Below are 144,179 nucleotides of genomic sequence, written 5' to 3'. Positions count from 1 at the left end.
AATATATAAGAACCTCAAAACTCAATAAGAAACAACCCCTCAAGAAATGGACAAAAGATCTGAAAATACACTTAAAGAAGATACGAAGATGATAATAAGCACAGGAAAAGATGCTCAACATCACGAGTCATTAGAAAAATGCAAATTAAAGCCACAGTGTGATATTATTACATACTTATTTGAATGGTTAAAATAAAAAATGCTGGCCCTGCCAACTGATGGCAAGAATAGAGAGACTGGAAATCTTAAACACTGCTGATGGAAAAGTAAAATGGTACAACCACTTTGGAAAACAGTTCTGCAGTTTCTTAAAAAGTTAAACATCCACCTATTGTATGATCCAGGCATTCTACTCATTAAGTTTTTACCCAAGAGAAAGAAAGCTCAGGCGCATACAAAGATTTGTGCATGAAGGTTCACAGCAGCTTCATTTGTAATAGTCCCAAACTGGGACAAATCAAATGTTCATCGACAGGGGAATGAGATAAGCAAATTGTGGTATATATATACAATGGAATACTACTCGACAATAAAAAGGAGTGAACTATTAATATGCACAAACACATACATAATTCCCAAAATCATCAGCCTGAGTCAAAGAAGCCAAGAAAAGAGTACATACTGCCTAACTCCACTGACATAAAACTCTAGAAGATTCAAACTAGACTCTTCTGGCAAAAGTTGATCAATAGTATCCCAAAAGGAAGAATTACTGAGGGACAGGGGGAATCTTTTGGGGGTGGCACATATGTTCACTATCTTGATTGTGGTGATGATTTCACAAGTGTATACACATGTCAACACTTAAACACACAAGTTAAATATGTGCAGTCTGTTGTAGGTCAGATAAACTGCAATAAAACTGGGTGTTTTTTTAAAAAATAAAATTTAAAATAGAGTAAATCCTCTTTATTTATTTTTTTTTTAATTTTTTTAAATTTATTTATTGAGAGAGAGAGAGAATGGTAGAGAGAGAGCATGAGACGGAGGAAGGTCAGAGGGAGAAGCAGGCTCCCCGCCGAGCAGGGAGCCCAATGTGGGACTCGATCCCTGGACTCCAGGATCATGACCTGAGCCGAAGGCAGTCGCTTAACCAACTGAGCCACCCAGGCACCCAAAAAATAAAATTTAAAGGTAATGAGGTGATGGGCACCTGGGTGGCTCCATTGGTTAAGCGTCTGCCTTTGGCTCAGGTCATGATCTCGGGGTCCTGGGATCAAGCCCCACATCGGGCTCCCTGCTCGGTGGAGTCTGCTTTTCCCTCTCCCTCTGCTGCTCTCCCTGCTTGTGCTCTCTCTCTTTCTCAAATAAATAAAACAAAATCTTAAAAAAAAATTTTTTTAAATAAAAAAGGGGATGAAAAAGTGTACTGTATTAGAGAATTCTCTCTCACATACACACACAAAAACCTTTTTTTAAATAAAATTTAAAAATAACGAGGTGAAAAAGTATACTGTATTAGAGAATTCTCTCTCTCTCCCTCTCTCTCTCTCACACACACACCTACATCCTATTTAATATTTACACCAAGGGTTTAACAACAATCAGCAACACCCTCTTAGTCTTTCTAGAGGAAATCCAACACACTTGGGCCCAGCCCAAGTGGTGATTCCACAGAAGGCCCCCGAGCCTGCAGCACTGGCATATCCTTCCACTTGTCCCTCAGAGGATCACCTATAGCCTGTGCTTGGAGGGCCGCATCCTTGTCCTTTGTCTATAGCCTAGGAAGCTCTTGGTTTCCAGAACCTGCCAGTGTTCCCCCACACAGAGCTGTGCGCCCTCCACACAGATCAGTCCTTCATCCAGGATGACTGCTGCCATCATGGTTATGTTGAGGAGCAGCCTCGGAGGTCCTTGACTGTCCTCAGGACCTGTTTAGACCCTTGTGAGGGATGCTATAGATAAATGACCATCAGGCACTCTGCCACGTTTCAACGCCAATTGTATATGACAGGTAACAGTGAGACTCAATTCACAGCCATGAAATGAGGCTTACTGAGATGACAACATCAGAAGCTGACATTCAAGGCACAGAATTCACAACTGCCCCAAAGTTCCCATGGCTGGTGGACCCACACTGGCCCTTTGTGGAGTCAGTTATAGTGGTGGATAACTGTAGTTTCAGTTACTTGAACAAAATGTCTCAAAGGCGACAGAAGATTTATTAAATGTGATCAATTCAGTAGATTCCATCTGTCCACACGTAGGCCTTCATGTTTCTGTAATTGGGATTGAGATTTGGAACCAGGCAAATTTATCAATGTTGAACAAGTCAACTCCTTGACAGTTTCAGTGACTGGAAAAGCGTTCATCTTTATCCTCCCTTACCACATGATTCTGGGCATCTGTTTGTGGGCTAGGATTTTTCTTATGTATTTGGATTGGCTTGGATCTCAGGAATATGCCACTATCACTTGGGGCCAGCGGTTTGTAATTCCTCAAAGAGGATTTCTTCCATTTTACAGTAGTCATTGCTCACCAACTGGGCCATAGTCTTGATATGTCTCACGCAAAGGAATTCAGTTTATGCAGGAAAAAACACTGCATCGTGAGTGCCCATAATACAAATACCAGTGCTTTTAGCAACTGCAGTTATGGAAGTTACTTTAACCTCATTAACCACAGGTGAGTCTATCTGACAGATACACCTGCTTCTTGAAATGTTATCCCTTTGGAACAATGCAGTAACAAGGTACTGGAAGGTGATGAAGAGTCTAACTGCAGGTCAGAAGGTCAGTGCAGAAAGGATCCTTGATGTGTGGCTCTAATTGTAAACTGAAATCTTGAGCAGTCTGTGCTTTTGGACCTTGCCGTATAAAATATAAGTCAGCTTCTCCCAGAAAGCTCTGTAGGGCACATATTAGTGAGTGTGACCTTCTTAAGTGGTGCAGTGGAAGTTCAAGGCGCTGCCCTGAGAATGCAGTGGAAACAGTGCCTACTGTTTTTTTTCTTTTTTTTTTTAATTAACATATAATGTATTATTTGTTTCAGGGGTACAGGTCTGTGATTCATCAGTCTTACACAATTCACAGCGCTCACCATAGCACATACCCTCTCCAATGTCCATCACCCAGCCACCCCATCCTTCCCACCCCCCTCCACTCCAGCAACCCTCCGTTTGCTTCCTGAGATTAAGAGTCTCTTATGGTTTGTCTCCCGCTCTGGTTTCGTCTTGTTTCATTTTTCCCTCCCTTCCCCTATGATCCTCTGTCTTGTTTCGCAAATTCCTCATATCAGTGAGATGATATGATAATTGTCTTTCTCTGATTGACTTACTTCACTTAGCATAATACCCTCCAGTTCCATCCACATTGTTGCAAATGGCAAGATTTCATTTTTCTGATGGCTACATAATCTTCCATTGTATATATATACCACATCTTCTTTATCCATTCATCTGTCAATGGACATCTAGGCTCTTTCCATAGTTTGGCTATTGTGGACATTGCTGCTATGAACACTGGGGTGCACATGCCCCTTCGGATCCTACTATTAACACAAAATGTGCATCAGTGACAAACAATGTCTTTCAATATATTTTGGCCAAACAGCAGGAAATGCCTCCAAGCTGCTCTAAAACAAATAAATATGCAAGGAGATCATTTTGGCCACTGTGGTATAGAAGGTTTGTAACATATAAAACACGCCCTCCTCCAAATATTTTGTGTGGGAGAGTGCAATGTGAGAACATAGAAACAGTTCCCAATCTTAAACCACACAATGCTGTAATTCAGATATCAGTTAATGGTACCAAGTGTTGGGGAACCAACTACAACTTTGGGAGGGATGTAGCTGATATTGGACAAGGAAAAGATGGCATCTTTTGTGGTCTAGGCAAGATATAAGATATGTTTAAGAAAGAATTGTGTCAATTATTTGATCCTAAACTATAACTGCAAATTAGAAAAATGTCATAAGGAAGAAGTATGCATGAAAAACTACCACAGCTCCTGTGGGTGGGCTCCTCCCTAGTGTGAGTTTACAAGCTATGGAAGAAGCTCAGACAGTGGCCCAGTTCCAAGAGGCAGACCCCTTCACCCACTATTAACAATTCTTGACACAGTAATTCTACTCAAACTCTTTTTCCCTGCCTCTATAGCTTATGCTTTTATCAGAATACTGTTTTTAATGGAGGCCTTACTCAAGAAAATATCCTTAGAACTTAAAAAAAATAGCAGGATTACAAAATATTCACTGGTTCAAAGAAAAACATCTTTGGAAAGGGAAGCCACTGCATGTCCTTGTCCAATCATTGTCCAATGACCCACAGTTCACTAATTTAGAAAGTCTGATCAAAGGCAAATTTTCTTGGTTCTTTATGTTTAGTTAAAAGATTAACAGTCAGTTAACTTCTGAAATTAAATGTCTTTTGCCTTTCCTTCGTAAGCACTCAGTTCTTTCCATTTAAGGTACGGTGGCACTCAGTAGGAAACCCTGAAAATGTGTCCCAATGCTTTCATCATATTAACACTGTGGCTGTTCCCTCTAACCAAGCATAAGGGAAGGACTGTGTGGCCTAATCACAGAGACTAAACATTAAACAGTACAGACTCCCTTTGTAACATCTCAAGGAGAAATGGTACAGGAAATCAGAGGAAAGAACGGGGCGAATACACAAAATAGTCAGAAAAGAGACCCAAAAACTCCTTTATAAAGAGATATAAAAAGGTAAAAGTCATGGAGTCAAAGGAAAGCACAGGAAAATCTTTCTGTTTTCATGGTTTTCATGAAAGCAGGTGAGGGTCTGAAAAAAAGGAACCTGGTAAGGAAAAGTGTAGTCTAAAATACAAATAATATATAGGCCAAGCATTCTAGTTACTATCCTGGCTGCTAGAAAGGAGCCCTGGAGACCCTAGCTGCCTTTAGCACCCAATTAGATGTCTCTGGGCAGTGGTGCTGATGAATTACCTTTCAACCGTGTGTGTGTGTTTGCCAAGTACACCCTACAGAGTTGTGGGGACTCTCCTCCCCTTCGCTGAGTAAGTAGACATGAAAATACAAATTACACTGGTAGGATAAATGCTATGAAGACAGTGTGCACAGAATTCTTGGAAGCATGGTTATTGGAGCAGAGGGGAGGTAATCAGAAGGGTTTCCCAAAAGTAAGGACAGCTGAATTACCTCGGGAGGAACAGTGATAATGAAATCAGCCAGCACTTGTGGGGGTGCTTACCAAGTATCAGGTTCTAATCTAAAATAATATTTTCTTAAAGATTTATTTATTTTAGAGAGGTGGGGGGAGGAGAGGCAGAAGGAGAGCGGGAGAATCTCAAGCCGATTCCCCACTGAGCGCAGAGCCAGACACAGGGCTCAATCTCACGACCCTGAGATCATGACATGAGCCAAAATCAAGAGACGGGACACTTCACCAACTGAGCTACCCAGGTGCCCCTAATCTGAAGTAATATTAATTAACTCATTTAATTTTCACAACAATCTTGGCAGGTTGGCATTGCTATTATCCCCATTTTAGAGCTGGAAAAACCGGGCACAGAATGGTTGGATAACTTGGTCAAGGACACAGCCGGCAAAAAGTGAAGGGTATGTGAACCTAGGCTTTGCTCTTAGTCATTAAGCCAAGAGCGAGAGTTAAAAAAAATCTGCAGGGCCAAGAAGACAGTGCATAGACCAAAGTTTTGCCACTTAGTAGCAGTAACACCTGGAGCACACTTCAATCTCCACAAAATCTTACTTCCTTGATTGCCACATGAATAGGAGTAGCTTACAAGGTTGTTGCCAACATTGGAGACAGCGTGTTGTAAATGTAAAACACACGTAAAAACCTGTGAAATACCTGTCCTAGAGTTAAGGATGGTAAGGACAGTGGTGTTGCTCAAATTCCAAAGGACAGATGGGGCCAAGGTTTTTAGAGTGGAGTTTTCTGAGGCATCCCAAAATATGCCAGTCCAAGTACACAGGGACATGATTGTTCATCCGTTCAGCCTTTTGTTCGACAAATTATTTACTGATGTTGGGCACTGTTGAGAAATGCTGGGGATACAGCAGTGAATAAGACTGACATTGTTGGCTGAAGTTAAAGCCAATAGAGGAGCCAGACTTTACATGGGTAATTAAGTATAACTGTGGGAAGAGCCCCCAAAAGAGAGTGAGGGCCTATGAAAATGTATAAACTAGAGTGGGAGTCAGAAAAGGCTTCCGTGAGGACAAGGCACTTGATCTGAGACATGAACATGAAGTAAAAATAAGCAAGCTGGGAGGCAGAATGTGCAAATTCCATGCAAAGGGAGCACTATTTGCAGGAAATTATCATCAGCATTCGACAGAGTGGATCACTTCTGCCTCCTTGAATTGCTTTCTTCATTTGGCTTTCCGGGGTTCACCTCACCAGCTGCTACTTCTCATCTTCATTGCTATTCTCTTACCGCTCCAACTCTAAATGCTGGAGTGTTTTAGTGGACATTTTCCCCCCCTTTCTACACTCATCCTGTTGGTGATCTCAACCCTTTCATGGTATTAAAGACCATAGATATGCTGAGGAGATATATATATCTCTAGCCCGGCACGTCTTTAAAATCCAGATTCATGCCTCCAACTGACTACTTGGCATCACCACTTGAACGTCTAACTGGCATCTCAAAATAAGTATGTCCAAACTGAGTTCTTTATCTCCCCCTCCCAATCTCACCCCTAAACCTGCTTGTGCCAGTCTTCCTCATCTCAGTTAGTGACAGTTCTATCCTTTGAGATGCTCAGAACAAAAATCTTACAGTCATCTTTGATTCCTTTTTTTGTCATACCTCATACATCCAATGTGTCAACAAATCCAATCTTCAGAATATATACAGAATCTGATCATTTCTCACCACCCCCACCATCATCATACTAGTGAAAGCCACCATCATCTCCCACTTTGATTACCTCCGCAGACTCCTAACTTGTCTTCTGCTTCCACCCTATCCACATCACTCAACTCCCACACAGGGACAGAATGAATTGTTACAATGTAAGTCATATCAGATCATATTACATATCCCATTACTTTGCTCAGAATCCTCCAATGGTTTCCCATCTCATTCACAGTAAAAGACTACAGAATGTTCTACAAGGTCCTACCCAATATACCTCCTGCCACCAGTACCCACCCCTCCCTCCTTATCTCTCTGATTCATCGCCTACATATTCTGCCCTTTGTTCATTCCATTATAGCTATTTTCCTTGCTGATGCACTGACACACCAAAGCATACTCCTTCCTAAGAATCTTTATCCTTGTTACTTGTTACTCCCTTCACCTGCACTGATTGGGGGTGGGGGTGTAAATAATCAGTCTCAAATTCATCAGAGAAATCTGATCTAGGTATATACATTTGTGAGTTTCCAGCACATAGAAGGCAACTAAAGTTATAGCAGGGTTAAGATTTCCTGTGGAAAGTAGAAGAAACAGAGAAAAGGGCCCAAGAGTGGGGAACACTGACAAAGAATAGCTCACAAAGGCAAATGAAGCAAGCAGAGAGCCAGTAAGGTAAGGATAGATGGATACACGGATGGATGGACGGATGGATGGATGGATGGATGGAAGGAAGAAGGAAGGAAGGAAGGAAGGAAGGAAGGAAGGAAGGAAGGAAGGAAGGAAGGGAGGAAGGGAGGGAGGGAGGGAGGGAGGGAGGGAATTATGATGCTGCAGAAAGCAAAGGCAGATAATGTTCCTAGGGAGTTGAAGGCAAGGCAATCTATGCCTCAGGTAACCTATGACTACCGAGAGAGATGGGGAAATTATCACACCCAGAAGACTTAGTACCTAAACATCCTGTCCCACCCCCAAATCACTAGAGGAAAAACCTCATTCACTGACACACACATATTAAACAGAAGTTTAATCTGAGTAAATATATTGTTTGATATAGATCTGCAATTACAAATATGAACAACAGATTCACTGAGTAAAAAAAAAAAAAAAAAAACCACAACAGAGAGATCAACAAAACCATAAAGTCACCTACAGTAGTCTTTAAAGTTTAGCAAATACCCTTAGCCCAAGTGATAAACTAAACTTTCTTTGTATATCTATAGATCATGCATCCTTTCCCAGAAAAAACAGAGCACTTCTGTACTCACAAAACAGAAACCAGACCCCCTTGCGTGACCCCCCTGCACAATCTCCAAGCACCAAGATAACGTCTGTAGCTGGCACCATTGAATCTGCACGTAATTAAGAAATGTTACGGACCACTGCACTTCCCTTACTGATTAACTGCCCTAAACCCCTTTACTAATCCTTGGGCTAGGCAGAAACCTTGGAGCTGGCCTTTGGACAAGAGTCCACCTTCTCCATGGGTGGCCAGCCTCCTGAATAAAGCTCATATTCCTTTCCAATCAAAACGCATCTCTTGAGTATTGGACTTTCCAGCATCAGGCAGCCGAATTTGGGTTTTGGTAACAATGATTCTTTGAAAAGGTCAATAAAATGAATGGAATGTTAGCAACACTGGTCAAGAAAAAGAGACAGAAAAGATAAACAGTAACTACCAAGAATGGAAAAATGGGGACCTAACTATAGATCCTGCAGACATTAAAAAAATCACAGAATATGGGCAGTATAAAACTATAAATTCTAAAATTCACATAGAATCTCAAGAGATCCCAAATAACCAAAACAATCTTGGAAGAACAGTTTTCAGGCCTCATACTTCTGATTTTGAATTGTGCCCCATAGGGTTAATGAGGTAAAAATTAGTAGAAAACTTGAAGCTTGTTTTTCAGAGAAATGCTTCTCCCTAATCAGCTAGCTACTCTTTCTTTTCAGACCCCACTAACAAATACACCAGTCTTTTCTGCAGTAGCCTGGACTCAAGGTCAAATGATATGGTTCCAGCTTATGAAAAAGCAAGGCCTAAATTCCTTACCCTAAATGGTCTTAAACCACAGAACAGACTGCATACTAGCAGACCAAGAACTACGTAGCCTAAGCCATCTTAAACCAGCTTAAGCTCGGCCATCAAGTCAATGCCTGCCCACATGAGCCAAGAAGTGTTCCAGTGACCTCTGCTTCATTATGTTAAAAGTCTCCACCCTAAGAGGAACACAAGCTTCATTAACATATGATGTGTGTACAGGCATGTTTTCTAAGTAAGCCTATGCAACCTTACACCTACCTTTACATGGCATTACAAAGTTCCCCTTTCTGAATATTCATCCTAAACCCTAAATTTAAAAAAAAAAACAAAACCCTGCTTACCCCCTGCTTGGGGAGTCACAGCTTTGGAAATTATTCCCCATGATCTCATTTGCTGCAAATAATGATTACTTTATGTGACAACTCTACCTGGTGTAGTTATCTATCTGTAACTCACCAAGGAGCAAACTCTCATTAGTCCAGTTACAAATTCAAAACTTACTACAAAGCTACAGTAATCAAGTGTGTGACTGGCATAAAAATAAACATATAGATCAATGGAATAGGGAGCCCAGACCTTCACATAAGCCTTCATATATGTAGTTAAGTGATTTTCAACAAGAGTGCCATGACTATTCAATGGGGAAATGAGTCTTTTCAACAAGTGGTGTTGGGAAAACTGTATATCCACATGCAAATGAAGTTGTACACCCTGATCTAACATCAAATATAAAAATTAACTCAAAATGGACCACAGACCTAAATTTAAGAACTTAAACTATGAAATACTTAGAAGAAAATGCAGGGGGAAATACTTAATGAAACTGGATTTGACAATGATTTCTTTGAAATGACACCAAAATTAGAACTGTGCCCCATAGGGTTAATGAGGTTAAAACTTGTCACCAGCAAGACCCCAACTGACACCCCTTTTTCTTCACAGGAATGTTAACCTTATCCTTTAGAGGCAAACAACAGGAAGAGCTCCACAGGCGTAACCAGTTTGAGATTGACCACACCAGAGCAGGTGGACCAGAGTGTCTGACGGTTACCTCTACCTCTTTATACCATTAGTCTCCACCCAAGGAGGAGAACAAGCTTCATTAACATAACACATGATACATATATAAGCATGTCTTTGAAGCAGCCTATACAACCTATGTCCACCTCTCCATGCAATAACAAAGCTCTCCCTCCTACTCATCCTAACCCTAAATAAAAGAAACCCACTCATCCCATGGGAAGTTATTCCGTGATCTCATTTGTTGCAAATAAAGTTTCCTTTGTGTGACAACTCCACCCAGTGTAAATCTTTATTTGTAACTCACCAAAGAGCAAACTCGAGTTTACAAAATCACAAGTAATGAAAGAATAAATTAGACCATCAAAATTAAAAACTTTTGTACATCAAAGAATACTATCAAGAGTGAAAAGCAACCCACAGAAAATATTTACAAATCATGTATCTGTCAAAGGATTAATACCCAGAATATATAAAGAACTCCTAAAACTCAACAAAAAAACCCAATTAAAAAATGTGCAAATAACTTGAGACATTTCCTGGAAAATATAGTTTGCTATATTTTGTGAGATTATTTTTAATAAAATACTTCAATTAAAAAAAATACACAAACGGCACATGAAAAGAAGCTCAACATCCCTAATCATTAGATGGGTAGGATATTGTGATTCTTCATAAGAAATATATATTTGATTTTCATCCCCTTCCTGGCACAGAGCTCCTAAAAACCTTGGGATTTCCTGAGGAGAGCCATAAAGGTGCCTTTTGTGTTATGAGGTGAGTTCTGGAATGCCCTGAGGTCACCTGAGGATGGGGGCTGGTCACCTGAAAAACCAACCATGTGACTAGAGGGTTGGGATTTTCAGTCCCACCCCCACCCCACCCCAAGCACAAAAGGGATAGAGATTAAGTTCAATCACTAATGGCCAGTGACCAATCATCTCTATGTAATGAAGCCTTCATAAAAGCCCAAAAGGACAGGGTTCAAGGAGCTTCTGAGTTGGTGAACATGTGATGATTTGGGAAGAATAGCATACCCAGGAAGGTCACAGAAGCTCTGTACCCCTTCCTACATACCTTGCCCTACACATCTCTTCCAACTGGCTGTTCCTGAATTATATAATCACCTTTCATAAACAAACTGGTAAGCTAATAAGTAAATATACTCTAGCTCTATACTCTCTTCTGGCAAATTATTCTAACTGGAAGAGGAGGTCGTGGGCACCTCTTATAGCCAAGCAGTCAGAGGCCCAGGACACGACCTGGACTCGTAACTGGCATCTGAAATGGGTAGTCCTGTAGACAGAGCCCTTAACCTGTGGGATGGTAGATGGAGTCAGAATTGAGTTGAATTGTAGGACACCCAGCTGGGGTCTCAGAGAACTGCTTGGTGGTGTGGAAAAAATACACACATTGGAATTGATGTCAGCACTGTATGAGGTAAATGCAAACCAAACCCACAATGAGATACCACTTCACATCTATTAGGATGGCTAATTTCAAAAACAAGACAAAAACAAAAAACCAAAATAACCAACAAGTGTTGGTGAGGATGTGGAGAAAATGGAACCCTTGTACATGGTTGGCTGGAATGTAAAATGATGCAGCTGCCATGGAAAACAGTATGGCAGTTCCTCAAAAAAACACAATTGTCATTTTTGGGTGCACATCCAAAAGAACTGAAAGCAGGGACTCAAACGTATTTGTACATAAATGTTTACAGCAGCATTATTCACAATAGTCAAAATGTGGAAACTCAAATGTCCACTGACTGAATGACTAAACAGAATGTGTGAATACACACACATAAATAGAATGGAGTATTATTTAGCTGTAAAGAGAAAATTCTGACGCTTACTCGAACACAGATGAACCCTGAACACCTTATGTTAACTAAAATAAACCAGACACAAATAGATAAATATTATATGATTCCATTTATATGAGGTACCTAGAGTAGCCAAATTCATAGTGACATACAGACATACACTGGTTACCAGGGTCTGGGGGAAGGGGAAAAGAGGAGTTATTGTTTAATGAGTATGGCGTTTCAGTTTGGGATGATGAAAAAGTTCTGGAGATGGATGGAGCTGGTTGCATAACATGAATGTACTTAATGCCACTCAACTATTTACTTAAAAATGGTTAAAATGAGAAATTTTATGTTATTTATATTTTACCACATTTTTTTAAAAAGGTGTAAGACTGAAAAGAAATAAAACTCTTTTTATTCCCAGGTGACATCATGGATGTCGAAAATCCTAAGCAATGTACAAAAAACCCCACCAGAACTAGTAACTGAATTTAGCAAAGTAACAGGCTACAAGGTCAAATATACAAAAAAACACTAGTATATGTCTATATACTAAGACAGACAAAATGTAAATTAAAACTTTAAAACATCTTTTATAATAGTATCAAAAAAAGTCTCTGAATAAATTTAATTTTTTTTAAAGATTTTATTTGTCAGAGAAAGAGCATGCGCACAAGCAGGGGAAGCGGCAGGCAGAGGGAGAAGCAGGCTCCCCACTGAGTAGGGAGCCTGATGCGGGACTCAATCCCAGGACCCTGGGATCATGACCTGAGCCAAAGGCAGATGTTTAACCAACTGAGCCACCCAGGCATCCCTCGGAATAAATTTAACAAAACATGTACAAGACCTGTATTCTCAAAACTCTGCTGAGAGAAATTAAGAAAACCTAAATAAATGGAGAAATATGGCATGTCTGTGGTTCTGAAGATGTGATATTACTAAAATGTCAGTTCTCCCCAAATTGATCGGTCAATCCCTACCAAATGGACCACACTCCTGAATGTGAAACGTATTAATAATGGAGCTTCTAAATAGACATAGGAGCACATCTCCATAAACTCAATGAAGAGAAAAACCTCAAATAAGACACAAAAAGGAAAAGATTGATAAACTGAGCTACATTAAAATTAAGAACTTCTATTCATTTTTAGGCTACCATCAATAGAATAAAAAGGCAAGCCAGAAGAGAAAAGATACATTAAAAGACAATACATATCTGAAACAAATAATGCAACATATGTTAAGAAAAAAGAAAAAGAAGATAGTAGGAGGGGAAGAATGAAGGGGAGTAAGTTGGACGGGGAGACGAACCATGAGAGACGATGGACTCTGAAAAACAAACTGAGGGTTCTAGAGGGGCGGAGGGTAGGGGGATGGGTTAGCCTGGTGATGGGTATTAAAGAGGGCACATTCTGCGTGGAGCACTGGCTGTTATGCACAAACAATGAATCATGGAACACTACATCAAAAACTAATGATGTAATATATGGTGATTAACATAACAATAAAAAATTATTTAAAAAAAGACAATACATTTAAGGGACAAAAGACCCTTATCCAAAACATACCAAGAACTATTACGACTCTATACAACAAAGGAGAAAACAAAAAGAACACCCAGAAAAATGTGCAAAAGACACATTTCACAGAAAGATATTCAAATTGCCAATAATCATGAACGGATGCTTAATGTCATCAATACCAGGAAATATAAATTTCAGCCTCAATAAGGTATCACTGTACACCCACTAGAATAACCAAATCTTTGACAGTATCAAGGGTCAACAAAGATGGTGAACAACAGGAACTTTCATAAACTGATGAGAATATAAACTGATAGAGCAACTCCGAAAAATAGTTTAGCATTGTCAATGGAAGTAGTATAAAGTCACACTTGTGACCCAGCAATTTGAATAAAACAGTAACATGAACACATGTACATTGTTAGTTTCCTAGGGCTCCCAAAACAAAGTACCACAAACTGGTGGTTTAAAGCAAAGGAAATTTATTGTCTCAAAGTTCTGAAGGCTAGAAGTCCAAAATCAAGGTGTCAGCAGGGCCATGCTCCTCCTGAAACCTACAGCGGAATTCTTCCTAGCTTCTGGTGATTTGCTGGTAATCTCTGGAATTCCCAGGCTTGTAGATGGATCACTCCAGTCCTTCATCTTCGCATGGTGTTCTGCTGTCTCTTCACAAGGCCTTCTTTTTTATAAGGACATCAGTCATACTGGATTAGGGGCCCAGCCTAATTAAGATTAGCATGACCTCATCTTGACTAATTACATATGCAATGATGCTATTTCCCAATAAGGTCACATTCCGAAGTACTGGGGGATGGACATACAATTCAGCCTATGATACACAAAAGTACAAGCATCTTCATAAAAGCAGTTTTTCATAATAGCCAAAAACTGTAACGATCCAAATGTCCACCACCATTAAAACACATTTTTTTAAAGAAGATTTTATTTATTTGACAGAGAGAAAGAGACACAGCAAGAGAGGGAACACAAGCAGGGGGAGTTGAAGAGGGAGAAGCAGGCTTCCCGCGGAGCAGGGAGCCCAATGTGGAACTCGATCCTGGGACTCCAGGATCATGACCTGAGCTGAAGGCAGACGCTTAATGACTGAGCCACCGAGGCTCCCCTAAAACACATTTTAAAAGCTGTAATATATTTATGTAAAGGAATGCTACACAGAAATGAAAACATAAAAACCACAATAACATGAAACAACTTTGATGAACCTCATAAACATAATGTTAAACAAAAGACATACATGAAACACTGAATCCATTTATATCAAAAATAAACAGGCAATCAAAACTATACACTTATTTAGAGGTGCCTGGTTACATAGTAAAAATTTAAAGAAAACAAGTGATCAACCATAAAACTAGGATAACGGTGATCTATGATCAGAAGGACAAGCATTGTGATTAGGAGAGGACATAATGGAGATTCTGGGGTATTGGCAATGTTCAACTTCTTTACCTGCATGGTGATTTACACAGGTATAATCAGTTATACTCTTATTATTTTGTTTACTTTTCTATAAGTGATATTTATTTTATAATGAGGTTGAAAGAAAATGAGCTTTGCTGAAAAAAATTGGAAAAATACTTGAAACAAATATGACAAAAAGTTAGTATCTTTATGTCTCAAGTTCATGCTTAAATAAATGGAAAATAAGCAAAGTGCAAAATTGTATAAAATATGTTGCCCTTTGTATAAGAGGAGAAATGAGAAAAGTATCTATTCCTTTGTAGAAAAGAAATCTAGTAAAGGTAAACTAGAAACTAACTGGTTATTTGGGGGGAGTAGGAATGAGGTGGAAAAGACAGAAGAAATGAATGGGGATGAGGAAGGGGGGTGGTACTGAGAATCTTTTTTGGACAGCTCTGACATTTAGCGCCACATTAGTATTTCACACACCTCAAAACAATACTACAACAAAGCAGAAAGAATCAGTAAGACGAAGTGGAAAGCTAAACTGGAATTAAAAACAGAACCAAATGTAATGAACCATTCAATAAGTGAGTAGTATAACCACAATGAAGAGGAAAAAAATTAATCCAAATAATTTTTAAACATAGTATGAGCTATATATATATATATAATCCTTGAGCTAAAGACAAAAAGAACCCTAAGCAGACGGGTTTCTTTTTTGCAGTAGTATAGGTTAGTAATTCTAAAACTTTGTTATTCTAGGATTAGGCAAATAAATAACATTACAGGGAAGAGAAACCAGAATTCTCATCAATGCGGAAGAGTGTTACAAATATGGAAGAGAACCCAGTGGTCAGGGACTACAACTGACAATATGAATGTGAATTGATGGCTTTTTATACACACAATAGACAGGTACCGATGTGTGTGGATGTATTGCATATTTATTCATCCACGTATGTATATATCTATTTCTTAATTGTCAACTGAGAAGGCCTAGAAGCAATGACATCCCAGTAGCAAATGAGCACATACAGCACACACATCTTGGGTTTCCAAATGTATTTTCACCAAAAGGTACCAGGGATCCTTAGAGAAATGGCTGACTCCAAGGCTTGGATAAATCTGAAATATGTTATTGTGCTAACATGTAAAGAAAATGCTCAATAAATGACAGGGTCATTTCAAAAGGACCCAGGAATCAGCCCGAAGGGACCATTGGCCCAATTTGAGACAATGTGAGCATCAACATAAATAATGATAGTAAAGAAATAAAACTTGTTGAATACATTAAGAATTGAGGAGTCCACAAGTCCACAATGATATAAATAAGCAGGGAAGAAAGGAAAGCTATTCTTTATAACAACAACAACAAAAAACTAATACAGAAGAACTGATGGAATTAGAAAATGGACACTGGGCAACCATCATAGCAATAAATGATTCAGAGAAAAATGATCAATGGATGCTAACCACTGGGTAAAAGGTTGAGGAATAATATGGTATTTACAGAGCCTTACACTATTTCCCCCACAAGATACTTATAAATTACAAAAGGAAAAATAGTAACTTTACAGTGGAGTAACCTAACAAACACTACTTTAACCAAGTGATCAAAGTTTACATCACCAGAAATGGGGCAAATTGACAGCATGTGCCTCCATAAGCACCTTTTCGTGGTATTCCTGACAAAAGTGCGTGAAGTGAACTTAATCATGAAAATATATCATACAAACCCAAACTGAAAGACAGTCAACAAAATAACTGGCCTAAACCCTTTAAATATCAAGTCATGAAAAATAAGGAAGATTAAAGAATTGTTCCAGACCAAAGCAGACTAAACACACAGGGCAACTAAATCCAATGCATAATTCAAGATATTCTTTTGCTGTGAATTTATTATTTTGCTGTAATTTCTTGGCACCACTGGCAAGATCCAAATAAGATCTACAGATTAGATAGTAGTATCATGCCAGCTTAATTTTGATAATTGTACTGTGGCTATGTAAGTGAATGTCCTTGATTTTAGGATATGCAACACATTCTCAATCTGAAATTAAAGGTATAAGTATGTGTATTATATATATATATATATATATATATATACACAGAGAGAAAGAGAGAGAAAGCAATTGACAGTAAGCGTTAGAGGTAAGATATTAAAGAACAAGTATGGAAAAATGTTAATATATGAGGAATGTGGGCAAAAGGTATACATGCAGGAATTTTTAATACTATTCCTGCAAATTTTCTAAAAGCTTGAAATTATGTCAAAATAAAAAGCTAAAAATCTTACCATACAAAAAATCAGACATTTCATAAAAGCAAAATCAAAGATGAGAAATTATTCAGCCACTTAAAACATTTTTTTTTTTTTGCTACTTAATTGGCACTAAAACCAAAAATGACAATATTCAGTGGTAGCCAGATTCTGGAGAAGCTGGTACTTTCATACTTTACTGTTGAATAACTGGATCCAAACCTTCTGAGAAAAACAACTGAACAATACAAACTCAGAGTTAAAAAAAAGAGACAGACAGATTTCAGTGATTCTACTGGTGGGACTCTAGCCTAAAGAAAAAAAACACGAAAGAAAAACCACTATACACAAACATAATCACTACAGCCTTAAGTAGAATATAGGGAGAGTTTAAAGAAAACAGAATCACTCATGGGAATTATTCAGTCACTAAAATAGTCAATAAAAACTAAGTAAACATGGAGAAGTACTTACAAAAGACACAGTAATATGATAAAAGTAAAACTGCATGAAGAGAATAATTACAAGCTACAGTTTTAAAAATAACTATGCACAAAGAAACTTCACAGCACTGTTACAGTATTGGTAGGAGGTTTTTCCCTTTTATCTTTCAAATTATAACTTTAGTATTTTAATACTGAGAAATACACAAAAGAAAATGAGCTTAGTTACTACTTTCACATTAATCCTTTATGTTTACAAAGTGCATCCGGAAACACTTCAGCAAGAGAAATAAGGGAAAAAAGTCATGAGAAAGTGATTTACACAAATACCTTTATTTTGTTTTTAGATGTATATAGCAGTATACATTTGAGTAAGGAGGCCGCTCAAGTCCAATAGGGGAAAGGTTACAAAACATACATAAAAAATATTCATATCAAAAGCATGAGGATCCTTACAATTCACATTCATACAAATGGAAGGGTTGTGACGAAGAGTTTTAAAGTTCAAGAGCCTGTCACAGTAATGAGGTATCAATAATGGGCAAGAGGAGTCTTGCAAGCTTCTCTCCTACCCATTGCTCACTGAAGTCTCATTCGTTTCTCAGGGGGGCCTTTGGTGCTCACTATCTGTTGGACGTTCTTCGTGGTCTCCTTCTCCTCCGATTTTACAGTTTCTGGTATAGGTTCTGCCTCTTTCTTTGTCTGATCCACTAGACGTCAAAAGTAGGTATTTTTTTGGACGAAGAGGAAGGCAGAGGGATGAGATCAATTTAGACAACAGTAATGTGAATAGTTTAGGCTCAAGTTCATTTAGAACTGCCTATATCAAGTTCTAAATTTAGCTGTTTTATCAGGCAGATATATAAGAACCTATTTACAGACCTAAAAACCTGATAACCCAGGCAAATTTGTGATCATAGACAAAAACACATGTCATTTCAATAAGACGATATGCATAAACAAGGTACATGATCTCTCCCAGACTGAACAGATACTTCAATACCTGTTTTCAATGATGAAACAGAACACCTTTTTTCACACTGAGATTTAAACTAAAAACAAGCTCAAATCACCTCGGCTTCTCCACCCCTCCTCAATACTTACTCTTCCCACTCCAATTAATCTTTTAAATCCTCATATCACTTCCACAAAAGCACCATCTTTTGGCAGTTCAGCAGATCTCAAAAATTAGGCGCAACAAACTGCCATGAGAGTCTAGAAGGACAAAGGACCACAGCTCATCTTCTGTGCTACACCTGTTACTGAGTTAACCACACTGGTTTTATTTCAAGTTTAATGAGAATATCAGGAACCATACCTGGGACAGGCTTTTCTCCAGACTTTTGCTGTAATTTTTAAAAAGGGGGGGGCAGGTGGGGAGCAGAAAACAGGGCAGGTTAGCAAAGTTTTCTTCTTCTTGACTTCATAATTCTTATTAAAATTACACCTTCATTCAAATTATACTAAAAATGACACCATAAAGAGGAACCACTATTCACGTACCATAAAAAGTAAATTTATCATTTTCTACTTCTTATCCCCTTGTTCCAGAAAAGACACAAAACGAAAACTAGAACAAAAGAGTCAAACATAAACAATCCCCCCTTGAATATCTATCTACATAGCCCTCTGCCTCTGCACCCAGGCTATAATGCTTCACAAAAAGTAGCTAAGTAGAATCCCGTGGGAGAGAATAATGGAGTCTTTCAAGACTCCAGAGGCCTATATGTTTAGGGGATAGGAGCTTGCAGAAAGCAGAATAAAATACAGATGAACACTCCAACTTACAAAGATGGCAGGTATGGTAAGCAAAGAGGAAAAAGGTATTTTTCTATGAACATAAGGCTTCTGACGAGAGTACTATTAATAATCAAATTACAGGGGTGCCTGGATGGCTTGGTTGGTTAAGCACCTGAGCCACCTGCTCAGCAGGGAGTCTGCTTCTCCCTCTCCCTCTGCCCATCCCACCAGCTTGTGCTCTCTCTCAAAATCTTAAAAAAAATTTTTTTTTTCCAAATCAAACTACAGTAAAAAGAAAATGATGGGGGCATCATGAGTCAGGAACAAGGTCAGATCCTCCATTCTGTATAGCAGTTCTTTATTTGATTATGCTGTCATCTCCCTTTTCCTATTACCCACTTTAAATACTTTAAAACAATTTCCCCCTCAAGGCTTACAACCTACCCTTCACTTGCAGCCAATGACTCTATATGCTACATTTTTTAAAAAAGGATGTCAACATCCCAAGTTCCCTCCTTCAAGCTACCTCCTTCAAGCTTATTATTCCTTTTCCTATAAACGCACACATCTCCTTCAAGCTTATTATTCCTTTTCCTATAAACGCACACATATACACACACACGTAACTTTATAGACTTCCCATTATCTCAAAAGAAAAATGTTCTCTTCATTTTTAAGGTTAATGTTTCCAGACATTTTCTGAATTTCTTTCTGAATTTACATGCCCTCCCTAAGCTTTCTCATCTATTCCTATGACTAAAGACTACAAAATTTCCTGATATCACATGTTACAGATTCATGCTGACAACTGCCTACTAGCCCATTCCACCTGCAAGCTCTGGGAAGTTACACTTAATAAGACCAAAACTGAGCTCCACATTATTATCCAATGTGCAGAAAAGATTAACATAGAAAGCCTCAGGCTGCCATCCTTAGAAAAGCCAGCTTGTGGATGACTAGGAACTTGCTGATGACTAGGAATTTTGGAAGGTCCCCATCATTCCCTGATAGTGGTGGCTCTAGACTGTGTCTAGAGTACTGTGTCTAGACTGTACAATGTTGTTTATGCTGAACATTTACTTCCCTTCCAGGAATGTGAATTTTGGTATGAGCTAGATAGAGTACCTATATGATGAACTCCTTCCCCTCTACCCAAAAAGACATGGGGGACCAAGTCTCTACTGGACCTTCTTGGGCAAAAATATCACATACATGCTGCCTCAATTTCACTGTTCAAAGAAGAATGCACTTTGTGTAATCCCTAATGGGAAAGACAGGATATAAGGAAGCCCGCACACAGGCTCCTCCAGACTCTACTTGTCTTTTTCCTTAAATCTGGCTGTATACCCTTACTATGTCACTGTAATAAATCCAGTGAGTCCTTTAAGCAAATCTCTAAACATGAGGGTGCTCATGGGAACCTCCAACACATCCACATTATCACATATCTTATGAATGTATTAGAATTTAAACATGTCTAAAGTAATCTGAGGGAACATAGAATTTTTCTTACTTTGTAACAGGAGAGGACATACATGGACATGGCATAACACTGAGGGAGTGAGAAATTGAGAGGGAGTTTTCTTCTGCTAGCACTGAACTATATGAACTATACTGGACACTGGACTGTATCTGGACATTTGAATAATGTCATAACATACCCAATACACTCCCTCATCTTTTCTAGTGAATACTGTCAAGACAAACTAGTAGGATATGGTCTCAGATAGGAAAATAGAATGGGGGCACCTTTCTTGCAAAATTTAATCAGTAACCTTAAGATAAACCTAGCTGAATATTATGGTGTTCTAGCAACTTCTGAAAACGGCACTGAAAAGACATTCATCATAAAAGGCCTTAAATTCCCATCACATCAGTATCAGCGTAACTTTCAGTAGTAATGAGAATTAAAATATGGAAAAAGGAATTCCAAGGAAGCAGGCAGGACTTTTCTAATATTCTCCTGAGCACTCCTCATGGGGCAACCCAGAAGCTCGACTGTCAAATACAATGGATAAGTAAGAGTAAGTCCTGAGCTACACATAGTTCTGGGAGACACAATGGGTAAACAGGGAGTTCATAGGAGACTTCAAGTGAACCAAGAATCTATTTTCCTCTCTAGATCTGAGGAGAAACGTTTTGGGTAGAAGGAGCAGAGGGATTAACAATTAACAATTCTAGAGAGAAAGCCATCTTTCTCTTAGTTCTGTTACATACAGTTGGACATACTCTCTCTTTGGGAGTTGGCTTTGGCCCATGGACGGTTAAAAGAAAGGTGGGGTTCTAGAAAATGACAACTGAAGTAGGACTATGGCTAAACCTTTAAAAGAAAAACGGAGGCGCCTGGATGGCTCAGTTGGTTGAGCGTCCAACTCTTGGTTTCAACTCAGGTAGTGATCTCATGGGTCGGGAGATCAAGCCCTGCATCAGCCTCCAACAGCTTCCGCACTCAGTGGGTAGTCTGCTTGAAATTCTCTCCTTCTCCCGCTGCCCCTCCCCCCACTCACAAGCATGCACTCTCTCTCTCTCAAATAAATCTTTAAAAATAAATAAATAAAAAGAAGTGTAAAAAAAACAACTAAAATGATACGGAGTCTGCAACCTGCTTCAAAATAATTGGGAGGAAGTAGAGAAAGAAGACCTAAAACAAGACTGGCCATGTTTGATGACTGGTGAAGCCAAGTAACAGGTACGTGGGAGTTTTGTTTTTAATTATTCTCTTTACTTTCATATACTATTTTAAATTTCTATAACTTTCTATAAAGCAAAGTGTTTTTGTTTTAAGATTCAAGAGTGTCTGAAGTTTTCTACATTGTCCGACCTAGCTCATCAGAACAGGAAAGCAGGTGGAATTTAAGGCAGGGCCCCTGGCCAGAAAAAAAGAGGTCATTTGGCTAGAATACCTCAGAACCCAAACACAGCAGTAAGCTACTGAATGTTCTGGAGATTGGTCAATGAAAACAGAACCCTTAACAACTAATATTTAAACCCTTAATTTTTAAACCACAATCTGTTTCTTTTCCTATATTCTAAATTTTGGTTATCAATCAAAACCAAGTCTAAACCTAAGCCTGATCCAAATGGGCAAAGAAGTCAAACTCTCACTCTTCGCAGACAACATGATACTCTATGTAGAAAACCCAAAAGACTCCACCCCAAAATTGCTAGAACTCATACAGGGATTCAGCAAAGTCACAGGATATGAAATCAGTGCACAGAAGTCAGTTGCATTTCTACACGATAACAACGAGACAGAAGAAAGAGAAATTAAGGAGTTGATCCCATTTACAATTGCACCAAAAACCATAAGATACCTAGGACTAAGTTTAACCAAAGAGGTAAAGGATCTGTACTCTGAAAATTACAGAACACATATGAAAGAAATTGAGGAAGACATGAAGAAATGGAAAAACATTCCATGCTTATGGACTGGAAGAACAAATAGTGTTAGAATGTCTATGTTACCCAGAGCAATCTACATATTCAGTGCAATCCCTATCAAAATACCATCAACAATTTTCATAGAGCTGGAACAAATAATCCTAAAATTTGTATGGAACCAGAAAAGACCCCGCATAGCCAAAGGAATGTTGAAAAAGAAAACCAAAGCTGGTGGCATCACAATTCCAAATTTCAAGCTCTATTACAAAGCTGTCATCATCAAGACAGTATAGTGCTGACACAAAACAGACACACAGATAATGGAACAGAATAGAGAACCCAGAAATGGACCCTCAGCTCTATGGTCAACTAATCTTTGACAAAGCAGGAAAGAATATCCAATGGAAAAGACAGTCTCTTCAACAAATGGTGTTGGGAAACCTGGACAGCCACATGCAGAAGAATGAAACTGGACCACTTTCTTACACTACACAGAAATAAACTCAAAATGGATCGAAGACTTAAATGTGAGACAGGAATCCATCAAAATCCTTGAGACGAACACAGGCAGCAACCTCTTTGACCTAGGCTTCAATAAATGGTGTTGAGAAGACTGCGCAGTCACATGCAAAAGAATAAAACTAGACCACTATCTCACACCATAAAGATTAACTCAAAATGGATTAAAAACATGAACATGAGACCTGAAACCATAAAACTCAGAAGACAACATAGGCCATAAGCTCCTTGACATCAGTCTCAGAGATAATTTTTTGGATTTGACACCAAAAGCAAACACATCAAAACCAAAAATAAACAAGTGGAACTACATCAAACTAAAAAGCTTCTGCACAGCAAAGGAAACCATCAACAAAATGAAAAGGCAACCTACAGAATGGGAGAAAATATTTGCAAATCCTGTATCTGATAAGGGGTTAACATCCAAAATATATATAAAGAACTCATACAACTCAATAGCAAAATAAAACAAAAACCCCAAACAACCAAACTAAAAAATGGGCAGAGGAGGGGCACCTGGGAGGCTCAGTCAGTTAAGCATCTGCCTTCGGCTCAGGTCATGATCCCAGGGTCCTGGGATCGAGTCCCACATCAGGCTCCCTGCTCAGGGGAGTCTGCTTCTCCCTCTGCCTGCCGCTCCCCCTGCTTGTGCTCTGACAAATATATAAATAAAATCTTAAAAAAAAAAAATGGGCAGAGGAACTGAGTATTTTTCCAAAGAAGACATACAACTGACTAACAAGTACATTAAAAGGTGCTCAACATTCTAATCATCAGGGAAATGCAATTCAAAACCAGAATGAGATATCCCCTCACACCTATCAGAATGACTATCATCAAAAAGACAAGAGATTACAAGTGTTGGCAAGGAGGTGAAGAGGGAACCCTGATACATTGTTGGTAGGAATGTAAACTGGTACAGACAGTATGGAAAACAATACAGAGGGTTCCCAAAAAATTAAAAATAGAAATACATAACCCAGCAAGCCCACTTATGAGTATATATCCAAAGGAAATGAGAACAGAATACTGGAGATAACTGCATTCCCATGTTTACTGCAACATTATTCACAATAGTTAAGATACAGAAACAACCTACAAGCTGTCAAAAGATGAATGGATAAAGAAAATGCGGTATGAAGCAATATTATTCAGCCGTCAGAAAGCAGGAAATACTGCCATTTGCAGAAAAAAAGATGAACCTTGACGGCATGATACGAAGTGAAATAAGCCAGAAAGAGAAGTTGAAATAGTCTATGTATCACTTACATGTGGAATCTAAAAAGGCCAAATTCATAAAGAGAGTGAAGTGATGGTTATCAGTGGCTTGAGTGGTTGGCAGGGGAAACGGGAAGATGTTGGTCAAAGGGTACAAATTTCCACTGATAACATGAGTAAGTTCTGGGGATCCAATTACAGCATGGTGCTTATAGTTACTACTACTGTATTATATACTCTGAAGTTGCTGAGAGAGTGAATCTTAAATGATCTCACCACAAAAAAGAAATAGTAATTATGTGACATGATGGAGGTGTTAGCTAATGCTACAGTGGTCATTCTGCAATATATAAGTGTATCAAGTCAATGCACTGTATACCTTAAACATACATAATGCTATACACCAGTTATATCTCAATAAAGCTGAAAACAATAAGTTTATTACCAAGTATTCTTTAATGCTATTGTTAATGGAATTGTTTTCTTAATTTCCTTCTCAGATAGTTCGTTGTTGTGTATAGAAATGCAACTGATTTTTGAGTGATTTTGCATCCTGCAACTTTAATGAATTTGTTGATTAATTCTAACAGCTTTTTGGTGTAAGCTTTAGGGTTTAGTATGTATAAGATCATGTCAGGAATCATGTAAAGAGACAATTTTACTTCTTTTCCCATTTGAATGCCTTTTATTTCTTTTTCTTGACTAAATTCTCTGGTAGAACTTCCAGTACTATGTTGAATAGAACTGTGCAAAGTGGGTATCCTTGTCTTGTTTCTGATCTTAAAGGAAAAACTTAGAGAATGTTAGCTGTGGGTTTATCACATATGGCCTTTACTATGTTGAGGCACATTCTTTTCTTTCCAAGTTTGTTGAATGTTTTTATCATAAAATGGTGTTGAATTTTGTCACATGCTTATTCTGCATCTATTGAGATGATATGTATGATTTTTTAACCTCTGTTCTGATAATGCAGTATACCATCAAGATTGATTTCAGTATGTTGTACCATCCTTGCATTCCAGGGATAAATCCCACTTGATCATGGTGTATGATTCTCTTAACATGCTGTTTAATTCGGTCTGCTAGTATTTCGTCAAGGATTTCTGTTCATCATGGATACTGAACGTAGTTTTCTTGTGTCGTCTTTGGTATCAGATTAATGCTGCCCTCATACAATGAATTTGGAAATGTTCCCTTCCTCTTCAATTTTTGAAAGAGTTTGAGAAGGATTGGTGTTAATTCTCTTTAAATGTTTGGTAGAATTCACCTATGAAGTCATCTGGTCCTAGACTTCTCTTTGTGGAGAGGTTTTGATTACTAATTTAATCTCCCTACTCATTTTTGGTCTGTTCAGATTTTCTATTTCTTCATGCCTCAGAGTTAGCAGGTTGTACATTTCTAGGAATTTCTTACACATTTTCCAATTTTCTTTAAGGTTTTCCAATTTGTTGGCATATAATTCTTTATATATAGTATCTCTTTTAAGTTAAACTCGTATTTTTTTTAATTTTTTTATTAACATATAATGTATTATTTGTTTCAGGGGTACAGGTCTGTGATTCAGTCTTACACAATTCACAGCACTCACAATAGCATACACCCTCCCAGTGTCCATCATCCAGCCACCCCATCCCTCCCATGCCCCTCCACTCCAGCAACCCTCAGTTTGTTTCCTGAGATTAAGAGTCTCTTATAAACGGTTTGTCTCCCTCTTTGGTTTCGTCTTGTTTCATTTTTCCCTCCCTTCCCCTATGATCCTGTCTTGTTTCTCAAATTCCTTATTATATATAGTCTCTTAATGATCCTTTGTTTCTGTCTCCTCTTTCATTTCTAATTTGATTTGAGTCTCCTCTGTTAGTCTAGTTAAAAGTTTGTCAATTTTATCTTTACAAAACACCAACCCTTAGTTTCATTTTTTTCTAGAGTTTTTCTAGTCTCTATTTCATTTGTTTTTGCTCTTATCTGTTTCACTTCTTTCCTTTGCTAACTTATATGTGAAAATTAAACAACACACTCCTGAACAACCAATGGTTCAAAGAAGAAATCAAAAAGGAAATCAGAAATTATCTGAAAAGAAATAAAAATGAAAAAACAATATACCAAAACTTACGAGGTGCAACAAAAGCAGTACTAACATTCTGCATGGAGCACTGGGTGTTATGCACAAACAATGAATCATGGAACACTACATCAAGAACTAATGATGTAATATATGGTGATTAACATAACAATAAAAAATTAATAAAAAAACAAAAAAAGAACTAATGATGTAATGTATGGTGATTAACATAACAATAAAAAAGATTATAAATTTAAAAAAAAAGCAGTACTAAGAGTAAAGTTTATAGTAATAAATAGCTACATTAAAAAGGAAGAAAGTTCTCAAATAAGCAATTAAGCTTACAGCTCAAGGAACTAGAAAAAGAACAACAAACTGAAGATTTCTGGTTTCCAAGAAATCTGTGCATTACTATTAGTATGTCCATTAATTAATATGAACATTAATATGTCCATTAATATTCTTTCATATTTCTGGTTTTGTGTGTTCTGTTCCCATTTTCTACATCAGAACTGTCCAAAAGAAATATGTGAGCCACAAATGCAAGCTGGTAGTTACATCTTTTTACTCCGTACCTCACCCAAGTCTTTGAACCCAGTATGTATTTTATACTTACATCACAGCTCAATTTACACGGGCTGTGTTTCAAATGTTCAACAGTCACATGTGCCTAATGGCTACTGTACTGTGCAGGTCTAGGCATTCTTCCCCCAGCCTCCCTCATATATACTATGTACTCACTGAATGGTCAACCACACCTAACCTCCTACACTATCTTGGTTACTCATATCCCTACACACACTATAATTTACTTGTTCAACAGACACTATTTTATCTTCAAATGCAATTCATGAGAGTTCTCTAAATTGACTTTCCTGTCCTACATTCCATTCTGTCCTCCGCTCCCTTCGCTACCACATCACCATCCCAATAGCACATAACTCTCACACAGTGAAGTCAGGGAAAGGGGAAGGTGAGGCCTGTTCTAAAGTCATCTCAAAGTGTGAAAAATCTCATTTAATCTAAAACCAACCTGAAAATTTTAATCTCCCCATCAAGAAAAACAGTATACATGACATTGTGTGTACAAAGCCCTGTAGAGGTCTCTGTGAACTGAGACCAACCAGGAGAATAACATATTCACATATTCCATCTCATACCTACTTCACTTCAAAAGTTCATTTAGTAGAATGGCAGGTGGATTTGTTATTGCTATTATGCTAAATAATAGAATTTATATAACTTAAGCATCAATAGGATGTAACTCTATTTATTACTCCTCCATTTATTATGCCAAACCCTCTACCTCAACTGTTCTTATTGTTACGTAAGTTTTTTGTTTCTTAAGTTTACTTATAATCTCTACACTCAACGTGGGGCTCGAACTCACTACACTGAGATCAAGAGTCACGTGCTCTACCAACTGAGCCAGCCCAGCACCACTTGTTACAAAAGTTTTAACTAGTCTATCATTTAAGGACTTCGACATCTACTACATCAGGATGAAAGGCAGCATACAGAATAAAAACAGCATGAGTTTCAGATTCTAGTTTAGTTAGCTACCATCTATGACACTTTCAGCAACTTTGGAATGAGAATGTTATGTTTAAGCAGTCCTTAGTTTGTGAAGATTCAAAGAGAAAATAAACTTAAGAGCACAGAACAGTGTTAATTCCATTCTCTTTACCCATTATCTCTATTAAGTCTTTAAAAACCTTTCCTTTGATTCAGAGGCCCCCCTTTTTTTTCCACCAGAGACCATTTTTAACTAATGAGGAAAGTCACTATTTTTAGGTCACAACTGAAACAGTTCTCAATTAAAAATAAATAATCCAGGAAAAAGCATCAAATCAAAATTAACCACATGCGTTCTCATTACCTGCACAAATTTGGGTGGAAATTTCTGTCTAAGGTCTAGGAGTAAAGCATCCACACGTTGTCTCTGAAAAATAGAGCTTGGTTCTTCTTTCCTTTTGGCTTTAGGTTTGACTTTATCTATTAAAATATGAAGTCCAAATCAAAACACTGCCTAATTAGTTTGGTGTCTTACATTTTACAAATCTTTGTCTACCACGACTATACTCAAACATCATTATTTTTAACGGCTCCTAGTCCAAAGATTATCCCCCAAAATAAACACAACATACAGAAACAAGTGTTCCTAACACTTCCCTCTTAAATGAGGTTAACATTTTAACATTTAAACAGCTGATTAAGTCTTTTAAAGATACTTCAGTTTTAGTATGTTAAGCATAGATAGACATTAAAAATTTTAAGGCTAACATTTTCCATAATTACTCAAATCACAATCCAGATTATGGATTTGAAATTATCTTGTGTATATTTTAAGTGTATTAAATGGTCTTCCCATGAACCTAACAAGTACAAATGGAAATGCAAAGTTCACAAGCTCAAGTTATCATACTTAAGACTAAAATTCACTGAAAAAAACAGGACAAACCAAACAACAGCAGATCATAAAGACAAGAAAGAAAAGAACCTGCAAGAGAAATTCTGAAATTAATCACGTATGGAACTTTCCCCAGGAGGGAGTTGTATTGGGGGACTATCTATAAATGAAGAGTTCCAGGTAAGTTTTATTCCAAACATTTCATTAGGACAGGGGCAAATAGCTCTTGAGAGAAGTGTATTCAACAGATGCAAACTTTCCTATGTCAAATGTTGCTGTCTGCACCTACTATTAAGAATAAATATAACTAGGGGCACCTGGGTGGCTCAGTTGTTAAGCGTCTGCCTTCAGCTCAGGTCATGATCCCAGGGTCCTGAGATCGAGCCCCACATTGGGTTCCCTGCTCACTGGGAAGCCCGCTTCTCCCTCTCCCCTCTCACCCTGCTTGTGTTCCCTTTCTCGCTATGTCTCTGTCAAATAAATAAATAAAATCTTTAAAAATAAATGAATAACTATAACTATATCTGAAAGACCATTCATTCCACGGGTCTGAATTCTATTTAAAGGCTACTTTTCCCTTAGTAATTTATTCTGAGTTGCTATTTCTCAGAGAAGGAAATTCAGAATATAGGTATATTGCCATAGACACATTTCCAGAGCACTTTTATTGTAAAATATGGTGCAGAACCATTAGGAGACTAGCAGCTATGGAAACTAGGGGGTCTCACATCATAACAGGTAATAACATGGAAAGATCAGAAAACAGGCTGGTCATCTGGAGACAGGGCTATAAAAGCATCTCCCCTACTTTGAAGATGGGAGATTCAGGTTCCAGATTTCAAGATGACTCAACAGTTAGGTAAGCAGGATACATCATTATGACCCATTCCTCATCACTGATACCCTCTGGATGTTCCAAGTACTTTAAAACTTTGAATCAACTTACCAAAGATTACCAGTTACCTACAGATTAAAATTTCTATCTGTTCCTATGGGAAAGCTTGTATCACCACATCTAGTTACGTGAATCACAGCTATGAAAATGTCATCATCCTATGAAGTCTTCCTATCTAAAACACACCTTGAAATCAATAGCTGTTTTCCTATAGAAAACAGCTTCACTCTCAGAATACCAAAAAGTGTTTTACCCACCTTGCTCTTCATGATCTTTGAAGTGCCACCAATACCCTTTGGAAGGATGATATCTACAGTATGACAGAGCTTCATCAAAAGCTGACTGAATGCCATGCACTGCAGTAAGCTTGTAAAAAGAAAACAAATTCTGAATTTCTCATTAGATCAACTAAAATCTCCAAAGTAAATACCCACAATATTCCATATGCAAAGAAAGTAATTTTCTGTTTTGTTTTTTCAGAACTTGAATCCCTATAGAGCTGGGGCTGTGATATATACTTTTAACATGAACTTGGCCCATAGAAACCCATGTTTAAGACATTCTAGTAGTCAACACTTCGTGCCAACATACACAAGGGAGAGAAACTTCTGTATGATTCTTGGAAACAAGGTAGCTCGATTAAAAGTTTTCTTTAGTGTTTCAAGAATGTGAAATACTTACCACCCTAGAGTTTATAACTGACCCCAAGTCTGGCGCTTGATAGATCACTCCAGCAATGATATAGTAATCGGCCAGTGGGATAACTAAAGCCGTGGAAATAAAAACATTCATGAATATAGCTATGCACACAAACTGCTAAATAGATTTTCATAAAAAGAACTAAAATTTGATATTTTCTTAAAGCTTAAGACAGGATTTGGCAATTCCTATTTTTGTAAATAAATTTATACTGGAAAACAACCATACTCATTCATTTATATTATTATCTAAGGCTGCTATGACACTACCTGAGTAGCTGTTACAGACACCCTGAGGCCCACAAAGCCTAAAATATTTACTCTCTGAACCATCGCAGAAACAGTTTGCCAACTAGAGCAATGCTTCTCAAATTAGAATGTGCATCTGAATCACCTAAATATCTTGTTAAAGTCAGATTCTTACTCAGTAGGGACAGTGCATTTCTAACAAGTTCCCAAGTGATCCAGTGCTGCTATTAGTCACCTACACTTTGGGGAGTAAGATCTCAGAGTGAGAGATTTAGGGCCCAGGGTGAAGGTATCAGATGCACTGAACTTGCCAACATGTCCCATTCCTGGGTCCTAAGGAATAAAACAGCTGCTAGTGAAGCCGGTACCACCTCGTGTCACTTCCATACCTTGAACCCTCTGATCATGGAAATCTTGTTCCTGGTCTTGCCTTTGTTCTAAGGTTCTTTTTTTTCTGCTGGGCAGGGACTCTAGATCATTGGATTTTGAAATTAAATGTGGATTCCTAACTCTGGAACCACAACTTCTTTAGCAAGTCATTCTCTGAAATCAGTATCAGGGTGAAGGTTTTTCCTAAATATCTTGATGAAGTTATCTAATGAGATGTAGCTGGTCATCTCTGGAATAGTAACTAGCTCTCTGATTCAAAGTCAAATCTGAATTCTATACTCTTCAGTGTGATTTCTAAAGCAAGTTTATGTTTGGTAATATAAGCCAGATAAGTACTTTGGGTGAATGTGTCAATGAGGATTTTCAATTGATCCTCTATGAATTTGGTGCAACTGCATCTACCGTGTATGTTTTTTTTTTTTTTTAACTTTTTATTTATTTATTCATGAGAGACGAGAGAGAGAGAGAGAGAGAGAGAGAGAGAGAGAGAGAGAGAGGCAGAGGGAGAAGCAGGCTCCCAAGGAGCAGGGAGCCTGATGCGGGACTCGATCCCAAGACCCTGGGATCATGACCCGAGCCGAAGACAGACGCTTAACCATCTGAGCCACCCAGGCGCCCTACCGTGTATGTTTTTAAAATAATTAGACTCAGGGGACTGAGAGGAGAAGTTGTTACTTAGGATGCTTGAGGTTCCCAACAACTATCCTCACAGAAGAGGTGGCTTCAACGTAGTGAGTTACTTTGTTAGTGCCTGGAGAGTTGTCCTTGAGCATGCTGGAAGACTTCTGGTGTCTAAGCATGTGACTAGTGGAACTTGGCTTTTGAATTATTTCCTAAGTGGTAAATTTATGCCTGCTGAACTAGTGTGCCTAGACATTTCTAAAAATAATACTATTATAGTGGAAACCTCATTTCCTTCTGAGAGTCTGGAATTTTGGCAGGCAGAGGATGTCCACAGAAAAAAATTCTGGACTCTGAGTATCAAAAGGACTTCCCTAAGCAGACATACTACATACGTAGTGTGTGTGGGGGCTGCTGGAGGAAGGATGTACTTGGTGCAGCCCCTTGCAGAAGGGAAAGCAAAGGAAGCTTACACATGGATTCTCACAGATCCCACTTGACATGGCTTTCTCCCTTACTGATCTGTCTGTGGATCCTTACTGTGCTGCCATAACAAATCTTAGGTATAACTAACACACCCATATGCTGAGTCTGCTGAGTCCTCTTAGCAAAGCACTGAACATGTATGTGGTCTTGGGGATCCCAAAAACAGAACCCACTCCAAAAAAGTAAGAACATGTAGCTCAGAAAGTTAAGTAAATCAAAGTATTTTAAGAAGAAAATTATGCCTCAAGTTTACATTTTTACCTTGGGTAGGGGACTGCCGCTGTTGCTTCCGAATGATAAAAAGAATGGGCTCTTGAGCGTGTAAAAGGATGTATTCCACTCCAACCATTTGACTGCAAACAGAACACAGACATCCAGAGATCTATGAATGCCCTACAAACAATTGTGTACAACAGTCAGATTATTATATAAAAGTAGAGCAACTCTGTAAATCAAATTAAAACTGCCTATGTTTGATATTAAAAACTGGCTGTCCAATAAAAACTGGCTATTTTCCCAGGTAGGTAGAATATAAAGTAAGATTTGATTTTTAAACAACTCTACAAAAATCCACAATAAACTTAAATCTGAGTATTTTCAGTCATGAAAGTACACTGAAGAGTATACATTTCAAAAAAGACAACCAAAATACTGTAATGCTTCCTGAGATGTATAAACATTTGTAAAATCTAGAAATATATAGTACATGAAGACCATCCACCTCTCGACCATATATTTCAACTATATATTCTACTCAACAAGAAACTGTCCAAAACCTTATCCTTGCCTCCGATAAATTTTGACCTGACAGATTGTTTAAAAGCAACAATAAGTTTTCTTAATAGTTGTAAATATTTGCCTCCTAAAGCTATTCAAAATACCTCAGAAATTTAATTAAGAACCCCTCTCTGATGTTTAGCTGACAAATGAAAAACTGTATTACACAACTGTTTCAGAAACTTTTGTAATAGCAGTAAGTTCTTAATTATTTAGCATCCAAAGTCTGAAGAATCTTACTTTGCAACTGTCAAGCTAAAATTTTTACGAAGAAAAATCTCCTATAAGCCAGACTATGGTTTCAGGCATTAAATTTAATGTTAAAAGGACAATTAAGTATGGTCACCTAGTGGAGAACAATTGCATTGCTAAGATCACTAATTGGATCTGCATCTAAACCTCACAGCTATATTTTAACTGGACGATAATATATGAAATTATACAGAAAAGCCTTCCTAGGTTTAAGTGACTACTGGTAATTCTTTTGCATGTCAAATTTGTACAACTCCCCCCGCCAAAAAAAACTCCAGTCTTCCAAACCTTCTACTCTGTACTTCACTATCCATAGCCTGAAAGAACCATTCATTTCAAAATCTCTAATTGGCAAAGATGCGACCTTCTTTCAATAACTTACTTTAAGTGTTCTAATGTTAGTCTCTGCATTTTGACCACCTCATTATTACATGTTCTGTCGTAAAAAGGATTACTTCTTTCTGAAAAGTAATCCAGGACACTTCCACTGTTCAAAATGGGGATCCAGGAACTGTCAACCCAAGAGATTCCCAGCAGATTATCTACAGGAAAGAAACAAAATGATAAAGGATGAGAAAAAAGAAAAAAAGCCAATCCAACATTTATTATGCATCTAATGCAGGAGGCACTATGAATAAAAGAACTGCATGGATCCTAACCTACATACTCTCACAGAAGAGGTAAGTGTGCAAGAAAGCAATGACAAGATGATAAGTGTTATAACAAAGGTATGAATAAATGTGTTACCAGAGCACAGTGCAAGGAGAACACCTTACCTGAGGGAACAGGAATGATTTTTCACAGGGTGAGGAGGAGGTGGGTTATGGCACTACATGTTAAAAAATAAATGCATCCCAAAGAAAACACATTCACATCCACCAGTTTGGGACCTCCCAATTACGGACAGAAATAAGTTAGGAAGCTATTATATAGAGGAGATAATGATGCAAAAATTACGAAGCAAGTGAGAAGTAGAATGTCCTTAAATACAGCCATACAATTTCACATTTTGGAATAAACTCTTTAATATTTCAAAATGCAAAAAGAAAAAAAGACACGGTAAATAGAACTAGATAGCTTTATTTTTTTTAATGGTTTTTTTTTAATTTATTTATTCATGAGAGTCAGAGAGAGAGAGAGAGAGAGAGAGGCAGAGGCAGAGGGAGAAGCAGGCTCCCGATGCGGGGCTCGATCCCAGAACACCGGGATCATGACCTGAACCAAAGGCAGACACTTAACCGACTGAGCCACCCAGACGTCCCTGGATATGCTGAGTTTAAATATGGAATCAGACTCTTTGGAATTTAGAAGGAATCGTAAATGTCTTCTGCTCCAAGTGACTGTTCGGTGTATTTTCCCTTTTTCCCTATAATTTTCTTCACCAAGCTGTATTCTGATCAGCAGTCATGTCATATTTTCCCCATTTTCTAAACTAATCAAAGATGAAAAATCAGGCAAGTATGGCCTATAAGACTAATACAAACGCAAAAAAATATTATTTACCACTTCTAAACATTGTTCCAGGCACTATTTTAACCACTTTACCACACAATCCCTCAAGAAGGTTGGTTCTATAGAGATACTATATAGTATCTATGTGCTAGATTGTATACGTGAAATGCTTTTAGCACATCGTAATAACCCAGTAAATGTTAATTATGAAGATGTTCGTGGCAGTGCCAGTAATCAATTTATTTTAAAATAACAATGACCAACTTTATTTCTGACTTAATCAAGGCTGTTCTCGTTTCCTCTCCTCCCACCTCCAGTTTATGCCTTTTTCAAAAATAGAGATCTCTTTCATTCTCAAAAAGGTGTGAGTTTAGCAGATAATTTAGTCATGCTAAGCTGAACTCCTTTCAAATGTCAATATCTCTACAAAGCCTTTCTCTACTTTGCAAGACAGAAATAATGGCTTCTTTCTCCATGGTCTCAGAGCATTTTTTATACTTTTATTAATACTCATCATATTTTAACCCAGAAATACAAATGTGTTCCCATTAAATTTGACTTTTTAGACAACTGGGGCTGTGTCTTACTCATTAGGAACTTGCACAGGACCAAACTTAAAATAGTCACCAAATGTTTATTAATTTATTATTGAGGGCGAAGGACAAGTTACTCTACCAGACACAGACTTACACATACTCGAGAATCCAAGGATGTTCGGTTAAAAAATGGTTAACTGAGATTACGAGGGTGGTATGTGGCTGAGAAATAAATTTTCTGTCCCATTGGGGCACTACCTGTGATCATGGCCCCATTAAGAAAATATACTACTAAGTCAAGCAGAATCCAACCACTTCTTACCAACTCCACTGTTACCACCCTAGTCCCAGTTACCTCCAAATTTCCCTGCATTACAGGAATGACCTCTAATTGGTCTCCCTAATCCCACCCTTACCCTCCTACACTGTTCTTAGCAGCCAAGGTGATCCTTAAAAACAGTAAGTCAGATTATGTTCATCCCCTTTGGTCAAAACCCTCCAGTGGCTCTCCATTTTACTCAGTGGAAAAGCCAAAGACCTTACACCATGGCTTTGCAATCCCTATATGATCAAGTCACCAATTATCTCTCTGACCTCATCTCCTTCCCAACTCCTCTCTCACTCTGCTTCAGCCACACTGACCTTTTCTTCTAACACACCAGACACGGCCCCACCTTAAAGCCTTTCAATGACTGTAACAAATCTAAGTAAAACATTGTGAAAGGTAAATATCTGAAAACACTCAGATGGACTAAATATTTTTTTAGTCAGTAGCAAGGGAACATGTCAACATAGCCTAAGTACAGCTTTCTATCAGCAAGTAATGAAATTAGGCACTTGAAACTCTCGCACTGAAAAACAAACATATAAAAACACTGTACAGAAATGCTGAAGATCACTGGACATTCTGAGTAAATATAAATGAGAACATATTTCTATTAAGTGCGCAAGACTCCAATTTAGTTAATACAGAAAAAGGCATCTCAGGAGCGCCTGAGTGGCTCAGTCGTTAAGAGTCAGCCTTTGGCTCAGGTCATGATCCCAGGGTCCTGGGATAGAGGCCCTCATCCGGCTCCCTGCTGAGCGGGGCGTATTTTCTCCCTCTGCCCCTCCTTCCACTCATTCTCTCAATCTCTCTCTCTCTCAGATAAATAAATAAAATCTCGAAAAAAAAAAGGGCATCTCAAAACCCTTCCCTTTAATAACCAGGTATAAACAAACAAAAATAACCCTAGGTAAAAACGATTAGGAACTATTATAGTTAGACATATTTTGAGGAAAGCCCTTTTTCTTTAAACTGCTGGGGGTGAGAGGTCTTGCATCTAGGTACAAAAATTCAACACTTCCTTTAAGGAAAAGTACAGAAAGTTTCAAATGGAAATAAATACAGGTTGAGAGTTTCGTACAAGTGCAAGAAGTTTTGTGGGAGCCATCACCACAACAGTAAAAAATATATTCATTAGGGGCGCCTGAGTGGCTCAGTTGGTTAAGCGACTGCCTTCGGCTCAGGTCATGATCCTGGAGTCCGGGGATCGAGTCCCGCATCGGGCTCACTGCTTAGCAGGGAGTCTGCTTCTCCCTCTGACCCTCCCCCTCTCATGCTCTATCTCATTCTCTCTCTCAAATAAATAAAATAAAATCTTTAAAAATATATATATATATTCATGGGCGCTCTCTCAGTCTCATAAATTTTTCTCACCCTCATAAATGGTTACTTCCAACCTGGAGGAACCTGGACAGTTTGGAACTAAGTTCTCACGCTTCAAGCTGTATTTTAACCGCCCCTCGTTCACTCTTTGGGATCCCAAAGCACAATTCCTAGGCTTTTTTTTTTCAATTTCACTGAAAAAGATGTGTGTACGTGTGCTGAGAATGTATGGCCTGTTACGGAGATCAAGTAGCTAAAAATTGTGCCACTGATTCAACAAATACCTGAGTACCTTTACAACTCAGCTGTGAAAAAGGAACGATCCCTGCCCTCAGTAATTGTTATGTGTTCGATGGAAGCTATCAGACTCAAAAATAAAACTTACATTAGAAAATCTTAGGTGAACAAGGACGCGCAGGGCGCAGGGTCAGGAATAAGGCAGCTTCCACGCGCAGTCCCATGAGAACCAAATTACATCATCCCACCCCCTCTCTGCCCAAAGGTCGTCCCTTCACCTGGACAGAACAGCCCCAATCTTGTCGTAGAGATGTGTGTGTCTGCAACAATACTGCAGGTCTGAGGGCTCGAAGCCCAGAGCTTCTTCCAACCCCTTCGTTTTGAAGCTTATAAGAGACCCCTAAGGAGCCGGGGAAAACGGTTTTTCGCCAGATTAGAGCCTTGGGGGTGTCCACAAAAACCATTCAAAGGCGCTTGGGAGTCGTCACAAAAGAACCTGAATCTTGCCTCCGCGAGCTATAAACCCTAAACCAGGCCCCAGCCAATCAGTAAATAAAGGATAATAGCGCAAATTACCTCGGATATCTACCGCCGCCATAATTCCAAAAGCGCTCGCAGGTTCTCCTTCCGGCGTGCCGTAAACGCAACAACCCCGACGACGGAAGTGGCCCGCTGCGAACCGCAGGGTCGGTCAGGAACGTAAGGAGGGGAGGAGACTGCGCAACCTGAGGAGAGGCCTGGGAAGAGGAGGTGGGAGGGGCGGGGCGTGGAGGAGGGGCGGGGCCGGGAGGAGGAGGGAGCGGAGAGAAGCGGGGCGGGGAGGGGAGGCGGGGCTGGGAAAGAGAGGGGCGGGGCGGGGCTGGAAGGTGAACGGGAAGCAAAGAGGTGAGGGCAGAGGCTGCGAGGTGGGAGAGGGGCGGGGCGGGGCAGGGCGGGAAGGAGGGAGCTGGGCCGGGAGGTGGAGGGAAAGAGGCAGGGAGTAAGCACTACAGGTGAAAGAAAATTTGGAGACCTTGAGGAAAAAGAGACTGAGCGGAGTCCTGCCCCCCTCCCATCACTAAAAGATTCGGAAAATTGGACCTTCATCTTTTGTGATTGTTAAAAAAAAAAGCATTCTGATTATGCAGAGTTGCGGGGGAGCATCTTCAATTTTAAAAGCTCCCTCAGGTGTATCCAAAGGGCTGTTAGATTTAGGAGCTACTCTGTTCTGTTTTTCATCCTATGGGATGCTACAGAACTAAGCAGAAACAATTTGAGAGTCATTAGCTTTTAAGTGACTAAACCTGTTAAAAGTCTAAACCCATTAAAGAAAGTGTTAGATGCCTCTGAGACAAAAATTTCACAAGACAGGAAATGTTTCTGAAGTAAGATATTAATAAGATTAAAAGAAAGGGAATACCTCTGGGTCCTTGATTAAAAATTTAGTGTCTGCATTCCAGGTAATCTGGCGTAGGAAGCAAGCCCGCAGAGGGAATAATTCTGTGGTATGCGGAAGCCATAGAAAGCCTCAGAAAGATTCTCAAGCTCCAGTGTGGCCCCACAAAAGCAAAATGATGAGGGTATCTACCAAGCAAGACACTGATACCGAGAAGAGAACCTCCAAATCTGAAGGAGCCCTGTGTACAGGAATGAGGTGTGTGTGCCTACATCTTCTACAAAACTTAGATATTATGAGGGTTCCCCCAGAATTTAACCACAACCCAGGAGCAAAGGGGGAGGACCATGAATTTACTGTGATTTTTCACCTCATCTACGGGGAATTCAAGTTTTAAAAATCTAAGTGGAATAAAAATATACTGTGTTGTTTTGTCACATTTCAAATTTTTTAAAGATTTTATTTATTTATTCGACAGAGAGAGACACAGCGAGAGAGGGAACACAAGCAGGGGGAGTGGGAGAGGGAGAGCAGGCCTCCCGCCGAGCAGGGTGCCTGATGGGGGACTAGATCCCAGGACCCCGGGATCATGACCTGAGCTGAAGGCAGACGCTTAACGCCTGAGCCACCCAGGCACCCCACATTTCAATTTTTAACTGGGATTTTATACCTGAGGTGGTATGTGTCCCAACAGAAGTATGCACATGCACAGAGCCGAGTTTTAAAAAGACAGATCTTTTTTCCAGAAGGAAATTTTCAAGAGGGAAGAGGGCTTGGTGGAGAGAGTATTCCAAAAAAGGGGGAACATCATGTCCAACAAACAGAAGTGTGAAACATTAAGCTTTTTGTTTTGTTGGTTTTGTTTTCTTGGATTTTTATTAGGAGAGGAGATTGGGAAAAAGAACACCAGAACCTGGATCCGCAGATAATAAAACACATGATAATCATGGTAAGCCAGACCTGAGAGCTCAGCCTTTACCTTGTAGACAGTAGGAGAAATGCAAATGGGTTTCCATTTTAGAATACTCAAGGAGTATGAGTTGGAGGCATTTATAAGATTCAAAGCAGGGAGTCCATTTAGGAGACAGTTGCAAACTAAATGATGTCTACACTCACACAAAGGCAGTGGTAGCTGAGGGAAGAGAAAGGATTACAGATATTTAGGAGTTAGAATGGGAAGGGAATTAGTGACTAACAGATGAGCATGGTGAGGGAGAGAGAGAGAGAAGATAAAAATGATTTCCAAGATACTGATTTATAAGACTAGATGCCATTAATCAGATTAGGAATGACAAGTAACAAGTGAGTAGGTGAAAAAAGGGATAATGATTTATTTTTTAACATGTCCATATCAATGTTGTACATGAAGTCTCTGCAAGACATTCTGTACACTAGGGTTTCTCAGCCTTTGCACTGTTGACATTTTGGGCCAGATAATGCTTTGCTGGATGTATGGAGAGCTGTCCTGTGCCTTGTACAATGTTTAGCAACATCCCTATCTTCTAGTTTTTTCCTGGCTCCTCAGGAGTCTCTTAGAAGCTTTAAGGGGAGGGAAGAAGCTCTGTGCTGCAGTATTGTTCTACACACATATCTCTACAACAACGCTGGGGCTGTTCCATCCGGGTGAAGGGACAGCCTTTGGACAGAGAGGGGGTGAGATGACATGATTTGGTTCATCTCTTGGGACTGGGCATGGTAGTTGCCTTACTCCTGATGTGCCCCACAAGTTCCTGGGCATGATTGTGAAATGGAATTGGATTTATGAGAAGTGACAAGAAAACTCCTTAAAATCTCTCTCTCAATCTTAGAACAATGTAGACCAACTACTTCATTTATGCTAATGTTCTGGAAATCCACAGAATAAAAAGATAAACATATGACAATGTTTTGTATGGTATCCTACCAGAAAAGTGTTCTAGCAAGTATTAAATGTGTGAGGTTTTCTCTCTCTCTCTCTCTCTCTCTTATTTAGTGGGGAAAAAGCCAGCTACTTCATAATATAGACCAGGACAGAAAATTATCTCAGAATTCCTTAGGGGGTATTGAAAAGTTACCCTGGAACCTCTGAGAGTGGCCCTGATGGTCTAGGGAGAGATATGGTACCAAATATTTTATAGTTAAAGGGTTGTAAGAAAATCTACACCACCCTTCATGGCAAAGACCAAAACTTGACCTGGGTTGGTACCTCTGAAGGCAGCAGTTCAAAAAAATCTGATTACTAAGAATTCAATCCTAGAATCCCAAACATAGAGCACAGATAAGCTTAACACAGAAGAAAGAGAATCCTTGGGACGCCTGGGTGGCTCAGTTGTTTAAGGGACTGCCTTTGGCTCAGGTCATTCCCAGACTCCTGGGGTAGAGTCCCCGCTTTGGGCTCCTTGCTCAGTGGGGAGCCTGCTTCTCCCTCTGCCTACCACTACCCACTGTGTGTTCTCTTTCTCTCTGACAAAGAAAATCTTTAAAAAAAAAAAAAAAGAAAGAAAGAAAAGAAAAGAAAGAAACAGAATCCTTCCAAGAACCTCTCCTTGGATTTGTATTCTCATTTCAGGGCAGTGGCCATGTATCCATGAGATTGTGTAGCACTAAACCTTGTAACACTCTATGAGGCATCAAAAAGCAATAGCAAAGGTAGACTAAATTGATCATATTCCAGTATGGCATTCAAAGACAGCTAACAATCTGCACACCCTTTGGGTTGAGTATGTCCCTGAGACATCTGGCTAATTCTGGAGTGAAGCAAAGGAAGTATCCCAAGGAAGATCCTTGACTGATGACTGATATGACAAGGAGGGCCCCAACGGTGATGCTGAAAGTCAAACTTCTAAATCTCAAGTGACAATCCCAGCAAATTTTGGGAGGGGGTGGTTGTGGCAATAGCTTGGAAATCTGCTGGTAGATCTTGCTTTATTCTTAGGATCCTTCAAATAGAGGATTAGATGGCTTCCTAAACAATATTACAGGGAAGAAGAAAATAGTAATTCCTAGATCTTATTAGTAATGAAATTGTTCATAGTGTTCTCATATTGTCTTTTTAATCTGGGCTATTCCAGCACATATGTCCCCATTTCTAGCCAGTTATTTTTTTCTTTTTTCATGGTTAATGTCACAAAGGTTTATCTAATTTATATTATTTTAAAGAAAATCTTTCAGTTTTATTGAGTCGCTCTATGGTGTCTTTTTGTATTTCACTTATTTCTGCTTATATTTCTATTCTTTCCTTTTATTTTCTTTGGTTTTATTCTGTCGATCTTTTCCTAATTTATTGAGATAAACATTTAGCTCATTAATTTTCAGCCTCTATCCATTTCTTAAATAAGCATGCAAGGCTATAAATTTTCCTTGGAGAAACATTTTCATTGTATACCTCAAGATTTGATGTATAGTGCTTCATTATCATTTGCTCTAAGCGTTCATTAAGTTCTAATTCAATTTCTTCTTTGACATATCAGTATACTTATAAGTGTTTTTTTTTGTTTTTTTTTTAAAGATTTTATTTATTTATTTGACAGAGAGAGAGACAGCGAGAGAGGGAACACAAACAGGGGGAGTGGGAGAGGGAGAAGCAGACTTCCTGCGGAGCAGGGAGCCCGATGCGGGGCTCGATCCCAGGACCCTGGGATCATGACCTGAGCTGAAGGCAGACGCTTAACGACTGAGCCACCCAGGTGCCCCTTTATAAGTGTGTTTTTAACTTCCAAATATTTAGAATTTTTAACCTATCTTCTTGTTATTAACTTCTAACTTAATTGCATTGTTCTCAGAGAACGTGTTCTACATAATACCTATTCTTTAATATTTGTTTAGATTTGCTTTATGCCTTATATGAATCATGTGTGCTTAAGAAGGATATGTATCTGGGATGCCTGGGTGGTTCAGTCCGTAAGCGTCTGCCTTCGGCTTAGGTCATGATCCCAGGTTCCTGGGATGGAGTCCCGTATCGGGCTCCCTGCTTAGTGGGGAGCCTACTTCTCCCTCTGCCTGCCTATTTCCCCTGCATGTGCTCTCTCTCTCGCTCTCTCTGACAAATAAATAAATAAAATCTAAAAAAAAAAAAAAAAAGGATATGTATCCTTTAAGTGTTGTATACAGAATCTGAAAGCGTGAGATACCCCAGCTTCTCAAAATTGTCTTTCCTGGTCTCCATGACACTATCTGCTTCTAGTATCTTGCTGCTTCTCAGGCCATTCCTTTTCTATCTCTTACATTGGCTTCTCTTCCTTTGTTCTACCCACAAATTCTTTAATCTTTAGTTCCATGCCTCATCTTTTCTATCTTTTTGTTTTTTTCCTCTCCTCTCTAGACGATCCAATTCATACTGTGTCTTCAGATTCTATCTGTGTCATCATGGATGACAAGTAGCCTAATCCAGACCTAATCCGGACCTCTCTCCTGAGTTCCAGAAACATACTTGCAGCTGCCAACTGGACAGCTCCAACTGGCTGTTTTATATCCCGGATTGCAAGATTTTCACTCTTGCCTGTATTCTTGCTCTTAGCTAAGAAGACTTGCCACCCCTCTTCCTTACTGCCTGCGTCTGGTGTAGCATCAAGTCCTATCCATTCTCCTCAGGCTCCTGTCCTGTATGAGGCTCCTCCTTGGCATTGCCACTGCTGCTTTTCTAATCCCAACACCCTATCTGTCTTGTCTGAACATTGTTGCTAGGGGAACTTTACTTTTAAAAGTGCTTTCTTGTTCTAAAATCTCTACTGACTCCCTCTTTTTTGCCCACAGGATATAAGTGCACCCCAGCTTGCTTTTCAGCTTTATCTCTCAACTCCAAACCACCACCCCATACCCTGAACCCCTACAACACTGAGCTTCTCATAGATTGTGGAACTGCACAGGATGTTTATGTCTTTGAGCCCTTGGAAGTGGTTCCACCTGGAAACTCTGAATGCTATTTTCTCTCTTCCCTCACACCCTAAGCTCAATATTCAGGAGAGCAAATGTGTATGCATACACATGCACATGCACACACATACACACACACACACACCTGGAAAGACCTACTCATATGTAAGCAAGATTAGGATGAAGGGGAAAGTATTTTTAAGTTTATTGCTCTGCAGATTTTGACAGTTAGGGACTAATGTGATTTTAGTTGGAGGAGAGCAAGTGAGTAGGGAGAAGGCAGGGAATGGTTGATAATACCTATATTGGCAAATAGTCCCCTTCTCTTCATTTTCTCTCTGCTGCCTTGTTAGGAAATTTTCTTAAGTCCCCATGAAATGGTAACACGTTCATTTCCACTTCTCCTCAAACACCTAATTGCCCAGGCATTTAGATGATTGGATGACCTTATCTCCCAATCCACTTTCATGTTACTTTCTCTTGGAATTGGTTGCCTGGTAACTCTGATACCAGGCTTGCCTTCCCAATAATTATGCTCTTTGCATTCTCCAATAATTATCTCCTGCTGAGTTTTCCTGCAGTTTACATTTTATTTCTAGATCTAAAATGTGTGGACATAAAAAAGTAATTTATTTTCTTAGGACCACATATGGAGTATATTTATGTAATAACCCTTACCAAACACTCATTGGTAGGAAGGAAATTTCTGGGCTCATTTTCCATTTCCTGCCAGATAAAGTGACCTTCACAGATCTCTGTCCTTGTGAGTATGCATGTATGTAAACCTGACATATAATGTGAGATAATTCTTTACTTTCCTGTGGGTGCTCAAGTGTAAGATTCAATGTCATTTCACAGACCCAGATTAAAAGATTTTAAAAATTGACTTTAAAAACACAATAAATGTTTGAAATGACAGACTTGTAATACAGTGTGTTTTCTTGTGTCACCAGTTCATGACATGAGTTATTCCTAAATTACATGCACTTGAAGAGTATCAGTGCATATACCATTTGGACATACAGTATAACCATGTAAAATGTAAAACCATATTGTACATGTGCTAACATTCAGGGCTTTGTATTTTATTTTATTTTGTTATTTTTTAATGATTGATATAAGATTTATTTAGACAGTGATACATATAGTCATCATTTCCAGGCTTAATATGAGGTGTTAGATATTTGATCCAATTTTCTTTCCTGAATAAGTTTTTCTTTCCTATCTCTGTCAGTTTTGAAAACATAATACTAGAAGAAGAGGGGCAAAATTCCAAACTGAACTCCTAAGAATGAGGTCTTGGGAGTGGGTCTGAAACTGGGGTAGATATTTGCTGGTTTTACGTGGGTCTAACGAATCAAGGCAGGATCTTCAATGAGCCCATGGTGGCTGAGGTCGTTGTACCAGAGCAGCTACTCCTGTTTAAGTTGGGATCTTAGGCCAACCATGGCCTTGCGCCTTCCATAGTTTCCCGAGATTCGTCATATTCAGCTAGGTGGAGGATATGGGGCAGGTGGCCAGGTGCAACGGTTTGTCAGGACTTTGCATTTTAATAAACCATACACTAACCTGAGAATATCTGTCTGATTCATGGACAGATCACTCAAAGAAACAATTTGTCTTTTCAGTATTCACTCATCTATTCATTTTTATTTATTCATTCACTTGTCAGTTGTGGATGGGCACAGAATGGCCCTGTGAACCAATATTGTAATACGAAGTGAAAAGTGAAGTAATACAAGTTATTATAGGTTTGTAGAAGAAAAGTCAACTGCAAAGCTCTTGTGGAGCTGTGAAATAATGGGGGACGTTTCCTATTCTTAATATGTTTAAATTTGTGATTTTAGATGAATAAGACATAGTTGTACACATGTATACTCTCAAAGATGAAACAAGTCACTCACAATTAATTTTTACTGCAAATTCTATTCCCCTTCTTGCCAGAAAACTGTATTTGCATATAAGAGTTGGTCAGATCTCAAAAGCTAGATTAGAAATCACAATGAGATCCGTGGCATTTTGATATAAAGTGGAAATAAGTTTGACATTGATGTGTAGTTAAAATTGAAATAAGTCAAATTTGAAATTAGAATGAATAAGCCCAAAATGGTATTAAAAATCACACTTGTGTGTATAAATTCAATAAAAATACCTTTCTTTATACAAGTATAGGGAACATAGGTAGAAAGAACTTACGAAGGTAGGGTCTTTAAATTATTTGATTATGTTAATGTTGCTTATTATCAATGTAAAGTATTAAAAATACCTGAATGGACTTTAAGAATCCCCAAAATACAAAAACTTGATCCTGGCTTAATAGTTCTTGATAGAATTAAATTTACGATATCACTATCACCTGACAGTTCCATACGATTTGTTCAACCATACTCTATAAGATACAGCTATGGTAAATGTTAAGGAATAAATAAACTAGAATTGGTAATAACTATTACCTTGGTCATTCAATTCACCCACACTAATATAATTCTAGGCATAAAAGCTAGTTAAGCTGAAACATAACAAAGTTAAAATACAACTGAATTGGAGAAAATGTCAGCAAAAATAGAAAAAATAGTTAACATTTACATATGAAGTACTTACAATACGTCAGGCACATTGCTAAGCACTTTCAAAAGGTTGCTGCAATTAGCCCTCCCAACAACCTCATGCGCAGTAACTATTAAATCTCCAACTCACAGAACCAGAGGGTAGAATGGTGGCCTCCAGGAGCTGAGGGAAACGGGGAGATGTTGGTCAAAAGGTATAAACTTTCAGTTGTAAGATGAATAAATTCTGGGGATCTAATGCATAGCATGATGGTTTATAGTTAATAATATTGTATTATATACTTGGAATTTGCTGAGAGAGTAGATCTTAAATGTCTTCACTACACAAACATACACACACACAAAGGCAACTGAGGCAATAGGTGTGTTAACTTGATTGTGTAAACATTTCACAATGTATATATGTATTAAATAATTACATTTTACAATATAAATATATATAGTTTTTATTTGTCAATCATACTTCAGTAAAACTGGGAGGAAAGGTTGCCAACTTACTTATGAGAGAACAGAAGCTTTGGGAAAGCAAACAAGTCACTCTAACTCACAGTGATGAGTGGCGGGGCCCAAGCTCCAGGTGCTTTTACTCTCTCCCATTTTGCTCTTCTGCCTTTAATGTACTGAACATAACAACTAAAATTTGATCTATTATAAAAAGATGAGTATGATGGCTCCTAGAAGAGGAATGAGAATGGGCACTTTGCTCTAGCCAAGGGAATCACTGGTGCAAAGACACAGAAGCAGAAGGGATTTTGTTCAAAGAGAGTGGGGCTATTATGCCTTGAGCATATAATGTGATGATGCTGGAAAATGAGACTGAAAGAGACACTTGGGCCCCCTTTGTTCCAGATCTTATTTGCTTAGGAGTTGGTTTTTTTGTTTTGTTTTTTGTTTGTTTGTTTGTTTGTTTGCTTAGGAGTTTTGATTGATCATGAAGGCATTGCTGGTCAATGGGGGCTTGTATTTGATAATGGGAACTCAGATGTCAATGTGGAGGGTGAATTGGATGCATACTAAGCAATAGTTCCTAACAATCCAGACAAGAGGTGATGCTGGACTAACTTAAGGCAGGAACTATGAAAGTAATAAAGATATGGGCCTTGAAGGGGTAAGAGAAATTTGCTCTTCTCCTCCCCCAGGCCTAGTTGACTTCAGTCGACTATTGGATATGTACAAAAATGGGAGTGGTCAGCAAAGGAATGCTGTCCTGAGTTTTTCACACAAAGTAATGTTTCCCACTGTGGGTTCTTCTTTACCAATCCAGATGGGGAATCATCATTTGTGGACTTCAGAGGAAAAGGTAATTATAAAATTCATTAGGTTTCCCGAATAAAGAAGTGTGATGTCTTCCAAGAATAATTAAACTACCATGGGCAAAGAGCCTTATCTGTGTAATTTAAAGCAATGTAGCGGGTCATTGTTTAGTGTCTCAAATCTAGTCTACATGTAGCTAGTTCATAATCATACTCCATCTGGCCAAAATTAGTCACATTATTCTATAGGCCAAACAAAAATACTGGTTTTGTTTTAGAGGTTTCAATATTCTATCTAATGTTGTCTAATGTGCATCTGAATTATCCATTCTCCTTTTCTCCATATATTTGAATCTTGCTAGAATGAAAAGAAAAAAAAATAGAATCTATAGCATGTAGAATAAAGAGCTCTTGTTTCAAGAGCCCAGAGCCCATTAGTAGAAGGAGGTTGGGATGGAATGTTCTTATACTTATTTAAAAGACAGGGAGGGAACCCAAACTGATGTGGGCCAAGCAGCCAGGTGTTGAGGTGGTCAATTAGGATAACAGGTCAAAATGAAAATAACAAGCAAACCTTTTTATTTACTTACTGCAACAGTGCGGGCAGGAGGGAAAAGAGAAAGGCACTAGCTCACTAGCATTCCATTTCCCCCCTTGGAATGGCACTAGGCAGATATCAAATGGGAGCACAGATGGGGAGATCATCTCACTGCCAAGGAGCACTAAACAAAAAGCTCCTGCTTTTTTATGGACTTTTGGGGCCACAGGAAGGAAGAGGGGAAAGGGCTTGGTGTGAAAAGGTATTGAGTCCAAGTGGAGAAAACTGCCTTGGCCAAGGTCTTGATGGAGGTGCTTGAAAAGTGTCTCAACAAAAGCTCTTCCCCCCCCCCACCCCCGCCGGAAAGAGGCCTCCAAATAGAGGTGCCTAGGCTGGGAATGCAGATATGCATATGAGTATGTCTGGCTCAAAAGGGGCCTGAGTCCTTGACTGTAACTCCCTCCAGATGCACTGGCTATGCACCAGATCTGGTGTGAGGAGGGCAGCTTCCCCCAGGAGGCTTGCCAGGCAAAGCCTTGTAATTGCCTGTGGTCAGACCTGACAGATCACACATAGGATTTTTGTCCTGGAGCCACAGTCCTCAAGGTGAAATCCAGGAGGTGGCAGATCTGGTAGTAAATTGAGAGGGGCTCAGCTGTCCAGCACACCAATCTGCCAAAAACCATAAATTGTGAATAGAGGGCATAAAGGAAATTTTTTGGCCTAATGTCATACAATTACTAAAAGTAGTTGGCAGTCTTGATTTTACATATCTGGGAATCCCGAGACTAAAGATGAGACCTAGGGCTTAAAGGAGAAACTGGAATTTTCCTTCTTGGTTCCCAACTCCACTGGTTTCACACTCGTCTATAAATCCAACTTTGAGAAGAGAAGGGAGGGAAAGGGAGTGGTGCTCTGAAAATGTTTGCCCTTCCTCAGTCCTGAGCACTCACGGTGTCGGCCTTCATCACAGGAGAAGTGGACATCAACATATATGGTGTAATTTTAGCGCACTGGCAAGAGTCTCCCCCATCTGGCCTGGATGCAACTTATATCTCAGATGTCTCTTAAATTTGTTCCTGAATTTCCATTCTCGCTGCCTCTCGCTTAGTCTATTGTAATAGACTTCTGATTACTGTCTCTGCTTTTGGCTTATTTTTCCCACTGGAATATCTAGGAAGCAATAAGGGACATAGAATTGAAACCTCTTTGGAAGTTACTTATGCAGAGGTGATAATCGAAGTCCAGGGGAATGAACAAGCTCTCCTAGACAATAATGTAGGATTAAGAAACAACCACCAAACTCTTCCACTAATGAGTTAAGGAAAAAGCACACGCCCATTTTTTTATTTACTCAATAAATAATTATTAAGAATATTTATTATTACGCTGTTGCTACATGCTGGGGATTAAGAAATTCTTCCCAGGAAATAATGAAGGCAATGGGGTGGAGATTTCAGCAAAGGCTGACAGGCAAGATGAACAGGTTTTTCCAAATGGGGCAGAAAAGGGAGAAAGTGAGGGAGAAGGTAGGAGAAAGGAAGGGAAATGGAAAAATGTAGACGTGAAGAAGCAACCTGACATAGTCAAAGTTTTACAAACATTTCCCTATATCTGGATATTGGGGCTTAAGTGGATAATGAGTAAGATGAATGAGTATAAGATACAGCAAGAAGCAAATTGCAGTGTAGTAACTGGAGGGTTTATATTCCACTGGAGAAATTTATTTATTTTTATTTATTTTTTTCAAGATTTTATTTATTTATTTATTTGAGAGAGAGAGCACGCACGAGCAGGGAAAGGGGCAGAGGGAGAGGGAGAAGCGGACTCCTTGCTGAACAGGGAGCCCCACACTCCGCCAGCTGATCCCAGGACCCCGAGATCATGACCTGAGCCAAAGTCGGATGCTTAACTGACTGAGCCACCCAGGCACCCTGAGAATGTTTTTTAAAGATTTATTTGAGACTCGTGTGTGCACGAGTCAGGGGAGGGGCAGAGGGAGAGAGAGAGAAGCAGACTCCCAGCTGAGTGCGGAGGCCCCTGCAATGCAGGACTCAATCTCACAACCCTGACTGAGATCATGACCAGAGCAGAAGTCAAGAGTCAGATGCTTACTGACTGAGCCACCCAGGTGCCCGTGAAGAATTTTTTACTTAGAGTAATGAAAAAGTCAGATTTTGTCTTAAAAAGCCCATTCTGGCAGTTATATGAAAGACAGATTGTAGAGTATAGTGACTGGAGACACTTCTGCCTATAGTCTAAGTGAAAAAGAACATAGTCCTGAATAGGGAAAATAGCAGTGGAATTAAGAGGTTGGACATTGGGGAGGGTATGTGTTGTGGTGAGCTCTGTGAATTGCATAAGCCTGATGAATCACAGACCTGTACCCCTGAAACAAATAGTACATTATATGTTAATAATAAAAGCTAATAAATAAAATTTTAAAAAAAATTAAAAAGAGGAAGGAATGGATGTGATGGGCATCCAGTAGAATTTAAAGGACTTAGTGACTGAATGGTTTTGGGAGTGAGAAAGTGCAAGGTGACTCCCAGTTATTTGACTTGAGTGAATGGGTGGATGCCATTCATACCTCTTTTGGGCCATTAAAATAGCCTCCTAGTTGATCTTCGGTCTTTACCCTTTCCAGTTTATCCTTCACATTCCCATCAGAGTGATATTTCTAAAATACACTTTATATATATCTTATCACTTAAAATTTCTAGTTGCTACCTACAAGTCTGCAAAAGAAAATCTGTGCTGCTTACTTTGGGTTTCTTGGCAGAGAACAGTACAGCCTCACTGAAAACACCTATTTTTTATAGCATACCTCATAAGGACATAATACCATACGATTATTCCAAGAGTACCTTGGAAGGCAGTTCCCAAACCCACACGTATTTTGATTACTTTCTGGAAAGACCATGACAGACGGTTGAAATCCTGAACCCCCGTATTCTTGACAAGTTGTCTTCTACTGTTACTGTAAGGTCTCAGACACACCAAGAAAATAATTGCTTTTTCCTACCAACTATGGATTTGGCCCCAAACCAACATAAACACCACCTAGAACAGGCAGCTCTCAAAACTCTAGATGAAACACAGATGAAGGGGCTTCTTTGGCTCCTTACTCCGAGACCTATTCTCTAGTCATTGCTTTTAAATATTTGTCATCTTAGAAACAAAAAAACAACTAAAAGTGACCCAAGGGAACAGAAGCTTCTCCCTGCCCCTAAATTTCTAAAATATGAGCCAGAGATTTTACACTGGCAGCTGCTAGGCCAAATTCTACTTGCAAACATCTTTTGCTAGCCAACACAGTGATGTCCCACAAAATGGTTTAAAAAAATAATAAAATCCTTATCCCTTCCCTACCGTCAAAACGTGAAAAATGAATTTGCAGTAGGGGTGGGGGTGCTCAGTACATTTTGGCATTCCCCAAATCAACCGGAGCTAGAACAGTATTCCTCTTTAGGTGGAGTATTTGGCTTCCAATTCATCACCTCTGGTCCAGTTCCTTCATGTGGGTTAGGCTTCTCGATCATTAATGTGCATGCAAATCACCTGGTAAATGCTGTTAACATTCAGATTTTGATTCAGGAGTTCGGGGTGAGGCCCAAGATTTGTTCTCAGGTAATGCTAACACTGCTGGTCCAGAAGCCCTACTTCAGTGACAAGGAATTGGGTAAGTAGCATGGTACTCTCATGCTCTCCTTTGGAGCCAACAGTCTGGTTTTGGATTGTAGTTCAACCACTTATTAGTTGAGCCACCCTGAGAGAAGTTCCTACATTAAGTAGGCCTTAGCTTCCTCATTTACAAAATGATGGTACTAATAATCCTTAACTCAAAGGAGTTTAGAAAAGATTAAGTGAGTCATTGTACATGACAGGTCTCAAAAGAGTGCATGGCACACAATAAGAAATCAATCAATGTTAATTATTATGATTCATTTTTTAAGTTATCATGGGTCACTCACTTCCTTAAAATTACGGAATGGTTGCTTTCTGCCCGTGGACGCCGCAGAGTAAGCATCGTTTAAGTCTCCCCTCCCACCGCCGTCATGTCTAAGTCAGAGTCTCCCAAAGAGCCTGAACAGCTGCGGAAGCTCTTCATCGGAGGTTTGAGCTTTGAAACAACCGATGAGAGTCTGAGGAGCCATTTTGAGCAATGGGGAACGCTTACGGACTGTGTGGTAATGAGAGATCCAAACACCAAGCGCTCCAGAGGCTTTGGGTTTGTCACGTATGCCACTGTGGAGGAGGTGGATGCAGCCATGAACGCAAGGCCACACAAGGTGGATGGAAGAGTTGTGGAACCAAAGAGGGCTGTCTCAAGAGAAGATTCTCAAAGACCTGGTGCCCACTTAACTGTGAAAAAGATTTTTGTTGGTGGCATTAAAGAAGACACTGAAGAACATCACCTAAGAGATTATTTTGAACAGTATGGGAAAATTGAAGTGATCGAGATCATGACTGACCGAGGCAGTGGCAAAAAGAGAGGTTTTGCTTTTGTAACATTTGATGACCATGACTCTGTAGACAAGATTGTCATTCAAAAATACCATACTGTGAATGGCCACAACTGTGAAGTAAGGAAAGCCCTATCTAAGCAAGAGATGGCTAGTGCTTCATCCAGCCAAAGAGGTCGAAGTGGTTCTGGAAACTTTGGTGGTGGTCGTGGAGGTGGTTTTGGTGGGAATGACAACTTTGGTCGTGGAGGGAACTTCAGTGGTCGAGGTGGCTTTGGTGGCAGTCGAGGTGGTGGTGGATATGGTGGCAGTGGGGTTGGCTATAATGGATTTGGTAATGATGGAAGCAACTTTGGAGGTGGCGGAAGCTATAATGATTTTGGCAATTACAACAATCAATCCTCAAATTTTGGACCCATGAAAGGAGGAAATTTTGGAGGCAGAAGCTCTGGCCCTTATGGTGGTGGAGGCCAATACTTTGCCAAACCACGAAACCAAGGTGGCTATGGTGGTTCCAGCAGCAGCAGTAGCTATGGCAGTGGCAGAAGGTTTTAATTACTGCCAGGAAACAAAGCTTAGCAGGAGAGGAGAGCCAGAGAAGTGACAGGGAAGCTACAGGTTACAACAGATTTGTGAACTCAGCCAAGCACAGTGGTGGCAGGGCCTAGCTGCTACAAAGAAGACATGTTTTAGACAATACTCATGTGTATGGGCAAAAAACTCGAGGACTGTATTTGTGACTAATTGTATAACAGGTTATTTTAGTTTCTGTTCTGTGGAAAGTGTAAAGCATTCCAACAAAGGGTTTTAATGTAGATTTTTTTTTTTTTGCACCCATGCTGTTGATTGCTAAATGTAATAGTCTGATCATGACGCTGAATAAATGTGTCTTTTTTAAAAAAAAAAAAAAAAAAAAAAAAAATTACGGAATGGTTTTCCAATGACCTCAGCATGAATTCAGACTCCTTGACGTGGATTACAATGCCCTTCGTGACCTGGCCCCTATTTTCCTCTCCATCCTCGTCTGTCTACCTTTTGTCCCTAGCAAGGCACTTTAATCTTTCTCATCTTGATCCCTCTGTCCTAGGCGTTCTCTTTACCTAGAATACCCTTCTGTTTCTTTATCCAGCCAACTCCTAAAAGCCCTTCAACATTTAGTTGAAGCAACTCAAGTTCATTAAGTTGGAATTCTTCCCAGACCCTGCCCATCACCACTGTGGGTTATAACGGTAGCTCTCTTACAGGTCCCCATAGTATCGAGGGCCCAACACTTTCCACATTACATTGTCATAGTCAGATTGTCTCTCTTCTTTGGGGAAACTCCTGTGGTCGTAAGCTTTCAATAAGTGTCCATTGTGGAATTAATAAATGAATAAATGACCAAATATATTCCTGGTGTTCTTGTAGATCTCTGTTGGCCCAAATGCTTTTATGAGGCCTCTTCGTTTATGGGTCACAGATCTCTGAACTTTAAGGACCCAGACAGGCTACAGCCCCGTTCTCCCCCTTCCCAGGGGTGCACGCAGACTCACCACTGCCATGACCCCCACCAAGGAACTGGTAACATAACAGCCCTGTAGATAATACTCAGACATTGCAGTAGTTCTTGCATTTTCAGATTCAAGAATACAGCCAATGGAGGTATGTATGTGGGGCTCAATCATCAGCTAAGCTACTAACCTAGAACAGTGATTTTTAAACCTACATTCAGCAGACTCAATTAAAATGCTAGGTGCTTTGCATAAACCATATTCACTTCACCTTCTTAACTCCTCTTCTGGCCTCTGAGACCTCTCACAATCTAGCTCCAGTCTGCTTTTCCAACTAAGTCTCACTGCCCTCACTGTGCTCCAGCCACACCAGCCAAAAGCAGGCTGAGATACCCAGCTGCCGTCTGCAGGGTCTTCACAGGAGCTAGTTCCTTGACCTGAGATGCATACCCATCCCCCCACCCCCGCCACTCCCATACATATAGACAGACTCCATACTGTCTCTGCCTCCTTTTCAACTCCAGAACACAAGCTCCTTGAGGCCCAGACTTTGTTTTTTGTTTTTATTTTTGTTTTTTTTCCCCCCACTGCTCTATTTCTAACACTAAGAGTCGTGCCATAGGAAGAGCTCAATAGATATTTGTTGAATGTTGAGTGAGTTAACACTTCCTATCAGGTCACTACTTAACTGTGACCCCCATGCTCACCCATCTAAGGGCAGCCTCCCTCTCCATTTAATTCTAGATGAGCTGCCTGCTGGGTTTGTTTGTTTTTATGACATCTATCACTGATTATAAATATTTTCATTTGCTCACCTTTCTCTTCCCCCTGCGTTATCTCCAACAGGCTCTAAGAAGGAAGAAAGGATAATAATTTTGTTCAGTGTCTGGCACCTAGTACTTAGTTGATAAATATTTTTTCTCTAGAGTTGTTCAGTGAAAATTAACTGGCCAAAGAAGAATAGTGGCACTATTATTTCATTTTATTTATCTGACATACAAAATCCTACAAAAGTTTCAAGGGCCCTTTGTAGCTTTAAAACAGGAAGAAACCACTAGTATTACCTTAAGAAAGTCAGAATGGGAAAAAGCCTTAGATGCCATGAGGTCCATTTTCCTTGCTCGGCAGATAAGTAAATTGGGGTACAGGAAAGGGAAGGACTTGCGCAGCTAGTTAGGAGCAAGATTGGAAATAAAACCCAGGATTGCTCACTGTGCATGATTCATCCATCAGTGAGGAATAATTTATGTCCTTACCCTGTGTACTTTGACTTTTGTGCTCAAAATGAAGCTAGGCTTCATGCAGTGGTTCTTAGCTCTGGTTGCACAGGCTGCAATCACCTGGAGAGCTTTAAAAAGTACTGATGGCTGAGACCCACCCCCAGAGATTTTCATGTAATTAGGTTAAAAATCCTGATGCCAGGCTACAGTCCCAACCAATTAAATCAGAATCTCTGGGGATGGGGCCTGGGCATCACCATTTTTAATGCTCCCCAGCTGATTCCAACAATCCAGCCAGGATTGAAAAGCACAGGTTAAGAGGAAGAAAGGGATGCACCTATTTTGATTCATTTGAAAACAGAACTCAGGACTCCTAGCTAGTATCAGTCTAATCTCTTGACCAGGTTTTCTTCCCTAATTATCAGTCCTTGGAAAAAGTCATTTGTAAAGAGCCGTCCCCAACTTAATCAGAATAGAGCCAACAGTCCTGGTATGTCTGGATCAATTAATCTTGTACATAAGGACTCTGCTTGAGATAATTTTCATAGCCAAGTTCACAATAACCCAAGGTAGACAGGAGGCAGGGTTGATTTCTTCATGATACTCTCTACCCAGAAGAAATTTCCAATGGTCAAGAGGAACAAAACATACTAACTTAGAGGAAGCAAACAGCTACTATGTAAAACAATTATATTACAAAAAGGAGACCCACTGATATTTTAACATTTATTCAAAGTGTTATTCAAAGGAATAGGAATATTTTCAAAACCTCAGATTACGTTTATTTCAAAGGGATTTAAAACACTTAATAGACTGCCATCCTTTTCTTTCAAATTCATTATGTTATCCCAAACTGTTTACGGAGTCTGGGAGTTTTGACTGCCAGATCCCATCACTCTGGTGACATCTTCAGGTGCTCTGCTGTAAAAGCAGGCAGGACACCTGAAACTTCTGTAGGTCCATTCAGAGGCAGAGGGAGGTAAAAGACAAGTCTCAGGTTGCTACAATTTAGGATCAGATGTTTCCATTTATAAAGTAGTATTTGGGCTTAGTCAGGAAAACTGAATTCACTTCTATTAGGCTCATGAAGAGTTCACTTGTAGCCAGTTTCTGGAGGTGGTGGTAGTAAGTAGACCAATTACACGAAGACCTCATTTTGATAATCGTGTATTGTCAACAAATGACTCACAGTTTTGGTGTCTGCAGCTGGTTAGGAAAATTCTGTGGAGACACTGTCACCTCGGCTCACGCCTTCTCAGTGTGGACAATGGAAACTGGTGGGGGTATAAAAAAGTCTTGCTCTCTTTAGATATAAAGCACAGATATACATGCAGTCCATAAACAAGCATATAGTGTATCAGCCCTGTTAAAATTTCATAGACCCCACATGTTCTATGATTCCCTTTATATGAAGTGCCCAGAAAGGCAGATCTATAGAATTAGAAAGTACATTAGTGATTGTCTAGGACTGGGGGAAATGAGGGCGGAGGGCTGGGGGTATCAACTAATGGGCACAGGGTTTATGTTGGGGTTGATAAAATGCTCTAATATTGATTGAAGTGATGGTTACACAACTCTGAATATTCTAAAAGCCATTGATTTGTATACTTTAAATGGCTAATTGTACAGTATGTGAATCATATCACAATGAAGTTGTTAAAAAACACTTTCGTCCTTTAAAAAAAAATCATGGGGTGGTGACTAGGGGGGAAAAAACATCTAAAGAGGCTCCTTAAGGGGCAAAAAATGAAAAAAAGGGGGGGAGGAGAAACTGCCTTGGACCAAAAACACCAAGGAATTTCATTTTCAAGCTCTGTATTCCCAGCCCAAACATCAGCCACAACAGCTCATCTCATTTCCCTGAGAAATTCCTTAGTTGATCCTACCCAAGCCACGGAGTAACCCACATCTCTACCAATGCGTGGAGTCCGGAACTAGTTCTGCTGGCCAGTCTCTAATACTAGCTGGGCTGAGGAAAGGGGTTGGGGGAGGTATGCCCTGGGGGGGGGGGGGGGATCAGGCATCATGGCTGCCTTGCAGGAGTCCTATTAGAAACTGTTTCCTAAGAACTGGGTTGCTTGAGACCACGGGAAGCTCCCTGAGCACTTAGCTGTTGAACTCATGTTGCAGGGTGAAATCCTCAAGGATATAAACTCTGAGGTGGTTAGCAAACATGGCTTTTATTAGAGGATACTCTCGGAATCAGCTCCTGTGGAAAAGAGGAGAAGGAAACAGGAGTCAGTTGAGGGAAAAGTTGAGCTGTGATGCAGGTCCTGGAAATGGGCTCAACCAGCCCCAGGAGAAGCTCTGGAACTGAGACAGCCCTCCAGAGTTGTCCCAACAGCTGAGCACAAGCCCTTCATTCCTGAAGGGATATCTGGGTGGTGCATCACGGCATTCATCGCACTCAGCGTTTCCTAAGGGTCAGAAAAACACCAGCAGCAGCTCCTGAGATATCCTGGTTGTTGTGACTAAGGCAGACTACAGAAAATGACTGCCAAGATGAATTTGTTCTTTCAGTCACAGAATCGTAGAGAATGCATTTGTATAGCATCATAATGAATATGCAATTAACATTAGCTAATATCACAAACTTATACTGATATTGACAACATAGATGAACCAATTATCATCAAGGAAGCCACATCTGTCGATGCAGATATTTAGTAAATGCTGCTGATAATGTGCATTTCAATACCATGCATCAGTGTGTTGTGTTGTCTGGCATGTAGTATCAGGTATGATACACTATATCCTTAAGTCAGATTGCCACATAATATAAAAACTATATAAATTGTTTAGCTTTTTCATATATATATATTTAAGAATCTACTCATTAAGATTTCCCATGTTCTGTCAGACATAGTTTTGGGAAACCCTGCTCTTATCAAAAGCTACTCCTATTCCTAAGCCTTCCATGCTGTACTCCTACTAGGTCTTTCTGGCGGCTATTGCGCTCCCTCTAGAGAACCCTATATTTAGAAGGCATGAAGAACCCAGACTGTTTACAGAGGGGCTTTGGAGAGACTGTGAATTCCCTAAAATTGAAGGAGAAGTGTGTGTGTCATGGTCTATGTACATTTTTCCAGGACAGGAGTCCATAACTCCCATAAGATTCTCAAAGGGGCCATTCCTTTGAGTTTATTAATCATTCCATCTTCCATGATGCTCTTTCTAGTGTTTTCTCATAGTCATTGTGTATATTTGTATTCCATCAAGCGTTATGAACCAAATGAATTGCCATATCTCTTTAACGCTTTCACTAAGGCCTCTCTTTTAACACGCTCTGAAGTTCCTCCTTAGAAAAAAAATCCCCAACTTGCTATGGGTCCTCCTAACTGAAGACATACCTTAATATTCAGCCCCTGATAGTGAATATATCCCAAGTGGGTCCATTTTTAACATATCCAAGAAGCTCCCTAGAGTGGTCGGTGCGACTGTTCAAGATGAGAGCACATTCAGGGAGTTCCTTTTCTTGCCTCAATTTCCACATATATTCCTTGCCTTGCTCTGAAGAGAAATCCACTGGGCCTGGGAAATTATATAAGCAAAAAAAAAAAAAAAAGCCATTGAATTTTTGTGTTTTAGGTATAGCTACCATCATTAGCACTTAACCAACTATCAGGTAGTGGGCTAAGTGCTATATAAATAATTTTGCTTAATTCACATAACAAGTCTATAAGGTGGATGTTATTGTTACTCTCATTTTACAGAGGAGGAAACTGAGGCTTAGCAAGGTTAGCGTGCTCAAAGCCACACAGATGATGAGTAGTGAAGGCACATTTGACTCCCAAGCTGATTAACTCCAAGGCTCACACTTTTCTTTTTTTTTTAAAGATTTTATTTATTCATGAGAGACAGAGAGAGAGAGTGAGAGAGTGGAAGAGGGCAGGCTCCCTGCGGAGCTGGGAGCCCAAGGCGGGACTCAATCCCAGGGCCCCGGGATCACGACCTGAGCCGAAGGCAGATGCTTAACCGACTGAGCCCCCCAGGCGCCCCAAGGCTCACACTCTTAACCACTAAGAGTGACTGCCAGAACCATGTAAGGCTACCTTGTTTGTTGAAGGGGAGGAATAAATAAATAAATAAGTAAATAAGTAATTAAGTATTTATTTATAGATGTGTGTGTGTGTGTATAAACAAGTTACAAAGCTTAATCAATAATTACAAAATGAATGCCATCTAACCACCACCTGGGTCAAGAGATAGAACATGGCTACTCCTGTGTCTCTTCTTATCCCAGCTTCCTCCCTCCACACTGAAGGTAACCACAATCTTGACTTTTATGATAAAGGCTTCCTTGCTTTTCTTTATACTTTTACCACCTAACGATGCATACTTAAACATAATTGATTGGTCTGCTTTTTTTTTCTGGTGGGGGGAGGTTATATGAATGAGATCATACAATATCTCTTTTCATATCCTGAGTTTTCATTTGCTCAACACTGCTTTAGATTGATCTAAATGCTTATAGTTGTATTTTGCTCACTTTTATTCCTGAATAGTGTTCAGTTGTGTTGATGTGCCACAATTTACTCTTTCTGTTGTCAGTAAACGTTTGGATTGTTTTCATTTTGAGGCTATTTTGAATAATGCTGCTATGAACACTCTTGAACCTGAGTCCTGGTGCGTATGTGCACGCCTTCTGGTAGGATCTAAACCTCCAGGTGGGATTCTGAGTCGTGGGGTATACATGAATTCAACGTTAGAAGAAAATATCAAATTGTTATCAAAGTGACTTACTGCTCTACACTCCCACCTGCACGGTATGAGATTTCCCGTTGCTTCCCATGATGAGGTTTGTTTAAAAGACAGACTGCAGCTTTGTTTCTTGTCTTCTTTGGGGAAGAATCTCAAGTCTTTTCAGCTGCCTGCCATTCTTTCTTACACAGGTCTACCAGGGCTGCTTTGGTTATTGAACTTCCATTTTCCAGCCACATTTCCTTTTTCTACTTATATTCTGTTTCTTGGAAAAGAAAACACCTCTGAATTCTTATCAGAAACGAATTCAGCGGAACTCATAGGAGGAACAGGAGAAAAAGACCAATAATGGAAATTTCCTAGAAAGATATTCTCCATCAGTTTAGCTATGCTATGCAAATGTCCCAGATACAGGAATATTTTTCCTTTTTCCAGGTTATAAGAAACCCAGTCCGCATTCCAACCAAACACACAAGTTTAACCAAGTGTTTCCCACAGATGCTACATTATGATTAGTAGTGAAGGCTTAGCAGGTTTAGTTTGTCAGAGGATTAAGTCTCAAGAATGAAAGCTCCTGAAAGGATTTTTGTCTGATGTTCAGAACAGAGTCCAGCACATAGTAGGTGTTCAATGAATATTTGTTGGTTGTTCAGTATAAGCCTTGTGTGTCAAACGTCATTCCTAAATATCTCAATGAGAAGCCCAGTGATTTTATAGGTTCTTGAATCTATAAGGGATGGAAACTTTTGACTGTTGCTATAGTCAGCATTTCAACACTCCCGAATCAAGCACTTGGCTCACTCTCTCTTTTCTCTAGGCTACGTGCACTGGACTGAACATATGATGGGATGAAAAGTCCCAATGATGGACTTACCAAAGATGCAGAGCAAGAGAGGACTTCAGGATCTTTCAATTTTCAGTTACATATTGATATCACCAAATATAGCTGATTTTACCATAAGAGAGCTGCAGTATTCAAAAATGATATTTTTGTGCTATTACTCATAATTCATTTAAAAATATTTAGAATGTAACGTCCTGTGCCAACCACTGTACGAGGTGACAGAGCACTAACACTGAATAAGATAGAGATGGTCTCAACATTTTGATCTAGTGTGGACCTGGTAATTAAATTACATTGGAATTAGAGCCATGATGGAGAAAACAAAGTTGTCTGAGAGCATGAAAAGAGGGTACAAACACATGAGGGAAACAGGGGAAGGCTTCCTGGAGGATGGGATATCTAAGCAGAGACAGGAAAGAGGAATAAGAGTTCACCAACCAAACAAGAGAGGTAAGAAAAGGCAAGGCAGAAAGAAGAGCATGAACCAAAGCCAAGAGGCAAGAGAGAACAAGAAAGTGAAAAATGTTCCGAATGACTGAAACACAGAATATATGAGAAGATCGGGAGAGATAAGGCTAGAGCAGAAATCGGGAGCAAGGTTATTGAAAACTGTATCAAGGGGCACCTGGGTGGCTCAGCCGTTAAGTGTCTGCCTTCGGCTCAGGTCATGGTCCCGGGGTCCTGGGATCGAGCCCCGCATCGGGCTCCCTGCTCCACGGGAAGCCTGCTTCTCCCTCTCCCACTCCCCCTGCTTGTGTTCCCTTTCTCGCTGTGTCTCTCTCTCTGCCAAATAAATAAATAAAACCTTTAAAAAAAAAAAAAAGAAAAAGAAAACTGTATCAAGGGGTCGAGAGCAGTGGGATACTAAAGGAAGATTCTAAGTAAGCTGGTGACAAAGTCAGATTTGGAGTTAGAAATTTGTTATCATAATCTCAGCCTGAAAAGAGGATGACCTCTGCTAAGCAAATGATAGTAAGAAATGAACTATATGTAGGAGGTGCAACTGATAGGAAATGGTGAAGAGCCCAGGGTGAGGAGAGGAAGAATTCAAGAAACGTAGCTTGGCAGTTGGGTGAATGATTTACTGAGACAGGAAACATATGGAAGAGCAGTTTGGGGAGCAGGGTAGAATGGCTGGGTTTTGTTTTAGCTGTGTTTGAAGTGCTGGTGAATTTTACAAGTGAAGTGTACAGAGCAGATAAAACTAAGGAAAAGCTGTGAGTCCCATAGGCAAACTTAGGCACTCCAGCAGCCACTGAGTATCTAGTAGAACATTGGGGCTGTGTCAACAATATTAAAGGAAACTGGTTTAGTGGCTATTTTTTTATCATCTCATCATGGGCTTACGTTGATTTAATCTTCTGTCCTGGCTTCTCAGCCATACTTGCTGAATAAGGAACTTACAACCTGGTGTTTATCATGAAGCAGATTCTACCTGCTAAAACTCCAGGTCCCTTTCTTTCCAGGCAACTCCCTAGCTACATTTCAGAGAGGGGACTCGAAGATGTTGGTAATGGAGGTCACATTGTTTGTTGAAAACAACACAAACAATGACAACTAACTTTTTAAGTGTTTGGGAAAGGGTGAAGCCTAACATCTTTTAGAGCTGCCACAGACACAGAGTTGCACCAACTGCCTTCTTGAACCCTAACTCATCCCTGCAAAGACCTAGGCGTTCTCCCAGGGAGGGCCCAGCTTAGGCTAGAAAGATGGTAATTCTTGTCGAAACATAAGTTAGGTTGACCTGTATGGCTTAAGAAACATATTAGACTTTGAATTCAAACCTTATTGAGCTTTTTGAAACCCCAACCTCTTCTACATCCCCCACTTCTTTTTAGATTACTGAAGTGGTTTTTTTTAGTTTGGCTACAAACCTCTCTGTATCTCAGTTTATATCTCAGTTGGTCAGATATTGAGCTAAGGAGAGACAACATTTTTGTTTTGTTTTGTTTTGCATGTAAACTTCACAGTAAGTCTATGGGAGGACACTGGGGAGGAGAGAAGTTAAACAGCTTTCCCAAGGTCACAGAGCCCACATTCTTTAGCAACAGTGCTATACTGGTTCCCATTTTCTACCTATTATCTTAACCTTGATGGTGACAATAATCACTGTAAAGGTAACTAGCACGTATTGAGCATTTATTATGCCCCTAAAACTCAATGAAAACACTTTACATAGATTTTGGCATTTCATCTCCACAACAGTTTTACAAAGTACTATTGTCTCCACTTTTAAGATGAGGATTCTGAAGCCCAGAGAAGTTATCACCTGCTGATTGCACACAGGTGACAAGTGAAAGAGCCAGGATTTGAACACAAAAGGCTGACCTCGGAATCCTCACCGTAATCATTACACTTTGGTTGGGGTAACCTCTTAGGTCCCTCTCCCACCACCCAACCCCTGCTGCCACCTGTTCAAAGATTCAGTGATTTGTTTCTATACCATGGAGCCTTATCACATTATAGTTCACGTAAGTTACATCATTAAAAGTATGGTTTTGAATGGTTGTGTTGAGTTTATCTGGTTTAACAAGTTTTTGTCTAGCTTAAGCATTGGAAGTAGCTAAGGAAGAAGCAGGTAGAGCCAGTCACAGGTCGGCCCAGGGCCAAGGTGAGGGAGTGAGTTTCTTTTTCAACCCTGAAGGTGCAGAGATAGGGCTGTCTTGGCTTCCCACTCCGCAGCCTGGGAGAGCCTAGTGCCTCATCATATAGTAGAAGCCACCTTTGCCAGCAGGGGTCTCTGCTTCACAAAATATCCTATTGACTCTTCTTTTGGATCCAGAAACAGGAGACTGGCTGGATTTTATTCCCAGTGCTCAGGAGGAACTCTAGAGCCCAGATTTCCCAGGACAAGAACAAAACAAAACAAAAAAACCCACAAACAAAATAAGACAACATTTTACCTTTCTCTAGTCTTTGTTTTTGTTTTTTAAACTGAGAGAGGATTAGTAACAGGCAACTACAATACCAAAATTTTTAAAAAATAGATCCTGAGCATGGTGCCTCCCAATGTCTTCAAGCTAATGCACTAGACTTGGAAATGTACATTTGGCATGCTTTCTTTGTACTTGAACCCTAGCTATCTGATCGTCCTCCATTCCCACAACACCTGTGTCCTACCCTTTCAGCCCCTCCCCCGCCCCAATTCGGGTCTATCTGTTTTGATTCTGAACTCTTCTCCAGACCTTCCCTGTCTTCTGCCTCCTGCTAAGGTGGCTTTGTTAATGCTAGTACTTTGCCAATAATAGCCAACTCAAAACAATGTAGTACCTTGCCTTCTCAGCACAAAAATGTACTTGATGACTGTAGAACAAGTGTATCAACTATAGTGCAACTTAGTGGCTGGGAAACAGAAGTACAGGAAGATGGAAGGAGAGAGAAAGCAAAGTGGTGAAGAAAAAAGAGAAACTTCTAATAAACTCCCCTATATGGTGTGATATGTGCTTTCACATGTTTCTCTACTAATATTAGACTTAAGAAGCTTCCTTAATCCCCACAGTGAGCCTGAACTTTGACTTGCTGAGGAAATTCAGAGAGCCCTGAATCTCTGGTCTTGATTAGCCAGATATTTTACACCCCCAGTATAAGATTATCTGGGAAACAGTATAAATGAAGCTGTATGTTCATCCTCATTCTTTTTCTCCACCCTACCCACCCTGTGTTCAAATACTTCCCTCCCAGGCTCTCACTTCAGCCCTGAATTTACTGACAAAGCCTCTGCAGCCCGTGAGTGGGAAGGCTGGGGCAGAATGTAAGGAAAGGAAATAAATAATGGATGATGAGTTTGGCTGGTGACATATTGTTGCAACAGCAGCAGAATCTGCAGGAGTTTAGATGCAATTCCACAGATCTAAAGAGATCTTCAGTACAAGAGAAAGGAAAGAAACTCTGGCTGTCTTCAGCAGATCCATAATTTTGAGCCCACACTTCACGGTTATCATAAGGCAACCAGTGGGGTCCCACACATCCAAACATTTATGATGGTCGAAGGTGTGATCTGAAGTGTATGAAAACAGCTTTCTGCTCAAAAAAAGCTCTCAAGTAGCCTGAAATACCCTATTCATTCACCAAAAATTGACAGTTCCTAGTTCTAACATCATGGTGTCAGGGGAACAGTATTGTATGAGTCAGGTACTCAAATTCAACTGATTTGAGTAAAAAGGGATTCATTAAAGGCTATGGGTGGAGAGAAATTCAACAGCAGGATGATGTACTAAGAAGCTACAGGCCATTCTTCTCCAGAGAGACACCCTGTTGACAATATACTGACAAGAATACCTCTGTGAGAACTCTAGAGACCAGTCCAGAAGTTACAGCACTCACGGCATTGTAAAACCAAGAAAGAGTTCCAACAAAAAGGGTGGGAAAATTTGCAGTATTTGGCACACCCATCCCTGCCCTACCCTCATGCAGAATAGTGCTGAGCAACTGGGAGGAAATCCCTCAGACCATCACGATGGAAACAAAAGAGTGGACCATGTGCCTAACATTCTAATTTGTCTGGGGGTTGCCTGAGTGACTAGTTTCTACCTTTCCTGACTTGGACCGTTTAAGAAACTGGTACCAGTTTGGAAGCCACTGAAACAGAGGGGAGCAGCATGTCAGAACTGCAGAACCACAGGTAGACACCAGGGGGAGCAATAGATCAGAAAAGGTTTGAGATGTCCTAGAACTTGCAGTTGAGCTGACAGGTGAAGGTCTTCCCCTGCACAAAGCTAGTAGGCAAAGACCAATACTGCTGGGAGAGGTGGTTGTTTTTTTTAAAATACCCAAATCCCAGCAAAAGATTATAAGGCAAACAAGAAACATGGAACAAAGAGGGAACAAAAATAAAACACCAGAAACTGACTCCTACACAGAGACACAAACAAAAAACAGATCTATGAGCTGTCTGACAAAGAGTTTAAAATAACTGTCATGAAGATGCTCAATGAGTTAAAAGAGAACACAGACAACTAAATGAAATCAGGAAAATGAATAAAATAAGAATATCAACAAAGAGATATAAAGTATTAAAAAATAACCAAACAAAAAAGATGGAGCTTAAAAATACAGTAATAGTACTGAAAAAAAATCATTGAGGGAGTTAAACAGCCGACTTCATAAAGCAGAAGAAAGAATCAGTGAGCTTGAAGACAAGTCATTTGAAGTCACTGAGTCAGAGGAGTAAAAAGAAAAAAAGAATGAAGAAAAGCAAAGAAAACATAAGGCACTTATGGGACACTATCAAGAAAACTAATATACATATTAGGGAATCCAGAAGAAGAGACAGAGAAAAGGGTTGAGATCTTACTTGAAGAAATAATGGCCCAAACTTCCCAAATATGAGGAAAGAAAAGGACACACAGATTCAAGTAGTTTAAAGAATCCAACTATGAGGGGCACCTGCGTGGTTCAGTCAGTTAAGTGTCTTTTTTTTTTTTTAAGATTTTATTTATTTATTCATGAGAGACAGAGAGAGAGAGAAGCAGAGGGAGAAGCAGGCTCCCCAAGGAGCAGGGAGCCCAATGTGGGACTTGATCCCAGGACCCTGGGATCATGATCTGAGCCAAAGGCTGACGCTTACCCATCTAAGCCACCCACGTGACCAAGTGTCTGACTCTTGATTTTGGCTCAGGTCATGATCTCAGGGTCATGAGATCGAGCTCTGCATTGGGCTCCACACTGAGCACGGAGCCTCCTTGAGATTTTCTCTCTCCCTCTCTCTCTCTGTGCCTGCTCCCCAACTTGTGTGCACACCTGTTCTAAATAAATTAATTAATTAAATAAAATATTTTAAAAGTGGACTATGATAAATCCAAAGAGAACCCCCTGAGACCCATTATAGTCAAACTGTTTAAAGTCAAAGACAAAGACAGAATCTTGAAAGCAGCAACAGAAAAGTAATTTGTAACATAAAAGGGAGTTTCCTTAAGATTATCAATGGATTTCTCTGCAGACACTTTACAGGCCAGAACGGAGTGGCATAATATATTCAGAATGCTGAAAGAAAAAAAAAAATAACTGTCAGCCAAGAATACTGTATTCAGAAAAACTGTCCTTCAAAAATTAAGGAGAAATTAAAACTTTCTCTGATAAACAAAAGTTGAGGGGATTTATTTATTACTAGACCTGCTCTACAAGAATTATTAAAAAGAGTCTTTGAGTTGAAATCAAAGGAGAGTAGACTGCAACACAAAGACATATAGAAATATAAGATTCTCTGGTAAAGGTAAATATATGGACAAATATAGAAACCTGTACTACTGTAATTTTGTTCACAGAATTTAAATGACAAAAACATTTAAAAGTAACTATAAATTTATGTGAACAGTATACAATATTTAAAAATGGAAGTTGTGACAAAATAAAGTGGAAGGGTGGTGTTGTAAAGGAGTAGAGTTTTTATATGCAATCTTAGTTATTTATCAGTTTAAAATAGAATGATGTAACTTTAAGATATTTGATGTAATTGCCGTGGCCACAAAGAAAATATTCTGTGAGATAGCTAGTCAAACTCATAAAACTAAAAGTGGAAAGGTGGTTACCAGGGGCTGGGAGGAGGGGGAGGTGAGTTTTTTAATGGGTATAGAGTTTCAGATTTTCAAGATGAGCAAGTTCTGGAGATCTGTCTCACAGCAATGTGAATATACTTAACACAACTGAACATAGACTTTATTTTTTTAAAGATTTTATTTATATATTTTTGTGTGAGAGAGTGTGTACAAGATGGGGGAGCAGCAGAGGGAGAGGGAAAAGCAGACTCCGTGGAGCAGGGAGTCCAATGTGGGACTCCATCCCAGGACCCTGGGATCATGACCTGAGCCAAAGGCAGACGCTTAACTGACTGAGCCTATGTTCAGGTGCCCTGAACATAGACTTTAAAATAATTAAGAAGGCCTATTTTGTGTGTGTGTGTGTGTGTGTGTGTGTTTTTTACCACAATAGAAAAAAAAAAAAGGCTACTGGGGGTGAGGGGAGAGTTAGAGTTTATTGGGAACAGAGTCTCAGTTTTGCAAGATGAAAAGAGTTTGGGAGATGGATGGTGGTGCTGGTTGTATAACAATGTGCGTGTATTTAATGTCACTGGAATATATACATAAAAATAGTTAAGATGGTAAATTTTATGTTTTGTGTATTTTACCACAATTTAAAAAAAAACTCACTAAGTCCAAAATAACCAATGAGTGTGACTATATCAATGAATTCACCTCAAACTAAATTGTGTCCCACTTTTCCTGGCATAGCACATTCACAATCCATTACATAATATTCCCAAAGATTTGCCAATAGAAATAAGCGAAATGCTGCCCAAAAACCTGGTGTGGGGTAGGTTACAGAATCACCAGGGCTAGATTCAGGGAAATACAGGCAAGACCAATGCCCCCAACTCATGCCATGAAATAAATGCACAACGTGGGCAGCATGCTACCACCGCAAGACACTGGACACTGCCACCTGACCCCTTCCACTAATTCTGTCACTGGCAACACTTGTCAAAGCAGTCCACAGCTTCTCCCCTCAGAAGACTAAGAACCGATGAACCATTAGATAGCAATTGACAGAATAATTTTATGGAAACTTCCTATTAGCAGAGTAGCTTTAAAGTCATATCTTAGGAACCAGTGATACTGTAATACCTTAAACATGCATTGATAATATTTTTCAATTTTACAATTAGGAAATTAAATTTACAGGAAAAAAACACAAAAATCTAAAGAGCTTTGAATTTGAAATTCCTTTCAATGCCCTGAATTTCATCTGACCTTTATAATAAAAAGGCATGCTTTTATACATATTGTGATCAGTAGTTAGCTTAACTCATTTTTTTAACCTTATATAAATACCCTCAGGTTCTACCAGGTAGCTAGTACAATAAAAAAACATAACACCTATTTCTCTCTTGAGGTAGCCAGCCTCCAAAATGTTCCTTTAACATTTACATCCCTGTGTAGTCCCTGCCACTTTGAACCAGGGTTAGTCTGTGTGACCAACAGAATATGGCAGACATGATGGTTTGTCACTCTTGAGATTAGATTTTAAAAGACTATGGAGGGCGCCTGGGTGGCTCAGTTGGTTAAGCGACTGCCTTCGGCTCAGGTCATGATCCTGGAGTCCCGGGATCGAATCCCACATTGGGCTCCCTGCTCAGCAGGGAGTCTGCTTCTCCCTCTGACCCTCTTCCCTCTCATGCTCTCTATCTCTCATTCTCTCTCTCTCGAATAAATAAATAAAAATCTTAAAAAAATTAAAAAATTAAAAAAAAATAAAAGACTGTGGATCTCTTAGGGATACCTGGGTGACTCAGTCAGTTAAGCATCTGCCTTTTGGCTCAGGTCATGATCCCAGAGTCCTGGGATTGAGCTCCACATCGGGCTCCTTGTTCAGCGGGGAGCCTGCTTCTCCCTCTGCCTGCCACTCCCCCTACTTGTTCTCTCTCTCCCTCTGTCAAATAAATAAATAAGATATTTTAAAAATAAAAGACTATGGATCTCTTAGATCTCTCACTCTGGGGGAAGCCAGGTACCATATCATGAGGACACTCAAGAATCCCTATCCTACCTGAGAAGGAACAAAGATGTCCAGCCAACAGAGAGCAAGGAATGGAGCCTGCCAGCATGGATGTGAGTAAGCTTGGAACTGGAAGCGCCTCGAGTACAGCCTTCAGATAAGAACTTCAGTGCCAGCCAACAGCTTGACTGCAACTTCCTGAAACACCTTGAGTCAGAGGTCCCCAACTAAGATGCTGTCACAGAAACTGTGGGATTGCTTAAAAATAATAAATGATATTTTAAGCTGCTGAGTTTTGGGATAATTTGTTATGCAGCTGTACATAACCAATATATCTCTCCAGCAGTTCTGTAAGGGAAATGCACGTGCATGTGTGTGTGTGTGTGTGTGTGTGTGTGTTTCAGAAAAAGCTGTTAAAATGTTAAATGCCTGCTGACATATATGTAAAACTATGAGAAATGGAACAATGCCCCCAAAAGGCACATACTCAGCCTGCTGCCAAGTAGGTAGATTTTGAGAGTAAAAAGGTCCAAATTAGGGGGACCTGGGTGGCTCAGTTGGTTAAGTGTCTGCCTCTGGCTCAGGTCATGATCCCGGGATCCTGGGATCGAATCCCGCATCAGGCTCCCTGCTCCACGGAGTCTGCTTCTCCATCTCCCCCTGCTGATCCCCCTGCTTGTGCTCTCTCTGTCTGTCAAATAAATAAATCTTTTTTAAAAAGGTCCAGATTACCTCCAAATAGCTTATCCTACTAACCTGAAATTTTACCAGTAGAGATAAATTTCACTGGGTCTTGTAGTAGATGGTCTTTGAGAGTCTCCTGAAAGGCATAACATCTTAAAATAGCATTTACAATAAGGTCATGACAGGAAACAAAAGCTAATTCTAATGATGCATCTGAAGAAACTTTTAACATGGAGATTATTTACAAAAGTGTGGGCATGGTTATAGGAACCAAGAAAGAATGTTGAAGTTTCCAGAGATTAGCAAGCTATGGAAGATATTTGGGCAAAAGGCAGAAATTGTGTTAGGAGAGTCCACTACCAGGTGGACCCCAGGAGTAGGGGGCGACCAGTCGTAACTATCATAATGAGAGGACATAGCCACCCCCAGAACCATGGTGCCAAAGCAAGGAGGGAATGGAAAAGAAATGTATTAAATCTCTCTCTACCCCCATCCTCCAGGCTCATCATGTGGGTGCCTTCCTTTGGGCAAAGCTGAGCAGCAGAAAGAGGACAAAGGAGCCCACTTGGTGCAGGGGTCAGTCCCCCGGGGACACAAAGCCAGACAGAAAAGGGCAGAGAATAGATGGTGGGGGTAGCACAGCATTAGAGCATTTTCAGATTCTTAAAGAATCTTGAAAATTATCTAAGACAGTCCCCTGGTCTGTGTAAATCCTCTTTGTTTCATCCCTAACAGAAATCCAAAAATGCCAAAGGCATGGCTTTTGGAGTCCAGCTGGCCTGCTCTGTGCTTGCAGGCCTTGTGACCTTGGGCAAATTACCTAACCTTTGAAAATCTCAGGTTTCTTTTCCTGTAAAGTGAGCATCATAATAACCTAATAGAGTTATGGTAAAATTAAATAATATACACAGAGGTGAGGAGACTTATAACACTTATAATTAATATAGGTAGGTAGGTAGGTAGGTAGATAGACAAACTCTGGAGTGATGCATGAGAAACAAGTAACAGTGAATGCCCATTGGGAAGAATTTTGGAGGAATGAGTCCAGGGTAGAAGGAAAATTTAATTTTTTATATGCTCTTTTTATAGTGAGTACTGCTGGATTTTTTTTTTCCCTTGTATATGTACTATCTTTCTAAAAATCTCCCTTGACACCAACAGTCTTTCTTGTCTTGTATTCTGCTGCTTATTCCATTTATTCCACAACTATTACTTACTAAAATGCTTACTACTATACTAGGTGTTGGGGCTACAAAAAAATTAAGATACCATCCCTGCTTTCAAGTGGCCAAAGTCTAGTTGCAGGGACAAAAAGCAAGCAGATAAGCATTATGCAATGTAGTTAAGTGTGGCCCGTCTGATTTTTCTTATTTAAAATTTGAAGACACATACACACACACATAATCCCCCTTAAATGTCCCCCTTTTTGGTTGCCCTTATCACATTCTAACATCCTATATAACTTATTTATTTATGGTGTTTATTGTCAGACTCCCTCCACTCCACAAAGATGAGAATTTTTGCCTGTTCTGTTCATTGGTAGATCTCTAATGCCTGAAATGGTGAAATTTTTCAGTAGATGTTTGTTGAATGAATAGTTGCTATGTATATCACATATACATCCAAAAGCATGGAAAAGGAACTGCCAGAACAAACCATAAGGAACAGTGAACTTGTTTTTGGAGGTCAGTAAGGCTTCCCAGGAGAGGTGACACCTTGTGCTAAATCTTGAAGCAAATCTAGTGACTTTGGCTGAAAGACCTAACGTTTTAAGAGCACGCAAATGAGAAATACAGAGAGATGAAACACACAGGAAACTCAGGTCCAAACGCATAAAGGTGTAAGAGAGATTGGCACATATGGAAAACCCAACATATGGCAATAAATATTGGTTGCTGGTAATTGTTTATGCTGGCTGGGTGATGGGTTCTTGAAGATTTGTTATACTGTTCTTTCTCCATGTTTAAAATTTTCCATAATACAAAGTTAAGAATAAATGAATAATTAAACTATTTTAATGAGTACAAAAGAATTTTAAAAATGAATGGTTCTAGGCAGGGGGGCATGGTTACATTTACCAGCCACGTGTAAGAGCAGCCAAAGTGGGATGGCAATAGATTGGGGGGGGGGGGGGAGAGGTAAATACCTGACAAGGAATAGATGAATCAATAGTTTTCCAATTGTAAATGACAACTCAACTCAAACTAGCTCAAGTACAAAAGGGAATTCATTGATTCACGTACTAGGGAGTACAGGGTGTACCTGGCATTAAAAACTACTGGATCTAAGAACTTAATTGACACCACCAGAGCTCTGTGTTTCCTCATATCCTCTTTGCCTCTGTTCAAATTCGTTTCTCAGATACTCCTCCAGGTGGTGAGTGAGATGACCATTGATAGCCTCTACCTCAAAGCCTCCCATCTTAAAGAACATTTCTCTCCCAATGACTCTGTAAATCTCATGGGAATCTCTGATTGGCTCTATTTGGGTTATGTGCCTCTCCCTGAACCAATCACTGTAGGACAGGGAGATGAAATAATATGATTGGCCAAGTCTGGAATAGGTGGTAGCAAGTGGGGGAAGAGGGGACCGCACCTCAGACACCATGATTGACAGCTCCACCAGGACCACATGGAAGAGGGGAAAGAAGGATCCCTTAAGGAAGGGATGCTAGCAGATCCAAACAGCTGACATCATGGCTCGCACAGAGTGCCATAGTTGATACTGGAGATGAAAAGGTTGTGGGGTGCAGAGTGGATTGAGCAGTAGGAAAGGGTAGGGATAGGCAGAGAGGCCTTATTTTTCTAAATCAGGCTACACTGAACTGGGCTCTGGAATTATAGAGAAATTTGTTGTTGGGTTGGGGGTGAGTGGACAGATGTGGGAAGAATGAAAATCTGAAGCTCACATGAGCCTCCTACAGCAAATGCTACATCTGGGCATGAAGTGGTTAAACATCTCCCACTTTTCCATGGAGGGATGATTGAAGACTGAATATGGATTAAAAACTGGTAATGGAAATGCTGTCATTTTCTCAGGTAAATTGTGAAGTTGAATGCAATTAGAAAAACATCCCCAAAATAGCTTTGGTTTGGTTGGCGTGTGACCAAACCCTGAACAGCTTAGATTAGTATAAAAGAGATTCAAATATCTGTCTTTCACATATGCTTAGGAAACTGAGCTGAAGGAAGAGGAAAGCAGCCCATGCCATCTGTTTAGGAGGTATGCAAGCTCCCAAGTGAGTTGGGAAAGAAAAGGGGCTTTAGTCTTTTAAGACCAGTAGGCAGTGAGAAAGGCACCAGCTCAGAGAAACAGAAACAAGGTCAGAACCCAGGACAGATAGAGAGTCTGAGACCCGTAAAGCCAGCAGGAGCACTGTGCCTTCTGCTGTGTACCACACCAAGTTCTTGCCATCAAAATAATTCCATATACATCTTCTCTTTAAAAAAACCTTCCTAGTATCTCGGCAGTAATGAGTTCTTCCATTAGTGGTAAGGTCATCCATAGGATTCACTGGCCTGTGCCCAGAGCTTGCCTGTGAGGAATGAAAGGAGAGGTTTTGATGACATTGAGCCAAAGGACCACAAGTGCTAGAAAGCTACTGTTGGTCAGTCATCATTCTCTTCTGTGAGGTTCACAAGCATGCAATACATTCAAGAGCCATCAACAGATGAGAAATCAAAATACTACTTTATTTTCACTTGAATAGATGCTCAGTGTCTTAGGGCAGAGCTCTCTTGTGAAAACAAGGTCAGAGCAAGCAGCTGACAGAAAGGCCTCCCCGAGCCTCTCCTTCCCCACTACACACCGAAATCTTCTCACCCTCTGTCCTGCCACATTGGACCAGAAATGGAAGCAATAAAAAGTATGCGCAGCTATGCATTTGAGGAAGAGAAAACAAGATGGCCAGATCCCAAGAGGAGGCCTTGGCTCAGCGTATCTATTCCTGCTGCATGAGGTAGAAGAAAAAGCTGCATGGAGGTTCCTAACCCTGCCCTTGTTAAATGTGGCCCAATTAATTTCCTGGAATCCAACCAATCTAATGAACAAGGCCTCTCTGGCAGAAGGCAAAGGTCAGGAGAGAAGGGGAGAGATGAAACTGCCCTTTTCTCTAAATACTTGCTCCTCAAAATGTGGGCCCTGGACCAGCAGTATGAGCATCACCTAGCAGCTTGTTAGAAACGCACAATCTTGGGCCCCACCCTAGATGAAGGGAACCTGGGAGTGGCATTTTAATAAGATCTCCAAGGGATTCATACGCACATTAAAGCTTGAGAAGTACTGAGTTTCTGAATCCCAAATCCATGCCCAAATTGTCATTTCAATTTTTGCTTGCTTCCAAAAATAGTGCTCTGCATATGGTCAATAGTTAATGAAAGGATGTTTGAGAAATTCTTTGGGGCACCTACTTAATTCCATGTGAAGGGAGGAGATCATTTCTGAGAAACCAGCACCCATTCACCAATGAGTGGCTTAGAGACAGAAGCACACCGGAAGCAACCAAACAAAACAGTTCTAGACATACATGCATAGCTCTGCCGTGGAGGACAGATGGACATAGTAAATTTCCTCTCACTTCACCCCCCCCCATAATATACTCTCCTTTCCTCACTAATGCTCTCCTTCATCCAAGCTACTATGAAGCTTTTGTGTTGGGCTGTGCTTCACACACAGGCTAGTACCACATACATTACATGTCTCTTGCAGCCCTGTCCTCAGACCCAAAATCTAAGAGGGAGATATTGCTATCTGTAGGCTATCAAAAAGCAATTTGGCACATCAGTATTTCTCCCCTTTAAATAGTTGTGACTGTCATGACCCAATTCATATCTTACCTCTGACAGTAGCAAAGTCCCAGGCCTGGATCTTCATCCAATATTTGCCTGAGTAAGACGTTAACGATAAAAACTCAGAGCACTCAACCCCCAATTTCTTCTCTTTGCTCTACCTGATATAATACCTTACAGTAAAAAGGGCCAGGGGCTGACAAATAATTATGGATTAACAAGAGTCTGCCATAATATCATTAGGGGATCCAATAATGACAGGATTTAATGAATAATGATTAAATTACCATCTGCTGAGTACTTATAACGTACTTGACAACAACCTTATGAAGTAAGTAGTATTCCCATGTAATAAGTGAGGGAATTTGAAGTTCTCAGAAATTGAATGACATCCAGGAAGCAGCCAAGATAGAAACCCAGCATACCTCTTAAGCACAAAGCCTCTCAACCACTACAGTAATATGATGTTTCACTTGTCAGAAAACACTGCAAACTCCCTGTGTGAGTAAAGAATCATTTTCCTTCTCTGGGGCTAATGTGAGGATTAAATGAGATTAAAGATGTTAATGCAGTTAGAAAAGTAAGATACTGTAACATATAAGGTATAATTTAGTACATTAAGATCATGTCCAAATAAAAGCCCTCGGTACTATACAAATGGCAACTATATATGTAAAAAATTTTCACACTTGTAATTAAAGATATCCCAGGTCATTCAGTATATAGTTCTTATTCATCAAATTAGAAAATGCTTTTCAAAGTTTAACCTCAATGTTGGCAAGAATGTTGTGAAACTACTACATTGCTGGTGGGAGCCCAAGTTAGTACAACCTTTCTTAAAAAGCAAATAGATAATATGTTTCAAGACATTTTTTAAAAAATTGAAATAATCTCTTGTAAGGAAAAATAAATTAGGACAAAAATTTAAGTACAAATACAGTTGAGAGCATCAATTCTGAAGCCAGATTGCTTGGATTTAAATCCCAGCTCCACTACCTATAAGCAGTGTGTCCTTGGGAAAGTCTCTGTCACCTGGTATCCAAAATGGGGATACTAATAGTACCTATTTCACTGAGTTCTTATGAGAATTAAATGAATTATTATAGGTAAACTACCTAACCCAGTCCCTGGCACAAAGAAAGCATGATATATAAGTGGTATCTATCATTTTTATTATCTTAGCATTATTTATAGTAATAAATAATTGGAATCATTCCATCGGACCATAGAAAAATGGTTAAGTACACCATGGTACAGACATAAAATGAATATTATGAAGCCCTTAAAAACGAGGCTTTAAAAGACTATTTAACCACATATATTGTAAAGTAAAAAGCAGGAAACTCTATATATCACCCCCATACCCCTCATGCTTGCTAAAAGGGCACATTGTACAAATAAGGTTGTGTACAAAACAAAGGGTGGGAATGACATCAGAATATCAGCAAAGAGTATATCTGGGTGAAGGGACAGGGTTGGGGGTTTCTTCCCTTCCGTTTCTGCACTTTACAAATCTAGGGCAGTGCTTCTCACATAATCTTTGTCCCTTAGCCCCAGCCAGTTACCAGCAGACAGCCGACCCTCAGGCTGCCTGGAAGAGTGACTGAAGGAATGGAACCTCCGGAGAAAGGGCACGGAACTGTCCTGTAAATGGAAACTGGAACGCATGCACGCCCAGACTGATGATCCACAGTAACAGGTGTTTTCCATCTCTGATCTCGGTGATTCATTCTGCACAGCTGCCGGCACACAGAGGTGTCAGCGGCTCCTAGAATACAACGCCCCACACGCTGAAGTGCACAGTGTTCCGGACGCCTGGGCGGCCACACACCGAGACACACTTCGGCGACAACCTGGATCCACAAAAAAGAAGCCCTGCCATCTTAAATATATTAATGACTGACTGCAAAGAACAAGAAGCTATGGCTTGTGCCTACGCCCCTTGCTCCCAGCCGCATCTTTCTAGTTTTCAAGCAATCTATTGAGGGTGAGTCTGCATGCATCTGGTCGCTGGCGGACCCCCTCCCTAAACACACACACACACACACACACACACACACACACACACACACACACTGGCGGACCCCCTCTCTAAACACACACACACACATACACACCCCTTCCCCCATTCGTCTCTTTCAGACTAGGACCCCCTCCCTAAACACACACACACACACACACACACACACACACTGGCGGACCCCCCCTCCCTAAACACACACACACACACACACACTGGCGGACCCCCCCTCCCTAAACACACATACACACCCCTCCCTTCCCCCATTCGTCTCTTTCAGACTAGGCGCGTCTCCGAGTGTTGGGTTGAATGGGAAAGAACGGGGCCGTCTTTGTCATTAATCCTCCCCTCCTTCGGGCGAGCCAAGCTTCTTCCGGGTCAGCGACAATACCGCCACCCCAATCGGGCCCGCGGTCCCCCATCCTGCTAGCCCTGCGCCCGCGAGGGCCAGGTCGCCATCGCCCGCAGGTTGCGGGAGGGGAGGCGGGCGAGGAAGAAGGGCGGGCGGCGCGGGAGAGGGGGAGGGAGGGAGGGAGGGGACAGCAATCCGAGGAGGAGGAGGAGAGAGCAGCCTACCGCAGCTGGCGAGGAGAATGGGAGTGCGGGGCGCCAGACCGCCGCGGGGTGTCACGGCCGCGGCCAAGCTTACCAAGCGCGGGGCAGGCGCCCGCCGCTTTTAAACCCGGGAGGGCGCGGCGGCCGCGGCGGCGGGCGGATCGCGGCGCGCGCGGGGCGCCGGGCGGCGGCCGGATGGAGAGGAAGGGCTCGGCGGCCGCGGCCAAGGGGAACCCGAGCCCGCCCGCGGCCGGCGAGGCTCAGCGGCCGCCGCCGCCGCTGTGCGTCCCGGGCGGCGGCGGCGGCGGGGTCCCGGCGCACGGCCAGGCTGGGGCGGCGGCCGAGCCCGCCGAGTTCATCAGGCGGGCGCACGAGTTCAAGAGCCAAGGGGCGCAGTGCTACAAGGACAAGAAATTCCGCGAAGCCATCGGCAAATACCACCGGGCGTTGTTGGAGCTGAAGGGGCTGCAGCCGGTGCCCGGGGAGCAGGAGCGGGACTCGCGCGCGGCCTCCCCGCCCGGGGCCCCAAACCCCGGCCGCCTCTCGGAGGAGCAGAGCAAGACAGTGGAAGCCATCGAGATCGACTGCTACAACAGCCTGGCAGGTGAGCTGCGCCGCGCCGCGCCCGGCCCCTCCTCCCCTGCCTGCTCGCCTGTCCCCCGCCCCCCGCCCAGCGCCCGGCAAGGGGCCCCGGCCCTCCGGTCCCAGCCGACCGCTGCGGCGCGCCCGCGCTGCCCACTTCCCCGCTGGCACCGTGCTGCTCCGGGATGGAGGACCCGGGAGGGGGGCGCTTTGGAAAAAGTGACTTTTAGGATTACACCTCCCAAAACTCGTTGTCATCCTGTGTCCCTTCCCTCTCATCCATCGTAAATCTCACCTAAAAATAACTGGACAGACAGAAGAAGCCCCGCTGGCCTGGTGGCGATTGCTGTTGCTACTGCCCACCAGTGGACCTGGGTCCAAATGCGGGAAGTAGCGCCCAGGGTGGGCACCCGCACCCACCGCACGCCCGGTGGCCCCTTTCCTCAGGTATCATTGGCACGAGAGCTCGCCCTCACTGACAGCATCCCGATGGGTAAGGTCCTTCCTGCCCCAAGTTCCCTTGGCCTCGATAGCAAAGGGCAGTTTGTCACGATGCCTTCAGCATCTTGAGCAAAATGGATTCCAAAATGCCACTTTCTTCTCTCTGAGCTCTGCTGGGGCCCCTGGTTGCCAGGTGAAGAGAGCGATCTCAAAGGGAGGCTAGTTCATGGTTGGGCTTGAGCTGTGTGCAACATCCTCCCTCGGTGTAGCACTGGTCCTCTCCCAGCTGACTGCAGGGCCTGAGGGCAAAGGGGGCCCCAGCAGAGCTCAGAGAAGGTGAGGTATACATTCCAGAGTTCACTTTGGGGATTTAGGTCAAAGTCAGGCATTTTTAAAAATTTAACTTTGCCACAGGAAATTTAAAGTCTCTTTAAAAAAAGGAAGAGCTTGGGTCATTCCAGGGCGTTCCTGCGGGAAGGTGGGAGATGTTGGCAGGCGCAATGGCCTTATATTTGGAGAGGCATTCTATACTCCTCTCTCACCCTGTTTGGTGGGATTTGGGCATGGTCCAGCTCCTCTGGCCAAATAAAAGGCCATTACTCCTAATCCCTAACCCTTGAAGTTGCCTAAACTTGCTCTGGACAGCTGGAGCACAGGAGCTTCAGGAGAGTGACAGGGTGTGGCCTGGGGAGGGTGAATGTGTTTTGGGCACAGGAAGTTGGGGGATGAAAAAAAAATATATCAGTAATTCTGCTCTGTTCCCTCTGAGGTGTCTAGTGCCAGGCTGACTCTGTGTTCCCATAATGCCATGCCCAGTATCACCTTTAATCAGGCAAAACCCAGCCACTTTATAAATTGTAGTTTACAAATGTAAGGGATTAATAGACCAGTAGCAGTTGTAAAAATAGTGGTGCCCATAGCAGTCCTAGTAATAATGGCACTAGGTAAAGTAGTCCTATAGCAAAGATGGACTATCTCAATCCATCATAACATGCAGCTTGATTCTCTTTATTTCCTGTAAGCCTCTGGCATACTTGCTTCTGCCTGATGAATAGTTAAAGGGCAGAGTGGCCGTGGGTGGAGGAAGAGGCACTCTGGATCACTAATGCGGTGATTTCAGAGTGGTAATGGAGTCTTATATTTAGTCTTAGCCATGGGCATTCTAGGGTTGCCCCTCACCCCACGCTTTTGGCTGCTGGCCTGTGGCTAGGACTGCCTATTTCCTACCCGAGAAGTGGTCACATTTCCTTGGTGAAACCAAAGATGTGTCCTTGGTTAGGCAAGCCCAGTCAGGGCGGGGCTGAGATCCCGCCAGCTCCTGACCCCCGCCAGCTCCTGACCCCCGCCCCCGCCCCCACCCTGCAGGCACTTGGAAAACTTGAGTGGTGAAGAGAGTGGAGAGTAGCAATAGCAGATTTCCCCACTGCTGCCTTCTCCAGTGCTCATCCCTTCTTCGTATTAATAATTTACTGTGTGCACTGTGCTAGTCACTCTACATACAATGCGCTTTTTAACTTTTAAAACAACTTGCTAAAAGATTGCAGAGAAAAAAAAACCCTGAGGGAACTCCAGAGCCATTCAACTCCAAAATCAATGTTCTTGCCATCACACCTTGATGCGCAAAGTCACTGTCCTCTAGGCCTCTGCCTCCCTGAATCTAGTCTCAAGTGGGCTTCTGTTTGGAGCTCTGAGCCCTGGGAACCAGGAGAAAGAAATGCAGGACCTTAATTCAAAACTCTGATAGGGCTCTTCCTAAGTATTTTCAAGTTTCAATGAGAGAGAAAAGAAGAGTACTTACAAGCTGAGCAGTCCTGTCAAAGCCAAAATCTTTATCCTTATAGAAAATTCAGTTGGGAGAAGGGATCCTGGAAGTCACCTAGAGAAGAAGGAGAAGCCTGATGTTGGTTTTCTTTGGGATAATGCTTAAAATCTGTTACTACTGTCTGAGAAATCCTAGCTAATAAGAAAGTATCCTTTCTTACTACTACAAAAGTAATACGTATTACTACAAAAGTAATACGGACCTTTAAAGTATATTTTCTTTTAGAAAATACCAAAAAGTTTAAAGAAGAAAATGCAAAATTACTCTTAACCCCACCACCAAAAGACATCCCTTGTGATATATTTCCTCCCTGTATTTTTTTTCCATACATAAATGTAAACTGTTTACAAAGCCAGGACCTCCTGTATCCTGCTTTTATTCCCACTTACCATTATATGAGAAGCATTTTTAATATTTTCGTGAAGATTATTTGAAAGGGCGACATAAAATTTTTAAGTGTTTATGATTACCACTTGATGGAAAGGGAAGAAAAGATCGCTGTTACTGTTGTCAGAGCCAGAGCAGTGCAGTGTGGCCCAGAAGATACCCTGTCCCCCTCGTACCTGCTGATAGGAAGGAGACCACAGCTGCACGTTCTTTCTGGCAGAAAGGCACCTGAGCCTTCCATCCAGGCTGCAGTGCTGGCTGAGCAGCCCAGCCAGTTCCTGGTGGGAGCAGTCTGAAGACGTTTGCACTCTCAAAGACCTGTCCTTCTATATCTGTCCATAGAAAGAGATGTTTGAAATTTGGAAGGAACTTGGACTAGCCCAGAAGTACCCGGAGGATTAGGCCATGTTGCTAAGGGTATCTCGGCACCTCACAAAATGCTGTTGTGGGGCTTCTGGAAAAAACCTAAGTCTGGTGGACCCTGGCACTCTTCAAGGAAGGCTCCAAGAGAATAGCAAGGGGGTAGCTAGAATGTGCAATGTGCTAAGAGATGTTAGTCTAAAAATTCATTTGGATGACTTGAGGGGGTCACACGAAGCGTGTGCAGGCAGTTGTCAAAGTGCCCATGGGTGTGGTCTGTTCTGGCTTGGAGTTCCTCCTGATTAGGAGGGATCTGGCCAGTACTGCAAGACCCCTGGACTTGATTTTACCTGTCTTATTCTTTAAGAAAAAAAAAATTATATATGGGAAGCATCCCATTCTTTCAGAATTTTGAATGACTTTGATACAGTGATTGAAAAGATATTCTGACCTGCCTGGGGCGATGTAGGACTCTGATCCTTACTAAAGCTGCGAAGGAAGCATGTGTTGGCCTGTTGATTGACTCCTGTTGACCTTGGACAAGACACAGGACTCCCCTGGGGCCTTGGAATGTTTTGTGCAGCATCTTTTGAAAGGCAGAGCCTTTTGCTCCACATGGTTCCTATGGGGCTGTGGTGGCCCCAGCTGGGTGTGATCAAAAGGGTGCAACATGTAATGACTTTGTTGGTATTTTCAAATGACATTCAAGACTCAAATGCCCGCAGTGTAGATGAGTGCCAACAGGCTGTGGCATTGGATCTAGATGAGGATCAGCTTGTGCCTCTATCCCTCGCACACCCTGTGACTTTGGTTAAGTCCCTACCATGTCATTTTACCCATTTCCCCATCTACATAGAGCTACATTTAAGGGATTTTTTGTTGTTGTTGTTGTTTATTTTACCAAAGGGGCAGATAATATCCACTGATCCTATAAAAAGCCCCAGGACAGCGGTATGACAAGGCCTAGAGAGGTCACACTGGGAAAAGGCCAGGGATGGACATGTCTTAAAGCCACGGAACCAGGGCTACATAATTTTTGTGCAGCTCAGTGCAAATGAAAATAGGGAGCTCCTTATTCAAAAAGTGTGTGGGGGAAGTATCATTAAAGATGTTAAAAGACAAAGCTTTTTTCCTTTCTTTCATGATCTCTCTCTCTCGATTTGACATGGTGCTTTTATTTGCTATTTAATGTCAGTATAAGAAAATTAAAATTTAATTTTAAATTATTGGCATGAATTTTACTGTTCATCTTTATATTGTGTGATGCTAGTTTTAAATGGAAATAGGAAAGCACTTACCTTGTATGTTAATTCACGTAAATTACACAATTCACATTTTGTAGCTTATACATGCATATGTAGTTTATTCTTCCTAGAACAGTGGAAATGCTGACAAAACAAACTCAATGGTTTTTATTTCATTTCTTTCCACGCACTCTTTATGTGTGCATTTCCCACCAAGTCTGGCTTTCTACTGAGTAAGGAAAGGAAAAGGAAGTATTCCCTACTCTTACCCTACTCTTTCCTTCTACGTCATCATTTGCAGCACAAGCGGTTGGCTAGTACCGGGTAGAAACATAAGTAAGAAAGGAGATGATGGGGCTTTAGGTCATTTGTGCTTATTGCTTTCTTTCTGTATTTGAAGCAATTTCTGGGTTGAATGGGAAGCATGCCTCTTGGGACTGTCAGCATGTCTGCCTGCTTACTTAGTTAAAGACCTGACAGTCTTACCTTATACTCAAGCTGGGTCTTGCTGAATTCTCACGCACTGTGGGGCCACCGGAATTCTGTGCTCATGGGGCATCCTGAATGCTATGTGCAACTGGGGCTGCAAAGAATGGTTGTGCCTCTCTCCTCTGCTCATGTTTGCACTCTGTCATCCCATCAGGCTTCACTTACAAAACACAGCTCCAAAGATAAAATTGTTAGAAATTTCAAGGAAACAATAACAGAGCATTAAACCAAATACAGAGCCCTTCTGACTGCATAAGCCACCCACCCTTGAAGTCGCCCTCAATGGGATACCAGAAGCTGACCGGGTAGATACATCTAAGGGGGACAAAATTAGATATAGACTCTGAGGCAGGTTCTAAGACAAAGGGTACTCAACAGAAATGGATGTGGAACCAGAGAACCAAGCATAAAGATGGATGAATTATAAATGCAAGAACTGAGTGGTAAAAAGGAGATGAAGACTAGAGACAACTGGTAACCCACTGGCCAGAAGATAAGTTTTAGGGGTAAGAATTGGTCAGGGGAAGGGGAAAGAAGAGGGGCTTCATGCTAAGATGCTCAGTCAAGAGCTTGCCCTCTGGGTGAGAGAGCTTGACTGGCCAAGCCACTGTTGATCTGAGACTGTTCCTTGGGCAACACCTTTGCCAATAAATCTCTGGCCTCTAAGATCATTTTCCAAGAAATGATGTGAGAATTGAAACTTGTAGGATGCTTTCTAGGAAAGAACGTTCTGAACGTAGACTTTGGAGTGAGTTTCTAAAGTAGATTCTGAAGGTCCTTCGTCTACCTGCAAGGGAAATGAATTGGGTGGATCTTGGCCAGAAACTATTTAGGATGCCTTACAGGCAGAGTCCCTACAGCCACAATGCATGGGAGTGTCCCATCCAAGGCAAGGGGATTCAGCTGCTGTGAGGACAGGAAGGCCAAGATCTAGAGCAGCCAAAAGCTGCTCCCAGAGCTTTGCAAGTTGGGAGTGACCTCCAGATGGGACCTTCTCTTCTTAGAGCTGTTCTCTTTTACCCTTACCCCAGGCTGTGCCTTCTCCAGATATCTAGGATGAAAACCAAATGTTTCAACCTACCAATCATCAAGTGCCTAATTCCCAGGTGACTTTGGGAAGTCAGAGGTTCAGTTGGGAACAGAGTTTTCCATTTGCACCAAGATAATTAGTCCTGTCCAACCACATAGCAGAAACCTCTAGCACTAACTGTGGTATCAGACTTAAAAATCCAAAGACAGTGCTATTGAAAATGAAAGGAGTTTAGTCTTCCTGGTGGTATTCATGTGGCCTTGAAATCATTCATAGCAATGTAAAGCTCATTACCTTTCTCTTGTACATATACATTTTCATATCAGCAATAAAATGATGCCATGTCTAGTAGGACCCAAACCAACGTTCCCAAGTATTTCTGAAAAGGAGGCAATATGTGTAGTGCCAAGGAAGGTTGACTTGATTTAGAAGAATCTCAGGTTGAAATGTATCTAAGCAGATCTTCCCTTCCTTTCTGCCAAAAAGACTTTCAAAGAACACTCAAATCATAGATGAGGTTTACTTGGAGGAAGCTCATGGGGCAAATGTTTCCTTTCCATGGTGTTTCTGTGTGTAAAGAACAAAAGTGAGAAGTGGAGCTAAATAGCTGTCTCGAGAGTTATATAATCAGAATTACATTTCAGATTTGGATGTGACCTCAAACTTTACACAGGTGTGTGAATTTCCTTGTTAACATTACCAACTAGGCATCTAGCATAAGCTTAGGCATTTCCAACATTAGAGGTACTCACCACCACCTAAAATGACCCATTTAACAACCACCACCACAAAACAACAACTATAATAATAATAATTATAATAATAATGGCAATAAAGACCACCATGACAAGCCCAGTTCCTAGCACCCAGTTGATGTTTCATGAATGTGTTAGAACTGAATGAAAATGCTTTATTCTAGCAGCTGTCTCATATTAAAGATCCAATAAATGCAATCATTCCATTAATATTAATTGTGCACTTAATATGTGCTAGGTCCTGGGCATGGGGCCTGAGTATACAGGAGTAAACATGAAGGACAAGGTCCCCGCCTTTGATTAAAAAAAAAAAAAAATACACACACACAATACATATATGTATATGAATTTATAAAATTGTATATGATTTATACATATAAATATATACACTTAATATATATAATTTCATTTGCTCTCACTTTGTGAGACAGAAAACTTAAGCTTGGAACAGTTAAGTCACTCACTTGTGGTCACATAGCACTATGTAGCAAGCTGGGATTTCTCATCGCCACTCTATAATTCCAAAGCCTGTAGTCCTAACCATTCACCTCACAGCCTCCATTTTTAGGAGTTTCTTCCTTAAATGCTAAAATTTGCCTCCTTGAAATTTCTATTGATCCATCCATATTCTTTTTTAAAAATATTTTATTTATTTTATTTATTTTAGAGAGAGTGGGCAGGTACAGGGGTCGGGGAAGGGGAGGGAGAGGGACAAGCTGACTCTATGCTGAGTGGGGAGCCCCACATGGGGCTTGATCTCATGACCCTGAGATCATGACCTGAGCCGAAATCAAAAGTTGGATGCCTAACCAACTGAGCCACACAGGTGCCCCTGATCTATCCATATTCTGTCTACCCTTTGAGGCAACATGGACTACATCTCATCTCATAGACTACATCTCATCACCTTGTAACAAGGACAAGCCTTGGCATTTTTAGGGCACCTCAGTTGCCCCTCCTCCAGTCTTATACTCTGTAGGTCAAACATCCTTTTACTGTGATTCTGCCTTGTATGATTAGGAGTCCCATTCCTTGGCCACTCTGGGTGGTTAAGAGGAAAGTGTCCTGCATTCTGTAACCAGGTCAGAATTTCCCTTTTGTCACTAGGAAGGTGACCTGAATTTGTATGGACAGAGAGGTGTGAGGAGCTGGTGAGTCATAATCTCCAGTGAGCCTAGAGGCTGCAGGAGCCCCACCCATACTTCCTCCTCTTTTCTGTCCCCCTCGCTTCAGAGCATGCAAATTACAGTCAGGAGGTCCTGAGAAATTTGAGTGGAAGTGTTAAGAGCAGGAATTCACTTTAGCCATTACTGTCTCAATAATTACTTTGTGGACACAATGAGAAAAAATGACGCACTAGGTGAATAACATCTGGAATTGTCCAAATGCATTACTCTAGACCTGGTCAGTTTTAATGTCATGAGAGTGGTGATACCATTATTGAAAAACATGTTTCAGTTTTAGTGCCAAATGAAGTTGAACACATTATTATTCTGGTCGTGTGGAACATTTGCTCGCCTCACATCCTGGAAAGTAATATTTGTGTTTTAGTGTGTGTTTTTATGACTGGCTGGTACTGGGTTCTGGCTTTGTGGGCCCAAACCTCATCTGTCAAGAAACAAAAACAAAGAATCCCCCAAACCAGCACCAAAGAGACCAGCTGGCCCTGTGTCTAGTGGAACACTAACTGAGGTGGACTCACATGACCGCTGGTGGCACATTCACCATACAGGAACTTAATCTGTTCACAACATCCCTGACCTTGGTTTTACTCTCTTATTAAATGGGTGTAATCATGACAGCTTGACTCACAGGGTGAGGGCAAGGAGCAATGTGAGTGTATTTCCTAAAGTATAAAGTCTTGGAAGTGTAAATTAGCATTTTAAGTGGCTAGGGATATGTAGGAGGAAAAAAATAGAGGACCTACCTAATGAAGGAAAATGCTCACCTCCAATTTTAACAATTTTAGGATCAAAGCAATACTTGGATAGTATCCACTAGGAAAACTCTCTTGATGCCTGGTTTTTGTATTAAATATCTATCCACACTGACTCTCCCATATTGTTTCAAACACACATACTAAAACAGTCGCCTAAATGCTGGTTGCTTCATAGTCCACACACACACACGTGCTTTAAAAAAAATCATCTAATGAGAATGCTAGGGGTGTTCTCTGAAGGCTAAGATTTCCCCACTTCTCTTCTGACATCCCCACCTTTGAGAACACAATGGAAGCGTGACTTGGTGAACAAGGACTTGGACTCCAAGTTTTTCACACGCTGGTGCCTTGGGCCAAGGACTCTTCTCTTTTGGGCTGCAGCTTTCTTATTTACAAAGACGAGGGTTGGATTCCAAGATCTCCAAGGTCTTTTCCAGCTCTTCAGAAAGATTATCTTCATGCCATTCTTTCTGAACTGTGTGGCCATTATACAGAATGGGGTAGTTCTGTGTGTGTGGATACAGACCAGTCTCCAAAAGCTGTTATTACATGAAAAGGCAGAATGCAGAACAGTGTTTAAGGATTCCCTGGGTAAGAAAAGATATAAAGTAGCATAAACGTATCTCTGTCAAGAAGATCATCTGAAATCATTCAAGTGAAGCTGTTAACCTCACTTGAAAAGGGGACTAGGCAGAGGAATTAGGGAGACTTTAACTTTTTTTTTTAATTATTAAGACTTTATTGTTTGTAGGGCAGTTTTCACAGCAAAATGGAGGGGAAAGTACAGAGATTTCTCATAGAGCCCCTGCCCCCACATGTGCACAGCCTCCCCCATTATCAGCGTCCCTCACCGGAGTGGGACTGTTGTTACAAATGATGAACCTATGCTGATACATCATAATCACCCGAAGTCCATAGTTCACATTAGAGTTCACTGTTGGTGCTGTGCATTGGATGGCTTTGGACAAATGTATAATAACATGTATCCACCATTAGGGTACCATACAGAGTGTTTTTACTGTCCTAAAAATCCTCTGTGCTCTGCCTGTTCATCCTTACACGCTACCCCACAGCCCCTGCAACCCCTGATCTTTTGACTGTCTCCATAGTTTTGCCTTTTCCAGAATGTCATGGAGTTGGAATCATACAGTATGTGGCCTTTTCAGATTGGCTTCTTTTTCTTAGCAATATGCACTTAAGTTTCCTTCATGTCTTTTTTTAAGTTTTTTATTTTAAATCTTGGGTAGTATTTGACTTTTCTAACTATATGCATGATTGCTTTTATTTTTTAAGAAAATGATGACAGGGTTATCTGTTAGAGAAATCATGGGTAGTTCCGCTTTCTTCTTTTTACTTTCCTGAAGAAAACCCACCTTATAAACATGATTTTTAGTGCCATTCTGGATATTATCTATGTCTTGTCTAGCCTCGTCAGGCAGTAACACCAAAGATGTCAAGCAAAATTATCCCAAGCCCCCCAGTTTCTCTTACTCTCCCACAGTAGGATTCATCCCCCTTTCTGCAGGGCCTACCACCCGAATCCACACACAGAACTAGATCCTGACAACATGGAACCCCCAGTAGGAGAATGCCCCTCTGACTCAGTAGCATGTTAGTGACAGTTTGAATCTACCAATGAGGCAGGGAAGAGAGTTCAGTCAGATCTTGTGATATAAATGGGTCCTGAACATTAGCAATGTGCCTCTGGTGTTGAGGAAGGGATGGCATGTGTACTCAGTGCCCCAGATTCTTATTGGCCCCTGAATTTCGGAAATCCTGGCCATCAGTACCTCAAATACAGCTGCCTGGGCATGGGAAGGAAACCCACTTATTCACTGAATCTTTACTGTACACTTGCCATGGCTCCTTACAGCCCAAATCTAAACCTTCTCTGTTCTCCTCAAAACATGGCATGGGGGTAGTGCGAACTGGGGTTCTAGTCCAGAGTCTGCTGCTAACTTGCCCTGTGACTTTGGACAAGTCACATCACTCTGAGCCTCAGTTTCCCCAAATGTAAACAGTGGGGGTTGGGTCCGTACCCTCCAAGTGTCCTTTCACAAGGACTGAACTGTCTAGGCTTTTGAAGGCCTTCTAGCTACCCGCTCCCCCAGCCTCTCTTTCTGGGAGCAGGCAGATTTAGGAAAGAGACAAGAAACAAGCTCTCTTTTATTCTAGTTTACTGGTATGTGCTGACAAATAATCGTTAAAGCATCCCAACTAAGATTTCCAAGGCAACCCTTGCAAATATGGGGGTAAACCAAAACCTCACAGCCTCCCAGGATGATAGAGTCAGACAGAGGGTCTCTGAAAGAAACTAGGGCAAGAGTTGGAAGCCTATTTAAAATATTATCTGGGCTCTGCAATCTAAATTGATGTCACCAAATAGTACCTATTACTGCTAGGTCTTTCCAGATTATTCCAAAATTCAGACTTTGAGCAGGCAGTCATTCACCATCAGAGACATGGCAATCCTAGTTATTCTAGGCCAGGAAGTCCTGGTGATAAAAAAATAAATAAAAATTTTTCAGAAACAGACTGCCAGGCTCCTGGCAGCTCAGTCGGTTAAGTGTCCGACTCTTGGTTTCGGCTCAGGTCGTGATCTCAGGGTTGTAAGATTGAGCCCATCGGGCTCCATGCTCACTGCAGAGTCTGCTTGAGATTCTCTCTCTCCCTCTGCCCCTCCCCTCACTCTCTCTCTAAAAATAAATAAATAAATCTTGAAAGAAAGAGGAAAGAAAGAAAGAAAAAGAAAAAGAAAGAAAGAAAGATAGAAAGAAAGAAGAAAGAAAGAAGGAAGGAAGGAGGAAGGAAGGAAGAAAGAAAAAGAAAGAGAAAAAGAAAGAAAGAAAGAAAGAAGAAAGAAAGGAAAGAAAGAAAGAGAAAAAGAAAAGAAAGAAAGAAAGAGAGAAAGAGAAAGAAAGAAAGAAAGAAAGAAAGAAAGAAAGAAAGAAAGAAAGAAAGAAAGAAAGAAAGAAAGAAAGAAAGAAAGAAAGAAAGAAGAAAAGAAAGAAAGAAGAAAGAAAGAAAGATTGTCAAAGCCAAAAGTTACAGGCAACAGGTGCTGGCTAAGTTATAGTGTCTCAGACAGTTGCCACCCTTGGCCCAAAGCTAAAGATCCCTCAGGAGTCTGGGCCAGATCCAAGCATTTTGGGATGTGATTCTGGGCCTACTGCTCACCCTGAGTCAGAACTAAGCTCGTCGCTCGAATGGGCCTGCACCCTCAGGCTGTGGAGACCCTGTGGAGGGTCATCGGGAACGTGTGTGGACTCGTCCCTGACACCTAGATAGTGAGAAGGGGTGTCCCCCTGTGTTTGCCAATGGGGATGGGAGGGAAGAAAGAGCGCACAGAGGAACAGAAAGGCAGAAAACCTGCAGGGCAATGTGGCCCTAATGGGAGAGAATTTACTTAGCATAAGCAGATGTCGGTTTGAATCCTGACTTCCCAATGACTCCGCCATCAACCTTGGACAGGTCCTGATCTCTCGGAGCGTGTTTCCATTAAAGGATGGGAGTAATAATACGCACCACACAGGACTGTGATGGTGATGGACATGAAAGGATACATGCACACATGCCTAGCACAGGGCCTGGCACACAACAGACACTTCATAAGTGATGGTTTATGTAAATCTGACTCCCACGCCAGGAGGTACTAAGACAGGGAAGTATGTGAGAGGGGAGGAAGGAGGACCCAGCAGAGGAGGTTATGAGGGAATATGGGGAGCAAGGGAGCAAACAGAAGAATGGTCAGTGGCTCTAGGGCAGGGGAGGTGAGCAAGGTATAACCCAACGGCCTTCAGTGTGGGTGCTTCCTACCTGGCGTGTTCAGTTGGGTTCCCTAGGGAGCCTCACAAGCAAGCAAACTACCTGGTGCGAAGGGGCAATGGAGGAAGGCAAGGCCTCTGTGAGAGGGAGACATCCAAGGGAGAGGCCGTTGAGGCTGGCAGCCTCGTGCCTGCCCCGTCTGCCCTGTTGTGTGCACGCTGGTGGTGCCAACTTCCTGTGCTTCCTCCCTGGCGTCAGATGAGGAAAGCCTTGGGCTCGCCGGGGCATCTTGAGAGCGAAAGCACCAGTAGGTGTGTCCCTTGGACCCTCCTTGTAAACTCACCCTTGCAGGTGCACCTTTGCCACCATGCCCAGGGCCCTCTCAGGTCTCCAGGTCTTCCCAAGGCAGGGGCCCCGGGAACAGGCTGTACTTAATGCTCAGGAGACGCTTCAGCCTTCTCTGCACCTCTGATGCCAAGTCCCACCCCTGCTCTCTTTGAAGACATAATGGGCGGAGGGGATTTTTAACACAGTCTTCTAATTTCAGAAGTAAGACATTGTAACTGTAGAAGATATTGCAAATAAAAGAAATTCAAAGGAGAAACTAAAACTCACTTGTCATCCAGCCATCCAGCCAACTCTTTCCTGTTTGGATTTATTTCCTTCCAGTCTTTCTTCTGTGTTCGTATAAACGTGTATCAGCTAGCTCACTTCAAGGTCTACCTTTCCCTAGTTTATTTGGGAAACAAGGAGTTTGGGTCCTTTGTGCTGGGGCCACCGCCGGGACCCCCTGGTCTCCTTCCCTGGTCCCCTCAGGATGCCACTCACTCTCCCCCCGGGGGGGCCGCGGGGGGGGCCTTCTGCTTCCCCTTGTTGCCCCTTACCTTTCACACCCCCTGGTACCACCACTTGGGGCTGTAGAGTTCCTGAAGGTTATGGGATACACAAGGAGTTTACATCTCAAAAACTGAATATTCAAAATTCTTTTTCTTAAAACTCATTTGGCTGGCAGACTACCAGGATTTTCTTATTGACCGCTGAACTTTTTTTGGCAGGTTCCAACAACCTACCATGCTTCTCAGACTCTTTTCTCCCCCTCCAGCCCTTCTCTGTCTCTCAAGCTCTTCCACTCTCAAATTCGGGTCATTTCAAACACAGAGCAGTTTGCTCATCTTTTTTTCTACCTTGTTTGCCTCCAACTGCTCTCAAAGTTTCAGCTTACCCACCAGAGCAGCTGATGAGGGTATTCTTTAAAAAGGGATAATTTCTTCCCTAAGGGAATCTATGATACCTCCTATTACAATTCTTCATCCTGATATAAACACACATTTATTTTTCACAAGATTCAGGTTGTACTGCACAAACGTTTACCGTCTTTATTTTTCCACCAATATCTTCCGCTAAAAACATTTTTTCAATGTCACTAAGTATTTTTCTTCGGCATGATTTCAATGTCTGTGTCATGTTCCATTGTACCTGTGTCCCATTATTTATTTAAGCAATCTCCTCCTGGTGGATATTTTGGTTATTTCCAACACTTGGCTATTACCCATGGTGCTGCCACAGGGAGGCCACAAAAGTGCTCTTTCTGTTACAGGTGTGCCTGGTAACTAACTTACCCCCCAAAATATCTGGTGACGTGATGTTTGCACTGGTGCCATGGAAGGATGGTGGGAAAGGCCATAGGAATAGGAGAAATGTTGCTGGGTCACGAAAGGGTGGCTGGAGAGATGATCAGACCGGAGACAGCGTTCTTTAAAGTCCAAAAAGAGAACAGGATGGGATTTTGGCTTCTGAGATTTCCCCTCATCCTGGCTCAGAATTCCTGCCAATAAGCAGGAACATGTGTCTTGCTTGGCCAGAGCCAGCAAGATAAAGCTAATTTCGGACAATGGGTTTCTTCTGTTGCTGGATGTGTACTCATCATCACATTCCCAATGGCCCCGCTGGCCCCGCCAAATTCCACTTGCAACCCAAGAAAGGGGTGTTAATGTAGACTCTACTAAGCAGTAATCCTGCCCTACTTTCCTCCTACTACTCCCTTCCCTCTCTGCATCTACCATAATGAGGTCAAGAGGGAGAGTTAGGAGACCACCAGGGGTCGGGGGGGTGGATAACTTGTAAGCCTGCTGCCAGAGCACCCAGGTGCTTCCCTCATGGACAGTGGCCTGTGACAGGCACCAACAACCTGAGCTGACCTCAGGCTTTGGCGTTACAACTCTGTGGAGCAGACTCTGATACCCCTTAAAGGACTGTCAACATGAGCCTGCAACGTATAGGATTTTTGATGGGTTTTTCACCTTAGCTCTCTCACCTGCCACTTTGCCATCTCAGTGCTGGCCAAGAAAGGGTGAAAAAGAAGAGTATCAGCTCCTTGAAGATATCAATATCTTTTCAGCACTCTCCGTTTTCCTCACAAAGCCCCGGGCACAGGCCATGATGAATGAATCTTTATCAAATAAGTTTACTAAGAGCCTCTGCCCAACATTGTGTGGCCATGGCGAGAGGGATGCAGCATCCCTTGTTCACGCAGCCCTTGGCCGCTGGGGATGTCCACGTGAAGAACTCAAAGGGTGAGCAAAGTAGACGTCTCCAAAAACAGTGTTGCTAACACAAAGAAAACAGAACCGTTGGCAGCGTTTGTTTGACTCAAACGCAAGCATGTGCTGGATTGGCAAAGCAGGTCAGAAGTGAATGTGAATGGAATCATAGGAGGTTTAGTCCACTAGACAGAGTCACACGACTCCTGCCAGTGGGAGCCATGGCATCAGTTGCGGGGAGAGCTCTTGTCTGGGCACCAGGCAGAGCAAGTCTCGTGTGAATAGATACTGCCGTCTTCCTGCTCTTAGAGCTTCCCAGTGCCTTGGACTCAGAAAAGACCTTTAGAGGTCATGGAGTCCAGGTTTCCACTCTTTACCACCAGCTCAGCTGGAGCAGAACCAACATGGGACTTGGGTTTAGATAACCCTGGCTCTTTTCTTACAAGTCAGATGGCCTTAGCAAGTCACTTAACTTCCTTAAACCTCAGCTTTCTGGAAGCAGAGCTGATAATACCTATTTCCCACAGTCATCATGAAGATCAAGTGAGTTGTTAAACAATATACAAATGTTAGGTATTGCTACTTATTGAGCATACCATGTGTGCAAGCCACAATGATGCCATTTTGCTGTGTGGGGATTTAAAGATGCCCCACAGAAGGGCGCCTGGGTGACTCAGTCGATTAGATGTCTGACTCTTGATCTCAGCTCAAGTCTTGATCTCAAGGTCATGGGTGTGAGCCCCACGTTGGGCTCCATGGTGGAGTCTACTTAAAAAACAAAAAGATGCCCTATAGATTCTTGTCTGAAAGGGCAAAGAAGACATGTTTTGTGAATAACTGCAGTGATGGGCATGATCTGAGTATGTGGCTGTGAAAAATAATTTTATTCTTTGGAACACTACAGGGTCAATTTGATGATTGCACCTGTAGATCTGACCTCATTGAAAAAGACCACCCAACATGAAACCATTACCATCAGGTACTAGAAAAACAATAATTTCCCAGCAAGTTAGAAATAGAAGGAAATTACCTGATCTTAATAAAGAGTATCTACAAAACAACTCAAGCTAACACCATGCTAAATGATGACAGATGGAATGTTTTCCCTCATGACCCAGGAATTGCATTCTTGGGCATTTGTCCTATAGAAATGAAAGCTGTCTGTGACTGTTCATAGCAGCATTGTTCACAATAACCAAAAAACCAGGAACAGTCCAGATGTCCTTCATCAGGTGAACGGTCAGACAATAGTTACATCCATATTGTGGAGTACTACTCAGCAGTACAAGGAACAAACTATTGATCCATGCAACAACTTGGATGCATCTCAAGGGGATTATGTGGAGTGAAAAAAAGCCAGCTCCTAAAGACTTCCTGCTGTATGATTCCCTTTATGTAATACTTTGAAATGACAAAATTTTAGAAATGGAGAATAGACTAGTGGTTGTCAGGGGTTAAAGAGGATTTGGAGATACAGGAGGGACATGGATGTAGTTCTAAAAGGGCCCACGGGAGGGATGCTTGTGGTAATGGAACTGCTTTGTAACTTAACTTTGGAGGCAGATGGAGGAATCTGTATATATGATAAAATGGTATAGAACCAAACACACACACACACATAAGTACAAGGAAAGCTGGAAAAATCAATCTGTGGATTGTATTAGTGTTGGTCATATGGTCAATATATTGCACTATAGTTTTATAAGATGTTACCATTTGGGGGAGACTGGGTAAAGGGTACAGGGGAGCTCCTTATATTATTTCTTGGGATTGTATGTGAATCTACAGTTATCTCAACAAAAATTTCAGTTTAAAAATCATACTGTGGGGGTTAGTTTTACAAACACAAGCCCAGGTAAGGGTTGTTTCGGGAAGAAACCCGAGACATATCATGCCAGCCCTATTAGGATAACCATAGACTCTCGATGGAATTGGAGATGCTGGTGGTTTTAGGACTTTAAAAAAAAAAAAGCCTTGGTGGAAACCTGGCACTTGGTTTTGTTTGTTTGTTTTCCTCTTTGATGTAGAGAAATAGGTAGGGTAGAGGGTCCAAGAGAGTTATATGGGAAGCTTCCAGATGAGAAGTATACATGTAAAGTGAGCACAGTTTTGCACTGTCAGGGCCTCACACTTGTGCCTCATGAGAAGCAGAACTCATGCCTTAAATCTGTCCATTGAAGGAGATGAGTTAAGATGCATTATAGGCAGTTGAGCATCCTAGGAGGGCAGTGTGTGTAATGTTTAGGAGCACAGTCTCAGGTTCCAGATGGCTCAGGTTCAAATCCCGACCCTAACACTTCATCACCTTGTGACCCTGAGCAAGTGACTGAACTTCCTTAGGCCTCAGTTTCCCCATCTAGAAAATGGGTGAGATACTAAAGCCTACCTCTTAGGTTGTTATCAAGATGAAATGAGCTAATGCTTAGAATAACGCTTGGCCCATTCATGCTTAAAAAAAGTTATCTGCTCTTACTCTTATTACCCTTCTGGAAGGATGGATGAACACTGTCTACAGGACTAGAGTCTCTTGAGCTCATCATGGAGCATCTCGGCCTTCTGCTGTTTCCCCATTTCCCTGGCCTGGGCTCCTGTTCTCCAGGGAGAAGTCTCTAATCACTAAGAAGAGAAAAACCCAAAATGTCACAAGCCGATCATCTGTCTGAGAACAATTGTTTTCCCACATGTGCAGATTTTTCCAGCTCTGGGACTTGGCCATCTGGGACCTGTTTGGCCTTGTGGGTAATCCTGGAGCTGCTCACAGCTGTCCTGGGCTCTCAAAGTTTAACCAACTGCGTGGTCCTTAAGAAACATATATCCAAAATGCTAGAATGTAAAGTACCAGTTCAGGAGGTGAAGGCCCCCTGCAGGCGTCCCCTGGAGACTTCTTAAAAATGGGCTCCACTCTAGCCCTTTGGAATCTGCATCGCAGATTGGGCATGGAGTCTAGGATCTCCACGTTAAACAAGTTTCCACGGGTGATTTAATGTGAAACATTTGTCTGTAGGGTTCTCATCAGATGTCAGACATTTTTCGTCCTGCCAGAAGCCTTGAGGAAAAAGGTAGATAGCAACCATAATTATCTTTATGTTTATGCACTTGAAAGTTGAGACCCAGAGGGGTGACCCAGAGGTTTTAACCCAAGGACACATGCATGAATGCCAATGCCAGGGCCATTGTCTGGCTTGAATCAACTAGCTCAGAGGCACTGAAACTGGCCAGCAACTTCTCTGCTATAAATACTTCCCTCTTCCCTCCCAGACTCTCTAAAGCCCTATAGAGTCAGGAACCAGGCCTATTCATTTTCCTGCCACCGCTGGCGTTTAGAGCTCCTAGCTCTCCTGAATTATTAGGACCCCAGAGGAGCTTAGCTACTTTGAATCCATCCCCTCCCCATCCTTAAAGCTGTCAGCCCGATGCTGACCGTGGAACCTATTCATCTGTTTGCAGCGAGGGAGAAGACACAGACAGCACTACCGTTTGCTGGTGTAGAGGGGTAGAGGGTAGAACCACCTGTTAACTCAGAGGCTGGCTCGTGTGTAAGTGAGAAGATAGGCCCCCGAGCCCCACTCCATTCTTTCCTTGAAGCCCCCTTTTCTGGCTGCAAAGCTACTTTTGTAATGTTCTCTGCCTCTACCCACCTGGTCCCAATAGAGAAAACACATCTTTGAAAGGAAAACAGGTAGGTAAAACCAAGCATCGAACCTAGGTTTGGGAAACACTCGGAGCAAGTGTGAGTTTGTGTACACCCTTGACCATGAAACAAAAATGAGAAATCAAAAGAAGAGAGTTGTTTTCAGAACTCCAAATGCAAGCATTTGTGTACATAGAGGAGAAAATCAGCGCTTTCATGGAAAGGTGGAAGGGAGTGGGTCATTGCAGTCCTGGACATGGAGCCTCAGAAGTAAAATCGCTATCATTTCACTGCCCGGGTCACATTCCCATTGCTCTGCCACAGCAAGACCCTCTAAATCACCCTCCACAATGTCTCTGACCTATTCTTGAAAATTTGCTTTAAATCAAGCTTTAGCTCTGTGTATGTGTCATATACTGTGTGGAGGACGCAAAATGGAAATTTTCTCTGGTGAATGTATGTGTTGCTGGGGAAACCATATTTGACAAATGGCTTCCTAAAGAGCTAGCATTTATGAGAACCCCTTTCTGTGCCCAGCACTGTGTGAAACATATAACATACTTTAATTATCTCATTTTATCATCACAAGAGTTCCCACAAAATAGGTATTATTATCTTCATTTAATACACGAGAAGAGTAAGGCCGAGGGAGATTAAGTGACATGCCCAAGGGCCTGGACTGCAGCCCAGGACTGTATCTCCAGATCCAGCGATTGATGTTCCGCCAGGACACCCCAGAGCTGGCACAATACCACATGCCTCTCCGGTTGGCTATGACCTGTCCCAGTGGTTAAATATTCCCAGTGTCACCTCTGTCCAGATCCAAACTCCTTCTGCTTTACTACTATGCCATTGCCCCTTAAAATAAATCTGAAAACCAAATAATTTTGTCCCCTTTGGGAAAGTTTTTCCCCAGTAATGTGACAGCCACTTCCCAAGCCCACCTCTCAAAGGAATGACCAGCAAGGTGTGTGGGTTTCCTAAGGTTGCCGTAATAAAGCACCGCAAACCGTGCCTTAAAATGCTAGCAATCTGTTGTCGCGGTTCTGGAGGCTAGGAGTCCAAGGTCAAGGTATGGGGACGGTTGGTTCCTTCTGTGAGCTATGGGGTGAGGGGAGTCTATTCCATGCCTCTCTCCTAGCTTCTGGTGGCCTGGGGTTCCTTGGCTTGTAGATGGCCGCCTTCGACCTGTGTCTTTTCACACCGTCTTTCCTATGTGTGTGTGTCTGTCTCTGTGTCCCAATTTCTCCTTTTTATAAAGACACCAGCTGTATTGAATTTAGGGCCCATTCTAGTGACCTCGTGTTGACTTCATGACCTCTGCAAAGACCCTTTCTCCAAATAGGATCAAATTCGGGGCGCCTGGGTGGCTCAGTTGGTTAAGCGACTGCCTTCGGCTCAGGTCATGATCCTGGAGTCCTGGGATCGAGTCCCACATCGGGCTCCCTGCTCAGCAGGAAGTCTGCTTCTCCCTCTGACCCTCTTCCTTCTCGTGCTCTCTATCTCTCATTCTCTCTCTCTCAAATAAATAAATAAAATCTTTAAAAAAAAAAACAAAAAACAAATAGGATCAAATTCTAAGATACTGAAGATGACGACATCAACATGTCTTTTGGGGAGGACACAATTCAACCCATAAAGGGAGGCGAACTCCTTCTCCTCACTCCTGGTCCCAGTTCTGCCTTCCTTCCCTCCCACCCCGCCCGTGCTTCCCTTCTGGGCAGCTGGTAAGGGCCAACTATAGCCAATCCAGTTGTAAGAAGTTCTTCCCCCTTTGTCCAGCTTCCTTTCATCTCATGCCAGCGAGTGGCACTTCGCCTAGGCAGTCACTATGCCCTGTGCGCAGCAGGAGAAACAAAAACAGCACAGGTGCCAGAGCCAGTAGAACCTGACGTGTTTTGGCCTGAGGTCTCAGTGTGCTTGCTTTGGGGAACATCCAACGTAGGATTTCCACTGTCCTGAGCGCATGACTGTGCAGTGGGGTTCTTTCAGTTGCCGATTCTCTAACTTTTTCCTACCACAGACCCCTTTGCGGAGCTAAGAAAGCCTGTCAGCTCATCTTATAAAACCATACATACCCTAACCACCCAAGGTTGACCATGGAAGAGGAATCTCCATGTGCAAGGATGGCTGGACATTGACAGCCCACTTCTTGTCCCCCAAATTTACCACCACTTCTGTCACCACCGTTGGCTTGGGGAAGGCTTTTCTCTTGTAGTACTTCTTCCCCGCCATGACTAGAAGCTTGTCTGAATCCTCCATGGCTTAGCTGTAGCATTTGCTTAAACACGTCAGAAGACCCAGAGACCAGAAGGTTAATAACATTTCTCTCAAAAGGGCTTCCTTTTTCTTCCCATCTTCTCATGTCCACTGTGGACATGTCTCCCCACTTCATACCCCTTCTGGCACCAAATGACTGCATCTTTGAATCCAAAGATATACCCAGAGTCGAGGCCACAGACAGGAACAAGCTCCCTCTCCATCCAGCATGAGACCTGCCTTCCCGAGTTCTCGGCCTCCTCTGCTGAAACTGACTGACAGAGGCAGAGCTTACTCCCTTAAGGGAAGATCTTGCCCCAGAGCCTGGCCTTGGGAAGACTGCATAACCCAGTCTCTATGCAAAAAAAAAAAGCCTCCTTGTAGATGGAAAGTTGTCTTACAGAAGCCCTTTTGATCACTGCCCTACAAGTTCTGAGTGTCATCCCCAACAGAAAATGCCTCACCATAAGTAGTAGGGAGAACAGAGTTTCTTTTGAAGAGAAACCAGTGAAACAGTGTCATCCTTCTATCAAGTGGACAACATTTTTATTCATAGGCTGTTAGATTGAAATGGAGAGTAGAGGTTATCAGCCAAGTGAGGGTCCCTCCTTTTACAGAGAGGAAACTGAGGCCCAGTAAGGGAAAGTGATTCTCATACTGTTGGCTAGTGGCAAAGGTGGGACTAGAACCTAGCTCTCTGATTCCCAGCCCAGTACTCTTTAAAATATTGATCCATTCCACATAGCAGAGCACATAGACTGTCATATTATAAACCTTAATTCAAATACAGACCAGGTTACAACAACGTGGAAGAAATTTCTGAATCATCAGTGAATCCAAAATGGCAGTCTAAGCCCTCCTGGATGAAGGGCTCTAACCACATGAATATAACAGCAGAGGGAAAATATTTCAGAGGTTCCCTAATGCTAGTCAGTTCTGTCTCCTAGATGCCTCTTAAACTGATCCTTCTCCCCTTTCTGCCTCCACTTGAATCAACCTAGTCAAACCATTTCATCATCCCAGCGTGACTAAGAATAAAGTCCCAGATCCTCAACATGGACCAGAAGGGTCTAGGTGTCCGGGTTTCCTCTTGCTTTTCCAGCTTCCCTCCTTTTAACCCTACCCTTCAGTCTCTCTGCTCCAGCTAGGCACAGTTCCTCAAAACTCCTCAAATAATTCAATCTCCCCCTTCCACCCCTCTCGATCTCTTTCTCTGTTGGTTCTGCCTAGAAAGCGTTTTCTCCTTTCCACCTAGATCACTCGTTCTCAAACAGGGAGGATTTTACCTCCCCCACCCCCCTAGGACATTTTGCAATATGTGGAGACGTATTTTTGATTGTCACAACTGGCATCTAGTGGGTAGAAGTCAGGGATGTTGCTAAACATCATACAATGCACAGGGCATCCCCCTATGACAAAGTTATCCAGCCTAAAATATTTATAGTGCTAAGGTTGAGAAACACTCAGTCTTCAGAGCCCCGCTTAAATACCACTTCTTCCATGAAGCCCTCCCATGATACTTTATATTGGTTGAGGGCCCCTCCCCCTCAGTGTGCTCCCTCTCTTCCTTTCTTCTCAGTCTTGGCACATGGGAGTACTCAAGACAATGGAACGTCTGCCTTCCCCACCAGCTCATTAGTTCCAGGGTGGAATGGAGTGTTTGGTTCACCACTGATCCCAGCACCCTGAACAGTGCCCAGTGAAGTTAGGCATTGCTTTTTGCCTTGTTGACCCTGGAACACAGAGAAAGGTAGTTTACACAGGCGATGTGGCTTTTACTGGGGGTTACATGGGTTTTGGAAGGCTTCAAACACAGACCCACAGAAACCCATGGCCAAGAGCACAAGTCTGGAGATCCTGGCAGAAGTGGGTGGATATCATAATTCTACCACCTCCTAGTTGAGTGACTTTGAGCAGGTGACTTAATTTCTCTGGAATGGGTTTCATCGTCTAAAAAAGAAGCATCTAAATAGAACCTGTTTCACAGTTACCATGAAGATGAAAAGACATAGTGTACGTAAGGCACCGAGCACCCCCTCTGACCCAGGGCAAGGGATTAACCATGGAGAGGAAGCAAGGGCACTGGGATGATGCGACTGCAGCCCACAGGCCCTGCGTGGTGGGCATAGGGATGCGGAAGGAACATCTTGAGACTGCTGGTCAACCTCTCCTTCTGAACTTTCTCCACTCTAAGGATGTGCCTACAAACATCCCATCTTACCTCTCCCTTGGGCTTGTTATGTGAACCCCAAAATAGCTCCCCACCCAAACTACAGGGGTGCCTAAAAAATCACCTATAGTTAGGGCTGTGGGTAGCCTTCCAGACAATTACCCCCTCCACCCCAGACTCCCCTTAAGAGCTCTGGCTGACACCCCAGGTTTCTTGCCTGGGTTCCACCCTGGCCCAGCCTTTAGGACGGCAGCCCCTTTGGACCCAAGCTGACTCTAGATTTCTCCGTCTTCCTGGGCTCCACCTGTTGTGCCAGCAGGGGCCCCCACACCCTGTAACCTGCCTGGCGCCACCTCCCACGGGGTCTGAAACCTGGTCCACGGCCAAGTATCACAGTTCCCACTGGATCTGGAGCCACTGGGGAATTCGAAACATTTTCAATGAAGGATTCCCAGAATTTGATGGCTATCCTTCCTTCTCCCCTGGGGGGAGGAGGATCTGTTTCCATTTCCAGGCCTTCTTGCTTCCTTTTCTCACCACCCCACCCTCGTTTTAGGCGTTCAAAAGCTGTTTTTAAAAGAGACAAAGGCCCATTTCCTACACTGCTCAGGTCAGCCAACAGAAGTGTCTGTCTGAAGATGGACAGGAAGTGGCTTGCCCTGCCTGGGCAGAAAGGACACCAGATGAGGCATGTGGGAGCCCAGACAGGAAATCCTTTAGCTCTGGGAGCAGGTGTTGGAGCCAAGCCCCACACAGGTAGCCAGTGAGGTCCATGCACAGGAACCTCTCGACAGAAAGCCCTCCCTGTCCACAGAGCTGTGTGAGCACCAGGGTGGGCTCCAACAGCTTGGGGGGTGGGGAGGGGTCCCCATAGCTGAGGGAGGAGAGGACAGGTGGCGTCACCTCAGCTGGATGGACACCCGGCTGCCAGCACATGGTTTTCTGTGACCACAGCCACCCACACCTAAGGGGGGTAGCAGCCCCTCACTTTGGTCTCCCTGTTTGGCTTTCTGCCCTGGGGCCTGTGAAACCTGATGGGTCAGTTTCTAGATCTGGGGTGATTCTTTTCCACTTCCTGGTTCTCACATCTTTAACTTCAGAGACTGTGTGGTTCACCTCCCCCTTAGTCGGCAAGAAGGATGTGGGTGGGTATTCCTCCCCCCGCCCCGGCCCCCGCCGCAAAATGTCCAATGAAAGATCTGATCTCCTAATCAGCAATTCTTATCCCTGGGAAGTTATTTAAGGGATCAAAACAGCTGAAGTTAGACCTCCGAAGATTTAAATCAGTGACTCGCCTCTATCCCAGAGACACAGCGGTTCCTCCCATGCGGGAGGAATCTGAGCACAAGGAGCAGCCATCAGCCTTCTCCCCCACCACCCAGTCTGGTCTTGGTGGGAAGAGCGCTTTTGCCTCCTACATCTCTCTCTCTCTCTCTCTCTCTTTTTAAGATTTTATTTATTTGAGAGAGAGGGCAAGGGAGCATGAGCAGGGGGAGGGGGAGAGGGAGAAGCAGGCTTCCCGCTGAGCAGGGAGTCCGATGCGGGGCTCCATCCCAGGACCCCGGGATCATGACCTGAGCCAAAGGCAGACGCTTAACCAACTGAACCACCCAGGTACCCTTGCCTCCTACGTCTCTTTTTATTCACTTGGAAGAAGCAGAGAGGTGCCTTTCCCTGCCCCTCCCCGTCCCCCTTTCTGGTAATCCCTCCAACGCATAACTCAATCTTCACTCAGTGCCTACTAAACATTTGCATGATCGCATGGAGGGGGAGGCAGCCCAGCAGGGTGGGGAGCTGGGTGAGGCAGGGAGGCCACTGGGCACACAAGGAAAGAAAGGGGGCATCACTCTCCAGGGTCTCGCGAGCTTCCTGGCCCTGGCTCTGGCCCTGCAGCAGATGGCTGGTGAGAGGAAGCTTCAAGGAGTGATGGTTCACTCAGAGAAGGCTGATAGAAAATAGGAAGGGGCCTCACCACAGACACCTGCCAGCCCCAGCTTCCTCTTGCCTGGAACACGGGGCCTCACAGGTCATGAGGTGTGCTCTCTACGAGCTGGGCACTGGCCCATCAGAAGGCCCCTACTCCCAGGAAATGCAAAGACAAACTTGCATGAATGAGAACTTGAGGAAAGTCAGAGGCAGTTGTCACTGCAGGGGTGTGCGAAGGTTGAAAAGAATGATAATAATATTAAATGACACTGGGCGTAACTTACTCTGTGCCAAGCCCTGTGTTAAATACTTTATGGCCATTATTTTATGAATCCCCTCAACAACGCGACAAAGAACCTGGGCACTGGAGCCAGGCAGCTTTGATTTAAATCCCAGCCTTGGAAGACCTGGGTTGCTCAGTTGGTTAGGCGTATGCCTTCGGCTCAGGTCATGACCGAGCCCCATATAGGGCTCCCTGCTTAGCAGGGAGCCTGTTTCTCCCTCTGCCTGTCCCCCCTGCTTGCGCTTTCTCTCTCTCTCTCTGACAAATAAATAAATAATCTTTTATAAATAAATAAATAAATAAATCCCAGCCTTGCCTCTGTCATGTTGTGTGCCCTTGGGAAATGACCTAATCTTTCTGGGCCTCAGTTTCCTCACCTGTAAAATGGGAATAACAGTCGGCCCTACATCATGGTATTCTGAGGGTTATGTTGGGGAATACAAGTAAAGCAATGACGTGAGCATCCTGCACCAGGTGAGCACTTGACAAGTGTTAGCCACAGTTAGCTTTGTCAGTGCCTCTTGTAGCTTATTCCTAGGGCTGCCGCAACACAAGTCTCATAAACTGGTGGCTTGAACAATAGAAATTTATTGTCTCATAGTTCTGGAAAGCAGGAGTCCAAGATGGAGGTGTTGGCAGACTTGGTTCCTTTGGAGGCCTGTGAGGGAGAATCTGTTCCATGCTTCTCTTTTACCTTGTGGGGGCCTCAGGCGTTCCTTGGCTTATAGATGGCCATCTTTTTCCTGTGTTTCTTCACATCGTCTCACCTCTGTGCTTCTGTCTCTGTGTCCAAGCTTCCTGTTTGTGTTTGTCCGTTTGGGCTGCTATACCAATAGCATAGACTAGGTGGCTCAAACAACACAATTTATTTCTCACAGTTCTGAAGGCTGGGAAGTCCACGGTCAAGGTAGTAGATTCAGTGTTTGGTGAGAGTCTGCTTCCTGGTTCAGAGACAGCTGTCTTCTTGCCATGTCCTCATGGCAGAAGGGGAAGGGAGCTCGCTAAGGTCTCTCTTATAAGAGCACTAATCCCAATCATGAGGGTTCAGCCCTCATGACCTAGTCACCTCCCAAAGACCCCACCTCCAAATACCATCACACTGGGGATTGGTTTTCAACACATGAATTTTTTGGAAAACAAAAACATTCAGTCTATAGTGGCATTTTTTTTTAATTAAAAAAAAATTTTTTTAATTTATTCATTTGAGAAAGGGAGAGCAAGCAAGCAAGAGCAATCGGGAGGAACAGAGGGAGAGGGGGAAGCAGACTCCCCCCTGAGCGCAGAGCACAATGACACAGGCCCAATTCCAGGTCACAAGCCCTATCCCGGGACCCCGAGATCATGACCTGAGCCAAAGGCAGAGGCTTAACTGACGGAGCCACCCAGGCGTCCCTATTGTGTGTGTTTTTATAAAGACACCAGACATACTGTATTAGGACCCATTCCAACGACCTTACTTTAACTTGATTACCTTTTCGTAAAGATCCTACTTCCAAATAAGGTCACATTCTGATGCACTAGGAGTTAGGACTCCAACATATCTCTTTGGAGGGGACACAATTCAAGGCTAAGTAACTTACTCAAGGTGACACAGCTTGCTGGTGATGAAAGTGGGTCCTAGAACCCTAGGTTATTTGATGACAAATCCCATGGCAATACAACCCAGCATAAAACCCCAACACAATTCCACCTTTTCTGGGCAGGGAGGAAGAACCAAAGAGAGACATTCAGAGTCTGCTGTGTCATGGCCTTCTCCCTTCTCTCTCCCTTCCTCCATAGCCTGCCTGCTCCAGGCTGAGCTGGTAAACTACGAGCGAGTCAAGGAGTATTGCCTCAAAGTTCTAAAGAAGGAAGGAGAGAACTTCAAGGCCCTTTACCGGTCTGGTGTGGCCTTCTACCACCTTGGAGACTACGACAAAGCCCTCTACTACCTGAAGGAGGCAAGGACCCGACAGCCAACAGGTAAGGTGGCAATTGCTGTTTTCTTACCGTCAGTCCCCTCTGGCAGCTCCGGAGGCCTCCCCGTCGTGACGCACAGCTGTCCTGGCTGGCGGGGCCGGGCGTGGGGCAGGACCTGAAATGAGGAGCATAAACAGTCCACGCATTTGCCTGGGGTCTGCGTTCCAGGGAGCTGGGGCACCTCTTTTCAAATAGAATATGGAATTCTTTGGGGTTTTTTCCAATCCAGAAGCCAGCTCTCTCTGCTTACTCAATAAATACATATTGAATTCCGAGTTATGTGCCACAGTTTGTGCTGGATGCCAGGGATGTAGATAAGAAGATGGAATCCCTACTTGTGAGGACCTCACACTCCAGCTGGCGAGACAGAATATGAATGGATACTCTTGGTGCTGAACTCAGCATCTTCCAGGAAGCATGCTCTGACTTCTCTGGTCACCTCCCATTTCTTAGAGCCTGCATTACCTGGACCGTTCACTCAAACTCATATCCACCAGCTCAGCCACTCATTCATTCTCCCAATAGGGAGCAATGTGCTCCCTATTCCACAGACATTTACTGAGCAGGTACAGTGGATCAGGATCTATTCTAGATGCTGGGTAGATAGCAGTGAATAAAAGGAAGCTGCTACCTTCCAGGAGTTTATGTTATAACGGAGGAGGAGAGGCAGTAAACAAATGGACAGATAGGTAATGTAATATTTAGTCATGCTAAGCGCCAGGAAGAAAATAAAGCAGAGTAAAAGAACCAGGAGTAAAGGGGGTGCTGTTTTACACCAAGTGGTCAGGAAGAGTCTCTCTGAGGAGGTAACATTTAAACAACAAATTTGACTTGGTGTTACCATGGTTGTTCACTTGGCTGATTTTTTAAAAAATGCAGTTCTCCATCCAAGAAGAATTTAAGAACTTCAGGATCAGTTTGCAAATATCTAAATGTATACTTTTTTCTATATTCTTAAAGAATGCCCATATCCCTTCTCTTTATTTTTATGTGTCACCGGTTCTTTTTCTGTATATAAATTGTGTTCTATACTCTAGGCAACTTGAAGACTAAGAACTGGACCCATTTAACAGAATTTTCTTGAACACCTCCTATATGCCAGCACTGCTAGACGCTACCCCTGGCATTTCTGAGTATTAGCATTCATATGACATCCCAGGCAGGCTGCTCACTAATTTAATGCCTTAGAATGGGGGGGGGGGGATGCCCCCGTTTCTGGGGAGGTGGGTACCTGACCTTACGTAAAGGACAAAAGACAACGAAGCAAAGTCATTTTAAACTCTTCAGTTTAAAAAATTTACCTTCAGTGAATATTTATTGCTCACTGGATGAAGCACGTTCAGACTTCTCTATTTCGGTCCTCACAGCAGTTGTATGAAGAAGGTACTATGCTCCCCAGGGGAGGCAGGCTGCCAAGTCGCATGCACCACTTAACCACGGGGCTCCCAGGGCATCTTCATCTCTCCAGGGGCTCGGTTCTCCCCTTTGTCACAGTGAGGATGAGGACCCGTCCTTGGCATGATTGCAATGATGTGAAATAGATGATGAAGGTAACAAGCGTGGCACAAAGTAGGATTCTGTGTAGACCCGACAGTTCCCTGCACCCCCCGCCCAGGTGCTCCCTAAGATGTGTTTCCCTCCTCACAGACACCAACGTGATTCGGTACATCCAGCTGACGGAGATGAAGCTCAGCAGATGCTCCCAGAGAGAGAAGGAAGCCATGTAACAGCTGCTGCCGCCCCAGAGCCGGGACTCCCAGGCAGCCCCCAGCGAAGAGCCCCTCCTAGGTTTTGTTCCCTTCTCCCCACTTCCTCCGGCTGCCCCTCAACAACCTGTCTGCTCCCAGTGTGAAAAGAAGGAGACATGCAGGTTTGGAACCTGGCAGGTTGCCTGCCATGGAGACACCCCTTCTCTAGCAGGCCAGCTACTGAGAGGGACCTAACTTCTTCGGGGACAGCCGGAGAGGACTCTTACAGGGCCGAGAATGCTGTCGTAGCTTTGACTTTGGCCAGTGCTTCTGACAGAGGCAGAGCCTGCTGAGTGTACCAGCCCAACGGCAGCAGGCACAGAGCCCCCGGGCCGGACCCCCTCACACTTTGCCGACAGACCAGAGCATCTCAAGGCAACCGTGACAACTCCAGGGAGGAGACAAACACCAGAAGCCTTGGGTGAAACCAACAGACAGTGAATTTGTACACTGGATTCCCTGCCCCCAGTCACCTCAGCCCCTGCCTCCCTCCCTCCACTTGTGGTCTCGGCCTGGCTTTCTTCTCTCCCCCTCAGGGATCTGAGACTGCCAGGATTCACATGCCATGGAAGCCCACTCTCAGTGCCCTCTGGTGACCACACATACCATGCTCCCGTACTCCCACCCAGCAGGCAGCTGGCCACAGCAGAGCGGCAGGGTGAGGTGGGCCAAGGCTGAGCGCTGAAGCGCCGAGGTGACGGAGGGGAGGGGCGGTGACATCCTAGGGGAAGGAGCATTGTATTGCCTTCAGGATCGAACTGTGGACTAAGTCAGTGTAAATAAAAATAAATTAACAGGCAGCAGTTCCTGTCATTTCTGTTGGAAGCGGCCCACTCCCTCCCTCAGCTCTGAGTCAGAGCTATGTACGGCTTCCCCCAAAGCAAGGGGCCGTTTGTCTGGTGGTAAACAATGTTAAGCTGCCGCCTTTGTGCGGTAGAGTGGGCTGGCGCTGTGGAGCCTGCCCAGGGACTTGGCTTTGTGGGGATTTGTACAGCCTCCTTTTGATGAAATTATCTGGACTCAATATCTAGCACATAGAATGTGTTCAACAAATATTTGTTGAATGAATAAATTATGACTGCAGACTGGCTCTCCTGCCTTAAACTAATTTTAGCCCAGCCTAGTCTCCTGATATCTATGCTCTTTACGCTCTGCCATGTTGCTTTAGTCAAATAAGAAACATTTACTGAGGGCTTATTGTTTGCCTATCATTGTGCAATACACCGTGGGACAGAGGATGTAGACCCGGTCTTTAAGGAAATAGAAGAGTTGAGAAATACTCATATGAGATTGTCACCAATGACACCTTTAATTTATATGATGCTTTAAATTTTTCAAAGCACTTTCGTGTATTTTTTGTGTGATTAGTGAGACAATATTGTACAAATTAAAATATATACAGATGCAATAATGTTAATAGCATTTATGAAATGCACTATCCTCAGACCACTACATGTATAATCTCATTTCTTTCCTGCAATTACCCTATGAGATACTATTCCCATTAGGTGGATAAGGAAACTTAAAATCCAGAAATATTAACTATCCCAAGGTTATATGGCCTTACGTGACATAGCTAGGATCTGAACCAGGTCTGTCTGACTCCAGAGTTCTAGCTCCTAACTAACCTATGGTTCGCTGCTGCTCTACAAAGTATTATATTGAGCGGTTACCACCATTAGGGAGCAAGACGGTGCGTATTGAGTTGAAAAGCCTTGACTATGCCCATGATGGTACGTGGGCTGCCTCTGTATTTAGTCCAAGGTTAAAAAAGGTCCCTAACACCAGACTCCCTAGTGATCGGGGCAGTGACAGGCCAGGAAAGACAGCCGAGACCTAGCAGTTATTTCTGTGTATTATTCATTCTACTTTCTGATGGCAGCGCATATCCAAACCCACCTAGCGTTCCCCCAGCACTGGGGAAGGTTCACAATTATAGGTAGAGATCGAAAGGAAACACAAAGTTAATTATGGGTTCTACGTGTAATCAGAGGCTCCGCCACTGCAGGATCCAATCACTGCTGAGGGGCCCAGAAGCCAGCAGTCCAGGTTATATTCACATAGCTCCTGAAAGGCTTCCAACGGGGGCTTCAAGAAGGTGCTAGAAATACCCAGGGGCCCGCAGTTGCTTGCCTATAGCTCACTTCCGGAGAAGAGGAAAAGGAAAATGCTGTTACAGCTGCCACATTCTCCCCCAACCCCTACCAGATCCTTCCCTCTGCCCTCTTCTTCCAGAATGACTTCACCCGTCCCCGACTCAGAACCGTCCTGCATCATACACAGCATAAGCAGATGTGCAAAACTCCCCCGTTGCCAAGCCTCCAGCCCAGAAAGCTTGCAAGTTGGCAAACTGCTTGTCGGGAGCTGAAGGAAGGGGACGAGGTCAGGGGTGGACTGCAGAACCAGTTCTTCCTTTGGTCTTCATGCCGTCAGGAAGGACTCAGACTAACTATCCCCGAAACAGAGCAGGAGAGAGGTCTTGCCTCAACAAGTAAGTTGGGGCAGAGCTGTACAGATGGGGATAAGATTGTCTCCATCCTTCTAAAGAGAAGGTGGAAAACCAGAACTAGGGGAGGACAACCTTGGGCACAGGCCATCTGCCTGTCTGGTGGTTTGCATACACTTGCTTACTGGAATCCATTCACTGTGACCCAAAGTTAAGTGATCCCAAAGTAAAAAATTGCCTGCGGGTGTTGTTCGATGTTTGGGGTGGAGGGATTGAACTTGCTGTGCATTTGTCCAACAGGGACTTCAGAAAGCTGTTAAGCAAGATCAGGTCTATTCACCCTAGCAGACCTTCAGCTTCCTGCTCCCCATCCCTCCCCAAAACGGGGACCGTGATTTAATGACACGCTTTGTTTGCAGATGTCACTGCTGAACCAGACCTGGAGCACTAATCCTGGATCTGACCTGCTTTGTCATCTCCTGCTTGGACTTTTGTAATAGACTCTTTGTGGAAAAAATTATACTTTTCTTGTTATTGTTATGAAAGCCTCACATGTGTATTGTAGAAATTTTAGCAGGGGAAAAAAAGACAAACTCCAGCCCAGCATCCTACCACCCTAGACAAACATTGCTATCCTTTTGGACTTATCTTTCAGTTCTTTTTGGTATAAATGTACACATGCACATGATGGTTTTTTTTTTTTAACAAAAACTGGATTACACTGTGTATATTCTTTAGTAACTTACTTTTCAAAATGTGTATTTATATTTTAGAATATGTAATACTCATACAGATGCAAAATTCAAAAAGGACACAAAGTTCTATAGTAAGAAGTAAATCTCCTTCCCACCCTATCTGCCAGCATCTAGTTTCCCTCTGATTACTTGTACTGTATATCCTTCCAGAAACATTTATGCATTTTTCAAATATATGTGTATATATTCTTTTGTCACAAATGGAAGCATATCAGACACTTTTTTTGCACCTTATGCTACTTCCCTTACTATATTATGAATGAAACATTTTTCGTGTGTCTCTCAAACTTTTTCAACAGCATCCTCATTATGCAGATGGACTCTCACTTGGTAGCCCGTCTCCTTATAGTGATTATTTCATTTGTTCCCATTCTCTATTGTAAATAATGTTGCAGCAGACATTCTTGTAGCTAAATTTTGCACACACTTATGGCTATTTCCTTGGGATAAAATCCAAGAAGGAAATTGCTTAGCTATCCTTTAAGAATTTTGATATATGTTGCCAACTGCCTTCAGAAAGTTTGTACTAAACTTCACACTCTCCTATTTGCCGGCTTGAGAGTGCCCTGTTCCCTGCAACCTCACTAAGAGTGGGTATGGTCATTTACCAAATCTTTACCAGTCCAGTAGGAAAATAATAGTATGTCAATGTTATTTGAACTCACACTTCTTTGATTATTAGTGAATAACATCTTCAAATGCCCACTGACCATTTGTACTTGTTTATTTGTGATTTTTCTATTTATTTGATATTGGTATGTTTATTCTCAACATGTAATTTTATTAAGAATATTATTTTTGTCAAGAAACATTGCAAATATGCTTTCCAAGTGCTCTGCTTTCAAATTTTGTTTATGGTGCTCTTTGACACACATAAATTCTTAATTCTGCAATTAATTTGGATCTCTGTTGCCAGCTCCTTGTACCTATGGTTCACCCTCTTGTTGCTGTCAGAGCTCCCCTTCTAAAACACAATCTGATTCTGTCACTCCACAGCTTAAACATCTTTAGTGGCTCCTCACCCCTTTTAGGATAAAGGCCCAACTCAGCATAACACACAAGGTCCTCCATGTAGTTTCTCCCGCGGACTCTTCCAGGCTCCCCTCCTGGTCCTCTTCCAAAGGTACCCTACATCTCACCATTGCACAGCTCCCTGTGATTCCCCAAACCCATTGCTCTGGGTCTCTGAGCCTTTCCATGTGGTTCCCTCTGCCTAGTTGGCCATGCCTCACCCCTCCAACCCCCTCTTTTCCTTGCTAACTCCTATAGGACTCGACTGAGGCATCACTGCTCCAAAGCTTTCCTTGACCCCATGGTCTGTACTCCTATACCAACATAAAACTGCCTCTGTAGCATTTGCTACAAGGAATTGGAACTTCCTATTTATGTTTGTCTCGCCCACCACCTGGCTGATCCTTGAGGCAGGCACTGGGGTTTATTCATTCTTTGCAGCCAGAATGTTGAGCACAGTGCTTGGCACACAGTAAGTGCTCGATAAACGCCGAGCCCTGAATCTGGAATGAATGAGTAATGGATTCAGTGGCCAGTGTTACTTGGGAAAAACACAGGGCTGGACTGAATCTATGCTTCTGAGAACCAAGAAACCACAGGAGACACGTACTCCAGTGCTGTGCTTTCCAGAACATCAGAATCACTTGAAGTAGCTTTTTAAAAATACATAATCTCAGCCTCTGCCTTAGACCCATTGATTCAGGCTCCCAGGGATAACACTCAAGATACTATAGATTTTAAATGTCCTAGTGTTTCCCATGACCAGCCAGGTGAAGGAGCACAGTGAGGTAGACCAGCAGACAAATCAGAGCTCCCAGCTCCACCATTTCTAACCATGTGATTTCTAAGAATGGACAGTTGGAGCTTTGTTTGAATACCAGCTTTGACATCCACTAGCTGTGTGACCTTGGGGCTCTTGCTTGACTTTTTGATCCTCATTTTCCTCCCCTATATGTGAGGATAATTTTATATTCCTTACTGGGCTATTGGGAGGATTAAGAAATAACTTGTCCTCCTAGCTCAGGGCCCTGCACAGAGTAAGCGTGGAATAAACATTCATTTCCTTCCCCCAACCTCCTGAGCCCCCGGTTCCTCAGTTATGGTATGGCTAATACCTTTACGTTCATTTTCCAGTTTCCCACCCTGCATTCTAGAAGGAAGGAACTTCCAATAAGCCCTCGGATTACTCTCTCATCAAAGAGGGTAAGGACTTGGTTGGGGGGATGGGGCAGAAGAAGCCACATACTCTCTCACATGCCCTCTCCCAACATGTCAGAGAGTCCACAACAATCAGTTGGGATAATTCTGCTGGTTGGCAGAACCAGGGGTCTTCTAGTCACATCCAAAGATCAACCCAGTTTTCTTCCTGTGGTAGCACACAGAGGCCAGTGGCTTCTGGGCTGCAAGAGGAAGGTGACCACCAGGAAAGAAAGTAATCATTGCCTGTTTCCTCCCAATGCCCTGGGATCCTACTCACATGCCTCAGGGCAGGAAAGACAAAACTGGCTATAAGGCAGAAATAGCTGATTTGCAGTTGCTCTGAAGAAGGTGCCCCTGTGTCCTGCTCCCAATACCTACTTGCCCTCTCCCCCCAGCCCAGGGCCGGCCACACAGACAGGGAAAATGCATTCAGCCCATCAGGCATGACAGAGTTCAAATTACCAAGTCAGCATGAAAAGCCCCACTCTAAATGGACTGAAATTGGATTCTATTAAAAACCACACTCAGTGAGGCCCTTGGCTATTAATATTTGTGAAGACGTGGAGGAAGGGAAGCAGGCAGCGATCCCTGCAAAAGTTTGGGGATCTCAGCTGTTCAGTTGAATTGCTTGTCTGGAAGCAAGCCTACCGTTGAAAGCCAGTTTGCCCTGTTTTCAGCATCTCATAGCATATTAGGGCTGGGAGGAATCTCAAAGCTCACTAGTTTAACCTTTCATCTTACAGCTGAGGGATCAAGTCCAGAGAAGATGAGTATTCAAGGTCACACAGCTCGTCAGTAACAAAGCTAGAACTGGAAAGAGGTCAGTTTTCTGACAACAAATATAATATTCTGTCTACTGGGCCAAAATACACAGCACCTATCTTAAAAAAAGAAATGCTGGGGCGCCTGGGTGGCTCAGTCGTTGGGCGTCTGCCTTCGGCTCGGGTCATGGTCTCAGGGTCCTGGGATCGAGCCCCGTATCGGGCTCCCCGCTCAGCGGGGAGTCTGCTTCTCCCTCTCTCTCTGCTGTTCCCCCTGCTTGTGCTCTCTCTCTCTGTCAAAAATAAATAAAATCTTCAAAAAACAAACAAACAAACAAACAAAAACAATAGGATTCCTTTAAAAAAAAAAAGAAAGAAATGCTGTAAAATTATTCTCTTCTAGAGAAGGAAGGAACATAGTGCACATTCATTCATTCATTCCCTCACTCGGTATTTTTTATTCCACTAACTTCATTATAAGTGGTTCAAAGGTCAACAAAGTATTTTCCCTGCTTGAGAAGCTTAGAGTCTGTAAAGAAGAAAGAAAAATAAACAGGCAACTTCAAATCTGTGTAATAAATATTACAAAATGCCAAGGGCATACATGGAAGAGGCATCTCTACCAATCCTGGAGGATCAGTGAAGATTTTACTGAGGGGGTACCAGCTGGTAGAGCAGAATAGGTGAGAGATGAGTGAACTTCAGGGTCAATGGCAAGGCTCTACTGTTCCTTTTCTTGGATAAAATCTGAAAGGAGATGAGATAGTTATCATGAGCTATCTTTTCTTACCCTTTTCCTGGTTTTTCAAGCCTGGGCTCAGACAATGTCACTTTTACCACCTGTGTAGGCCCAAGGGCTGAGGAGTCACAGAAGACATTATAGGTTATATCTGACTAAATGCCCTCTGTGTAGAACCGGGATGAGTGACTATACATGGTCTCTCTGATTGCAGTCAGAAGCTCTTCAAGAATTGTGACTTCCATAATAAGCAAAAATCCTACACCATGTTTCACAAATGTAACTCCAGAGGCATAGTGTCATGAGCACCCTGGATATATTCCATCGTTTTGTGTGATCTCAGCCTCTTTATTCTAGAACAGCACTGTCTATCCAAAATAAAATGTGAGCCACCTATGTAATTCTAAATTTTCTAGCAGCCACATTTAAAAAAGTAAAAGGAGGCAGAAAAATTACTTTTAATAATATATTCTAAACAAAAATAAAGTTAAGAAAATAACCAGAAAGAATGAAATACTCAGGAATAAATTTAGCAAAAGAAGTATAAAGCTTAAACTCTGAAGACCACAAAACATGGTTGAAAGAAATTAAAGAAGATTTAACTAAATGGAAAGATAGCTCATGTTCTGAATTGGAAGATTTGACATTGTTAAGACGCTAACCTCCCAAACTGATCTGTAGATTCAACACAGTTTTTATCAATATCCCAACTGAGCTCTTTGCAGAAATTTACAAACTAATCTTAAACTGTACATGGATATGCAAGGGACCCAGAATAGCCAAAACAATCTTTAAAAAGAAAAGCAAAGTTGGAGGACCTTCAATTCCCAATTACAAAAGCTTACTACAAAGATATAGTAATCAAGACCGTGTGGTGTTAGCACAAAGATGGACAATAGATCAGTGGAATAGAAATGATAGGTCAGAAATAAGCCCTCACCCTTATGGCAGATTGCTAAAATACTTCAAGGGAGAGAAGAAAGAGTCTTTTCAACAAATGGTGCTGAGACAACGGCATAGCCACACGCCAAAGAATGGAGTTGGACCACTACCTTATATTACACACTCAAAAAATTTACTCAAATGGGTTAAAGACCTAAATGCAAGAGCTAAAACTTTGAAACTCTTAGAAGAGAACATCTTTCTGATCTTGGGTTAGGTGATGTTTTCTTGGACGTGAAACCGAAAGCATAAGCACAATTTTTTATTTTTAAAAGACAAAATAGATAAAATGAACTTTTTATCTATTAAAATTAAAAACTTTGGGGCTTCAAAGGACACCATCAAGCAAAATGACAACCCACAGTATGGGACAGAATCTCCCACCTTTTGCAATCATTTTTCTGATAAGATATTTGTATCTAGACTATATACAGACCTGTTTGTTGGTCTTCCTGGCTAAGCGCAAGGCCAGGAAGTGTCTCCGAGGAGGGAGGTAGACACGGCGATGGAATAGTAGTGGTTGCACATGGCAATGGCAAGGTTGTGCAGGTGCAGCGTGGCTCCCACCCACTGGAAGAGCGAGTCCGTCAGCCGCATGACATGGAAGTGGATGAGCTGCTCCCACAGCCTTGTACTGAAGTTGTGCAAGATGTCCCCGCCCGCAGTGGCCCACAGCCCCTCCATCGCCGGCCCGGCTAGACCCAAGCAAGCCTAGAATCCACCTTCTTATATTGGGCTAGAACCTGTTTTCCAGTAGTTTCCATCCATGACCTGCCTTTGGCCCTCTTCAGAGCCAGCCAGGTCTTCTCTTCAACATGACCTTCCCCCATCTGGACTCTCTTTAAAGTCTTCTTATTTTCTGGCCTCTATGTTCCAGTTCCTTCAACTATTCTTTCCTCACAGGTTTTCCAGCACCAGCCCTTGTTTTTCGGTCTATTCGTGTTCCTCTTAAAATGTGACACACACAAGCATACCGGCCAGCACAGAAAACAGGGAACCCTCGTTGTCTCTCTCCATCGGGACTGCAAAGGTGCCTAGCTTTTTTATCAGTTCATTTCACAGCTGGTTGTGGTATACTTGTGGCCCCATCTTCTATTTATACCACTGATTTTAAAATTTGTATTATTGAGTTATAATTCTATACTATAAAATGCACAGATCTCAAGTATCAGTTGATACATCCTAAAAATGAATACACTCCTGCAACCTATACAGCAATCATAATATAGAACATTGCCTTCACCCTAGAAAGTTCTCTCATGCCCCGTTCCCAACAGTCTCCTTCCTGAAACCCTAGAGGTAACTGCTATTCTGATACTAGCCCCATAGATAAGTTTTGCAAACACAAAACTTGTTTTTGAAATTCATATAAATGGAATAATATAGTATTGTAACATTGTATTTTTATCTTCATGCACAGTTTTATTCCTACTCAATTTAACCACATTGATTTTGGTCTGTCCTTTACAGCTTGTGGTGAGTGTTTTCATCTCAATTCCATCACCCATATCTGCTAATTTTCCCCAACTTCATGCCATCTACAGATGTGAAAACAATTCCTTCTGTCCTCAATCCAGCATAAAACAAGAACAAAGATGGAGAGTGCCGCAGAACTCGCCGCAGAACTCAACTAGAAACCTCCCTTCAATTTTCAGGCTTAGGAGATGGACCACGTTGTGGAAACACTGGTCAAAAGGAGGCATGAGGAGATGATCCATGTCAGTGGAGAGGACTGGGTTCTGCTTGGAATGCATTCATTGAAAAGAGGCAGGTGGGGAACCTGGGCGATTCAGTCAGTTAAGTGTCTGCCTTCAGCTCAGGTCATGATCTCAGGGTCTTAGGATGGAGGCCCGCAACGGGCTCCTTGCTCAGCGGGGTACCTGCTTCTCCCTCTCACTCTCCCTCTGTGCTCTCCCTATCTCTGTCTCAAATAAATAAATAAAATCTTAAAAAAAAAAAAAAGAGAGAGGGCGGTGACGACAGGACACTCTAGTGGCATTATGTGCTGGAAGGGGGCAGAGTTGCCGAGGAAGGTCTGAGGTCACGTGCATAGCTGGGAGCACCGAGGTGGAGGGAAGAAAAGAGTTTCTAGGGAGGAGATCCAGGGCCAGGCCAGTCACCTGGGGTTAGAGGGCCATGAAGTTTTCCATGGTCGCCTCAGGCGTCCTGAGCTAATGTTATTGTAGGTCTGTTTTGTTTGTTTGGGTGAGTCCTAAGTGGAGTCTGACGGCTTACAAGGAAAATTATTTTCTTAGATTTAGAATCTGCTGCAACTGTTAAAATTGCAGGGAGCTCTTTATCTCTCCTCTCACTCCCTCACCTCGAAAGCAGTGAGTGAGGCTTTGGGTCCAGGCTGAGTGTAGGCTGAGGGCTAGGGCTGGTGCTGGGGGAAGGACGTTGGAATGTGGTGGTTCTTCTAATCTTTCAGCCAGGAGATGACTCTGCCACAATAAAGTTCACCTTACCAAAATGTTGCTTGCATTTTTACTTTTTGATTACTTTGGATCCGGCATGACAGGGCTCCTGTTTCTTTGACACACACACATGGGCTTGGCAATGCAGATAAGTACAGACCTGTGACTGAGGAGGCCTGACCCTCACTGGATCTGCCTTCACAGGCTGCGGGGCCCTGAGTCTGCGGTGGGCCTCTGCTCCCTCATCCTCATCTATAAATGGGTGGAGGCGGGTCAGAAATCTCTCTGAGTCTCAGAATCACCCAGCCAGCATTTTTAAGAATACAGATGGCGGGATGCCTGCGTGGCTCAGTCATTAAGTGTCTGCCTTCAGCTCAGGTCATGATCCCAGGGTCCTGGGATCGAGCCCCGCATCGGGCTCCCTGCTCGGCGGGAAGCCTGCTTCTCCTGCTCCCACTCCCCCTGCTTGTGTTCCCTCTCTCACTGTGTCTCTTTCTGTCAAATAAATAAAATCTTTTAAAAAAATAAAAATACAGATGGTGGGGTTCAGGAAATTGCATTTTTTTAAAAGCTAAAATTCTGTTACTGGTTCAGAGACTGATATTTGGGAATCACTGAATTGTGTTAATACGCTATAAATATGTGGTAGGATATCTTCGCTGACCCAAACAGAATTGGCCCTTTCTGATCCATGTGCTTATTTCATGTATTTGCTTGAATTAATAAGCATGTTAATCAAAGATAAGAAAGGCTTTTTTTTTTTTTTTCTGTAGAGAAGCTTGAGAGAACATCGAGGGCTAGAATAAAGACACTGGGGTGTCTGACCATCAGGCATGGTAGAAATTTCTATGATAAGGGAGTGAAGAAATTAAAAAAGGCATTGCCAGTATTGCTATTTGTCACACAACTCAGTGTAAGGAAGGTACCAACACCTCACCGCCCGTGGACTGGACTGTGTAAAGTCTGAGGCAACCTGGGGCTCTCCGGTACCATCAGAACTGACCCTGAGCTTGTAGGAGGACAAAATTCCTTTGCTTCCTCCATTTTGCTTCCATACCTTGTGACCACAGCTACCTTTTGAGCCACTAAGCCCTGCTGTCCTGGCCTGGGTTTCATCCTGCACCTGCTTGGGTTTGTACCAGCTTCTAGTTAAAAGAACCTGAGGTCTTAGAGGAATCGTCCTGAGATCCAAAAAAGGAAGAGGAAAAAGAGCTGAGAGCTGTTCGATGAGCTCTCTTTGTCAATCAGTTGATCATTTTGCCTGTGAGAAACTGAGGCACAGAGCAGTGATGTGTCCAAGGAACCATGATGGACACAGCAAGAGCATTGCCAACCTGACCTTCACTCCTACAGGGATTCACTGCAGGGGACCTCAAGGTCTACCTTCAGGGTTGCTGGGGGTTGCTTGAGGGAATATAGCTCCCACGCTGGCTTCAAGATAGATGGCAGGCCCTGTGTTGCCACAGAACAGAAATACCCACCCCCCTTCCAAAGTGAGGAGAGCTCAAATTCTTTCTCTACAAGCCCCTCCTACTATGCTGATGGCTCCCAACAGAGCTAGTGAGGGAAGGGTGACCCCCAAGAAAGGGATGGGTCTGCATCTTGGCAACTAAAGGTTGCTCTATTGTTGCCTACACGTCATGCATCAAGCCCTGGACCTTACAGAGAACTTTCATTTGCCTTCTGAAAGACAACTCACAAGAAACATGAGAATAAAGACAACTGGGAATAAGGAAACTAAACTCTGCAGGTGTCACCTTCTCTCACCCCTTATTTCTGCTGACTCACTGCTTCTCCCTTCAGAGATGAGCATCTTTAGCTCAGGCTCCCGAGTGAGGCCCATTGACAGGAGGGTGATGAGCTTTCTGGGCCTTAGCCTGGTCACCTAGCTCAAAGGCATCCTCTCTGTCATCAGGTCATTTTGCAAAAATGTCATTCACCTATCTCTCTTGATTTATAGTAGGTTAAACTTAAAAGAATGAGGACTCTAAGAAGCCAAATCCAGAGAAGTAAATATCTCAGATATTTGTAGATAACGAAATGCTTTCATTGCACAAATTTCACAGGCCTTTAGAGCTTGAAAGGAGCTGAACATATCTGCGGAGCTATGCATTGGAAGGATTGGCTGGCAGGAAGAAGGACCATGTGCCAAGTTATGTTTTGGGGCCCGGAATTGGAATTTACGTCACTGCTAGGAGAACAAAGCAGTAGTTAAGCTGAGCAAATCCTGTCAGTGCTACTTGCAAAATATATCTGGAATCCGACCATTTCTCTCCAGGCCTGTTGTGACCACTCTGGTCTAAGACATGAACTCTACTCCCCTAGCAATATTTTAACTAGACTCACTACCTCTGTCCTTGACCTCCTCAGTCTATTCCAAAGTGATTCTGTTAAAACTTGATTCTCCTCTGCTTAAAGCCCTCTAATGGCTTCCCTCTCACTCAGAGTACAAGCTGAAGTGCTTACTATGAACTACATGATCTGACAAGATCTGGTCCTGTAATACTCTGATTTCATCGCTACCACTCTCCATCGGTTCCAGTGACACTGGCCTCCCTGTGATTCCCTCATGGTGGCAGGCAGACTCCCACCTCAGGGCCTTTGCCCTGGCTGTTCCCTCTATCTGGGATCCTCGCCCCCATCCCGTAACACGGCTAGCTCTCTGGTTTCTTTCAAGGTCAATCAAAAGACACTTTAGTGAGGCACTCCCTGACTACCTCCATTTTAAATGTCAACACTTACCCCACCTGCCTGACATTTCACATACCTCTTTCCCATTTTATTTCTTCTCTTAACACTTGTCGGTAATGTATTACATATTTATCTTACTTACTGTCTTCTTCTCCCACCAGAACGCAAATACCGTGAGGGATCACTCCTCCACCTCCAGCAACCAGCACAGTACCTGGTGCACAGTAGATATTCAACGGACGTCGGTTAAATGAGAGAATGAATGAAAGCGTAGTTTGAGAGCTTAAGCCCCTGACATGGTCCCGCTGACTTGCCCTCCAGCTGGGAATTAGGGTCGGGCCTCCTAAAACAAGAACATTCGAGCATCCCCGTCCCCAGCTTTTTACAACTCTGTCTGCCCAAATAGTGGATGAACGGAGACACATTCCTCATACTCACATCCCCACAGCCCGTCCCTTCTGAGCTTCCTTCTCCACCCAGGCCCAGCCCAGCTCAGAGACCCTCCTGCCAAATCCAGAGAACATTTACCTTGAATAAGAGCAATTGTTCAACGAGTGACAGAACTTCCCATGTATCAGTCGCGATGCTAAGCGTTTTACATGGAGTACTTCATCCTTATGAGGTCGGTAACATTATTCCCATGTTCACATGACAAAACTGACGCTAAGAGACCACAATCCTACTTTTTCTCTTCTCTGAGAACTTTCCATCTACCCACGAGGGTGGGCTCCTGCTGGCATGTTGTTACCAAGCTCACACCAGCAACTCTTCAGGCCAGGGGGGGCCAGGGTGGAAACCTGACCTCAGCGGGGCAGGTTTCTCTTCCCCAGACATGTGGACTTGGACATGGAGATGTTTGTCTTCACTGTCAGGCCCCTCTCAAGGTGGGACTGGGGCATGCACCATGAAGGCCAATTAAGAAACAAGAAGGGAGGGCGCCTGGCTGGCTCAGTCAGTGGAGTGTGTGACTCTTGATCTCAGGATTGGTAAATTCGAGCCCCATGTTGGGTGTAGAGATTACTTAAAAACAAAATCTTGGGCGCCTGGGTGGCTCAGTCGGTTAAGCGACTGCCTTTGGCTCAGGTCACGATCCTGGAGTCCCGGGATCGAGTCCCGCATCGGGCTCCCTGCTCTGCAGGGAGTCTGCTTCTCCCTCTGACCCTCTTCCCTCTCGTGCTCTCTCTCATTCTCTCTCTCTCAAATAAATAAATAAAATCTTAAAAAAAAAAAATCTTGAAAAGAAGAAGAAGAGGAGGAGGAGGGGGAGGAAGGGGGTGAGGAAGGAGGAGAAGGAATCAGATGTGCTGAGACAAGCAGGAGCGAGAACTTTGCAACTCCAGAGAAGGAAAAGGAGCAGGAGGTCATGCCGTGGTCCCATGGTGCCTCCTCTACCACACCCAGGTTTTCTGGGAATCTGTCCTCTTCTTCCAACGGAGCACTCCATTTCAAGTCAGACAAACCAACTGCTTTTCAATTATTCATAACCAAAGGGACTTGACTCGGACAAGTTCAGTAACTTCCCCGATGCTACAGAGCTCCAGAAGGATGCGGCTGGAGCTCCTAAGCCTGCACGTTTCTGTAACTGCCAAACCACCCAGACCTCATCTTCTCCCAGAGGCGGGAGGGGCAGATAGAGGGCACTCCCTACCAGATCACGCTGTGTCCTCGTCCCTCCTTTCTCGCCCGATTCATGGTGCCCAAAGGAAATTGAGGTCACAGTAACCTCCAGGGCAACCTTAAATGGGGACGGAAGTCACTCGATGATAAGAATGTAGGAAGTAGAGAAGGGCAGCACCATGTTGGTGGGTAGGGATGGGGCAGCATGGTTAAGTTTATGTCTCTGTCAAGTCGCAGGGCTTTGAGGGAGCAGGGGGAGCCTTGTCCTTCCCTCTGAGCCCCAGCAAAGCCAATGGCTAGGAAGCTAGAGGCCAGGAAGGAGTATGGGGATAGTTTAGCCTTTGGAGTGGGGCCTTTGTCCATGAGGACTCCGGGCCCAAATGCCTCATCAAGGGACTGCATTTAGACTTGCCCCAAATATACAATCAAGCCAGGTGAGGCCCAAAGGAAAGTAGGTCAAATGCTTCTCTGGGCAGATCCATTTGAGGTAGCTGCTCCCTTGGAGCCACTTGAAGCCTACAGCTCCTGGAGCTCTGTTTATTGACTCTGTTTATTTCTCTAATTTGTCAAGTACTGTCTGCAAGCTCGAGCTTGCCTCCTAAGTGCTCAGCTTCTATCCTGCCTCCCAGGCTTCCCTAATTTGATTAGCATACTCTGCACTCCATCTTTGGAGTCATTAATGAAAACACTGATGAATACTGGGCACAAGTCAGACCCCTGGGAGGCCTCTCCGGGACTGCAGGATCCTCTTGCCTGGCCAACCACCCGGCAGGGATGACCCCTCTTTTCGGACTGCCTTTGCCCACCGTTGGAGAGCACTCATTTGTTCCATCACTCATTCGCGAATAGTGCTAGGGCTAGAGACTTCCTGCGGTTCCTGGCAAATGCATATTCCAGGAAAATGCTATTACTTCTGGGAGGCGCTGCAGGGAAGTGAATGCACAGACATCCCCCAGCCCCCAGGCCCCAGGCCCCAGCAGCAGGAGTGGGAATAAGAGTCACAGTTGCCACTTATGAGACGCTCACCGGTGCTGAGCCGAGGATCCTACAGATATTACCCTGCCTGGGCTGCATGCCGCACGCTGTCCACCCTTGGGAGGCAGGGGTTGGTAATGCCGAGGAGTAAGGATCCCGAAGACGAAGTTTATATTCTGACTCTTCCATTTACTGCCTTAAACCTTCTTCGCTTTAGATTCTCCCGCTGTAAATGTCCTCCATGCGGTTGTTACAAGGATTTCGATTATTACGGTGCTTGGAGCAGCACTGCCCAGCACATAATAAGCACTCAGTAAATGCTCGCTATGACCATTATTTCAGGCAATACAACTACCTAATGTGAAGTACTAATTATCCGTGCCTCCCCCATGCGGAAGCCGAAAGGGACAGAGGCAGAGTCATTTGCCCAAAGTCCCCTTGCCCATAATGGAACCGGGGCCAGGCCCACGTCTGCCCGATGCTGAATCCCACTTGCTTTATTATGACAAGCTAGCAAGGGAGAAAATGCGCATAAGTAACCCTTTGATAAGATAGAAGAGCAAATGGTGATGTGAAGCACAGAAGATTTCATGAAGCACAGGGGCTTGTGGATAAATGCTACCACATGATGATGAGATTGTAAGTGCTATCCTGAAATTTCAGAAAAAGGTGTTTTAGGGTGTCAGAGCGATGAGAAATCATTTCTGAACAAGGGACTAGTTGGAGACTTTCATGAAGATGGTGCCATTTGGGTAGCCTTAGCAGATGGGTGTGAGTTGGACACAGTGGGAAAAGAGAAAGAGGCATCCCATGTCGGGGAAAGTGGGAGAGTGGGACACCTGGGTGGCGTTGTCGGTGAAGCGTCCAACTCTTGATTTCGGCTCAGGTCGTGATCTCAGGGTGGTGAGATGGAGCCCATGTTGGGCATGGAGCCTGCTTGAGATTCTCTCTCTCCCACTCTCCTCCACCTCCCCCATGTGTGCTCTCATTCTCTTTGTCTCTTTCTCTTAAAAAAAAAAAGGAGAGGGCGCCTGGGTGGCTCAGTTGGTTAAGCGACTGCCTTCGGCTCAGGTCTTGATCCTGGAGTCCCGGGATCGAGTCCCGCATCGGGCTCCCTGCTTGGCGGGGAGTCTGCTTCTCCCTCTGACCTTCTTCCCTCTCGTGCTCTCTATCTCTCATTCTCTCTCTCTCAAATAAATAAATAAAATCTTTAAAAAAAAAAAGGAGAGTAGAAGAGCAAAGGCATGAAGATGGGGATGTTTAGGGTACATTTTAAAAAAAAAGAGCAAGAAATTCCATTTGGATAGTGTGTGGCATATAAGAGGAAATACTTGGGAATGAACTAGAAAGGAAGGAGACACACCAGCTTCGATAAATGAGACCTTGACCAAAAAACTGGCCGAAGCAGAGAGACTTCTTACACTCTGAGAGTCTCTGGAAACTCACACTAGGGAAAGAACCATAGGAAGGATTTGGGGATGTGGATGGGATTTCTTTAATATTCAGGCATGAGGAACCTCCAGAACTCCTGTGCAATCAGGTGCATGTTTGAGGTAGGGGTGAGGCAGGGTTGACATTCAGCCAACACCTGTGCATAGATACACGTCGTTAAAATACTAACGTGTTTTTTTATTCTTATGTTAATCACCATACATTACATCATTAGTTCTTGATGTAGTGTTCCATGATTCATTGTTTGTGCATAACACCCAGTGCTCCACGCAGAACGTGCCCTCTTTAATACCCATCACCAGGCTAACCCATCCCCCCACCCCCCTCCCCTCTAGAACCCTCAGTTTGTTTTTCAGAGTCCATCGTCTCTCATGGTTCGAAAATATTAACGTGTTTTGAACCTCGAGGACATTGTGCTAGGCCAAATGAGCCAGTCACAAAAGGACAAATACTGTATATTCCACTCCTATAAAGTATCTAAAGTAATCAAACCATACAACTAGAAAGCAGAATGGTGATTGCCAAGGGCTGAGGGGAGGGAGACTGGGGAATTAGTGTTTAGTAGGTATAGAGTTTCAGTTTTGCAAGATGAGAAAGTTCTAGAGATCTGTCATACAACAATGTGAATATACTTAACACTACTGAACTGTACTCCTAAAAACGGTTAAGATGGTAAATTTAATGTTATAAGTTTTTATAGAAAAGTTAAAAAAAAAAGTGAATACTACCCCACCACTCCAAATATAATAAAAGTGCTTTCCTTACAGCTGGTAAATGGCACTGCCCTGAGCCACTGAAGGCCGCTTCCCCAGGACCCCTGAACCTCCCTGAGATGTTATAAAAGGATTAATGTTTGACACTCTTGAAAATCACCCCTGGGGCTAGGGGACTTGGCTTGAAGATGATTTTGCATAACACTTTTTTTTTGAGATGTAAAAATACAAGGATTGTATCGTTGAATGGGGGAGGTGGGCAGGGCGGTTGCTGGAGGGCATTGAAAAGCCAGAAGACCCCACCACAACACACTGACCTCAGATCTTTACAGTCAGGGCGAGATCCCTGCAGAAGAGAGGGAGATTTGCCCGGACTCTCTTCCTGCTGAGTCATGGGGCGGCAGGCCTGCCCAGCCATGTGGCTGTGTGATTTGGGAGTCTGGGGGTACAGACCCTATACGAGTCCCCTCCGGAGCCCAGGGAGATCGCAAGGGTCCACATCGTAACATTGGGCACTGTCACCACCCAGACACATACGTGTCTGTTTACCTTGCGGGCCCCCAGTTTTCCTGTCGCCTCCAGCATCGGATATACCTGATCCCTCCATTCGCTTGGCAATGTAGCGGAAGGTGCCAGAAAAGAACAATCCTAAAGAGTTGGTTCTTGGCAGCTTTGGCTCGGACGTTTCTCTTCCTAACGAGCCAATGGAGAGCCAGTTCTGTGGGACATTATTACTCCTTGCTCTACTCCCGAGTCATCATGCGCAAGGCAGTTCTGCTCCCCCTGAAGCATGAGGTGACAGGGGACTAGAAGCTGGGACCTGCGCCCTGCCCTGCTGCAACGTTTCTCCTTTGCCCTAAACCTCCCGTATCTTGGCCCCGCAGTTCAGTCTGATTACTCCTCTTCCCCACCGTCCTCCTCCCCGTCCCCAGCCCTTCTCAAGAAAGAGCCAAGAACAGGGAACAAGGGATCGAGGCAGGGTACCTGACGAGGGAGGGCCCGCGGGGCGACTCCAGAGGTCAGACGTGAGTGGTGGTTCGATGAATGTGGGGGCCCTGTGCCCCTGGTGCCGCTCCTCACTGGGGAGACAGGAGCGGTGGGAAGGGGCTCCTGGACCTCCACCATCTGCCTTCCTACTGGGTGATGATACTGTCTCTTGAATAAAAGCCAGAACCTGCCGTATGGAAAATACTTAGAAGACACATAGATAACCTTAACTCATTCTGCCTCAGGGGTGGCTGCTCTCAGAGCCTTTTTCAAGGGGCCTCTCCCAGGAGAAGGAAGGAGAGACCATGAATGGCACTGAGGACATAAGCAAGAGAGATAGGGCACAGGAAGCGGAGGGCGGGGTGGTGACCATTAAAATGGTCTTTACTGGCCTCTACATGCAGTGGGTCCCGCCTACTGGTCCCCAGCGGGTTTCTGGGGAAGCATTTCCATTTTAGCCATTCAGGTCCCCCAGGTGCAGAGGCAGGTGCTCCCTCCTCTGACCTGCTACTCATCCCCTGGTCCAGTGATTGTTGGAAGGATGTCAGCGCACCCCTCGCAATTCCCTACCTCCACTGCTCTTGTCCACAACGCCCGCCGGAGTCTCAGGCCCACTGTGCTGACAGGGGGTTTGGCTCAGCCCACCCTGGGCATCCCCAGTGCTGGCCCGGCCCCTCCCATGGCCCACTCACCCCATGATGGCCCTGGATCCAGCTTGCCGTGGCTGGAAGGGGGTCTGTCCTACACGCAGAACTCTTACTGAGCCACAGAACGTCAACCTATATCCCTGAAGTTAGCAACATCTAATTTTTATAAAACTCAGGCGCCAGGCGCTGCCCGAAGCATTCACCCCCATCATTTATTGAGCTCTCGCAACCCCTCAAGGTCTGTGCTACGGTTAGCTCTGACTTCCGGACTGAAGAATCCAGAACAGAAACGTTTAGTGGCGTACGCAAAGCTGCATGTGAGGAGCAGAGCCCGGGTTCCAGGCCAGACTGGAGGGTGTTCCTAGCCAGCTCCCACCGTGCTTCGGCCAGGCCGACCTCGGTTCAACCTGGGTGCGTTCCTCGCCCCTAGGCCTCCTATGCTCTCTCTCCTTCCCCCGCCCTGGCTTCCTCTCCTCCCGCCCCCACCCCACACAGCACCTTCTGCCCGGAGGACCAGCATGGAGAACAACAGGGAGATGGAACCATCTCAGCCCTCATAACAGATTCCAGCGAGGGGGTATTCCTCCCTGTTTCCCCAGCACACACACATTGCGCCCCCAGCACATCCTGTACTCCACGAGAGAGGAGTGTGGGGTGGGACAGGGTCTGCTCCTTTCATCCCCGGAGTCCAACCCTCCCCCCAAGTCTAGGACATTTTTGGGGAAAAAAAAAAAAATGGGAGCTTCCCATTTCCCCTAGATCCTCTCCAGTTCAGCCAGATGTTTCCTATATAAATGTTTTGCTCTGCCTGTTCATTTTGATGGGTAGCCTTTCCTCTCTCCCCCACCACCCCTGCCCCATCCCAGTCTGCCCTTGGCCTCTGGCCCCTGGGAACAGCTGGGACGGGGTCCCTGGGTCTTCCCAAACCTTCTTCTTTCTTTCTGGTGGTTGTCGTTCCAGCTGGCTGGGTTTTTTAAATAAAGTTTAAAAAAAGAAAAAGGCCAAACCTGAAGATAACCATTCCCTCGAGCCCCTACGTGCTGACCCTTCTGTCTGGATGACTGATTCCAGACTGGCCCACGCAGCCTCTGACTTCAGCTGTAAGGCCTGAAAGTGAGTAAGGGCCAGGTACAAAGAGATAGGTAGGGGGCTGTGTGATCAGGCTCACCAAAAATCCCAGGAATGCCGAGGCGTAAGGAAACCAGAGATAAGGGAACGGAACCAGACCACCTCGTTTGCCTTAAACATCAGAGACGAGATATTCGAAGGAGAAGTCATCTTGGTGCTATCAGTGGTGACGTCAAGAATTCAGTTCCCTGGTCAGTCTTCTATAAAAGACCAACCATAAAAGACCTCAGTGGCAACCAGCTCGGGACCCCTCTCACTCTAGAGAGCTTTCTTTCTGTTCTCACCTTCACTTAATAAACTATCACCTCACCGTTTTGTGTCCATGAGATTCATTCTTTGACTCCGCGAGACAAGAACCTATACCAAAAGCATTCGGTTCCTTGCGGCAGCCTTCTTCCTGACCGAGTTTTCCAAGGGCGTGAGGTGCCAGCGGCCTCTCCAAGGGGCTCCCCACGGCCAGGGAGGCAGACCCAGAGAGCAGACGCTAAGCTTCTGCCAGCAGGGCTCAGGGCCTGCCGGGTGATGCCGGTGCCCCGGTCCTGAAGCTGCCAGGACAGGCACAGGCTGGGGTGAGGAAAAGGAGGGAGGTCACCCCAAGTCCCTTGCAATAGCTTGTCAGCAGGCCAGTTGTTTTTGGAAAACACTGCAGAGAAAACGGCAAAAATGAGACAAAGGATTTCCTTCCTCCTCTGGCATGTCAGATATTCCCTCCGGAGGGGGTGGGGGGGGTGGGGGCGCTGGGAGGTGTCTTTCAGGAGCCATGTATCTGTCCTTTTAACAATCCTAGACACTGGTCAAACTTTTTAATCCACACTGCAAACAGGAAATGGTGAAGGAAGCAAGATTGAAAAGACAAGTCTGTCCCTGTCACTGCGAGAGCTTGCCAGTTCAAGGGGGATAAGCTGAGGAAATACAGACCTTTCTGCATTGCACTTGCTGGGGGGGGCTTGGACCCACAGCTCAGAACTGCGGGTCAGAGGAAAACAGAGTACACCGCCAGGCAAAGGGGTGAGTAGGAAGGAAGATGGAGAGAAGCGGAGGCAGTTGGGGGAGGAGACGTAGGGAAAAGATCGGGAAGAAGGTGAGACAGGGAAGGAGACGGGGAGAGGAGGAGGAGGGAGGGGAGGAGGGAGGAGATTGGGGGAGATGGGGAGGGGAGGGGGAGAGGAGGAGGGAGGAGAGCGGGGAGAGATGGGGAGGGGGGAGAGGAGGAGGAGGGAGGGGAGGAGGGAGGAGAGCGGGGAGAGATGGGGAGGGGGGAGAGGAGGAGGAGATAGGGGAGGAGGGGGGAGAGGGGGGAGATGGGGAGGGGAGGGGGAGAGGAGGAGGAGGGAGGGGAGGAGGGAGGAGAGCGGGGAGAGATGGGGAGGGGAGGGGGAGAGGAGGAGGAGGGAGAGGAGGAGGGAGGAGAGCGGGGAGAGATGGGGAGGGGGGGAGAGGAGGAGGAGATAGGGGCGGAGGGGGGAGAGGGGGGAGATGGGGAGGGGAGGGGGAGAGGAGGAGGAGATAGGGGAGGAGGGAGGAGAGGGGGGATGGGGAGGGGAGGGGGAGAGGAGGAGGAGGGAGGGGAGGAGGGAGGAGAGCGGGGAGAGATGGGGAGGGGGGAGAGGAGGAGGAGATGGGGAGGAGGGGGAGGGGGGGAGATGGGGAGGGGAGGAGAGGGCAGGTAGAAGTGGAGTCATCCTTGACTCGTCTGTCTTCACTCCCCCCTGCCTCTCCCACTCTCTAGATGCTTCTGGTCACAGGTCCTTCTGGCACTGACACTTAGATTGTCTTCCCTCTGTCAGCCCCCGCTGGCGCCTCAAGCCCTACCTCTTGCCTGGACCAGGTCAGTGGTGCCCACTGGTGTCCTTAGCTTGGTTTCTTCCAGCTCAGGTTTTCTCAGCTTCATCAGTTCCTCCAACTCATCTCTTTACCACTCTAGGTTTACCCTCCCCCAAATAACATTTCCGTGCCATTCTTCTCCTACCATATCGGTTTTTCATCAACCCCTTTTCAACTCTCCCCCTCCCCCCGCTCCCCCGCTGAGTTTGGTGTAATGTAAAAGAACACTAGCCTTTTGTAGAATAGACCTCAGGGGTTCTCACCCTCAGCGCTATTAACATTTGGGGCAAAGAATTCTTTATCTGGGGGGGCGTGTCTTGTGCATTGTTAGATGCTTAGCAGCATTCCTGCTACCCAGTGACACATCCCCACCCACCCCCACAGCACCACTCGTGACAGCCAAACATTTCTCCAGCCAAATGTCTCCTGAGGGACAAAATTGCCTCTGGTTAAGAGCCACTGACCCAGATTAAAATCCTGACTCTGTCACCTACTAATTGTGTTTCCCTGGGTAAGTGACATAACTTCTCTGAACTTTAGTTTCCCTGACATTAACAGAGGGCTAATAATACCTACCTTATAGAGCCATCGTAAGAATTATACAATAGTTCTAGCACGTAACACATACTTAACACAATACCTAGCACATGATAAGCACTCAGTAAATATTTGTTCCTTTCCCTAATCTCTATTTTTTCATCCAAAAGGCAATTACCGTTGTATATAGTACAAACCAGAGGTTCCACCACCATTTAGCGCCATCCTGTATTAGTTAGAATATCTGTCATAAGGGATAAAATAATGGTGGGTTAGCTCTCAAATAACAGGGCAAATAAAAGCAGTACAGGGCTAATACAGCGGCCATATGTTGTCAATATCCAAGGGAGAGGAAAGAAGGGTGACGGGGAGGACACGCCTCTCTTCCTTATACAGGCACAACTGCAAGTCGGCCACATCACTTCCACTCACGTTCTATTGGCCAGAACCTAGTCACACGGCCACACCTACAGCGCAAGGTGGGATATGTGGCCCTCCTGGCTGGCCAAGAACAAAGGAAAGGGAAAAACAGGTGGTTAACTGATGGAGATCTCACTCAGGCAGGACACGAGTCTCCATCAGTTTGCAACCATCTTAACAATTTACATGAAAAAAGCCATCTCCAGAAACCTATAGACTCAATTTCTTAGAGCCCTAACTCACCCTCCCTTCCATAGGCTAGAAAATCTTATATAATCATCACTCCTCACAACCCCAGTACTGTTCTTCCTGCCCACAGGTCCTCTCCCTGTGCTTTAATAAAACCAACCTTTTGTACTAAAGGTGTCTCGAGAATTCTTTCTTGACCATTGGCTCTGAACCCCAACACCTCAAACCACATCAGGTTGACTTTGGGGCACTGTCACCTCTCACCTAGATCACAAAAATAACCTTTCTAATCCCCCTACCTTTAATATACTCTCCTCGCTTCAACCAAAGTGATTTCTTTTTAAAGATTTTATTTATTTATTTGACAGAGAGAGCACAAGCAGGAGGAGAGGCAGAGGGAGAGGGAGAAGTAGACTCCCCGCTGAGCAGGGAACCCGACGCCAAGCTCCATCCCAGGACCCTGGCATCATGACCTGAGCCGAAGGCAGACGCTTAACTGACTGAGCCACCCAGGCGTCCCTAAACTGATATTCTAAAACAAGTAACAATGACATCACTCTCCTGATTAAAACCTTTTAAGGACTTACCACTGGCCTTCCAAATTCCTCAATCAGGTAAAAGAATTCTTCATGGTCTGGGCCCTTCTCTATTCAGCTTCATCCCTCACCTGTCCTCCTAAACACTATTATATTACATTATTTTATTATATCACATTACTGACAGTTTCCCAAAGAGTTCTACAGTCTCCTTCAGCCTCCGGCTTTCACACATGTTTCACTCTGCCTCAATTCCTTTACTCATCTTCTCCTCGCTAATTCTTATTCACATTTCAGGTCTCAGTTTAGACATTACTTCTTCCAAGAAGCCTGATCTTCCTTTGAGAAACAACTCCTCCACATTTACTTCCCAGGAATCAATTTCCTTCCCCAACCTACAAACAAACACAATAACACCCTCCCTGGCAGAGATCTTTCCTATTTCCTAACCCCCCGAACTCCTCTTATACTTTGTTCATAGCTTTATTAAAGCATTTAACATGCTGTAATCTACTTTTACACTCCTTTCTCCCCCTCTAGTACGCAAGCTCCTTGAGGACACAGGCCATGTCTGATTTCTGTGCTAGAAATTTGTTTGTCCTTCTCTGCTTTGCTGTGAGCCCCAAGAGGTTGGCCCATCCCAACTACATCAGTGGAATTCAGCCAATGGAGAGAAGAGAGGGAGATGAAAATGCTCCTTCACCAGCTGGATGAGTCCGTCAACGAAAGGTCACACAGCTCCTGCCAAGGGGCCCTATCCACAGGGCTCTCTCCTGGATTCTGGGAATTTTCTCTACTCTTATCCCTGCAGCCCAGGACAGATAACCGCTTCCTGATGTTACCAGCTCCAGGGTATTCCACTATCCCTTGTTTTCCTGTACTCTGACCTCACCATTGAAAATAATCTCTTGGGGCGCCCGGGTGGCTCAGTCGTTAAGCGTCTGCCTTCGGCTCAGGTCATGGTCCCAGGGTCCTGGGATCGGGCCCCGCATCGGGATCCCTGCTCCGTGGGAAGCCTGCTTCTCCCTCTCCCACTCCCCCTGCTTTGTGTTCCCTCTCTTGCTGTGTGTCTGTCAAATAAATAAAAAATCTTAAAAAAAAAAAAAGAAAAGAAAAGAAAATAATCTCTTGGGGCGCCTGGGTGGCTCAGTCATTAAGCGTCTGCTTTCGGCTCAGGTCATGGTCCCAGGGTCCTGGGATCGAGCCCCACATCGGGATCCCTGCTCCACGGGAAGCCTGCTTCTCCCTCTCCTGCTCCCCCTGCTTGTGTTCGCTCTCTCGCTGTGTCTCTCACTGTCGGATAAATAAAATCTTAAAAAAAAAAAAAGAAAAAGAAAATAATCTCTTAACCTCTCTTTAAATTACCAGTTACCCAATTTAAGTTTGCCACAACCTGACTAATTTATTCTTTGAATCCCTGGCAAAGAGTCTATCGCATAAATGTTGAATGAATACATGAGTGAATTAAATGAGGAGAATGACCTAAGCCATTGGCTAGCTCAGCTTACTCCATTTCACCCCCATCTCACAAGGAGGGGGACAAATCCCTAGTTTAGAAGTTGGAACTGAAGTGAGGCAGTTTCCGGGTTGGCAAAATAAGGGGATCATCAGGACTCCTTTGGGAGGAAGCGTGGTGGGAAATTGGAAGGGGCTGTTGGGCAGGTGCCTGTTTACACGAGCAGTGCCCAAGCCCCTCCACAGAGCTTCCAGAGGGCTGAGGAGGTCTCCCCCGTGACCACCCCCACAAGAGAAGTCTGTTTACTGCAATGACTCGGTCTCTGGTTGGGCGGGAAAGCTCTCAAATCTTCCTTATCTTTCTTTTGGTCTTGCCCCTAGAGAAGTGCTTAGAAAATTACTGGAAATACTGCCTCCTCTGTCCTCCCACTCAAATCCAGCAGCCTGAGACCCAGGCTCAAGAGGCGTGGGAGGGGCAAGACCAATAATCATCAAAGCTGGGTAGACTGCATTATTAAGCAGAGTGAGGTCAAGGCTACAGCCTGGGGGCAGGATCCCTGACATGATTCATAAGCCACACAACCCTGAGGTGTCCTCCCTTGGCCCAAGTCTGTTATAGCTGCGAGAGCCCTCAGTGCTCATCACAACAGTAGAAGCAGGTTGCTAGAGAGAAGTGATTGCCCAAGATCACACAGTAAGTTTATGCAAAGGAAGTGCCAGAATCTAGGTCCCCCAGAGAACAAACCTACCATCTCACTGTAAATACAACACATTGCCTCCTTTTTCTTCTTTTTTAGTTTCACATTTTTATTTAAATTCCAGTTAGTTAACATACAGGGTAATATTCAGTTTCAGGTGTAGAATTTAGTGATTCATCACTTACATACAACACCCAGTGCTCATCACAAGTGTCCTCCTTAATTCCCATCACCCATTTAACCCATCCCCTGCCCATGTCCCTCCAGCAATGCTCAGTTTGTTCTCTAGAGTTAAGAGTCTGTTTCTTGGTTTGCCTCTCTCTCTTTTTCCCCTATGTTCATTTGTTTTGTTTCTTAAATTCCACATATGAGTGAAATCATATGGTATTTGTCTTTCTCTGACAGACTTATTTCACTTAGCATAATACCCTCTAGCTCCATCCACTTCGTTGCAAATGGCAAGACTTCATTTTTTTTTTTTGGTTGAATAATAGTCCATGGTATATATACACCACATCTTCTTTATCCATTCATCAGTCGATGGTCATTTGGGCCCTTTCCATAATTTGGCTATTCTTGATAATGCTGCTATAAACATCGGGGTGTATGTGTCCCTTCAAATCAGTATTTTTTTATTTTATTTATTCGACAGAGAGAGCAAGAGCAGGAACACAAGCAGGGGGAGTGGGAGAGGAAGAATCAGGCCCCCCCGCCGAGCAGGGAGCCCGATGTGGGGCTCGATCCCAGGACCCTGGGATCATGACCTGAGCCGAAGGCAGACGCTTAATGACTGAGCCACCCAGGCACCCCTCAAATCAGTATTTTTGTATCCTTGGTAAATACCTAGTAGTGCAATTACTGGATCGTAGGCTAGTTTTATTTTTAAATTTTTGAGGAAACTCCATATGGTTTTCCAGAGTGACTACACCAGTTTGCATTTCTACCAACAGTGTAAGAGGGTCCCTCTTTCTCTGCACCCTTGCCAACATCTGTTGTTTCCTGTGTTAATTTTAGCCATTCTGATTGGTGTGAGGTGATATCTCATTGTAGTTTTGATTTGTATTTCCCTGATGATGAGTGATGTTGAGCATCTTTTCATGTGTCTGTTAGCCATCTGTATGTCTTCTTTGGAAAAATGTCTATCTGTTCGTGTCTTCTGCCCATTTTTCAACTGGATTATTTGTTTTTTGGGTGTTGAATTTGATAAATTCTTTATCTATTTTGGATACTAACGCTTTATCAGATAGGTCATTTGCAAATATCTTCTCCCATTCCATAGGCAGCCTTTTAGTTTTGTTGATTATTTCCTTTGCTGTGCAGAAGCTTTTTATCTTGATGAAGTCCCCAATAGTTCATTTTTGCTTTTGTTTCCCTTGCCTTAGGAGATGAATCTAGTAAGAAGTTGCTACAGCCAATGTCAAAGAAGTTATTGCCTTTGTTCTCCTCTAGGATTTTGATGGTTTCCTGTCTCACATTTAGGTTTTTCATCCATTTTGAATTTATTTTTGTGTGTGGCATAAGAAAGTGGTCCAGTTTCACTCTCTTGCATGTTGCTGTCCAATTTTCCCAACACCGTTTGTTGAACAGAGTGTCTTTTTTCCATTGGAAATTCTTCCCTGCTTTGTCGAAGATTGGTTGACCATATAGTTGTGGGTCCATCTCTGGGTTTTCTGTTCTGTTCCATTGATCTATGTGTCTGTTTTTATGTCAGTACCATACTGTCTTGATCACTACAGCTTTGTAATATACCTGGAAGTCAAGAATTGTGATGCCTCCAGCTTTGCCTTTCTTTTTCAGGATTGCTTTGGCTATTCGGGGTCTTTTGTTGTTCCATACAAATTTTGGGGTTGTTTGTTCTAGCTCTGTGAAAAATGCTGGTTGTGTTTTGATAGAGATTGCTTTAAATGTGTAGGTTGCTTTGGGTAATATAGACATTAAAATTTTTATTTATTCATTTGAGAGAGAGAGAGAATGCATGAGCATGCATAAGAGGGGGGAAGGGGGAGAGGGTTAAGCAGACTCTCCACCGAGCAGGGAGCCCAACACAGGGCCAATCCCAGGACCCCAGATGCTTAACTGACTGAGCCACCCAGGCACCCCTAACATTTTAATGCTTGTTCTTTCAATCCATGAGCATGGAATGTCTTTCCATTTCTTTGTGTCTTCCTCAATTTCTTTCATAAGTGTTCTATAGTTTTCAGAGTACAGATCCTTTATCTCTTCGGTTAGGTTTATTCCTAGGTATCTTATGGTTTTTGGTGCAATTGTAAATGGAATCGGTTCTTTGATTTCTCTTTCTGCTGCTTCATTATTGGTGCATAGAAAATGCAACAGATTTCTGTATGTTGATTTTGTATCCGGTGCCTTCACTGAACTCGTATAACAGTTCTAACAATTCTTTGGTGGAGTCTTTCAGGTTTTCTACATAGAGTACTGTGTTGTCTGCAAATAGTGAACATTTGACTTCTTCCTTGTGGATTTGGATGCCTTTTGTTTCTTTTTGTTTGATTGCTGAGGCTACAACTTCCAGTATTATGTTAAATAACAGCACCACATTGTCTCCTGAGGACAGGGGATGCTTTCAAGATGTCAGGCTTCAGTGGAAGGGACTGTGTGTCCTTCAGTGGAAGGTTCATACACACACACACAAAAGAAGGGCAGACAGAAAACAAGCGTCACTCACTGAGTGATTTGGAGAAGAGAATTAGCACTGGTAGGGCTGTGGCTACGTACCAGGCCCTGGGCACCATGTTTGGCAAGGTTAAGAGTCCTGGCTTGTGGCTCAGACTTTTGTGGACCTGAATCTTGTGTGGCCCTGGGGAGGTAACACAACTTCTCTAAGCCTCAGGTTCCTCTTCTGGAAAAGGATGATAAACAGAATACCTCACAGGACTGGGGAGAGGATTAGATAAAATAATCCATGTATAATAGTAAGCACCTGGAACATTTGAGAGCTGGTACTGAATAAGACGCAATGTATGTTGGCTATTATTTTTATCTACAGCAGTTGTCTTATTTAACAGCTCACACCTTCTTCTTAGGAGAGGGAGGACTATAGGCTCAGAGAGGTAGGTTACTTGCTCAGATTTATGTATTCATGCAAATTTGTTAAGCTCCTGGCAAGGACCAGACACTGTTCTAGATGCTCGGCATATTGCAGTGAACAAAGCTGATGAAAAATCCCTGCCCTCGTGGGGTTTCTGTTGTAGCTGGGGGAAGACAGACAATAAACAAAAGTCTAAGTGAAGCACACGCTAGGCTAGGGGGTCAGAAGTGCTATGGAGAAAAAAAGCAAGGAAGAGACCGGGTAAGGACATGGAGGATTGCAATATTAGGGACTGGCCGTGGAGGGCCTCCACCTGATGACGTTGACCGAAGCCATGAAGAAGGCAGGGTATAGGCATGTGGGTCTCTGGGAGAAGAATGCCAGGGCAAGGGAAATGCAAGCATAAAGGCCCTGAGGCAGGCACCAAGTATTAGAGGGACCACACTGGGTAGTGCTCAGAAGCAGAGGGGTACAGGGAAGTGCAGTAGGAGATGAAGTTAGAAAACGTTGTAAATCATGGTGCTGGAAGTCGGGATTTGAACCCGAACTGATTTCTAAACCCATGCTCACACACATCCCCTGCCTTGCTGGGCCCCATCACAGGCTCCCTAGATGATTGGCTGGTATGATTGGGGGTGGGGGTGGGGGTGCGGGGTTGATTCTGTTCTTTCCAAAGAGGGCTTTGCGTGGTTCAAAGTCAGACACCAGAAGGGGATGAAGAATTCCATTTCCAAATAATATCTCTATCTTCAGAATCAAAATTCAGAATATAAGTTTTAATAAATACATGAACTTAATAAAGAAGGTGGGACAGAATATTTGGGATCAGGGCACCCAAGGCATCCAAGAACATGGTCACTTTAAACAAAAAGCACAAATGTTCTTTAATCCCAAAGAGCTATTTTACCTTTATCCGTCTCTAATAAGGAGCACTGGAGAAACTCCTCCTGCACTGGCCTGGGGAATGGAAAACCGGGACTCCTTTAAAGCCTCCATCTGCTGCAGTAGCAGCAGGGTCCAAACGGACAGAGTGTGGGGGAGGGGAGGCCAGGGGAGGCCGGTCAGGTCCTGACCTCCGGTTACTCTCAGGAGTGCCTTCCTCTTCCATCCTATAGGAAGAGGACCTCCATCTGCCCTCCTCCCCTGCCTGAGGGAATTGCTAGAAAGGATCAGAGAGAACCTCTGGAAAGGGCTGGCTCCCACTCCAGGTAATTGCCAGGTAATCCCGCAGGGTCTTCATGACCTGAGGGGCCTGTGCTGGCCCAGCTGAAGGAAACGGCTCACCTTGGGGAGGGGCAGGAACTCTTGCAGGCCCTCACGGCCCACTGGGAAGGTTGCCTTCGTCAAAGTGCAGTGGTCCCCCGCAACTCGAAAAGTGACTCTTTTCTACCATTTCACAAAGCATTTCAGTTACCTGGCTAGTCCGTTCCCATTCTTTCTCTGTCAGACCTCTGCAGAAGAGTCACCAGGCTTCAGGCACCACGACAGGGAAAACAGGATGCGTGTCAGAGGGTGGGAGTTCATGGCCAAGGAGAAGAGACTGCTCTGTAGTCACAGTGGGCCTCAGGGCTACCCCGGAGAGGACCCTGCGCAGGTCCCGTCCTGCTCATTTTCTGATCGCACCCACCGGCTGAGCAACCTTGAGCAGGTCAGTTCACCACAGTGGCCCTCAGATTTCTCATTTATTAAGTGAGAAGCTAAAGGTTAAGTTCACATTCAGCTCTAAAATTCTGTGATTATAAGCAGAAGAAGCGAAGGCATGTGGCATTTGTAATGAGTGGGCTGGCTCATTGATTGAGAGGAGATGATCCACCTTTGTTTCAGATCCAGAAACCCCTTCAGCTGAGCATCATTGCCGCAGGCCAGACTGAGACCTAGATGGGAAGGTTCACACCCGTAGCAAAACAAAAAAACAAAAATATTAAAGGGGCTGGTCCTTTTTACTTGGAGCTTGGAAGCCCCAAGGGAAAGCAGCAAATAGGGCTAAGGACACACACACACACACACACACACACACACACACACACACACACACACACACACACACACACACACACACACACACACACACACACACTCAGCCCCTGCATTTTAATATCAGAAGGTCACTCTCATAAGCTGCATCAACAACTTGGTATCCCAGTTGGTGCCAACTAAGCTCTCTCGCTTAATTACATGCCTGGAGCACTACAATTTAAAATCCTGGCAACCACGTGCTATGCAACTAAAAACAAACGAACAAACAGGCTCCTAATATTTTGTTAGAATTTGTCCCTGCCCTTCTCCCACTTCCCTGGTAACACTAATGCTTGTCACCAAACAGTCCCCTGTTCCCTAATGCCTGTCCATCAGTCTCCAACTTCTGCCAAGAGGCCCTCGGTCAGGTGCCATTCACACCAACAGTTTTGCTCGCTTCCAACCTGAGTTTCTGGGTCCCTGTGCTACTATTTTTCCCAAAGGAGAAACACAAGTCTCCTGGGCTGCTTTGGGGATGCGAAGTGGATTTTGCATCATCAGTGGCTTTGAAAGTTGAAAGTGAGACTTCAGATTCCGGTCTCGATTACTTTTCATTTACAAATCAGCTCTGCTTCTTCTGCCTTTCCAGGTTTATGAGCAGAAATTGGTGCCTTAAGAGACATAGCAGCCAGAAAACAGGGGACAGGGAACCCTGAACCCACTGCGCTCACTTTTGCACATTATCCCAACCAAAAGTTAGCCCCAACTACACATACTTTTTAAAAAATTTTTATTTATTTATTTGAGAGAATGCACCCATGCATGAGTGAGGGGTGGGGAGGGGCAGACGGAGAGGGGGAAGGGAAGCAGGCTCCCCACTGAGCAGGGAGTCCTATGTGGGCTCCATCCCAAGACCCTGGGATCATGACCTGAGCCGAAGGCAGACGCGTAACCGACAGCCTCCCAGGGTGCTCCCCATGACACATTCTTCTGAGAGCTGCAAGCAGCTATATGGTCAGGGTTGAACTTGTCCCCCTTTGCAAATGCTTACCACTTTGCCCAGAGCAAAGGAGGCACCACAGGGATGCTCAGGGTTGGGATCTTCCACATCACATCCGTCAGCAAGACCTGGGTGTTCCACTTCGGAGATGGTGAATACTTGTCTCCCTCTCTTCACTTCCAGGGTCATCACCCCAGTCCAGGCTACCAGCTCTTCCTGGGTGTCAGGCGGACAAGTCCAGGCTACCAGCTCTTCCTGGGTGTCAGGTGGACAAGTCCAGGCTACCAGCTCTTCCTGGGTGTCAGGCGGACAAGTCCACTGGCCTCCTTTGACAGTCGTGACCTTTCTCGTCCTCCAGGCAATCCATTCTCCACTCCACAGCCTGAATGATCTTTCCGAAATTCAAAGTGGATTATGTCACCCCTGATTGAAGATACTGGTTTCTTTCAATTTAGAATAAAATCCAAATTCTTTACTACGGTCTGAAAGTCCTCCAATGCAGTCCTCTCTTGATGGGCTCCTCATCTTTCAGGTCTCAGCTTAAATCAATGGTTCTCAACAGGGAGTAATTTGGGTCCCTGGGGGACTTTTGACAATGTCTAGAGACTTCTTTGGTTGTCGTAAATGGGGGTGGAAGGTGCTACAAGCATCCAGTGCGCAGAGGCTAGGCATGCTGCTAGACATTCTACAACGTGTAGGATGGTCACTGCAACAAGGAACTGTCTGGCCCAAAATGTCAAGAGTGCAGAGGGTGAGAAATCTTGGCTTAAATTCACTGCTGTAGAGAGGCCTTCTTTGACCATCTGTATCTGAAGGGCTTCCCATCCCCTTGTCCTTCACATCGCTAACCATAATCTGTAAATATGTTCTTGTTGTTTACATACTCGTCATGTGCTCCACCAGGTTGGAGACAAGCATGTCTTGTTCAGCTTTGTTGCCTCAGCACTGACCCCGTAGTAGGTGCTCAATAAATATATGTGGGAAGAAGGGCAGGAAGGAAAGGAAGACGGGAAGGAGAAAGGGCAATCAGTTTAAATAGCACCCCATTGGAGCACCTAGGTGGCTGAGACGGTTAAGTGTCCGACTCTTGGTTTCCGCTCAGATCATGATCTCAGGGTCATGAGATCAAGCCCCATATCGGGTCCCACGCTCAGCTTGGAGTCAGCTTGAAATCCTCCCTCTCCCTCTGCCCCTCCCCTTCTCACGTGCTCTCTCTCTAAATAAATAAATAAAATCTTAAAAAAAAGCACCCCACCCACTCTTTCTGAGCCGTATAATGCCCACCCCCATCTTCACAAGGAAAATCGACCATTCAGCTTGGCAGATTGTGCTGATTGGTTTTACTAGAGAACAAGCTGAGTGGACTTTGAAACATTTTAAAAAGTGGTGGTGGCTGCAAGACAGTGTCAAGATTCCTTCAGTATTGACTTGTTCTTTTTTTTTTTTTAATTTGACAGAGAGACAGACAGCGAGAGAGGAAACACAAGCAGGGGGAGTGGGAGAGGGAGAAGCAGGCTGCCCGCCGAGCAGAGAGCCTGTTGTGGGGCTCGATCTCAGGACCCTGGGATCATGACCTGAGCCGAAGGCAGCTGCTTAACAATTGAGCCACCCAGGGGCCCCCGACTTGTTCTTTCAAAACAAATCCACCTGAGGGTAGGAACCATGTCTATTTCAGCTTCTGCTGTAGACCCAGCACCCAGAGGAAGCAGGTTCGGACCAAGTAGAAATGAGTCAATGAACGAATGAATGAATGAATGGTCAGAGGATACATGTAAACCCCCAGCCTAGGGGGGAAGGAGAGTTGATACCACATTACACCCACTTCTCGAGTAGCTGATACACCCACTCAGAAAGCCAGCCCCCAGTTTAGGCTCTAGCTTCTTTTGTTGGTGACCCTTAAAAGAGCATTGCCATTCAAAACTTCACCTCCGGAAGAGATTTCTATCCTTGGCCAGCTATTTCACACTGTTCCTTGAAAGAAAAATAAATTTGGCTTCAAGTTTTCCCAACGCCCCTTTATAGTTCCTCACACAACGCCCACCAGACGTTTACACGATTTTGTCACCAGCGGCCAGTTAAGTCCCTCAGAGGTGACCTCCTCTCCACTCTCATCCCAACCACGTCTTCCCCCACTATGGGAAGAAGCGGCTGGCTGTGAGCTTCCACAGAGCACTCCTTGCTGGAATGAATCTGCCTACATTTCACTCTTAAACCCCAGAGATTAATGTTATCTTATTAGCAACACAAAATGGAAAAGACTGAGCTCGCTCAGTTTAATCTGCTTAGTTTCCCGGGGCTGCAGGGAGCTTCTCCAAGGAATGTGCTTGGCTTTTGTTCCGGGATGTAAAAAAGAAAAAAAAAAAAAATCCAGTGTATTATTTGGCATAAATCTGCCTATCTAATTTAGATTGTGAAAAACCACTGATTAAGTCCTGGGCCTGTCACTTTTTTTCCTACGAAGTCTACAAATATCATCGCTCTTAGGAAATCTCACACTATGAAACTCACTACTGCAAATCCCACTTTAATGCCCTCCCTCCCTCCCTCTCTCCCGCTCTCTGTGCCTCCCACCTTCTCTTTGTTCTCATTAGCGCCATCTGGTGGGGATTCAAATCCCCTGGTAATTTTAGACCCCAGAGAGTGCCTGCATATGTATATGTGCATTATACCCACAATATTTATCAATCTTATTCGAAAGTAAAACCAAGAAAAAAGTTTTAATTTGTTGATTCATTTAAAAATGAAAATAATTATCTTATTAAAAGTTTCACACAAAGAACAAATTTTAATGAAAAATAACCATATTTTCCAAAACAAAAAAATTCGATGAACAGTGTTGATATTCACATTTTTGCACATCTCTTTAATGTCTGGCTTAATAAAAGACAGCCAAACTCTATATCTGCTTTTGCATTCAATCTGTTGCCATATCTTGTTTTGGTTGAAACATATGAAGAAAATCTGGCCTCAGACAGATATGTAATTGGAAAAAGAAGGAGTGTTTTAATAGCATTTTTCAGATAATTGTGGGCATTCTTTTTTGATACTATTTCAACACTCAACAAGTTATGGTTTTTTTAAAGGTTAGTTGGAATGTAGAATCAGAAATCAGATCCATGAATTTTGTACAATGCTATATTAAAATCCATGGGTCTAGGGGCGCCTGGGTGGCTCAGTTGGTTAAGGGTCGGCCTCAGCTCAGGTCATGATCCTGGGGTCCTGGGATCAATGTCCTGCTCAGCGGGGAGTCTGCTTCTCCCTCTCCCTTGGCAGTTCCCCCCGCTTGTGCTCTCTCTCTTTCCTTCTCTCTCTGTCAAATAAAATCTTTAAAAAAATAAAATAAAATCTTAAAAAAATAAATAAAATCCATTGGTCTATTTTGGACTTTGAATAGATTTTTGACGCATGATTTTATAACTTCATTGTCATATGGAAACTACCGGTTTATGAGTTATGGAGAACTTCCAAATGTTGACACATTTCATGATAGAACATCAAAAAAAAAATCACATTCATTAATATTGCTACTGATCTCATCAGAAAAGGCTTTAAGTGTGGGGAAGCTGTCAAGCTCAGGACAGACTCCAGTTTTCCAAAATCATAATTTTCACTTGGAAGCTTGAATTTTGTCATTGGGAAGAAATAACATCGGCTGTTTTCCTTGAAGTAACAGTCCCACTTCCTTCATTTTTAGGAACATATCTGCCAAGTAGTCAAGCCCAAATACCCATAGTTTGCTTGACAATCAGCGTTTCAAGTAAAAGCAGTGCTCTATGAAGAAACAGCACCTTGTTCAGCTGGTGACTCAACCCCACATGTGCTTTCCCTCGAGACAACCCTGGGATTTCCATCTGCCGCAGAAGGGCTTTCTGTGAACTTTACATTTCCTCACATAGGATGTTAAAAAGATGGACTCATGAATCAAGATGCAAATAAATTAATAATGTTTCCTGTTCTATCAGGGACATTGTTCAGTGAAACGCGTTTCCGTTGTTGTGAGTGCGTGGTGGGGAGGCTACAGTCGGTGTCATTGCCGTGACAGGGGCGAAGGTGCCGGGAGTTCACACACCACGGTTTTGTACCCCTGGTGCGGATATCAACACAGCGAAGGGGTAAATAACAGTTTGATATCATTGGGAAAATGGTTTTGACATTGCAGACCCCCAGGGGTCTATGGACCACGCTTTGAAGATCGTTGCTCTACCTGCCAGAGGAGGGAGGGAGGGGCTGTTATCAGCTGTCATTCATATCATTTGTTGAGAGATGGGGTCAAGAAAAAGACCCCCTGTGCCCCAAACCCTTCACCCCATATGCAATTCTCCACGGCCCGCACCCTTTTCTGATTCTACACAGAAAGTCTCCTTCGAGACACACTGTCCCCCTCACCCCAGGGCAGACTAGACAGCACGGGGGGAGCCCGGCTAGAAGCACCCACTCCTCCTCTCACCAGCGCTGCTTCTGGCCCGGTGATCACCTAAGCCCAACACTTACGATAAAGAAAAGGCTACGTACGAGAACAAAGTGTCCTGTGAGGGGAGGAATGCAAGCTAAGCAGTCTGGCAGAGGATGAAAAGCCCCTTCACAGGGGCTGCTCGATGAACCAGACAGGAAACAACAAATGTTGGCGAGGATGCGGAGAAAGGGGAACCCGCTTACACCGCTGGTGGGAAGGCAAGCTGGTGCAACCACTCTGGAAAACAGTATGGAGGCTCCTCAGGACGTTAAAAATAGAGCTACTCTATGACCCAGCAATTGCACTCCTGGGTATTTACCCCAAAGATACAGAAGTAGTAAAGAGAAGGGGCACTTGCACCCCAGTGTTCATAGCAGCAATGTCCACAATAGCCAAACTGTGGAAGGATCTGAGACGCCCTTCAGCAGACGAATGGATAAAGAAGATGTGGTCCATATATACAGTGGAATATTGCTCAGCCATCAGAAAGGATGCATACCCACCATTTGCATCGACGTGGATGGAACTGGAGGGGATTATGCTAAGTGAAGTAAGTCAAGCAGAGAAAGACAATTATCATATGGTTTCACTCATATATGTAACATAAGAAATAGCGCAGAGGACAATAGGGAAAGGGAGGGAAAAACCGAATGGGAAGAACTCAGAGAGGGAGACAAACCATGAGAGACTCTTGACTCCAGGAAACAAACTGAGGGTTGCGGAAGGGAGGGGGGTGGGGGATGGGGCAACTGGGGGATGGGCATTAAGGAGGGCACATGGTATGATGAGCGCTGATGAATCATTGAACACTACATCCGAAACTAACGACGGACTATATGTTGGCTAACTGAATTTAAATTAAAAACAAAAAAACAAGGGCTGCTCAAATAATCCTTGGGATCCCTGCTACCATCATCACCACCCAGGGACCCTTTCGGTCTTACTCCTCTTTCCCGCCTCAGCTTAGACATGGCTTCCACCTCTCCCCCATCCCCCGCCCCTGGCCCCAGGTGTACGCCCCCAGTGCCCTTCTTGTGGCCTCACCTGATTTTCCCCACTACATGGTAAATTCCTAAAAGGCAGCAGCCCTTTTCTGTCTCTTTCGTTCACTTTCAGGAAGTTTCAAGCACAGAGGGGATGTGTTTATGCACTCTTTTTTTAAGTGGACGCCCTCAGGTGGGACAGGCCTCTCCATCCACCGCCACCCTCTACCGCATCCTACCATCTCAAGAATGCATCCCTCCTTGACCTGCCTGGGCCCGAACGGAACTGGAATTTGCTGGTCACGCTGAATCACAGCCCTGAGTAGGCCCTCCGTCCGTATGTGTCAGAAGGATGATTCTTCTCTTTTCAGGCTGGGTAAAACACAGAACAAGATGGGAGTCAGCGTCTCTTTACCTGGCTGCCGCTCGCTGCCCATGGCCCCCAGGCCTGCCTTTGTCACAGGACTCCTGTTGTGCTTGGTAGCCTGCTGCAGTACATCCCAGCATCTTCTGTCTCTCCAGGGAATG

General features: G+C 43.3%; 2 protein-coding genes and 3 long non-coding RNA genes across 6 annotated transcripts; 3 read left to right on the top strand and 2 right to left on the bottom strand.

Annotated features, from left to right (window-relative positions):
- Nucleotides 1-17,632: 17,632 nt before the first annotated feature.
- On the bottom strand, nt 17,633-37,629 carry MED6 (mediator complex subunit 6). 2 transcript variants are annotated; one of them, XM_027571782.2, is made up of 8 exons: nt 37,482-37,627; nt 33,415-33,574; nt 32,265-32,356; nt 30,241-30,323; nt 29,817-29,925; nt 28,134-28,249; nt 18,656-18,683; nt 17,635-18,047 (listed from the first exon to the last, which is right to left on the bottom strand). In XM_027571782.2, exons 1-8 carry the CDS (start codon nt 37,501-37,503, stop codon nt 17,917-17,919), a joined length of 741 nt encoding a protein of 246 aa, XP_027427583.1. In that variant the 5' UTR covers nt 37,504-37,627; the 3' UTR covers nt 17,635-17,916. The 2 variants fall into 2 exon arrangements, with proteins under 2 accessions (XP_027427584.1, XP_027427583.1); XM_027571783.2 differs by lacking the exon at nt 18,656-18,683 and having other exon boundaries at nt 17,633-18,047; nt 37,482-37,629.
- Nucleotides 37,528-39,239, top strand: LOC113910015. Its single transcript, XR_003515882.1, has 3 exons — nt 37,528-37,655; nt 38,345-38,538; nt 39,163-39,239. It is a non-coding gene; the product is annotated as an uncharacterized LOC113910015 (long non-coding RNA).
- A 16,211-nt stretch (nt 39,240-55,450) lies between these two features.
- LOC113910473 lies at nt 55,451-77,756 on the bottom strand. Its single transcript, XR_003516060.2, has 3 exons — nt 77,624-77,756; nt 58,016-58,196; nt 55,451-56,874 (listed from the first exon to the last, which is right to left on the bottom strand). It is a non-coding gene; the product is annotated as an uncharacterized LOC113910473 (long non-coding RNA).
- On the top strand, nt 76,745-110,162 carry TTC9 (tetratricopeptide repeat domain 9). The gene is made up of 3 exons (XM_027572732.1): nt 76,745-77,350; nt 104,149-104,331; nt 105,976-110,162. Exons 1-3 carry the CDS (start codon nt 76,942-76,944, stop codon nt 106,053-106,055), a joined length of 672 nt encoding a protein of 223 aa, XP_027428533.1. The 5' UTR covers nt 76,745-76,941; the 3' UTR covers nt 106,056-110,162.
- A 17,199-nt stretch (nt 110,163-127,361) lies between these two features.
- LOC113910158 lies at nt 127,362-131,018 on the top strand. Its single transcript, XR_003515939.1, has 4 exons — nt 127,362-127,562; nt 128,284-128,382; nt 129,893-130,138; nt 130,601-131,018. It is a non-coding gene; the product is annotated as an uncharacterized LOC113910158 (long non-coding RNA).
- The last annotated feature ends 13,161 nt before the right edge of the window (nt 131,019-144,179 follow it).

Source organism: Zalophus californianus, chromosome 6, assembly GCF_009762305.2.
Source record: "Zalophus californianus isolate mZalCal1 chromosome 6, mZalCal1.pri.v2, whole genome shotgun sequence".
Taxonomy (NCBI): Eukaryota; Metazoa; Chordata; class Mammalia; order Carnivora; family Otariidae; genus Zalophus; species Zalophus californianus.
This window is presented reverse-complemented; position numbering and strand designations above follow the sequence as displayed.

Coding starts and splice junctions, on each gene's coding strand:
- TTC9 (XM_027572732.1), top strand. CDS start 76,942: ATGGAGAGGAAGGGCTCGGCGGCCGCGGCCAAGGGGAACCCGAGCCCG. Junction 77,351..104,148: donor CTGCTACAACAGCCTGGCAG/GTGAGCTGCGCC, acceptor CTTCCTCCATAG/CCTGCCTGCTCCAGGCTGAG. Junction 104,332..105,975: donor AAGGACCCGACAGCCAACAG/GTAAGGTGGCAA, acceptor CCCTCCTCACAG/ACACCAACGTGATTCGGTAC.
- MED6 (XM_027571782.2), bottom strand. CDS start 37,503: ATGGCGGCGGTAGATATCCGAG. Junction 30,324..32,264: donor GCGGCAGTCCCCTACCCAAG/GTAAAAATGTAA, acceptor CCACGGCTTTAG/TTATCCCACTGGCCGATTAC. Junction 18,684..28,133: donor TTCCACCCAAATTTGTGCAG/GTAATGAGAACG, acceptor TAAAAATTACAG/CAAAAGTCTGGAGAAAAGCC.